Source organism: Rhagoletis pomonella, unplaced genomic scaffold (assembly GCF_013731165.1).
Source record: "Rhagoletis pomonella isolate Grant_MI unplaced genomic scaffold, Rhpom_1.0 Rhpom_scaffold_00006, whole genome shotgun sequence".
Classification (NCBI taxonomy): domain Eukaryota; kingdom Metazoa; phylum Arthropoda; class Insecta; order Diptera; family Tephritidae; genus Rhagoletis; species Rhagoletis pomonella.
The window spans coordinates 43,741,526-43,867,588 of NW_023458560.1; the positions used below are offsets into that span (position 1 = coordinate 43,741,526).

Consider the following 126,063-nt stretch of genomic DNA (forward strand, 5'->3'; position numbering starts at 1 on the left):
AAGAAAATCATTTTTCCCTTTAAAACACTAAACTCTAAAATAGACACAAATTTAACCAAAAAAAAAAAAAATAATAATTTAAAAAAAAAAAACAACAAAAAATTTTTTTAAAATTAAAAAATTAAAAAAAAAAAAAGTTTTGCTTTTTGAAACAATACAATCTAAGAATTAAAAGAAAATTATATAAAGAAAAGAAACCTCACGATTTTCGGGGTTTTCGGGGGTTTTTCAGGACGACCTCGGCATTTTTGGGTTTGGCGGAACTAAATGATGATTTTCGGGAATTTGGGCATTCTCAAAACTGTTTCAGTATTTTCGGAACAGTTTCGGGAATATTTCAGAAGTTTCGGGAGTACTTCGAAATTTCGCATCTTAGGGACTACTTCGAGATTTGCGGGACTTTTCTGTTATTTTTGGGGCTTATTCGGGAGTTTTGAGACTGCTTCAGGATTTTTGGAACTATTTAAGGTATTTTCGAATAGTTTTCGATTTTCGGGACCGTTTCGGGATTTTCGAGACTATTTTGGGGTCGCCAGAAATAAAAATCTGTTATTTTCTTCGCTTTACTGAGATGAGCAGAAGTTATTTGAGCTGAGTTGAAGTGAGGTGGGGCTTATTTCCAGGCGAAGGTATGTGGAAAGCGCATGTCGGCAAAGCCAGCTTGGATCTGCCATTTAGAGTTTTTGAAAATTGATTTCAGTTTTGTAATCGGCAACTCAAAGAACTTTTTAAATAGGAGATTTCATAAGAGAATAAGAATCTGAAAATTTTTTAAAAATACATTCGCCATATTGGATCCGCCATTTTGAATTTTCGAAAACTGATTTCAGTTTTATAATCGGCGACTTAAAATACCTTTAAATATGAAATTTCAGAAAAATCTAAAAATTTTTTGAAAATACAACCACCATATTGGATCCGCCATTTTGAATTTTCGAAAATTGATTTCAGTTTTATAATCAGCGGCTCAAAAATCCTTAGAATATCAAATTCAATTTGACAATTTATTTAAAAATTTATCCGTGAGATCCCGCATTTGAAACTGTTTAAGAATTGTTTTCATATGGGTTCTGAAGGTTTCTTTTTCCCCATAGAAACTGAAAATGATTTGATCTCCAAAAGTGGCAAAATACGGATACTTTTTTGTCTCTATTTTCCGAAAATGTTTGATTTTGTCAAGGATACAAAATCGTGTTTGACGTATAACAACGTCCTGGACCGGTTGGAATCGAATTTAAAAAATCTTTCACTGTCGTAAATTTTTTAGCAACAACTCTTTTATTCCTTCCCACTGTAGAAACTCCTCCGCCTTCGATAAACTGCAACGAATTATGCGCTCCGAAGCGCGTTCTTCTTCTTCCTTCGCAATTTAATACTCATCTTCTTGCAAAAACTCACGGACAACTAACAACTTCTGCTACTGGCTTTCATTGATGCAACTGCTTTTCATATTCGCAGTTCGTCTCTTTGTATATCTGTCTGTCGTCTGTCTACTTGGCTGTCTGCTTGTTGTTTATTTGGCGTTCATATAAGCACACCAATCCAAGCAGTTCATCCAATTTATCCCAACACTGTACGATAAACTCATACGCTACGTTCATCTTCATGTCCATCACAAAACATTGGATAAACATTTCACATTAATTCTCGGCGAGAACAGTAACCACAAAGCATGCAACGCTTCACCTACTCCACACACTTAAGTACACACAATATTTATGTATGTACATAGATACATATGTGAAAGACTGCTAGGGGCCAGCACTCCTGCTTCGAATTCTGCATGCACTTGCCTAGTTCATATGTTGTTTTTGTAGAAATAACATGATTCAACGGTGCTGAGCCTTCTCATAGATCTTCGTCACAGTTGCTTGAAGCAACCAACGTCCACTTTTCTCCAACAAAGCTGCTAGTAGTTTCTTGCAGCGTTTTCCCCCACCAACTGCTTTTTTTATTTCCTCATTTTAACTATTCCTTTTTTTTTCTTTTCCTTCCCTTTCTCTGTTTACTTTCTTCGTACACCCCCCGCTGCAGCAACAGCAACATTTCGTGGTTTCGTGCGCCCCAAGCATTTTTGCTTCCACACTCCAAGATGAGCAGCACGTCGAGACGTGCTCGCCAGCAAATCCAGTCAATAAATTGTGCCACAAATGCGGTTAGCCGATACTGAAATCGATGCCGCCACCGACGCTACTGTTGCTGCTGCTGCTGCTGTGGCACGTTACGGTGCTGACCACAATTTAAGTGGATGTAGGTTTACCGAGCATTGGATGGATGCAGGGTGATGCGAAGTGTGGGCAGTCGTGTACTGGCAGCCCAACATATTGGCATGCGACTAGCTGATTGTTCGCCAATGTCTGCCGCTCGCTCGAAAACAGTCGAAGATTAATTTGGTGGATTTTTCATTTTTCAATATCGATTACGAATGGTGAATGATGTTGTGAAAGTTACTCGCAATGCACTTTGATGGGAGGTGAGGTGAGGAAAGGATGGGTGCCAAAGTGGCACATACAATTTTAGGGGAAAAAAATAAAAATTTAGAAAATCCAGACAAATTGAAAAATTGAAACTGATAGCGAGGGACCAAAAATATGTACTCATGTATAAGAGCGCAGCTGTGTTTATAAATCAAATTAAAATGCTGCGTGGTTTTCATTACCAGCTGTGTGGGGTGCTTTTTAACTAAAGTTCCACAAAAATTCTGCCATAAATGGTCTCAACACTGCCTGAGGAAAGAGGTTAGTAACTGACAGCGTGCCGATGCCAGGCTTACTATCGCAAGGCAGCTATGAGGTGGTGGACAAATTCCTAAAAAAAATCTTTGTACTAAGATATTATCAGGAACAAAAGCATGGCGGAGCCGGAGAAAGATTCACTACTCTGTTCACACACCTAGTCCAAGGAAGTATCTTAACACCTCACTCAAGATCAACCTACTTGAATTACGCACTTTATTTATTCCCGTTGAGCAGAGGCCGTAGCGAATCTCGGAGGAACCAACCAGGAAGATGACAGACAGACATCGTTAGATCTAGCATCTGCCGAAAGGACAGCTGAAATCCAGAAGAGATTCGAATACATCACCGGTGCCCAAAAGCGCCATATGCGAGCTTTAATTGAGAACTATATTGAACCTAACAAAGTGAAGGAGCTGGAGAGAGAGCCTTACAGGAAGGTCAACAAGCTAAGGGCCAACAAAGCATTCACTGGTCGGGAGCCTATATAACTTGAGACCGACTCCTTGTGAATGCCGTTCAAGGCCTGTGGATATGTTGTTGGGTTTAGAGGTTGCTCTATGAACCTCTGGACTTCGTTGGTCAGTTCGCGTAGATGTCTCCTGACGTGCCTTGGCAAGGGCTCCTCTGGAAACAAGTGTCTGCTTGGGTGCCCACGTCGGTGACTCCCTACTAAGAATTGCTTGCCGAGCATGGTGTTATGCTCCCTAACGGGGAGCATTTGCGCCTCGTCATGTAGGAGACATCCCGTCGCTGTCCGGAGTGCCGGGTTTTGGCTTGTCTGCAGCTTCATCCACTGCGTCCTACTAGCGCTGGCGACCACACGGGCGCTGCGTAATTTAGAACCGGCCGGCCAATTATTTTGTATGTTGCCAGCAACGTTTCTTTGTCCTTGCCCTAGGTGCTGCCGGCTAGCTACTTGAGAACCTTGTTTTGGCTCTGTATTTTATTGACAATTTCGGTAGTGTGCGATGAGAAAGAGGGCAGACTGTCGAAATTAACTCCGAGGATTTTCGGGTTTTTCACCATCGAAATTGGCTCGCCATCAACGTGAATACCCAGCTGCAGTCTGACATCCTTCGTCCAGGTGGTGAGAAGGGTCGCCGAGAATTTTGTAGAGGAGAGGGTTAGGCTCCGGGCAGTGAATAAGCGAGAAATTTCTGAAAAGTAAACGTTTACTTTCGAACACAAGTCATCAATTCCATTCCGTGACGCCATTATCGAAGAGTCGTCACTTTGAGCTTTGATATGTAAAAATTAAACAGCAGCGGGGAAAGGACACCACCCTTCGGGACGCCCTGTTTAGTTTTCCTCGGTTTTCTGGTTTTGTCTCTGAATATGACTAACTACCATTTGAGTCCCTGTTGGAGAGGGAAATCCCCTATCACTTCTAATAGCGTGGAGTGACTGACGGTATCAAATGCCTTTCGAAATATACAACGCTACTAGAACTGTTCTCTCGTAGGGGCGCTTTCGGTTAAGGCCACGTGTTATCTGAGTATTTATGGCGTTAAATGCTTTTGTTGTGCTGTGCACTTTGCGGAACCCATGCTGATACTTCGCTGGGGTCAAGTGGTTTGTGTAGTGCGGGAGTTGGAGGGATTCTAGTGTCTTCGCTGAGAAAGGAGAGTTAACGGACGATACGATTATCCTTTGTTGGCAGGTTTTCCCAGTTTGAGCAGTGGGACCACTCTCCCCATTTTCGAGATATCTGGAATTATGAAAGTGGTCATTGACAGTTTAAGGACCTTGGTGAGGTAATCCTCTCCCGCAAGACCCAATTTTTTCAGCATCAGCACGCAAATTCCGAAAGGTCCCATAGCTTTGGAGGCTATCGCCTTCCCAATGGCTAGCTGAACCTCACCGCTGTTGAAAACCAGAGACACATTTGGTGTTGACGGTGTGTGCAGCCTTCTGGTTACTCGACGTTTGGCTTTGTCTGCCGAAGGATGAAGCGTGAATTGTTGGCTAAAGTATCGCGTGCATCGCTCCGAATCCCACAAGTAGATAGGGTTCTACGCTCTCAATTTCTTGCTCGTTCCGGCAGGTTCGGCGGAAATCATTGGCCGGCAGGCACATTCTGCCAGCATGCCTTCCCATCAAACAGTGACCTGTTACAATTCCTGTCACTTGCCTAAGAATGATAAGAAACGGATTCTTTGCAACAAAGTCGAACACAAACGGTTTTATTTGATATTTCATAGTATTAAACATTCATAAGAAAAATGGAAACGTCTTGAATAAAAGATATGCGATTTGAAATGTGGCAATGCAAACGTGTATACCTGATTCTAAAACAAAATAAATGACCTTTAGAGCTAGCATAAAACAAGTCAAATTTTTGCCCAATAAACAAACCGGTAGGCAGGCATTTTTTCTGTTAGCTTAAAAATTTACTTAGTTTATTACATAAATCATTTACAATCTTCAACTGACAATTCGTCGTCTAAGATGATTGATAAGATTTCTTGCGCGCCGAGTGAACATGAAAAATATAAAAATAAATTGTATAAAAACTCAGGATGAGCTTACTCCAAATTTTGCACATGAAACTGAATAATGTAGCGAAAAAATTCATTAAATTTCAAACAGCAGCTATAATAGATAGCATAATTCATATAACAAAAAAAAAAAAAACAAGCAGATACAAGCACAGTCGCATTACAGAGGGTTTAGACGCTCAACTCAGTGAGTGCACGCATTTGTATTCCTATTTAAAAGCTCATTAGGTATGTATGTATGTATGCATGTAAGTAGGTAAGACTGCATAAGTCGAAATTTCATGCAACTAACTAACACTGTCATTACTTACATTGCTACCAAACTTCATTTACACACCCGAATTTCTTCGAGTGCTCTCTTCAGGCATGTCTTTTTGCTGCTCCACTAGAATTCCAGCAGCGCATTTGCACTACCTTAGCTACTTGTCTATGTACATACATTGGTTTTCGGCACATCTTCAGGGTTCGCATGTCCAATTTCATAGAAGCTTATCTTGAGTACGTGGATGATTTCTACACTTCCTTAACATGTTTGTATGTACATTAGGGGGGGTCGAAAATTGCATGTGGAAAAAAGTAAAGTCCGAATTTTAATGCCCTCAACCCCTAGGAAAAAATAGCCGTGTTTTTTTTGCAATCAAAGTTTTCCGATCGAAAAATTGTTTTTTTTCATATAAAATACATGAAAAACTTTGAGCACTTTGAGCGACCATTAAAATTTTTTTTATTTCTAGATAAAAAAAACACAGGTATTTGTATCTCGGAATGGAACAATCCAAGGGAGAGAGAGCATTAAAATTCCGACTTTACTTTTTTTACTACCCTTATGGAGATACATACATACATACACATGTATTTTAGATGCTTAAATGTTGGCGTGGTATAAGTTGTTTATACATATAAATAACCATATACGGCAGTGGTGTCCATCCGAGTTCTCACCGAAGGCTACTTTAAAACCATTGCTATGCTTTGCGGGCACCGGCTAAATTAACTTCAATCTTAATTGATCCCTATAAAGAACCTTTATTTATTAATGAAATTTATACAGCTAGCTTAAATAAAGGAATGCACATAAATAAAGAACATTCGTTGTATTGTGACAACAACAATTTCCTCTTAATTGATAAATCAATGTTTCCATTATGATTGATAAATCGATTTCCTGGAAAAAATAGCACTGCTTCCATAGAGAACATTTCGTCACCTAAAATGCAAAAATCTGTAATTGTTGTAGTGCATTGTTACACTGTTACATTCATTCATTCATTTCATTGAATTAAAAGTCACCGCATCGTTTGACATAAAAAAGACTGAAGAAATTTGAACTTCGGAAAGGTAATATTATTTTCACTACGTTTGTACATATAAATCTACATAGACACATTTGTACATACGTATGAATGTACATATATTCATTGCGAAGGCGCATTAGGATGCTTTACCAAGCAAATTTAAGAGTCAAAATCGTGGAGGTGGAGAATTTTAGTTGGAAAGATTTTTTTGTTCAAAATTGCAGTCAATTTACAATTCTATCTCATTCTCCGATTAATATAATAGACACTCAACGACACATTTAATCGGTTCAGTTAAATGCATTTTTATTTAAATTGTATTTCATCGAAAAAAAGCTACATATTTGAAAGAGAGACCGCATATTTCCTTAGAATTTTTCGCGCTTGAATATCGCTTACTGTTAGTCAGAACTGAAATGGAAAAATGAAATAAAACTATTTAAATTAGGTATGGCTTTCATTAAACAAGAAGAAAAAATTCGTATGGCGAATCTGTAGATATTTTAAATAAACGGATAACTTATAAATTTAGTCTGTCCCATCTTCCGCGTACATACATATGTAACTACATTTCTGCTTAAGTGTATGAACGCGTAGGCTTTAAACGCGAAAAACATACGAATACCGAAAAAGAATCTTCGAAGGGAACTTGATTGTATGTATTTAAGAGCAATATTGATCGGGGATCCAGTGACATCACTGAAAATTGCAGAGCTGATGTATTGGCTAGGCTGGACACCTCGAGGCCATCACTTCGGACGGGGAAAGCATAGGAGTTACTTTGGCAACCTGCGGCCTAATCCTGGACAGGTGTTGCAAGGTTTTCCTGGCCGGCTGTTGAAGCGCCTGGCCTCTACAGGTGTACTGACCGGACATTGTCCTTTAGGAACACACGCTGTGCGACTTAATATCGTGATGGATCTCTACTGCCGCAGCTGTTTGGCAGACGAGGTGGAATTATCTCAGCACTTCCTTCTCAGCTGCCCTGCATTCGATTAACAGTGAATCTTAAGATGCACTTGTATAAATATTCTAGGTAAACACCCCGGCTTATTCAATATTCAAAAAAATACATTTTTGAAAAAACCGCCTAAAAGTTTTGGAAAAGCCCGGAAGAACCAATCCAATCACCCCATCCCTTACTCTCAAAAATGCTTGCGATTTTTTTTTTTAGTAAGCGCTCAATTTGCTCAGCAGAACTAAAAAGGTGATTGGTTTTGCAAATAAAATTTTATCACTGACTTGGAAGGCATTATTTCAAATTCAAATTTTTCAAAATTGTGAAAGTTGAAATATGAATTTGCAATTTTTTACGATTTGTGATACTCTCAGTAGCAAGAATGAAATAACAAAGAAGCAAATTAAGAAACTCAAATCTTTCAGGTTTTTAATTTAAATTAATATACATACATACATATGTACATAATTTGGCGGCATTGTTTTCAATAGGCACTGTATGAATGTATTTTACAACTTACTGACATTTTTTTAATAAAATCAAAAATCAAAATGTGTCCTCTTTGGACCGCTCGTTGCAAAGGGTTAAGATATTTATTATTATTATTTTTTTTTTTTGCAAAATATGGGAAACCATATGCCATTCAACAAAAAAATCATTTTTTTTTTTTTAATACCATATACTTGTTTGGAGATAACTAGTTTTTGCCAAAGAAAATGTCAAATATCCCACAGTGCAATGCATTTACATGGCGTATGAGCGACTTTTCAAAGACTTTAATTTTTGTTTGCAATGTGCTTGTTTGTTGTTGTCTCTAGCAGCCATACAATCAAGCAATAATACATTTTTGGCGTTCCTATTATTTTACCACGACTGTATTTAAACACAAGTATCTTACTGCGGCTGTTGCATACTTTTAGGCGTATTACTGAAACAACAAATTTCATTATACCCGCGCAACTCATTGGGCCGTATGCATAAAACCTAAATGCTTTTTCTTCAAAAGTTTCAAAAAAATTACTAAAATGTATGTACGTATATATCGCTCATTTATTTCAATAGTGTCATAACTCAAAAAAGTAAATCTCGAGAAAAGCGGCTTTAAAGTATCAACTTCACATATCAATTGCTGAGTGTATGATCGACCTATCTCGGCAACCAGTTAGAAAACGCCCTATCTCGGAAAACTTCAAAAACGCCCTATTTCAGAATTTGGTTGAAGAACTCAAAATTTGTATTTTATGGATTATGACAATATTAAAGTAAATAAGCGATATGTGTATTTCTTTACAATAAAAACTACAAATTAAAACAAAATAATTAAAAAGAAATAAAATAACAAAATTAAATCAGCAAAAATAGATAAAAAATTTCGAAAATTTAAAGAAATTACAAAAAAAAAAATATTTTTAAAACAGTCATCTAAAAAATAAAGAAAATTAAGTTAACAAAACTTTCCTTTTAAAACAATAATATCTGGAAATTAGAAGAAAATTAAATTTAAAAAAAGGAAGTTAAATAAAAATAAAAAATAAGTTCCTAAAAATTACACAAATTAAATTCTAAAAATATTTTTTTATTTTTTAATAAAAAATCTAAAAATGAAAGGAAAATTAAATTAAAACCATAATAAATTTAAGAAAGATAAAGTATGTTCCTAACAATTTAGTGAAATTTAGAAAAATTATTCTCTTTTGAAAACATAAAATCTAAAAATAGAAAGAAATTTAAGCTAAAAAGAAAGAAATGTCAAGTAAAATAAAAGAAAAAAATACGTTTCTAAAATTTTTATGAAAATAAAAAAAAATATTTTACTTTTTAAAACATTAAAATCTAAAAATTAAGAATAGGAACAAAAATTAAAAAAATGCTTTCCTAAAAGTTAAATGAAATTTCTTTCATTATGAAACAATAAAATCTAATTCATTTTCTACTTACTCGTTGACGCCACCTCAAGTTTACTCTATCTACCTAAATTACTCACGTTAACTTGATTAGAAAATCTTCAAACACAACTTAAAATTAGGTCCAGCATTCTTTCAAAAATGTTGTAACACATCGTAAACGAGCCCAAGGCTCATTCCAGACACGCACTGGTTTAAATAATCAGGCACAAAGTCAAAGGCTCAAAAAATATTAGAGTATCGAAATCCAGAGTCAGTTTTCTCTACGCCTGAACTATTTAAGCACGTACTGTAGCGATTTTACCTGCAATGTCAACAGTGCTGTAGTTTCTCTAGGTAATTTAATCAAACGAGGGCGTCATAAACATTAAAAGGCTTAAATATGTATGCCATAATAAAGTAAGGAAGTTGGCTGCCTAGCGATACGAATTGTGTTATGACAACTGATACCTATGCACCACTCTCCATGCAAAAAAATCATCCTTTTCCCATCAGAATTATAAAACATATCACATTAGAAAAGTTGAAGCTCAAAAAGTCTGCATAAAAAATTTAACAATTTTATCAACGGAATCAAAATAATCTGGAGTTATTTTAAGACCTGTCTAGCTCACGTAAATCTTAATATTTTTCCGAAATACATATACATTCTATCAGAAGTTTTAAAATACATATATATGTATAGTAAATAGAATAACCCCATTAGAAAAATCCTCACAGCCACGGGTTGTGGTCCGGGCTTGATACGCGCCACGGAAAATTCGGCACAAAAGAAACGGACCTTGTTGGAAGCTTCTCTAACTTCTTAGGCAACTAAGACAAACGAGTGCGAATAATCAGCAGCAGATCTGAGCTCCATACTGCAATATGAGCATGGGTCATTCCATGTTGAATTGACCAATGGTTGGAATGGATAATTTCTGATTTGGATGAATTTTGGTCAGAACTTTTGTTTTATCATGTAACGAAGTTCTGCCAAAGGGAAACAATAAAAAATTTTAAAAGTTCACAATTTCACGGAGTTGTTTTTTTAAATCTCACAAATTCTGGTTCTGATATTTGGGACTATATAAAAAAAAAAAAATATTTTTAAAATTTAAAATAAAAAAATTCAGAATTTTTAAATCTAAAAAATCGTAAAAGCAAAAACTTGTTTCAATTTTTAGTTAAGTTTTTTATTTAAAAGATACCTCTAATTTCACGAAAGCAATTTAAGTGAAAAATTATTTTAATTTTTTGAAATTTATATGGAAATTGACAGAAAATAAAAAATTATTTTTCATTCAAATTTCTGATGAAATCGGCTGTTACTGATCTTAAAAAATCCTGAAAATTTTCAAGGTTTTTATTTTTAAAGGTACTAACTTGTGAACTTTGAATTTATTGCAAGCTCTAAATAAAAAATGAATTTAAATAATTTAGCAGAATATTATTTACTTTGCAAAAAAAATTCAAAATTCAAAACTTCATATCTTTAATAAAAGTTTATTGAAAATTTCAGGATCTTTTAACATCAATGGAGAATTGTATAAAAAAATTTGCCAAAAATGTTTATGAAATTTTGCTTTTACGATTTTGTTTAATTTCAAAATTCAATAATTTTTTTTCGAATTCCTTTTTAAATATAATTTTTTTATAACCTTAAATATCACCCTTAAATCGATACCACAACCACTTTTGTAGCTATAATAGTTTTTGAGATATTCAAAAACGTAGCTGGCAAAATCCCGGAAATTTTGAATTTTGCATAACTTTTTAGAACAAAAAAAAAATAATGATAATTTGTTTCCTTCGGCAAAACTTCGTTGCTTGATAAAACAAAATTTCTGACCAGAATTCATACAAATAAAAATTGGTCGATGCCAACCACTGGTCGATTTGCCATGGATTGGCCCATATAAGCTGCCATTTCCGTAAAGAATTTCTGTTAAAATCCTTTATATTTGCTAACTTCCTAACTAATGATAACTGTACGCCCCAAACTCATCCATTTCCGTAAAGGTTGTTGAATAAAATATTCAATTCAATTTAGTGTTTTTCAAAATAATTTAATGTTATTTCAAAAAAATAAAAATTTAAATACAATAGAAGACTTAGAGACGCATCATTTAATGTAATTTTAGTTGCTTTACACAAAAGTATATATTTTTTTAATTTTAATTAAATAAAGTCTAGAAAATAAAAGTAATTTGTCACAAACAAACAAAAAAAAATATATAGAGAGTGAAGAAAGAGTGTTTTGATGGATTGATAAAACGAGAGCGCAGGGCAGATGAAGAGAGAGCGAGAGAGTTAGGCTAAAGAGCAATCGCGAGCTTAAACTGGGTTGAGCTCTGGATGGATAATTGGCATACTGCGTTGCGCAAATATTACGAAATAGCAGATTTTTAGAGCTTGAATGAAAATTTCTCTCGAAATTTTTTAAAGAACTTAAAAGTAATTCTCTCTTTTTTTCGGCCTATTTAGGTTTTTTTTTTGTTGTTTTAAGGCACTTCAAATTTCGTTTGCATTGTATTGTTGTATCTGTTGCAGTATTTTGTGTCGATGTATGCGGTTATTGTTGCTTTAATTGCTGGTTGTTCTTCTCTCTACACTCTCCACCTGCTACCGCATTAGCTGCCACTGCAACTACATACTATTGTTTTGTTGTTATTTTTTTACTTTTGCTTTTGCTTTTGCTTCTTTCTCTCATCATAACATATCCCTGAGCAATTCCTTTTGCGCGGCAGTCAACTTTTCCGGGAATTGTATATCGAATGCCACCAATAGATCGCCTTTTCGCGATGTATCCTTGGGGAAGGGCAAACCATAGCCTTGTATACGCTTCACCGTATTCGGTTTGATAATCTCTTGCATGGTGCTGATACGCAACTTATCGCCGGACATTGTAGGAACTTGGAAGACTACGCCGCAGAGCGCCTGTAAGGAGAGAAGAAAAAAGAGAAAAATTTAAAAATTAGAAAATGAAAATTAAATGTGCGCTAAAATAGACAAACAATTTATGTTAACGTATGAAGTATACAAGTAAAGTAAAGAAAAAAAAGCTAGCAAAAACAAAGGCGAAAAAACTCCAAAAATGTATACTGTCGCCTTTGTTGGGCATTTGAGACCAATATATGCATTCGCCATGGAAGAGATTTTAAATATCGCTCAATCACATCGCCAACTAATCTAGCCACACAAATAAACAATTCAATTTCCTTTCAATTTTTCCGCCCACATCAGTCATTCGAAACACACACTCGCGCCATTAGCCGAACCTTTTCCTTCTTTCTGCGTTCGCTGTCTGGCTTCGTCACAGCGCCAATTCAACAAATTATCAATCTTCTTTGCTTTTCTACTAAATACGCATACAAAACTGTTTATTCTGATGGTTACAATTGGAATCGTCTAAAGGATGACAGACAATATGTTTACAGCTAAGTAAAAGCTCCTTGCATGCATACTTGTGTGGGTGTGTGAGTATACTTTTCATTTATATCATAATGCGACATCTAAATCCTTTTTTTATATGTACTTAATCGTGCTTAAACATGTTGTTGACAACTTGTTTGCCTTACACATACAAAAACCACTACGATTTTTTCTAGCTTACTTAAAGCACTCCATCTCCCAACTACACACTTGGACGGACGGAGTAATTTGAACTCGTCTCACTTTCACTTTTGCTGTTAAAACATTTGTTGATTCTATTTTTATTGATAGTTTTTCGCATGTTTATTTTCCTACATACATACATACAAACATACATACAAACCTAGAAAATAATGCCCAAAACCCCAGCTGGAACTTTGAGCTGAAGGTTTGTGTATTTGGCTAGGCCGAGATCAAGGAAACCCTCTACGGAGGAGGTGTTTCAATTTTACATAATGAAGTGGCAGGAAGATGTATAGAGAACGAAAGTATAGTAAAACTGCTTGGTGGCCTCGGCAACTCTCAGCGCTTAGATTGTCTCAGAAATTAGTGCTCAAGCTCTCCAAAAATGCCAAATGCTCAGAATTCCGTGATGAGCACTCAGCTTGGATAACAAAGTACATTACCTTCTTTGCCCACCTATCCCTACAGCTGAAATGTTTCACCAAACCTTAGCTAAAGGAACTGCAGGACTCAGACAAGCAATTAGGACACCGAAAGGTATCTGCCCGTTAATCGTACAGTTTACGACGAGGAGAGGGCAGTCACCCTGCTATCTGCCCGCTTTCTGGAAAAGTCGACTGAGTTCCGAGAGTACAGAGCTTCTCCATGAGACTAGAAGCTGATAAAAAGTCTATTAACCTGGCGATGAGCCGATTGGGCGTTAGACTCGTTCGATAGCTACAAAAACCCAAGAGTAATTGGCAACAGCCCATTAGTGCGGTTCAACGGGCGGGTGAGGGCTGTTACTACTGAAAACCAATGGAGGGACCAATAAAAAATCTTTAGTATTAATAATTGGTTAACTAAACAATTGGATATAATAATATTGGAAGTCTCCTGAAAAGTAGTATCACAGTTTTCATATTAACTTTCAAGACCATTTCTATGAAAAGTTGTTTTTCCCCATATAAAATACATGGCACACTTTGAGCGCCTTGAGCACTCCCTAAATATTTTTTTTCTTTCAAAAAAAAATATAGGGGATGTTTTTTCGGTATAGAACGATCCTAGGGGATGGCGGCATTAAAATTCCGTCTTTACTGTTTTTGGACCACTCTAATGTACATACTATATCAAGAGGCTAGCACGAATTTTGTCCCTGTTGCTCCTACTGCAGACGAAGGGTTTTTATTGTTTCGAATTCGGTAGGTTTTTTGCAATTTTTTCCTCGAAAACGTAAACGAGCACAAACATGAACACGAAGACGATTTCGAATACTACCACAAATAAGAATACGAATACATAGACGAAGAGGAACACGAAAATGAATGCGAATATGAAGACCGACTAAAGGCGAACACGAATGCGAAGAGCGAAGAGAAGTACGGAGATGAATTCGAAGAAGAAGGCGAATAAGAGATAAACACGGGAACGTGATTACGAAGCGGAATGCGAATGCGAAGAGTTACGCGAATAGTAATGCAGACTAATACGTTTCCGAAAATGAAGACGAAGATTAATACGGATACAAGGTTGAATACGAAAAAGAATATAAAGACTAAGACTAAAGATTCTGTTAATATAAAGCTTAAAACATATTTCTGCAATATGAGGTGAACTGGAATTTAATCGAAGGATGTTTCACTTAAGTAATGTAGCCCAGGCGCACCATTTTTTTTTTTGTTACTGCTTTTGGTTTTTTAGGAAAATTTTTAATATTTTCACATTTTGTTTTGCGTCGTGCTTTTTTTGTTTTTGCACCAGAGCAGGAACTTTCGAAATTCTAATTCAAGAAGTCAGACGGAAATAATTTGTCTATATGATATTTGTATATGTAGCAGTGTGATGCTTGTTACCTAAGACTGGATTTCCACCAGGCATTAAATGATGAAAATTTTAATGACATAGCTGGTCATTGAAAAAAATTAAGCAAAAGCTTAAACTTTTCGGCCTTGGTCATTACGTATAAACAAATAGTCATTCAATTTTCTTTCACGCGGCATTTTCTGAATGGCTACCATTTTTTGTCATTTCAATGACGAGTGGAAATTCGGTAAAAGGATTATTAATCCTAAATGATTTAAATTTTTTGATTTTTTTCAATCAATAGTTATTTTTTTACCGGTAATTTACCAGTGAAAAACAACTATTAAAATTTTACTTTTAATTTTCCGATAAAAAAAAAACCAAAAATCTAAATTTTACTTTTATTTTTTCAATCAAAAATAAAAAACCACAAGTTAAAGTTTGACTTTTATTTTTGTAATCAAGCCCATACCGTTTATTTGAAGAGGCCTAAGTTTACTTGGGTTTGTACGTCTTAATATCAACCCTTCTATATGTATATCCAAAACGAAGAGATCTCCCAGATATGGGGAACATAACTATGAATGAGGTCGTAGTAAACTTTTCAACCTACGTAAAGTGTATTAGTCTAATCCGGGACATTAAACTTCTGGGAAAGTCTCACATAAATATAAAACCCAGCAACTAAATATTTATCCAAGAAATCAACATTTAGCATACAAGCAGCCGCATGTGAATTTTCTGCTGGGTGCATATATTTATGCTAGTTGTATGCAAGTAAATATATGTATGTTTATTCATTACTCTATGTTTTGTTAGCAAAAATGTCACAAATCCTTTCAACAAATCCTTTTCTCTCTATATCCCCTTATTTAGTATTGACGACTATTTATACACTGTTCACACGCACAAAATCACAAATCAACACAAAACACACACAGACACACTTGCCTCCGCTCAAAGTCTTCCATATGTAAGTTTGTATGTATATTAACAGGCCTTAAATTTGGTACATTTCAACAGCTCTATTGCGTTTGTTTTATTTCAGTTTCGTTTCCCTCTTTTGTTTAATGTGTACGAGTATTTACAGTTAAGTTTTCGGTGAGTAGATCTCATCCATCATAGATTATTTTCACTCAGCATTGGTAAATATTGTCTCCGCTTAAATTAGGGAAAGTGGTTGGCGAAAGTGAGGCCAACAATTTGACAAACAAAGGACCTCCTAGGACTAGGCATTTATGGTTAGCTGGGTTTCGAATCCTATAAAAATTTGTCTGTCAGGAAAGTAATTCAGTGATAGAGAAGAGCGGAATTTGTGGTCGTAATGTTAATGGTGGTGTACATGCATACAAACATGGATATTTCTCAAATGCCTACCGAATTCAGAGTAGCACCTTCTGAGCTAAAGAAAAAATGGCTTATAAGCAAGCTGATGGATCCATCTTTAGCAAAAGCAAACCCAAACAAACGGCGGAGAGGAGACACACCCCAGCGGTCGGCAGCCAGCGGTGCGATTGCCTAACAGGCTGTGGTTAAGCGGAAAAAGTCGCAGTACCAGGGGCCCCATAATCTTTCAGCGAACTCGGAGGACGGGCGTCATTTCCAGGCAGAAATGGAAGCGGTTGGCCCTAACCATCGCTGGTGTTGTTCTTGAAGGTGGTTAGGGGAAATTCTGTGCCAAAGTTCCTCGAATTCGTACAAATCTTCTAGAAAGTTTGAAATTTTGACTTACATGGTTTTGCTTAGATAGTGAGCTATACTTTTATAAAAAAATAATAACAAACAGAAGGAAAATACCAAAACTGGTTAAAATATTGCGTACCTAGTTTGCCCGCCACCGTATCTCAGCATTGACGCGCTGCAGTATTATGGGAATCTATAGGTCACTCTCAAAGAAAATTCCTAAGAGTTGACGCCCATACGATCGATGAATCTTATTAATTAAGCGCAGTCATAGCAACATCAGGGCTTACTTACTTATTTTATACATACACACATAAATATATATATGTAAATATATTTACACATTTTGCAATGGTAAGTACAGCAAGCTCCAACAAAAAACGCATAAAAAGCGAGTGTATGCTACAATTTCGAAGAAATAATAATAATGAGGAGATACTTATAAGGCAGGCGAAAATGCGAAAACAAGAGCATAAAAATGCCGCAAGTGCCATTAAGAATGCTGTGAAATTTTAGTCTCTGCGCCATTGACTGACGAGCGATGAACAAGGAAAATTATGTTGCCTGCTGCTGATGTTACGATTGCCAATAATGGCATCATCATCAACTGCAAGCCAGTGCGTCATTAACTTGCAAATATCACCATTTCACTATGTATTGAGTGCGTACTTAGTACGTGCCTATTTGAGTAGTACTTGACATTTGCTGACTTATGTATTTCGACGCATTCAAACCAGCAGCAGCATCACAGCAATTTGTTGGTCAATTTTTTTTTTATTTTTGCTGAATGTGCTTGCTTACTAACTATAAACTAAAAGACAAAAATTTACTATTTCCATAGAATTAGGAATCGTAGTGTTTCATTAACATAGATAATTCGAACATTAAATCCAGCAATCGCAGATAAATGCGTGTCATTTGTTTGTCAAAATTATCTATTTACATGCCAATCTGCAGTATACAGCTTTACGTGAGTACTATGTACCTGTGCAACACTGTATGCCCACTTGATTGGTACTCACGCTGGATCTTAAGTTTGCTTGCCCCTTCGCCGGCATTGCATCTCGCAAACGTTCCCATTTCGACCTTTTTATTGTAGCTCAATAAAAATATATGCGAATTTCTGATTGATTTCAGCGAAATGGCAAAAGCTTTTGGGAATTGCCAGTGCGTGGCATTTGCAAATGTACGCATTACTATTACTCCATGTATTTACTATAACCCGCCAACGTTCCGTATATGCGGTGATGACATTCATGATGACGGTGTCATCGTGTCATTTCTTGTCATTTTTGGTAGTAAATGAAATTCCATTTACCTGCGCAGCAATGGGTTTCCGCAAGCAAAGATAAAATTGTGGGTTTGTTTTATTAAAACTCTGTCAAAATGATAAATTTTTCAAGGATTTCCAATCCATTTTACAAATGGACGTTAAAGGTAATAGAGCACTCCGGTGAAACTGGCAAGAGACCCAAAAGCCACCAATATTGAGGTACCGTTTGTGAACTGCCATTATTAATTTGGAAAATACTTTCAAATATGAATGACACTCAAAATCTTAGTTACAACCGAACGATGAAATTAAGCACTGGAACCATCCATGAAGAAGTTCAAAAGTCCTCGATTCAAAAATCAGTGCTTTGAAAAATGGATGTCGTCTCTGAACCCCACTTCTATTGTACCGGTACTAAGAATTGTTTGAAGTCAAGGTCAAGGAAGAAAAAGATTTTTTTTTATTAGTCTGACTCTTCGAAGCACCTTTACCAAAGACTGTACATCAGTTCCGGTTTTTCCGCCGGAATTATAAAATTTATTATTATATTTCAGAAAAATATTTTAGCTGGACCGACTTTAAAATGCCTCAAGGGATTCCGCATTTGCGGAATTACGAGCATGTCAACCCCCTAATCAACCGGTCGGCAGTCCGGGTGTGCAGTGCAGGCCCAAGTGGCAGTAGTTTCGGCTACGAGGTCTGCCCAGAGGCTTAATTCTGGGACCACGGGGAACAGGAGCCCCCAGAGTATACTTACATATATTTAGTCTGGCCTGTTCTTAGCTACGGCCCTTCGGGGGGTATTCGTGGGGCTGAGGTTTAACACCCAAATGCGGGTAGAACCGGCCATGGTTGGATCGATGTGGAGTTGCCTTCTAACCGGGTTCCGGACCCAAAGCAAGGCAGAGGCTTTAGATAGGTTTCGTGCCCTACCAAGGTGGCTAGTTTGTCGGGCGCTGATCAACGCATTGTTTTTATCCGCTATGCTTTTAAGCGCCGTGGGGTTAGGCCGTTGTCGGCAGGTACCCACGTAAAACACCGACAGACTCTGTACATAAGTATATAAAACTTGATTTGAAATTAAACAGACATTGTGTAAAGACTGTCGAACCTTTTTCGATGAAACGATTAGAATCCTTTCCCTTGTTTTGCTTTCTATTTTTTAAGACAAACATAATGTTTGCCTTTTTCACACACCAGTATTCAGGATTTTTCGAGTTTCTTCGAGACCGTTCAATATTTTTTTTAGATTTTTCTTCTTTTTTTTGAGTAATTTCGGAACTACTGCTCCTTAAGTTTGTTCTGTATTGCCGAGTATTCTTCGTGTTTAACTTTTCGAGATTTTTCGGGATCTTTTGGATTTTTAGGGACCAGACTTCCAGATTATTTGTGATTTTATCTTTGACTGTTTTTCTTTTCGCTTTTAAGAGTTTTTGCGGAACACTTTGGTTTTTTATTTTCGGACTTTATGAGAATTTCTTCACACCTTTTTAGAAATTTTTGAGTTTTTTTTTATTTTTCGGGATTTTATTATCTTTTTAGAGAATTTTGAAATTTTTTAGAACCATTATGACCGTTTTCCTTGCTTTTTTGCTGGCTGCTTTTCGGAATGTTTCGCAAAGTTTTAAATTTTTTCGCAATTGTCGAATTTTTGTGTTTTTGGAATTTTCGAGATTAGTTCAAGACCTTACATAATTTGGTTTTGGTTTCTTCGTAATTTACTTTTCGGGACTTATAGCGAATTTTATAGCTTTTCAGAACCTTTCAGGGTTTTTTTCGGGACTATTCGCGAATTTTCGACGTTTTTCAAAACCGTCATAGTTTTTGTGAGACTTTTCTTGATCATCAGTATTTTTCGGTAACCTTTGAGATTTTTAGAGATCATTCTGGAGTGTTTCGAGGCTCTTCCATTTTTTTCTTTACTTTGCGGGTTTATTTCGGAACCATTTGGGATTGTTCGGAAATTTTCTTCTTTTATGTTTCGAAAGATTTCGGGAAATTTGAAGTTTTTTCGTAACGGTTGCCAATTTTTTGGGGATTATGCATGTTTTACTACTTCCAGGAACTTTTGGAACTTTTTCAAAACCGTTCAGGATATTTGCGCAACTATTCGGTATTTTTTGGGTTTCAATTTTCGGTATTTTTTCAAGACTTTTCGTGAACTTTTGGGATTTTAGGTCATTGTTATGAATTTTTTCTGAATTTTTTTTTTTGCATTTTCCCTAGACAGGTCACTGCAGTAATCCATTTACATAATAGTGTTAATAAGCGAGGGTACTCAACAAAAAATTCCTCAGTCAGCTAAAGCCCTTTCCAATGTTCCTCGAGCTTTCGGAAATGTTCGTGTTTTCGGAGGATTTCCATAACTTTCAAGTTTTTTCACAAAGCTTGCCGATTTTTCGATCAACAATTAGCCACATTTGCACCACTGTACCTTCGGTCGCCAGTCAGCCTAGCATCGGGAGCCATAGCCGCTGAATTGGTCATCGTAAAAATATGTCGCGCTGTTGCAGCTCATCTTCAATCACTGATGACAGTGTCACCAGAATACAACTGCAACAAGCAAAACAACAACAACACAAGCCAATGACAACAATAAAAGCAGTCATAATAAAAATAAAGCCATTTTTGTGTATGGCTGCAATGTCGCATTTTGCATTTTGATGGAGCTATGCTGGCATTTCGGCATAACCGAACGCGCGCGCTTTTGCATTGCTGCCTGAGAAACGATGACGACAACGACGACGTCGAATAATGCTTTATCGCTACCGATTGATTTTTAACGCTTTATGCCAATTTTTTTTCATTTATTTGGGTGGAGTTTTATTGAGTTTGGTTTTTTCTTCATTTGCTACGACTTTGTTTTATTTTTATTTTTTGTTGCTGCTACTCAAAACTGCTGTGCGTTCGGTATTGACGTTTGTTCGGTCACTTTGCTGTGTTTTGCTGTTGGCGGTTTCGTTTCATGGCTGCTGCACCACCGCACCTTTTTGTTGCGTATCTTTTTATTTGATATTTTTCACGAATGGCACTCATATTTATGTATATTTTAGCTACAATTTCGCGGTGCATGAAAGCATTTTACTTTTTTTATAAGTGATTTTTTTCATTTTCTTTACGCACGCAGTACCACAACCGCGCCGGCACAATCTGTCAGGCGCTCAGTCAGCGAGTGAGTGAGTTTTTATGCGATATGTTGCCTTATTTGGTGTGCAACAGCCATTAAGTCATCATAGAAAAGTGGTGCCACCATGGTAAAAAAAAAAATTTGAAAAAAATAATCAGACAAACGCAGAAAAACAGCAAAACCGCGTAACAGCAAAAAAGACGTTCGGAATAAATCGCATGCGATATAAATTCGCGCAATATTTTACGCATATTGCCAACTAAAAAGTGCTGCCAACATGGAACGGCTGCTGAATGGCTCACATGGGCAAAACGGCGGCGGCGCACAGTGGACGATAGCGATATAAAATTTGGCTCGAAATTAATCTTTTTGGAACACCTTTCGCTTGACAATCACAAGTTAATAACTACTTGATTTTAACTTTTCCAAAAAATTGTTCTCTATTTTTATCCTGTGCCCTTTAAATACTACTCGTGCCATTTTTTTTTCACAGAAAAAAACCTCAAAATCTGTTAGCAGATGTACATATGTCTAGAATCTGATCAACTGCTTCGTTGCATATTTTGAGACATTTCGAAAATTTGAACTTTCTGCCACTCTCAGTCCACTGTGCGGCGGCAGCAATAATACTGCTGAATGATTACACTTGCAGCCAAGCACACATACTATGTACATATCCTCATACATACGTATGTATGTACTTACAAAAAAGTTGCAAAATTTCATACATAAAGCCAAGCCGCGCGCCGCTGGTCATAAAGTCGAATTGCACTAAATATTTCTTTGTTGTCTGTTTTTGTGTGGATATTTTTCATATTTTTCTTTTTTGTCGCATCTGCTGGAATTGCGATTCGTTAGTGTGCTTGCCAAAAGCATACTACTGCAATGCGTTCTGCTCAAATAATACTTTTATCAATCGCACGGTCATTTGTTTCTTTTTTTTTGTCGATGCGCACATTTTTTAATGCCACAACATCGCTGAAGATCATAAAAATATTTTGCCTTTTTAAGGTATTTACGCAATTTTTAAGTGTAAATAAATCGGATGACGATAACGAAAAAATTTAAAGCAAATATTTCGCTTAAAAACTGAAATAAATTGCATGAAAAATTTAATATTTTATGGGGAAATTAATGTCATTTAAATATTTTGTGAATTTAAAGTTAGTTGCAGCTGCTTTATAGGCTGTGGCTTTAATGTTCCGAGTTAAAACCAAAATGAACTTCCTTCGAGTAGGTAGGGATGTGTACAGTAGAGCCCAGGTTCGATATCTGACGCTACTTCTAAGGCAAAACGATTGAGTACGCAAACTGCTCCGTTTCGATGCCATCCGGCCTGTTAACCTTCAGAAAATATTAGACTTAATTCATTCAAGATTAAACAGCAGGCATATCGTCAGTGACATTACAAAAAGTTCAGTGCCAATTATTACGTCTGGCACCAAAATGATCTGTCACTTGTTTCTGATAGCTGTCACTAGTAACGATTCGCAGATGCATTCCGATACAAGAAGCAGACCTTCTAAATGCCAAGGGTACCCCAAGAAAACGCTTAGCGCTTAGAGAGTACGAGGACCACTGTTTGAGTTCCTGATTCACCAGTGGGCCCTACCCTGGACTGGGGTAACGCAGTCGCTCTTGCAGTTCTTGCACTACTTTGTTTCCAGCTTAGAACAGCTAGAGAACAGCGACCAAAAACTGGAAAAGTAAAATGGACCAATTACTAGAACCATTCCTTCTAGAAGTTATCCTTGACGACAAGCTCTCTCGGAATCTGCACCGAGACAAAATTATTCAAAAGGGCAGGGCCTATAACTGGACCTGCCGGAAACTAATGAGGCGGAACTGGGTAATCAGACCTAAACTGGCAAGGTGGATGTATGATGCCATCTCCAAACCCATTCTTACTTATGCTGCACACGTCTGGTGGAAGAAGGCAGCAGTGAAGTCCACGCAGGACAATCTCAGAAAGCAACAACGACTGGCCTGCGTGGGCATCACTTGCGCGATGAGAACAACATCAACTGTGGCTCTCGAGCTGCTTCTTGACCCGAGTCCCCCAGACATTATAATCTAGAAAGAGACTCTACTTTTTACAGCAAGGCTCATCTCAGGGGAAAATATAGAGGACGAGAAGCTTATACACCCTTCCACCCTCAGGGTTATAGAACAAGAAGATGGGCTGCGCATTAGCCTGGACCTGTGCCTTCCACAAAAAACTTCAAGGTCTTTTTCACCGACATTTGGTATCCTGGCCACAGCTGCGGAGCTGGAGTTATGGCAAGGTAATTCTGTCTTTCACGCCGGTGTGCACGTCATTGTACTTTGTCTGAGGCACTATGTAGAAAGTGAGGCAACCAACAAGCACATCGACATACAATCGGACAGCAGAGCGGGCTCCTCGCTCTTAAAGCGCACGAGATCACCTCAAAGCTGGTAGTCGCACGCCTTCAGCTTTTAATACTACATAATTTATCATATGACTCTCTGCCGAAACCTTTTACAATTCCCGCTTCCCAATTTAAAGACTTTGTGAAAAGTGCTACAAAATGTTAAGTCCAAAACGCGGAGTAATAAATATGGGGTCCGAGAAATCTTTCAAGGCGGAACTATTTTCACGGTATATCTATCGTAGGCAGAACGGAATATCTTTGTAGATTTGCTTTCAGATTGCCAAAGTGGTGTCCACCCCTTCTGATTCGAAACGATACGCCAACTCGGCGTATCAGATGGCACCGAGAAGGCAAAATTTAAACAAAACCGGTCGTTTTGGAGCCAGTCTCAGCACCGTGAAATATTTTGTCCAATTTAACCTAGTTCGAGGAAATTCATCAGAACTGGAGGACGGCTCTATTACAAAGTATCTGATCAGGTGCACTCCCCAAAGGGTCGTTCTCTCCCCTGTATTCTAGAATCTTCCCGTTAACGCCTTACTTCTAAGCCTAAAAGGCACCGGTTGTTAGGTCATAGCGAAGGCTGATGACATACCAATCGGGGCAACGGGCAGGTCCTGAGTGAGTTATTGCAAAACACACTCAGTCTTGTAACCATCTAGTCCAAATAATGTGGACTTAGTATCAATCCCACCAAGCCCGAAATCGTACTTTTCACAAGGAAGTATAAAACTCATCTATTCAACGGGGTGGCACTTAATCTCTGAAACCAGTTCGAATACCTTTGAGTTATTATAGACAGAAAACTTGAGTGGAAGCGAAAAATTGAAGACCGCTCCAGAAAGTCCAACACCGCCCTGTATGCCTGTAAGAAGGCTATAGGCAAAAAATTGGTAACAACACCAAATTTAGTAAACTGGATGTGCGCAGCTGCGATAAGACTCGTCCTTTTCTACGGGGTCACCGTGTGGTGGCCTGCGCTAAGCAACACCTTGTCCAGAGCCAAGGTGGAGGGAGTTCAGAGGATGGCTGACATGCATGGATAGGGGAAATTACGGGCCGGCTGCAGTGCGGCCAGGTTAAATACGACCCAGTCGTGGAGAGATTTCAGATTCGGGTAGGCAAAAGTACTTGAAACTCTACCGGATAATCTACGAGAGTTAGATTATATCACTACTCTTCTCTGTTTAGACAACAAATTCTCCATAAAAATCCCAGAGAGTAACGAATGGGAATTGGACTTAAACCCAGGGTTGACGACTATATATACAGATGGTTCCAAGCTTAACGAAAGGGTGGGTAGCGGCATTTACTCCGGCGAACTCTCGCTAAACCTACGCTTTCGCTTACCGGACCATTGTAGCGGTTTTCAAGCAGAGCTAAACGCCATAATGAAGGTCGCTCGGAGGCTGATAACCTCCGCCCTTATAGGATGGCCTATCGCTATTAATTCTGACAGCCAGGCTGCTATCGAATCTCTTAAATCTAACGGAAAAACGTCCAAAGTAAGCATAGAATTGCAGGAAGACTCTCATCCTGCTGGCATCAAAATGTCCCTTGATTGTTGTATGGGTCCTGGACATAGGGACATTCCTGGCAACTGCTTAGCCGACGATCTGGTGAGGAGGGGACGGAAATATCTGAAGTCAATTTTGTTCAAAATGCGGGCATACCTCTAACCTCCTGCAAACACAGACTAAAGGCCGAACTCATGAAGGGAGTAAATACCAGGTGGGCTGTGGAAACCACCTGCCAAAGTTGGCCAAGGATTGATGTAAAACGAACGAACGAGCTCTCACTCGACTGGGCCGCTCTTCTCTCAGATTAGTAGTCGCGGTAATCACTGGGCACTGCCTGATGGGCACACACGGAAAAAAGTTAGGATACCCCACCAACGATTTTTGTCGCAGTTGCAGCCACTTTTTAGATTGTTTAGCCGACCTGAACGCGACGAACGTTCTCGACTTTTTATGCTATATAAAACGGACTTGGTGGTTCAGTTTCTAAGGGAAAGAAATAAATGGCTTCGGCCAGTGGTATCACAACGGACTTCTCCAGCCTACGTGCGATCTGCGCTACGCGCGGTGGCAGCCGCTCTAACTATTCCATTTGAGCTCCTAACCAAGGAAACGAACAATCAAATAAAATGAGTGTAATTGAACAGTTACAAATAATCTCTCAGCCAGGTGTCATGCTCAGCACCATGTGTTCCATTACGACAATGTGTTTCCACAGCTAGAAAACTCGTCTAACCTGGCGCCGTCAGACTTCCACTTGTTTCGCTGCCTTCAAAACACTTTACTTGGAGAAGTGTACCACTCAGATGTGAGATAAATCGAACGAGGAATTATGAAGCTCGCCGAAAGATGGCAAAAGGTCGATCGGCGAACAGGGCGGTATTAATAACACTGGTCTACAAGGGTTTTGCGAATAAGACGGGACCTGGTGTTTCCGAACGGATTTTTCGTGCTGAACACGAATCTGGGGTCCAAAACTTCCCATCACGTCACGTTTTCGAGAAAAAAGGGGTTGAAACCCCTAAAAACAGCGTTTTTGGCCATTTTTGAAAAATTGTAGAGCTGAACCCTGACGTGCTACAAACTTTGTATATGTCAGAAATTAAAGGCTAAATCGTGCCCTTTCGAATGAGCCCTATGCCGAATTAATCGCATGCACCCTTAGATCAGGGGGTGTATTTGTGTCTAGGAGTCCAATTTTTATATCCACCATATTCGACCCGTCATCTTAAATTTTTAAAATCTAACTGCAGATTCGTAATCAGCGACTTTTAATATAGTTAAAACCTTGGCATTATTAATTTTCTATGATCGTTTAAGATTAAATTCTTTCTGTGATCAATTTTTCCTGCACCCCTAAACACAAATACACCCCCTGCTTTAAGGGTGCACGCGATCAATTCGGCATAGGGCTCATTCGAAAGGGCACGGTTTAGCCTTTAATTTCTGATATATGCAAAATTTGTACCACGTCAGGGTTCAGCTCTATAATTTTTCGAAAATGGCCAAAAACGCTGTTTTTAGGGGTTTCAACCCCTTTTTTCTCGAAAACGTGACGTGATGGGACATTTTTGACCCCGGATTCGTGTTCAGCACGAAAAATCCGTTCAGAAACACCAGGTCCCGTCTTATTCGCAGAAAAAAAGTTGAAATTTGTAGACCAGTGTAATTGATTTTCGATCTTTGTATGAATTATGACTTTGAAATAGATAAAAAAATATGCAATGGCTCCACCCAATAACTCCCTTAATGCCACAATAAACTAAATTTTTGTTACCATCCTCTAAAAATTAGCTTCGAAACTAAACTTTTATTTTCCTATGAAATCCGACCCGGTCTAGTGTACATACATAAACGAATTTAATACGCGATTGAGAGCCATTATTAATGAATTTTTTGTGGTTATTTTTATGTGATTTTATGATTATTATTACGATTATTACTATGCTTTTTTTTTTTGTTTTTTGTATTTTGTTTATTTTTTGTTTCTACTCGTTTTACATCATTGCGTAATTGAATGCGTAACGATGTTGAATAAAACCAACACAAAATAACAACAACAAACTCATTCACAAAACGATATCTAACCCAAATAAAAATCTGATATCCAAACGATGATGCCAACCTAAAACTCAGCCGCGCAGAGCCACGCAGGCGCTCAGGCGCGAAGTGTACTCGTACCAAGTGAGAGCGCGACCTTTTTTGGACAAAACGAGTCGCAACGAAAACACAGTTGGTTCCCAAGCTACTTAACACAGTTCATTCTAAAACAGCAACAACAAAAACACTAAAGTTGACAAAAACAAAAGACGAGCGAGCATTGCAACCATAAATTCTAATGGATTTATGACAAAATGTCAACATTATTGGCAGGCAGTTTGTTTTGCCTTTTCCTTATTTTTATTCTACATTTATGATTTTTGTTTAAAAAAATATGATGACAATTTGACATTTTTGTGACAGCTTACAAATTCTGTAAAAATTTTTGAATTTTTTGTTTCGTGTAAAACGCAATTAAAATACGTATAAATTATGCGGTGTCCAAAAAAAAAACAGCAAAGCATACACAAACGCACATTTTGTGCGCAAACATATTTGGTGACATACCATTTTATTTTACACACTGTGCCTATAGATTATTACTGCGATTGTAATTTTAAATGAATTGGCCCCAATACGGTGTGTAAGCGTTTAACACCAACCAACAGCAGCAATGGAGTGTGGTAGTAGAGGTAGCGGGAGGAGCGAAGGTAGCAACAACATACATATGGGGTTAGTAGGCTGGTTTTTGGTATTTGGTTGTTGTTACGGTGTCAATTTTGGTGGTGACCATTGAAACTAGTACTCGTAATTCAATTTTAATAAATTCAAAAATCTTGTCAAATGCCAAAATTTGAAATTTAAAGATTAGAAAAATTGCGATATGGATAATTGCGTAACACATTACATTAAAACGGAATAAAAAAGAAAAAATAGAGTAAAAAAATTTATCGGAATTTTTACAAATTTTCTATTTCAAATATTACTTAAAATTACAAATTTTAATTACACAAGAAATTTTTAAGCAAAATACAAAACCGACTTCAAATCTCATATAAAAATTTAGGAGTCCCGTTAATTTTTTCATGATCCAATGATCGGATCTAAACCAAGTTAGTATGGGACCACCTCTGAAACACTACCTTTCCTATGAAAAAAGAATCGGTTGACGCGGTCCAAAGTTATGCGGTAACATACATAAAAAAAAAGTAAATAAAAATAAATAAAATAAAAAAAATTTCGACGAATTGATAACCTCCTCCCTTTTTAAATTAAAATTAACTTAAAGCTAAAATCAAATATAAAAATTTTAAACATCTTTTATGTTGTTTTTATTGCCCGTTAATTTTGAGTAATATATTGGACCTTGAGCTCGAAAAAATAACAAATTACCAAAAATTTTAAATACAAAATGTTACTTAAAACTAAAAAAATACTTAAAACTAAATTAAATCTAAAACTAAAACTAAAAAACTAAATTAAAGTTATAATTAAAATTAAAATTAAAACAAATAAATGAAACATTTAAATTTGATTAAAATAAATTTAAAAAATTAATAAAAATAAAATAAAACTAAAAATTTAAATTCAAAATTAAATTAAAATTTAAAAATTTTTTTTTTTTTAATTTGAATTTTTATTTTTAGTTTAAGTTACAATTAAAGTTTAAATTTAAAGTAAAATGTATTCGCAATAAAATTAGTTAATATATTTAAATTAAATTTAAAAACTGAAAACCACAAAATTTTCGCCAAACATCCAAATTATTTAAATAAAAATATATTTTGTTTATATTAAATATCTACATACATATCGTCCCCCTTAATCCAGAAGCATGAATGTGCAAATTTACCAATTTAGAGTTATTGGGTTGACTTCATTAATCTTTGGATGTTCTATGTTAAACCAAACCCCAGAATATCATGCGTACATGGAAACCAAATATTTTACAATGTCAATTACATGAATGTAGAGTTAAGTATCATAAAAATAAAATAAAATTTAAGTGAGGCAATTAAGTTAGAACTAAAAATAAGAACTAAAATCAAAAAATATAGCTTAAATTTAAAATTCAATTTTACCTACAGCTAAAATTAAAATTAATGATCAAATATTAAAAATTTAATTTTAATTTAAAAATAAAACCAAAAAAATCTACTTAAAATTTTGAAAATAGATAAAAATGAAAAGTTTAATTAAAATTAAGTTTAGAATTTAATATTTAATTAAAAAATTAAAGTGAAAGTTAAAATCAAAAAATTTTATGGAAATTGAAATTAAAATTAAAATTAAAAATGTAATTTTAAATTTTATATTAAAATTAAGAAAATGATTTATATGATTTTAATTACAAAACAAAAATTAAAAATTAAATTTAATTTAAAGTTAAAATTAAAAATTCAAATAAAATAATTAGAGAGTTGACAAGGTGGTGTATACTGTTATATACTTAGTTGTATGTCGTAAACTATAAACGGCTAAAAATGCCATAAAATTTTCACAGTTTCAAAAAATACTTGGTTGGATGTTCAAGTCTTCGAAACATTAATTTAAGCTTTTAAAGTTTACGACACACGACAGTATGCAACACCTTGTGAACTCCCTGAATATATTGAACCTTAAAAGTAAATTAAAAATTAAATTTTAATTTAGAAATATGTAAAGTTAAAAAATTGAACTTAAAAATAATAATTATAGTAAAATTTTTGCGCTTACAACTTTGCTAAGTATTTGGCAGATTCTCCTCCAATTTGTGGTGTGCGTCTCGATATTGTTACACAAATTAAGAGGGCCTACAGTTTTACGCCGCCTCCAAACGGCAAATGGATTTTATGAAAAACTTGACCATAATAGTAGTAATGGTAGTACTTACTCACTTCGAAGTTCGAACCACCCAGCCACAGCGGTTTAAAAATTACCATCAAGAAAATATGATGAATATTAAAAATTCAAATTAAAGAAATTTATGTTTTTTAAAAACAAAGTAAAATTACAAATCTAAATTTAAAAAAATCATTTAAATTAAAAAAATTGAATTTAAAAAACATAACTAAAATTAAAATTAAAACTGAATTTATTTTGTTTTTTTTGTTTTTTTGTTTTTTTTCCTAAACATTTTTCATAAAAGCTTTTTCAATAAAAGTTTTTGAATGTAATTAAAACTTAAGTGTAAAATTTAAATTAAATACACAATTCAAATGAGTTATAAAAATAACAACTAAAGCTTAAAAAAAAAAATAATTCGCATTAAAATTAGTAAAAAGAAGTAAAACAAATTAAATTTTATTAAAACATGAGAACCACAACATTTTCGCCAAAAACATCTAAATTATTCAAAATACTTTGAATGACAGCATAAAAATATACATATTTTTTTTATTGTTAATGCATAACTTTGTATGTGTATGTACATACACACAAGCACACGCTCATAAATATTTCTCAAGCGCTGTAACACTAACATTTTAACGCTTTTGGCTAAATTCATAACTTTTTCCACACTTTATTAAATAATAACAAAACAAAATAAAAAAAACAACCTGCAACCAAAAAAGAACAACCGCAACAACCAATCTCTGCCTAAAATTGGCCAAATCTAACAAGCAATAAAATCCTAAAAATTTTTACAATGCCGCAACAATCACTAGTCGTCATTTTTAGTTGTTGTTATTGTTGTTGCAATTGTTTACGGAGTGTGTAATTTTTTAAGTACATACATACTGTAGCGCTGTCGCATCACTCACCAGCGAAGCTTGTAGTTAGTACATACTCGTATGTTCGCATTGTTTAAAATTCTAGTTAACACTGCAACAAACAGCCGGCCTGTTAACAGCCCACTTCAACTAGCCAATCGTTCATTTGCCCCTACCACCACTTTGCTTTATTCGCTGCCTGCGTGCCGATGCACAGTGGTTCAAAACTGGAATTTAAGGTTCATAATTCAATGGAGCCTTAATTTTTCAACCAATTTGATTCTTTTTTTAATGCAAGCTTATAAAATTAGCAAGGGAACAGTTGAGTCGGAGTTTTGAATTCTCATTTACCTGTATTTGAATTTTTAGTGGAAAGTGCGGAAAAAGTAGCAATTTTGAAGAAAATCGATTCTCTTGTTGCAGTTAATAAATGCTACATAATTAAAACTAATTGATAACAATGGTAGGGACCCTAAAAATCTAAAAAAAAATAAAAATTCACAAGAAAAATTTCAAATGTTAAAAAAAAAATCACCAAAATTAATTTTTTTTTTTAGTATAGATAGTTAAATTTTAGCCACTTGAAACTTGCAGTAAAATTTTATGATCTGTAAAGCTGCATACACAAAATTTTTCTAAGCACTAAAAACTTTATTTTGCTGAAAACTTTTTTTATAACATTTCAAACTTTTTTGAAATCTTTTTTCGTTTTGGTGGAAGTCTGCAATTGTTTTCAACTAGTTTTTATTATGAAACATTTATTAACTGGCACAAAAGAATCGATTTTCTTCAAATTTACTACTTTTTCTGCATTTTGCACTAAAAAATCAAATATAAGTAAATGAAAATTCCAAAATCGGGCTCAATTGGTCTCTAATGGCTAATTTTATAAGCTTTCATTAAAAAAATAAATTTATCAAATTGGTTAGAAAATGAAGGCTACAGTGAATTATTAACATTAAATTCCAGTTTTGAACCACTGTGCGATGTCCTATCGGCTTGTCGCGGCAATAAACAACAACTTAACTCTTCAGCTTGTACTCGTGCATACTACATACATACATATTTTTTTATTGTAAATATGTGTGCAATTGCAGTCGTCTGTCTGTCCATTTAGTTAACAAACATTTTCGGCCGTCACTCGACCACTCAAACAACCACAAAATGCCAAACCAAAACTAATACGTTTGTTGTTGATTTTTTTGCTGCTTTTTATTGTTGTAGTTATTGTGTTATTTTTCTTTGCTGTTAGTGTAATTTAATGCACTTGTCAACTTTAGTTAATCGAATTAACAATTTTGACATGACAACAAACTAAACGTGACTCTAATGGTCAATGGTGGTAGTACAACGATCGGGCAGAAAATCAAATACATATACATATGTATATGTACCAACACACAGAGAGGCTTTGCACAAATCCATGTTTAAGTGGAGCTAAACTACATAAATTAATAATTAAGCCAATACGAGTACTTAACAAGAAAGATTTGTTTATGATATTTAGTTTGGAACAAGTGAGTTTATTATGAAATACCTCGACTTTAGAAATGGTCCAGATACTCTTTAGTATACATACATACACGGTTAAAAATTTCGGTTTTAATTTTAAACTTTTGGACCCATACCAGGTGAACAGCTTACTGCTCAGTCATCTCGTGCAGATATCTGCGGCAGCCGGCTACAGTTCTTGAACTACATGTGATCGAGTCAAGTGCTTTAAATGCAGCCCGATTGCCTTCTGTGTGACAGCGTCAGTGGCGGATCCAGCGGGGGGGTTTGGGGGTTAAACTACGTATCAGTCAGTGGCGGACCCACGGGGGGTGTTTTAATACATAGACGCCATATTATACATACATATGTACCATATTTAAACACCCCCCGTGGGTCCGCCACTGACTGACACGTAGTTTAACCCCAAAAATCCCCCTGCTGGATCCTACAATGGGCAGCGTTAGCCCCAGTCGGGTTGAGCATACCCCCCTCATATCTTTCCCTCTGGTTCAGAATCATCGGTGTAGAAACGGAGTGATTCTTTTTCGTCCGGAAATCCTACTGACCAAAATTCCAACAGGCAGATGCTAAATACATACATATTTATCGTCCTTCGTGTTTAAACATACTTTTGCCACTGGCAATAACTGAAATGGCAGGGGATAGTAATCTGTGAAGGAATAATAATCCACCATTAGCCCAGCTTTGTCTTTTATTTTGTTGTGAAAATCAATAGGCTCTTTTTTGGAAAAGTTAACCGACCGGAAAAAATTTTATTTGAAGATTTAATCCAGCCTTTTTTCGATTCTCTTTGATCTCCTATTTCCTGGTGACTTCTCCAGGTTTGCAAACAGCATACTGTCGTAGTAGGGTAAAGCTGCGGAATATTCCGAATCAGGTAACAATTGGTAATTTAATTCATGCAATTTTGCCAATTTTGTACATTGTCTTTGTAAGGTACTGTGGTCAAGACCTTGTTGGTGTACGGACCCTGGCCTTTTTTTGTTGCACGTTCAAGCAGACAATTCACAGATCCTTAGTCCAAATGTCAGCTGGGATGTCTCCGCAGTCTTCATCTCCAGGCAGGCATTGAGTTCCACCCCGGACTAGAACCCTATTTCTGCTGCGTTTTCCAGAGACGACATCATTCGAACTCGACTTTGGTTAGGTGCAACACCTGGAGTCATCTAAGAACCTGATCAGGGAGTGGGTCATAAGCTTTGTGACGCCATGGTGCTCAAACCTTGCAACACCATCCGCCTATGCGGTCTGAACAACTGAACTGTGGTGGACTCTAGAGTAGGATCGTAGGGACAACCGTCTTTATCAGTTGGCATGGCATACTGAAGATGCGATCCAAGAAACGAAGTTGCTACTCTGTTGAGTTCCATTGCCTAAAATGTGCTCCGTAAAGATCGCGAGCGAGACAATTATGAAGGTCTAGCGTTCATCTATATATAACACTGAAGAGTATCGTGTCATCGAAGAAGTTCTTGACCCAGGGCCACCACACTAGAATGTCAGGGCTTAACCATGCCAGAAGGTTAATGTGGTATGTGTATCTAACGCGCACCACGATCTTTTCCACTCAAGCCTGACAAATGATCGCAGGGAAAACCGAAGAGCTATTGGCTGAGAAGATAAACTACATTCTGCGCCACGAACAACGGCAACCCCATCAGATTTGTCGGTAGCTGCGGCTGCGCACCAGCCCTAATAATAACTAGCGTGGGTCTTATAAACAGCTTAACGTGGCGACCTATGCTAAAGCTAGCATCTGACCTGCCCCAAATGAAAGAGGAAGAAAACTTTAATTTGTCATCATTAAAATAGCTTTTCAAATCTTTATTCTGCCGAAAAAACCGATGAATTTTCAATATATTTAATGCAAAAAACCTGCCCTGGCGTTGCCATATGGCAACAGGATATATCCCAGGATTCACGAAACCTATCGATGTCCTTTTTATATTTTTTTCGTATCTAAGGTCCCAATGACAAATCCGGAAAAAAATTTACAAAATATATTTACAAACAAACAAACAAACTTCACTAATTAGGAATGAAATCGAAAATTTCGAGTATTTTAGGTTAGCTAGACGCTCAGCTTGCAATGCACTATATATTCTAGTTTTCTCTTATGCATTTTTAGGCCTTTGCTTGTATTTTTGTGCATTAAATGTATGTATGTAAGTATGTATGTGTAATTAATATATAAAATAATAATATCCCCCGCGGTTCCGATAGTTAACCAGAGTGTCACGTTATTCCTTAATTTCAGACCAACTGCTGTGAAAAACTAACCGAATTATTTTTTAGTTTATTTTTATTTTTTCTTTGTTTTGTGGTTTTGCTTGCATGGTGGTTTTTGTTGTTTTTTTTTTATGCATATGTACATATGTATGTATGTAATAATACAAAAAAGTCAAGTGTGACTATGTACTACATAGTATAACCAGAAAAAATTATATTGCACACAAAAACTGTCAATTGCCAGCGATTAGTTAGACAAAAATGGTAAATTGCCATATTTGTGTAGAGATTTTTTTCTTCAATTTTTTTTATAAATATAACTCTAAATTTTTTACTGCATTATTGCATTACAATCACAATCATTTCATTTAGGTGTATCTACGTAAGTTGCATTCATTCAACTTACTCACAATTTAAAGTGCGTTATTTCATGCTGTGAGAAAATGCCACGAAGCGGTTTGCCAATTTAATTTGTTAATTAATTTTTTTCTCTTTTTTTTTTGATATTAAATTGAGTAAAAAATGTCGCCTATTTTTGGTATATTCTTTGGAAACGTGATACAATCCTGATTTGTTTGATTTGTTAAAGGCACATGGCGGGAGTGCGTGAAAAAATCTGGCTACAAACTGGAATTTGATAAGTGCAGCGAATTTTTTTTTTTAAGAAAATAACAAAAAATTAACTAAGTTGTAAATAGATCGTGAAAATTCGCTTGTTGCACCTCGACTTGTTTCAATATATAAACCTCATATATACATACATAGTATATATATTTTTTTAATATCGTTTCTTTCACTCACCTGCTTGAGCGTTAAGCGCGCCGTGTACCGCAAATCGCTGCCTTCTCGCTTGAACATCGCATGTGGCTTATCCCTTATGATGAAAACAATATCCGCTGGTATCTTGCCGGGTGCTTGATCGCCTTCTTTTTGAAATGTCACCTTCGTACCGGATTTCCAGCCGGGCTTAATCGATATGCTAACATATTTATCTTCTTTCTTTGACGATCCATCCGACTGTACGACTCGCCTTGATATTTTCATCTTTTTCACACAACCATGATAGATTTCCTCCAATGTTACGTAGAGATCATGTTCAACGGGCGGATCTTGTTGTTTCTCCTTTTTGAAGGGCGTATGCACATTGAACGAATGCGACCTGAACGAAGGTCTGAGCTTTATTTTTTAAGCATTCATTGCAAGTAGACTAGGATTCAATTATAAGGTTGACTTTGGCAAATTAATTAAACTGGAAGCTTTTTGGGGACAAAAGAAAGGATGTACCTTTGTTCAAACCTGGACATGAGTTAACCAAACACAGTATGAAACGAGTATATTTCATTCGAAAAAATTATTTTGGGATTTTTTTTTTTGGAGAGATAATAATTATTTTGGAAAAGATAAATCTGTTTTTAGCAAAATACGAATTTAAATTTTACTTCGATTGAAAATATAAATACATATGTATGTATGTAGTTAACCAAAATGATGAATTCAAAAAAAAACATTTTTGCGTAACGAATACTGTTTGGGAGTAATAATTGTTTACGGAAAATTATTTTCTTCCCTAAAATAATAATTTTCATTGAATTTAATTTTAACAGTACTATTTGTTTTTGATGAGACGATAAAAAATATATATATTTTTTTTGAGAAAAAAAAAATATTTATTGACAAACAATAATTTTTTTTGGATTTTGGAAGAACATAATATTTTAGCAAAACATATATTTTTTACCAAAATTAAAAACAAAAATATTTTTTGGGATTTTTTTTTTTTTGAGGGAAAGATTCTAAAATTGTATAATTTTTATCTAGATATTATTGGGACAAAAAATATAAAATTTTTTTTAAGAAAAAATATGAATGACAACTTTGCATTAGCATTATCTTTTTTTTAACATCGCAATTTACAATTCAAATCATAACTATTTTTAAATAGGTTTATGGTCCTTAAAGGGTTAACATCGAGTGCACGGGATGCCGCTGAATGTTGAGTAAAGTCGATGGGCCTGTTGGCAAAAAGACTCTGAAAAAGTTTTATAATGAACTATAAATATATGAAATTGCCGAATACTTCGAAAATTCCATTTTTACGGATGGGTCAAAAATGGTTTGCTATATGAGAGCGCTAATCTTTTCCAAGTGCCCTTCTAATGGAAATATCAAGCGAGCTTTCGAAACGAACATACAAGGAGAAATACATAGTATTGACTACAGATCGACCGAGAACAAACTTCGCAGACAGGCAGCAGCTTGGGCCTTTGGCCCAATAACAATCATAGTAAGACAATATTAAGAGAACGTTACGGCTTCTGTCAGCAGCCTTGCGTTGATTTGTTGATCAATTGAAATTAAACTAAACAGAAAGGACTTATTTAGTTCTACTACGGTTTTCACAGGACACTGGACCTCCAGCACTCACGCGACTAAAATGTGACTGCACCACAACGGTGCCTGTCGTCGCCGTGACTCGCTGGAAGCGGTAAAAAGAGTTGAGCCTATTATCTGCGTCCGTACTGTCCTCTATAGAGCCAGAATAAAGTATCTGGGAAAGCTTTCCTTTGCCGCATGACTCGGATGCGATTCCCTATCAAGACACCTATCATTGATCTAGATGATCTTCGGTAAAAAGATATTAAAAACCTTTTAACTAAATACCAATTTATTTTTAGCAGAACGTGGAAACGTGCAGACAAGATGAGGTATTGCAAAGTGCTCAGTCTAATTAAGTTCCATCTGAGACTAACCTAATCATAGGAACCTCAACATTTTGCTAGCCAGCCTCATATCAGCCAAATTGGACAGTAGCAGCTGATCAGAAACTGTGTAGAGGAAATTAAAACGGAAGCCAGATATGAGCCGATTGACTGATCACTTAAGGTATGTTAGAAGCTTAAGAAAACCTTAGATTTTCACCGCCACTGCGCTGTGCTGTGCTTAGTGTTAGGCGGTGACTAGTAGAGTGCTCTTAAGCGTGCTTCGCCTTAGTTAGACTTACCCAGCGAATCCCAAACACTACCAATTGCGTTGCATAGTTTTATGCTGAGCAAGAAGTTCCTATTAGATTGCTAGCGTAGGGGATAGCCTGCAAGCACTTGCTTGAAGCCGAACGTCCTTTGCGACACGTGAGAAGCCATTTTATGGAACTTAGGGTCAGTTAACACCTTCACCAACTATCGCCTCGTGAATGCCATAATCAGATAGCTCGAGTTGCCTTGCATGTTTAGCTCCAATACGTGAAGATGCCCTGCGCGGTACTAACTACTTCTTTACATTCTCACTCAAACCAACTCATCCAAAAATCCTATCTCTGTTGTCCGACCTTGGCAAAACTGTTCATTACCTGGGCCTACCTTTAGATGAGATTGTCGATCAAACTTAGTCCAATCACTGATTTATGCAAAGTTTAGTCGTCGGTATTATATATCGACTGCTGAGTGGAAGATCGACTTATCTCGGCAGCATCGGCGTATAACGTTCAAAACATAGTGGAGCGGCGAGCAAAGCGAAGAGCTAACATCGAGCAAAGCTTCAATTACAAACGTGTATGTACGCTCTGCTCTTCACTATGCGCTTTCCGATTGAAACGTACGCGTTTGAAATCGACGCTTTGCTCGATGCTCTTTGCTCGCCGCTCCACTATGTTCTTACCCTAAGGCAGGCAGTTGTAAAAATAGGCTTATGCATGTAACCTAGTTTTTTTTTTAAATCGCCAGCAAATTCTAATTCCTTTTCATCCTTCTATTATTTAAGTCAAAGTCAACCTCAAATTGTGTGAGTTTTCAGATATGTACACACTCCAACTTACCTGAAGCCACCGAGTCCATGCCGTGAACCCAAACCGCCAAATGGGGACGAAAAGAAATCATGTTCGGTATCCAAATCGAACACATTCTTATCGAATAGATTATCGCCCATATCGAAGAAGGACGCGAACGGATTACTGGAGCCGAAGAATTGTGCAAAGGTCGCCCGCGGATCGCCATGGAACTGATATGTGAACGAATTACCGCCGCTAGTGCCATTGCGTTTACCTATACCAGGGGGGAAATTTTACACAAAAACCTTTAATATTTGATGACAAAGCCATAGTCTTAAATCTTAAATATCTAGTATTGAGTTTTAAAAGTATTTAAGTATATAAATTGATCACTCTACCTCCACTCTTGAGGCCCTCTTCGCCATATTTGTCGTAAACTTCACGTTTACTCTTATCGGAGAGCACTTCGTACGCTTCGGCGACCTCTTTGAATTTCTCCTCCGCATTTGCGGCTTTATTTTTATCCGGATGATAGCGTAATGCTAATTTTCTGTAGGCTTTTTTGATCTCCTCATCGGTGGCAGTCTTCGGCAGACCCAGTGTTTTATAATAATCTTTGCCCATCTTTTGTTACTCTATGTTTGTTGTAATATTTTGTTGTATTTAGGTAGGTGGTAGTAGTGGTAGTGTAGCGTGGCGATAATTGCAGTTAAATTGTATGTATGAGTGGTGAGTATCTTTTGGGCGGGTGGTGTGGTGTACTAGTATGTTGTGGTTGGATTGGTGCTGAACTGGATGGGCGAGCAGTACTAATGCCTACTGGGACTTTCAAACTTTAATTTATTGACTTAAATCTGTTTAATGGAGTAAAAACAAATGGTAATTAGTTGCTTAAAAATGCTGTTGATTTTCAGATTATCTACTCACAACACTTAAATAAAACTAAGCTGCTGTTCAATGTGTTCGCAAATAAGTCCAAATTTTTCGTTGGCTTTTCCTCAGTTTTCCTCAACGTACTTCACTCGGCAGCCGGCACATTGTTTTGTCTTCGACGATGAGTTTGGACTGCAAATTTTCAAACCAGAAATATATACAAAAATGTTAGTGGTAAGTTTTTAATGCACTCAAAGATTTTTTCTTCGGAAATATGGTTAGTTTTTACAACTCGATAGCAAGATATAGTTAAAATGTAAAAATAAGAAAACAAATAAGCGTATATTATCCGAAATGGGGAATAGTAAATAAACTCAGTTTTGCAAAACTTTACAAATTTTTTTACTTAACAAAAAAACTCAAATTCTGACACCACTTTGAAGTATGCGCAACAGCAAACGCCTGGGATGCTATGTGCTATATGCAGGGTTGCTCAAAGGGTATTTAAGTTCTAAATTTTCTTATTAACTAGCAGAGCAGCCGACGTCGTTCGGTGTAAACAAATAAAAATATAAAAACCACAACACAGAATGATTCAACGTGTAATTCTAAGCCAATTTTCCAAAGAAACCATGGGTCTAAAATCAATTTGGAGTTTGCCAAATAGCGAAAATAGGTGTCCTAGCATTTTGCTGTAGTGTCATAAATAAGTGCTTCAATTTTGTATAAAAACATGCTATAAGTGGTTTTTTGGTATGAATAATCAATTTTTGCACTTATTTTTTTCGTAAAATTTCCACCAGAGGGCGCAACAGTGAAAATTTTTACACTTTCTTCGAAACTCCAAATTGATTTTAGACCCATAGTTTCTTCGGCAAATTTGCTTAGAGTTACACGTAGTATCCTACTATGCCATACGTGCATAGTAAAGAAAATTGATCCGTCCTAATATACATATATCTAATATAATTACGCACGTGCAAAAAATTCATCACACTTACGCACAGACAAATGTAAACCCATATACATGTACTATATATTTTTTATTTAAATAAAGCAAAAAACAATAAAAAATCCACGAAAATCTGTTGCCATGAATATTATCATCATCTTCGGCTATATGACGGCCACATCATAATCATGCTCACGATCAATCCACTCCAACGCCCACGCATTCTACAAATTTAGATTCACTCAGGCAATCGGCCAACCTAACTACGTATGTATGTACATACATATGTATCTTAATGTTTCGATAGCGGTGAAGGTGGATGTTGGAAGTTGGCGGTGACGTTCATGTTGCCATTGGCTTGCTGGCGATCGTACATTGAAGAATGAAATCGTAAAAGAAATGTTTAAAAACAAAAAATCATGTATTTTAGTAATTAGTTTGTATGAATGTACATACATACATATGTATGTTATGTATGTATTGTTGGATGTATAAATTTTGCCTACGTTTGCCACTTATGTACATATGTAGGTGCTTTAAATCTTTTAATATTCACACGTTGTTAAATTAAAGAGTTTATGTCTGTTACCCAATTCATTCGATATTCGAATTGCGATTTCGAAAAAGTTTTCAAAAATCTAGACAGGCGATTATTTATGAGAACTACATTAGTATCATGAAAAAAATTAGTTAATTTTTTAATATATATGTAGATATGTGCAAATTTACTTTTAAAATTTGGTTTAATCGCAGAGTGTTTGCATTAATTACAGTTAAACTTTAACAGAAAAAAATGTTCAGCCCAGCGCCTTCGTCTTGACCTACGGGCTGTGTCGCAGCCACAAACCCTAAACTTAAACCTAGAGAAGAGTTAAAACAAGTTAAAAACTGTACAAGAAAAAATTCGTTTTCATTGTTTAATAAATCAATACGAATACGAAATATTAAAAATTAGCAATAGATAAGTAAAACCACATTAACCACTGATGGTACCGCTTAAAAATAAGATGAATTCGATTTTTTAAATACGTGGCAACCCTCCTAAATACAGTGTAGAAATAAAGCCCTTTCATTTGATTACCATCTTTTAATAATTCCTTTAACTTATAAAATGATTTGGCTTTAAATTTTTAAACAGTTGGCAACCCTCTTTAATATTCTAAGTGTTCGTACTAAGGATTTCTTACTACTCCCTCGTTTGACGCCCATACTTTAATATTTCATATAACTTATGCATACTTTAATTAAATTCGACTTTACTAAGAGTGGCAACCCGTTTAATAGAATTTTAAAACCGAAACCTATTTAAACCTTTTTCGTCTGACACCCATATTGTGATACATATTTAAATTATCTAATTCCCTTTAATTAAAGTTGCGTTTAATTTTTAAAACAGGTGGCAACCCTCCTACATGCAGTTTAGAAATAAAGTTTTTTTCAAAGCCACTTTGATTGATGTTCTTTTTTTCATCATTAATTTAACCTGTGGCATATTGAATTTAACCATGTAAACAGGTGGCAACACTGTTCAAAATAATTTCAAACCTTGTTAAACTTCTTTGTCCCCGTACACCCGTATTGTGATACATATTTAAATTAACTTGTACATCTAATTCAAGTTGGATTTAATTTTTGTAACGGCAACCCTCCGACATGTAGTTTAGAAATAAAGAAAGTGTTTTTTTCAAAGCCATTTTGATTGATATCCATATTGTAGTAATTTGACTTTATAAACAGGTGGCAACCCTCTTCAAGATATTCACAAGGTTGAGGGGATGGCTACAGCAGCTGTCAACGGCAGGGGTCTATTTGTGGCTGAATGAATATGTATGTATGTGTGTCAGTCATCTGGATTTCCATTTAGGTGAGCAGTTAATTTGACTTTTCAGGCTGTCACCTGGCCGAATGCATGGCAGGCTATTACACTTTTAGATTTTTTCTGACGGGGTTTCATAAAGTCCTCAGTCAACAATCAACAAATTACCCGATACATCGAATGAATGAACCAGCCAGCATTTAGCAGCAAATTTAAATTTATGTACACATTTACATATTTTATTTCGATAAAAATAATTCTAAATCAACCGTTTGTATATGAAAATTCCCTAATTAAACCACACAAACCACAAAAACCAAATTTCAAAAACCTCTGTGAAGCATTTTTCGCGACACAATAATCCAATTATAAATATGCTCACGCACACATTCTCACCGATATTTTCAAAAGAGGGGAAATAGTCAAAGTTTAACGAGATGAAAGGCTTAATTGGGTCAACATGTTGTGGCACCATGACCGCTTTCTGAACGCACCAAAAAAAAAAGAAGCCCGAAAAACTGAATGGCAAAAACCAAAATATTACCAAAATAAATAGAAATAAATACATAAGTTTATACATATGTATGTATTTATTATTCATATATGTATGTTCATTAGTATGCCTCGCCAAAAAAAAGTTGCGATTTTTCCACCGCCAAAATATTTCGAAAAATTATTAAGGCTGCGTTTCTCCAAACTCATTTAAGTGGAAATTAACTTTAATTAAATTTTTTTTTTTTAATTCTCATTTAAATTATTTTCAGTTTTAATAAGCTCTTTATTTAAGTTAATAAAAAGTGGTTGTAAAACAGACTTGGCCAGCGAAAGCTTTCATTTGTACTGAAAGCTTTCGAAAGCTTTGGCACGCTGTGTTTTAAAAGCAGGGCTGGTATACAAATAAGCAGCAGATACACAAAATTGTGGTGTATGTATATTGATCAGCTGATTAAACGTGTAACATCTCTGAGTGTGATTATTCTGATTTAATTTTTATTTAATTTGAAAGAGCATAGGTCACTTAAATCAAAATTAAAAACGAATTAAAATTGATTGGTGAAACCAAAAATTCGAAAACTAAAGTAATTTTCACTTAAATGAATTTCAAAAATGCTGAACCTTCGCTATTTCGCAACATTCCCTTGAAAACAAACAACATTATTATGGAATTTCGGAAATTGTGTGTGGTACCGCCAACTTTGAACTATATAAATTTATCTCATTAAGCCTAAGTGAACATACTATCGAAGATGTTTGTAATAGGAGTAAAACCACCCCCTGCTTACCATATAGCGGGAGTTTTCGGTAAGGTGATAAAACCATATTTACAATTCCGATGGAAAAACAGTAGCCTTTTTGTGCTTGGAGAGTTGTGCACACCCTAATGTACCTAAATGAAGGTACGCCGTACACCTTTGAGTCTAGAGTATTTTGCTTTTTTTGAGGTTCATTAATTTTCTATTAAAGTTCAGCTCCTTATCTATCAAAAGCCATATAAATAAAAATTTCAAACTTTGTGCAAAAATTTTAGAAATCGCACAAACTTTTCATCCCAATTCCAAGTATTTTAATTAGAATTTCTAAATTAACTTTTGGTATGCAGTTTGAAGTTGCTGAAAAATCGCATTAATTTTTTTTTCTGATGGTGTTATGCACTTTTTCCCATATAAAAAATTACTTTGTACGGAAGAAAATGCGCGATATCCTCAGAAAACAAAAATTATCAAAAATCAACGCGATTTTTTAGCAACTTCAAACTTGCACTTTATTGTACTAGAATTTAATAAGCTATAAAACTGCATACTAAAAATGATTCTAGACATTAAAATTTAAATGCTTGGAATTGGGATGAAAAGTTTTTTGAATTTTTATAATTTTTGTAAAAAGTATGAAATTTGGATCTATGTTGGTATTTGTTAGGTAAATTGCTGTACTTTTATACAAAAATAATTAACATTAAACAAACAAAATATAAATAGTCAAAACTGTTCAAAATGTTGAGGTGCTATCGTTTTGTCGCGGGCTGGAAATGCTACTGAGGCCTTTAATGGCCGAATATAGGGGTCGCCATTTTACATTTTTCATTATAAGTATCTTCGGCATTTACAGTCGCATCTTAAGGTATGTTATATCGTTGCCTTTGTTAATTTTTTGTGTCAAAGTGCATTGCCCTCAAGTACTTTTAGGCTCAGTGTACGTCGAACATTTTTTTTTTTGCTTGTAAGGTGGTACGGTCTAATGTGCATATGTACATATGTACGTTCATGTGTCTGCATTCATGCCGGCAATGGCGCTGACTTTCAGTTTGCAAATTGTGCTTTCGCGCACACATCCACACACTACAAATAAACAACTGCAAACATATGTATGAAGCAGCAGATGTCTGTACATATGTATGTATGTATGTGTTTAGGGATGGCTTAGTGGGCGGACGGCTGTTAAATGGCTATTGAGAAAAATGCATAAATATGTATGTATGTACATAAGTACACACATACATATATACATATGTATGTACATAATTTGGCGGATATATGGAACATTGAATTTGTCTCGCACTGCTTTTACTTCACTTCGCATTTGTTGGTGGCTAAAAATTTTATTTTCTATTTTTAAGTTCACTTCACATAATTTTCATTTCTATTTTCTGTTATTTTCTGTTTATACATATTTCTTTTAATTATTCCCATCTTGTGCGTGCTTTCTAAATTGTATATTTTGTCTACAAGTAATATATTTAATTGTAACGCTTTTCAGTTTTTCACACTGTCTGCTTAAGTGTTTTAATCAGCTATTTATGTTTTTTAAATCTTGTGCAATTGCATATTTTATGCATTTCTCATTTTTCACTTTATTTATGCAAATATTATTTATAGCATATAGTATTTTGTCATATCAGCCACGTACACACACTTGTCGTGTTGTCAATTTGTCATTATTAGCATTTCTGGGATGTGTTCCCAACTTGATTGATCGTTTTTACGTGCGGAATTTGCTTGCATGCGAATACAAGTATTTACATGTACCTACATGTACGTATCTTGTATGTATGTATGTATGTATGTATGTACATATATTGTTGTTATAGAAAGGCCTTAACTTATTTTCTTTCAAAAATCGTTTTCGTACAAAAGTCCTGTGTACTCATTAAGGACCGAATAGAGTTTGAAAACTAAGACCATGTACAAACATCAATGAGTTTCAGTGTTTATTAAAAATCACGGTTTAGAAGAAATTCGCAAATGAAGAACTATTAATGCTATACAGTAAATATAAATGTAAAAAATTTGTTAGCTGAAGCCTTTCTATATAAAGGTAACGATTGTATAAATTTATTATTTAGTATTCCTTTTGGTTTACCTCCAACTTATGAACATAAATAAAAACGTTTACTTGTTTTTTATTTTTCAGACATTGTCCCAGATGTTAATGTTACGTGGAGAACACAATTTAAAAAGAAAAAAAAACAAAGCTGCCAAGAAGCATTATGTAATAATTTTGTTCTAAATTACCTGTCACCATTACAATATTATTGACGAAACTTTGCAAAGCAGAAATCTATGAACTTTTAAGGAATCAAGAAAAAAATACCAGTTGCTCTAAATAATATGATGAACTTTCTTTTTTTATTTTGTATATGACAACTTCATTTGGACACCACTGTAGTTCCCTTAAATGTTTAATCGCTCCCTTCGTAGTGTATATCTTCCTCGTCTTTAAAAATTATACAGAAATCGCTATACGGACCTACATACCAGCGATGCGGTCAGTAAGCCTGTTTATTTTACCTACTCTTAATAGCTACTCTTCTTCACCTTTGAGGTAAGGAGCTGTACGCTTGGATTCGGATCCCCGAATCTTTTATCAAAACACCGCTATGTTCTGGGACCCTGTATATATTGGCATATGACTAAAATCGCCGAAAATGAAACCAACGGAAAATAACTTCCTAGGTGGTAGTAGGTAGGAAAATATTTTTTTCCCAGATTTCGCATATTTTTAAGGACATCAAAAATATCAATTAATTCTGAGGCAACTCGAGTTTATGGGCCATTTTGGAGTTTAACGTTTACCATACATACTATAGTTTTTGTTAAACTCACTTTAAACACTACTTTTTTTTCGTGTTAATGTCGTTCTCTTGGTTTTGTTCCCAAGAATTCTTAAAAACCCAAACCGCAATGAGCACAGGGAGTGTTTTCACCAGAACGAAAGTGAGAATGTTCCCAAAGAGTACACAATGCGAACAATACTATCGGAAACATTTCTAAGAGAACAAGTGTCTAAGGAAGTTTATCTCGAAGAACCATTTGGGAACTAAAGTCTCAGGAACTTTCTGACAGAGAACGAGTCGGGAAATTTGAAATTTTTGAATATTAAAACTTATCAAAAAGATTGCAAAATTTTATGCAAATTTAGTCAACGAAAGACTTAAGACACGAACTTTTCTTGCACAGAAAATAAAAACTTGTTCCTAAAATGGACAGCTCACCCTAATGATAAACGATTTGGAACTTGAAATGATCCAGCTTTCCTTGGCTTTGAATTATTAATCATGGTTCTCACTGAAACGACTTTTCATCCCAACATGCAGACATCCCTCTCATTCCTAACATTAAGTTCTCAAATCTTTTGTTCTCCATCAGAAGGTTCCCCAGACTTTTGTTCTTATTTGATGCTCCTTAAAAATGTGTCGATACTTTCGTTCTCTTTGAAAACGTCCGCGAAAATTTCGTGCTCATTCTGTTCTTCTTAAGAGCGTTACCTAGAGTTTTTCTCGGAATCGTTCCCGCATCTTTTGTTCCCATTTTGTTCCAGTTCAAACTGCTCTCAATACTTTTGTTTCCCTTTACATTCTGTTCTCATGCAGAACTAAACAAAAACCGGAACGCATTCTCAGTCCCTGGTAGAAAAGAGCAAAGTAACTCGTACAGGAAGAAAATATTGAATTTATATAACACATGATGGCGAATTTACATGAGGCAGCAGTTGCCTGGTGTAACTAATCGCTTCCAATGAAGTAGGTCAACTGCCAACTTTCGTTCAACTGTTTATTCAACTAATCGTCTGTGAAATTTGAATCCTTTAAGTTCCTCATAAGGCATATTAATTGAATGAGTTTAGTTCAGAACGTTCTATGCATTCTATAAAGGAGCTCTAGGGTTGCCCAGAACGTATTTGTAAGGGATCCACCCGATCCCTTCAAAGTGTCTATGAGGGTTGAATCACCTTTAGAAAGAGACCTTTGGATCGTAGCGGTAGCATATTTAAATTCTTTTAAGGACTTCTTCAGTTCTTTGTTATATGTTGTGAGGGACAAGTCGCCCCAATCGCCCCTCCCCAACCCAAATTCTGTATCCGGCACTTAAAACTTATTTTGTAATGAATACCATGGATTTTCTTTTTCGGTTTTGAGGTTAAGTTGGTTATTACAAAGCATTACTAAAAATTATTGATTAAAGTACCAAGTGACCTCTAAGAAAACATTTGTATACAAGAGGCAAGATTTTTCTTCTTATTCATGGCAAGTTCGATAGCTTTAAGTATTTATATTTTGATTAAATGTTCCTTTCATAATTAAGTAGCTCTGTGGCTTAAACATCAAACAAATGCAGCAGTAGAGACTGTTTGCGAATTGCTTAAAAATCTAAATACAAATATCAGCTAATTGCTTAGCATGTACATACATATATATGTACGTACATATGTATATGCATACATATTAATACAGTGCATTCACACGTAAAACGCTTTAGTTTCTGACAACAAATAAATTACTTGCTGGTGCCACTTAAACCCACGAACTTGTCAAATTGTGCAAACAAATCTGTAGATTTTTCAAAATTTATACGAAAAAGATAATCCCCAACATTGTGAACAAACATACATACGTACTTTTGTGTGGATTATTGCATTTAAATACAAGTGTATGTATGAGCATGTGAACGAAGTTCTATTTTAAAAGTTAAAAATCCGAAATAAAAAATAACACAAAAATATTTCGCAAAGAACTACATAAATTGGTTGTTAAAACAAATTAAAAAGTATTTAAAATGGTAAAACTAATAGCGAGATTTTTGAGATTGAAAAAGATTCAAATTTTCATGTTTTTCGCTTGGTATGGTAGATGAAAGAAATAATGAGAACTAAGCGAATAGCAGCAGACCAAAGTCGAACAATTGGCTGGCACTGACATGGATAGAATGAGGGGCGAGTATAAGGTCATACGCGGTGGCGACCAATGGAAAGTGTAACGAAATGAAATGTCAATGTCGATTTGAATGAGGGACGTTTTTGAAATTAAGATAGAAAAAAATAAAGGTCAGGATAAAGGTAAAGGAAAAGATAAAGATAAAGATAAATATGAATATAAAGATAAACACAAAGATACAAATAAAGGCAAAAAAAACATAGAGACATAGAAAGTGAGAGGGATAAAGATGGAGCAAAAGAAAAAGATAAAACTTTAGAATGAGATATGTTATGTTATGTTATCTTATCAGGGCGATTCTGGCAACTGTCTTTCAACTCACCACAAGACAATTGTAATTTCTGGCAACTTTCTTGAAAATTAATTACTTTCTTTCGATAGACTAATTGAAAGATCCACTAACGAGGAGGTCTAAGCGTCATGCTATTGACCTTTGAGCAATAAGTATTTTAAAAATTAAATCAAATTACAAAATATATTTACATTTTTATAATAAAAACTAATAAATAAACGAAAATTAAAAAAATTTAAATGAAAATAAAGCAACAATAAATAAAAAATATTTTTTCTTTTTAAAATAGTAGAATATATTAAAAATATTTTTTTTAACAATAAAATCAAAAATTAAATAAAAAAAAAATCAAAAAAACAAGAAATTAATTCTTAAATGCTAAAACAAAAAATATTTTTATTTTTAGAGCAAAATCCAAAAATTAAAAGAAAATTTAATTAAAAAAGGCAAAAAATAAAATCATTCTCCTATCAATTAAGTGAAATAAAAACATATATATTATTCTTTTAAAAAAATTAAATCTAAACATTAAAGGAAACTGAAATTAACAAACAGAAATATAAATTAATTAAAAAAAACATAAACAAGATAAACTTTTAAAAATTAAATAAAATAAAAAAACCTTTTTAAGACATAAAATCTAAAAATTTAAATAAAAAAAACTAAAAAAAAAAATATTTAATTAAAAAAAATATATTTCCTCAAAATTAAATGAAAATAGAAAAAATATTCTATTTAAAAGAATAACATCTGAAAGTTAAATTAATAAAGAAAAAATTTATTTAAAAAAAAACATAAAATAAGTTTTTAAAAATTAGATTAAATAAGAAATATATATTTCTTTTCATTTTAAAACATTAAAATGTATAAATTAAAAAAATTTATTAAATACTTCATTAAAAAAAGTTTAAATTAAATGACTTACGAAAGACTTTTTACTATCTTAGCCAGATTTGCCTTGTATGTTGTGTTATGTTAGCTTCTATTATGCTATGTTATCTTGTGGTATAGTATGCTATGCTGTGTTATGTTTTTCAATACATTTTACCTCAACTCACCACAGCTCAATTTAAATCACCTCAACTACTCTCATCCCACGCCAACTAACCTCACATCAACTCCTCTCAGTTCACCACAACCTCATTTCATCTCAGCAAAATGCACCTCAATTCACTTCAAGTCCTCTCAGCTCAACTCACCGCGGCTAATGTTATTTCATCTCTACTCACCTTATTTCACCTCACATCTCACCTCTGCTCAACGCACCCTAACTCACCTAACCTTCTCTAAACTCACCTCACCTGAACTCATTTCTCCTTAACTCAACTCAACTCAACTCAGCTCCCCTTAAGTTTCAATTTCATTTAATTAAGCAATTTTTCTGTTAGCAAAAATAAAAAAATTTGTTTTTTGTTTTTTTTTTTTTTTAAATTACTTTTATCGGTTTTATCGAAAAGAACTCGTGAAAATGTATCATGTTTTCTTTTCCAAATTTCAGCTACTTTTAATTGAACAAAATAACGAAGAATAAAAACAGCAGCTGTGAAATAGCGCGAAAAAAATAAATACAAAATAAAACCCAAGAAATAAAATTAAAAATCACTGAAAATCACATACAATTTTTAAATATTTATTTGCATAAATGAAATACGAAAGAGAAAGGAATTTTTCTGCCAATTTTCCAAGTTTTCTAAATGTTTTTTTTTTCAACAATAAACACGCACACAAACACACACCATTGAGCAAAATAATATTATGCAATAATATAAATAAATATTATAATACTCGTAATTTCTGTGCTGTTTTAATACACAAACAGTTCGGTACGAGGGAAATTTGGTAAGCCCATTATTTTTTGAATTCGTTAATTTCGATGGAAATTGAAAAAAGCTAAATGATGAAAATCCTTAAGAAATTGCTATCGGAAATCAGTCTCGAAAAAAGAGGTCAACGCCTATTGAGAAACTTCTGGACATGCATTTACAGTTGCTTGACTATACTCGACTCCTACTATTGCATCCGAGATGCGATAGCCAACCCGCGTGAGAGAAATATGTAGGTATGTATATGTAGTGTGGTCACTCCGACGTTTTCGACTCAAGCGTCCGCTGAAAGCTGCAGTGCGATGATGAAACAGAATGTCTTTGATTCAAAAAGTCTCAGACTTAGCAAGCTGTCCTCGTATTTTAAAAATAAACTCTACATTTAAAATTTTGTCCATATTTTTAAAAGTGAAAAACGATTTTCACTTGAATTCTTTGTGTTTGCAATATTTTCTGAGAGAAAACATTTTACCAACAACAACTACTACATACCACGTACAATAAATTATAATCTGTTCTGCTTACTGCCTGCCACGGTTGCTTGCATTTAGCTGTTGCTGCCTACGAATACGAAATATTTATTTATTTGCCGCCAATAAGTAATTTAATAATAATTTGCAATACGTGACGAACACAACAACAACACCCAGCGTCATGCATTGATACTATCAAATAATAACAAAAACAAATAAATTGCAATAGAATTAAAAAAGAGGTTGATATTTATTTATTGAAGAACCAAATGTGCAGCGAAAATTTAAAAAGGGTCAAATTGACTAACAGTTGGAATCGACCATTTTTAATTTGGATGAATTTTGGCCAGAACTTTTCTATTATCATATAATGAAGTTGCGCCAAAGGCAACAAATTAAAAATTGTTTTTTTCCAAAATTTATTTTTTGAATATTTCGAAAACTATTATAGTTGGAAAAATTGTTGTGGTTTCGTTTGAAAGGTAATACTTAAGGTTAAAAATATATATAAAGAAAAAAACTCGAAAAATAAAAGAATTACAATCTCGGAAATTGAAACAAAAAAATCGTAAAAGCAAAAATGTATCAATATTTTTGTGGGTAAATTTCTTTATACAATACGTCCAACTGACCTTAAAAGATGCAAGAAGGTGTTTCTTTGAAGACGTGAAGTTTTGAACTTGGAAAACAACTTTTTTAGACAATTCTAAAAAAATTATGTAAAAATAATTTTTTATAACCTAAATTTATTTTTAATTTAGAGTTTGTAATAAATATTTTTTCAAAGCTGAAAAGTTCTTATCTCTAAAAAAACCTCTTCAAAAATTTCAGTATGTTTCAAAATTATACATATAAAAAAGTTTAGCCAAATATTGAGCCCACTGAACTTAAAACAATTCTGGAACACCCCTATTTACATGTGCCAGTAGGTTCCTGGACATACTAATGCATTTCTATATGTGCAGCCACAAGTTCACTTGTAAAATGAGGAACAACGAAAATAATTAATTAACTCAATTACGCACATCTTTTTTATTATCCATCATCCTGCGTGCTTTCCGCCAGCTGTGTGACTCAATCTTCTCATGTGACTGGAGGAAGTGTTTCTCGGTCTGTTCGCATCTTTCATATGAACATAAATTCTTACATGGTTATGTACATACATACCTACATCTACATACATATTTATTTATTAAATAGCCTCCATTTTTCATATTGTTTATTATTATTTTGTCGATCTCATGCTGAGTGCCTCAGACAAAGCACGCAATCAAACTGACAGCCTCAACAATTCAAAATGCTTTTTTATTAATGCTGTTGACATTAATTAATGCAATATGTAATGCAAAAGTTGCTAACTTTTTCAATTTTTTTTTACTGATTTTATGTAGCTAGCGTGTATCTGTGTAGGGTTAAAACTTCGTAAAAATTTAAACACAACTCTTTTAGTAAATACAAGTTAAGGACCTCAGTGTACACCCACTGATATTTTTTCATCCCTCTTTGGTACTACTTGCATTTACACTGCCGCACAGTGGTTCAGAGCCCACATCTAGCACGACAAAATTCGTATCTCATGCGAACCATGGCGGGTTATTCTCAAATTTTAACATAGTAATCTACTTTAGAAGGGGCACATTTGAAGCTAAGTCTTGCTTAGATACCTCTACCGGTACCGGAGTTATAGCCTAAACTATGGTCACACGAAATGGATAAGATTCATTTTCCGTAAAATTATAAAAGATATGACAATATCAGTGTCAAATGAAAGGTAATCTGACGTGGTTTAATCCATACATATTTTCGGGTTGCCACCCAGTCAAAATTTTTAAGTTATGTTAAAATATCCGTTTTAATAATATTTCCGAGAAAATAATTTCTATAAGCGCCAAATTCACAGTGCGTATTTAACTCAGAATTGGTAGTTAACTACAGATTTTTGTACTGAATTTGGCCCTAAATAAATGAATTTTTATGTTTTGTTAACCATACATGAACTTCCAAGTGTTAAGCACATTTTTACGTTTTTCCAACACCCACATAAAAACAGTAAAGTTTGTTTTTCTTAATATTGTTTTTATTTCGTTGAAACTCTGTTCTCTTTTCAAAAAAGATATTTTTAATTTTTAAACATATAGCAACCTCTTTTCTACATTTAAGTTTATAGTTTAGTTTTTTCTTTATCTCGATACAATAATATTGGAACTACAAAATAGTCATATTTTCAAAACTTGCAATCTTGCTTGCACTTTTTTTAAATCTTCGATGATAATGTTTTTTTAACAAATAAAATCTTTCCTTTTAAACAAGATGTAACTTAAAGTAAATTATCTTCACTTCCCCTTTTCGCTTGTAAACGTAATAAAGAAAAACAAATAAAAGCAAATAAAGGTAGCTGAAAGTAAATGAGATTATAAACTCCAAGAAATGCACGTTTGATCAAAGGACTTTATTTTATTGAAAATTTTTTTTAAATAATTTTCTTACTTTGGTAACGTCATACCTTAAAATTACCCATCATTTCAGGATAATTTTCTTGTTTTGTCATGACTCACATATTTTACTGTAAATATGAGTGGTGGTTTATTGTTTTTGCTTATGTCAGAAATTTTAGATTGTCAAAACTATTTTAGACCGAAAACTTTTTAAAGATTTTCAATTATCAAAAACCGATACATTGCCAGTTTTTACGTTGCAAAAATAATATGACCAGTTTTTTAAGTGCAAAACAATTTATGGCCGTTTCTTAAATGCACAAAAATACGTATGTATATGCCTGGTTACGCATCATCCGTGACCACTTAACTCATGTAAAAAAGTATTGTTAAACTTGATATATTACTTGATGATTAAATGCATTTATTAAGATTTGAACTGTACTTCCGATCAAATTCTTTTATTAATATTTTAAAGGACACTCCCTAATTAATTTTAAAATACTCTGCTAAATTAAAATATCCAGTTTGATTTATGACTGCGCGCCTTGCATGTTTTACGAAATTTTTCTGATACCTATTGCGTACCTACATATGTACATATCTGCGCATACATATATACATACAAATATTTGTATTGCTTTATCATCAGCGATGATACATTTCTTAATATCCTAAATGCATCCGGCATTTCGGTCATAAATTTCAAAGCGCTTGAGTGGCAATTAAATATTTTGAGAATTATGTCCGCCTTAATTGGAAATAAATATGTATGAGAAATTGTTAAAGAATTGTGTATTAATGTACATATATAGTTACATTCATACATACATACACATATTAATATCAATTAACAAACGAATGAAGACTTAAAAATTATCCTTTGTAGGTAGCTGATCAGCCGATTAAGTCGATGATGTATTACTACTTTGTGGCAGCTTTTATAAAAATTAGCTTTTATGCGGCGCCGTCGCCGAAAGATTAAAGGTGTATAGTATGCTGCCACACCGTAGGATCCAGGCTCTATGATTCGTCGGCGAAATATATAAATTACTCCTCTACAAAAAAAAAAATCAGATTGCGATCGAGCCACGGCAGGCAATGGCAAATCTTCGAAAAAACGTATGTTTTAAAAAAAATCTTCTATTAAAAAACCACTTGCTGTTTAGAGGAACGAAATTTAACACTGAACTGAAATCTTCACACACTTCATTTGGACTGGGAAGAAACGTGACTTTTTTTACTATTATTACAGCAAATTAAATACATACATTAGGGCGGGTCAATTTGCATGGGAGATTTTTTCGACTATGCGCGTATAGCACAGAAGGATTCTACGTGTAATTCTCAGGGACAAAAAATAACTGTTATCTCGAATTTGGAAATTGAAAACGTTGCCCAAATTCTGAAATTTAACGAAAACGTTGTTTCATAACAGTTATTAAAGGAGAAATATTTTTTCCGTTGCCGATAAGAGTTATTTCGTATCGTTTACTTTTTAAGTTGCTTGATAACTGTTATTGCCCGACGTTTATTTTTTACGTTGCTTGATAACAGTTACTGCCCGATGTTTATTTTTACGTTGTCGGATAAGAATTATTTCACTCTCTCACTTTTATTTCATCATCTTTATCTTGTTCTCCATCTCCATCTTCATCGATATCCTAATCTTACAACGTTTAACAGACAACGTAAAAAATAAACGTTGTAAAATAACTCTTATCAAGCAACGTAAAAAATAAACGTTGGGAAATAACTCTTAACGACAACGGAAAAAATATTTCTCCGGCATAACAGTTATCAGGTATCGTAAAAAATAAACGTTGGGCTATAACTCTTATCAACGAAATAAAAAATATTTCTCATCTAATAACTGTTATGGAGCAACGTTTTTCCGCAAAAACTTATAACAGTTATGTCCCTGGTAGTTCTAAAGAAATTAACCGAATAAACCATTAATCTAAAATTACTTTGGAATTTGCCAAATTGCGAAAATAAGTTTCTTAGCATCATTTTGTTGTAGTGTCGTAAAGAAGTGCTTAAATTTTGTATAAAAACATCCAATAAGGGGTTTTTTGCTATGAGGAATCCATTGCTTCACTTGTCGTTTTCTTAAAACTTCTACCAGAAGGCGAAACAGTGATAATTTTCACATTTTCTTCGAAACCAATTTTCGCATTTTGACAACTCCAAATTGATTTTAGGCCCATGGTGTTACTTCAGCAAATTTGCTTGTAGAATTCTCCTATGCTGTACGCGCATAGTAAAAAAAAAATTTACCCGCCCTAATATACATATATATGTGTGTATGAAAACGTAATGGCGCTCTCCTTAGTATTTGTGCGGAGAGGGCACTGAGAAGGCAACATTTTTCGATAGAAAAGAAAACACCATAAGTTTTGTAGACATATTCGTCAACGAGACAATTTAAATATATAAAGAGCAACACGTGAAGTTTTTAGAATGATAATCAAATAAAGTAATTGCTACAATTGTTAAATTGCTCCGTTCACTTGTAGAATTAATGTAGAAATGCGATAAGGGAAATGTGTTCACAAAATAGGCGCGATGATGGCGGTTAAATGGCAAACAGAAGGCAAAATAAATTAGTTGATGAGTAAGCAGTGATGAGTAAAATTTTACATATGTGCTTGCATACATAAACATGTACATGAGAAGATAGATGTTAAGGCTTATCAGAGATCTAATATAAAATTAAGGTTGTACATATATCTAACTGAAATCAATTTTTTATAGACCGACTCACTTCAGCCAACATGCCTACCAGAAAGGAAAGTCCGCCGAACCTACTCTTACCGAGACAAACTGCCGGGAATAGAGCGGACGCCAAATGCCTTAGCGGTCTTCATCGATATTGAGGAGGTCTTTACAATGGATTTGGTGAGGCACTTTGACATCATAGTAGCTACCCTATTTTGCATAAAAGGATCCTTGCAATGCTTGGATACAGATGGATGTTCTGCCACACCCAATCCAACGTAACGCCCAGAAGGTTTGTTGGCGCGAACCCTATTTATCGACACCTTACTAAGTTCTTCTACAATTTTTTTTTGTGGGAATTGATATGTACATAGTTATTAGATGTGTATGTGCATAAATTTATCGAGCTACTGGCATTGGAAATATTGTTTATAGTTGCAAGCAAATGTATGTAACAAAGTAATAGCACGGTACAATGAAATATCTTTTAAGGTATATGGGCACCACAGTGGGTACGTACGTATGTAGTACTACGTACATTATGCCCCAATAAGGAGTGAAAACTCTAAATAGAACATTTACAATTCTGTAATACTCGTCGTAAAATGTACTCTACATCAAAACATATTTTTCTACCGCACCCATTACTCTTTCACAAATGAGATTTACAAGTAGATAGTTAACGGTTACGCAAGCAAGCGAAAAATTAACAGACAAATAATTCAAATAGAAAATCAGACGCAAAGTTCAATGAACATTCGGTTCTGCACTGTGCCACAACTTTTCTACAATTAAAAGCGCGAGTCTAATAGGTTCATATGAAGTTACAGTATACCCACATTCTAATTTACACATACATACATATGTAACTAATGCGATACATAATAGATAAATATATAGATACATTAGGCATACGACTTTTTTCTAAAGTCAAATATACCTGCGGGGAGAGGATGAGGAATGATGAAAACCCAGCAAAATTCACGTTTCTGTGAAAATTTAGTACAAAAAGTTCCGGCAGTTAACTCCAAGAAAAAAAGTTTGTACTGAAAAAAACATATGAATGTAGATATGTATGGAAAATTCCATGTCAACTGAATTATGACTGCTATCAAAAGTTGGTTACAACAATTTTTTTTTATTCGATACACGTGAAGTTTCCATAAATGCAAACGTATGTATGAGGATAATTAGAAAAGTCAGCAACTTTTTGAATAAAAGATATATGTATTTTACTTTTAGTTCGATACATTTAGTCCAGTTTCAAGGTCCTTAAAAGAAGCATTTGTCTCAGTGATGACATATCCTTCGACCCAAATCTCTTACCGCCCAGCTATTTCTTTGGGTTTGGAAGCAGAAAACAGTCCCAAGGGACTAAATCCAGTGAATATTGTGGATGGGGTAGGAATTCATAGCCCGATTGTTGATTATTTTTTACTGTCTTGATGGAACAGCACTTTTTTGTTGGCCAAATGTGATAGTTTCTTCAAATTAATATCGAAACTATGCAAAATCTCTGAGTAATATTCGCCAGTGATCGTTTTGTTCTTTTCAAGGTAATCGACTTCGCTCATGACCTTATTGGCCGACCGACCCTCTTTGGGCTTCTATGGTGCACTTCTGGATTATTCCTTGGTCTCTGCTGTGTTGTGGTGTAGCCATGTTTCGCCAACGCTAACGTAACGGTGCATAAACTCGTTCGGATTGGGACTTGAAGTCGTCTCACGGTTGCGTTTATGGTCGATTGTGTGCAATCGCTGCACCCATCCCACAGATAGCAGTTTCGTATCCAAATATTCACGCAAAATGCGACGTACCCACTCAGTTGAGATGCCTACTGCCGCAGCTACCTAACACACTTTTATTCCCCGATCGTTCAATATCATTCCATGGATTTCATTGACGCTTTCTGGCGTAACGATCTCTTTTCGGCGACCTGAACGTTCGGACCTAATCGTGCTGGTACGGTCACAACAGAGCCTTTTTTTGGTTGAGGTAATGGATTTTTTACGCAAAAAAAAATAATGCTTAATCAACACGCGAAATTCACTTTTTGAAGTGAAACTTCTTTAGCGGCGGTTGGTTGGGAGTAAATTGGCAAACTCAACGGAAATTGCACACCAAAATCAAGACTGTTTCAGGATTCTCGGGACTATTTCGAGATTTTCGAGACTATTTTGGAATTTTCGTTATATATATCGATCTTGATATCGATATTGTTTTCGATATACTTATCGACATAATAATCGATATTGTTTTCCACATAATAATCGATATTGTTATCGATAAATTTATTGATATTTTTATCGATATAATAATCGATATTTCTATCGGTTTTTTTGTCGATGTAAAATAATCGATATTGTTATTGATTTATTTATGAACACATTTATCGATATTGTTATTGATATATTTATGAACATATTTATCGATACTGTCATCGATATAATAACCGATTTTGTTATCGATATTTTTATCGATTTTGTTATCGATGATTTTATCAATATTTTCTCAATTTTGTTATCGACATTTTTATCGATATTGTTATCGATTTTGCTATCGATATTTTTATCGAATTTTTTATCAATTTCCGTATCAGTTTTGTTTATCGATATTTTGATGGATGGTTACTATCGATTTTGTTATCGATAGAGTATAAAGATAAAAATAAAGATAAAGGAAAACACAATAACAAATGTAATTACAATGAAAAGGTTAGAGTTTGGGATAAAGATAGAAAAAAGATGAAATATAACCTTAAGCTTATAACATTATATATTAACTAGCTTGTCGTTTTATTTACAATGTTGAACCAATAAAGTGCATATATACAAATGTGTATTGGTTATGGGACAAACTGGATATGTAAAATAAGGAAGGTATTGTAAAATATTTTGACAAAAACCTTATTTTTGTTGAGATTTTCATTACTATTTCTCGCCCTCTCTCCATAGGTGTACATATTTAATTTTAGATAAAAGTCATATGCCTAATGTACATAGAAGTATATGTACATATGTATGTATATCTATGTAGTATGTAATCGTAAAGTTAAATCTGTGTGCCATGTTAACATGGTATGTTACTAAGTATTTCTTGTATTTACTTAAGTACGCACATAAATTTGTAGCAACATACATATGATCAATGTATGATGTATATATCTTTGTACACACATATGTATGTATGTATGTAGTTCAAAGTGCACTCAACCAAAAAGTTCATTAAACCGCCCATTTGTCAGACAGCCTTTTGGCTTTTTTGACATAAATTTTTGTTATTGTTTCAGTTATTTCGCAACTTCACAAGTTAAATTTTCACAGACATGTGAAAATTAAATTAAAAGTAGTATTATTTTTATTTACATATGCATGCACATGTCAATTCTTCTATTCGGACATAAAATTGGATTCATGAAATTTTACATATTTTACTTATTTTAAGAAAAATAAAACAATGCAAATGACAACTTTGATTGCCAATAAATTTCAAGATGCATTATTAAGATATTCAGTACAATTTTTTTGCTAAACTTATGGTAAATTCAGCAATAAGTTTGTACGTATGTATGTATGTATTTTTTTGTAAAAGTTGTAAAAGCTACTATTTAAATATGACAAATATTCGTATATGGACTCCCAAACATTTAATACCCACATTTCAGCATTTCGATATCGTGTGTTTTATAAATTCGTAAATACATAATTTAAAAGAGAGCGGCTGAAAACACCCCATTCTTTATAGTCTAAAATCTTTGATGTTCGTAAGATTAGGTTGGAACGGAAACAAAAAATTTGGCGATTCAAAATTTTAATAGTAAAAGATCGTTGCTTTTGGACATCAATAGAATAACCGAATTTTTTTAAATCGTTTAATATTTTCTGCTTACTCTTTTTGATTGAAATTTTTAGATTTTTGTGCATAAATTCTCAACGTAATTTATCAAAATCATTTTTAGAAAAATTCTAGGTTTGCAGTTTCGTAGACCATTCAATTTAGTTTAATAAAGTGCAAAACAAAATACGGCTGATTTTTTTTCTTGGTTATTCTTAGTCTTAATCATAATCTTAATATTAATCTTAGTCTTAATGATTATCTTAGTTTTAATCTTAATGTTAACCTTAATCTTAATCCTAATCATAATCTTAATCCCAATCTCAACCTTAGCCTCAACCTCAATCTGAATCTCAATCGAAATCTTAATCTATACTAATTATATAAAGAGAAGTCCCTTTTTTTGTAACAGGTAATCTCGCGAACGCCTGGTCCGATTTTCATGAAATTTTGTATATAAATAGCTTTCAGCAGCCACCATGTTTTAGGTTAAAAAAAATTTACTTTTTTCCGGTAGGTGGACCAGGGACCGATCTATTCGAAAAAATCGTATTTATGGTACAATTTGCTTAAAATTCGGTACGTAGATAGCTTTTGCCTGGACTAGCATTTAGGATCCTTTTTTCCGAGAAGTGGACCAGGGGCCGATCTATTCGAAAAAATCTTATTTATGGTCCGATTTGGTTGAAATTGGGTGCGTAAGTAGGTTTTTGCCTAGATTAGCATATAGGATCCTTTTTTGCGGAAAGTGGACCAGGGACCAATCTATTTGAAAAAATCGTATTTATGGCCCGATTTGCTTGGAATATGTACGTCGCTTTTTGTCTCGATTAACATATAGGATACTTTTTTCCGGTAGGTGGACCAGGGACCGATCTATTCGAAAAAATCGTATTTATCGTCCGATTCGCTTGAAATTTGATAGGTAGGAAGTTTTTTGACCGGATTAACATATAGGATACTTTTTTCTGATAGGCGGACCAGGGACTGATCTATTCGAAAAAATTGTACATATGGTCCGTTTTTCTTGAAATTCGGTACACATATTATAGATATACATAGAATAGAATTGAATGATTGTTTTACAGTTGGAAAGTTGTTTTAAGGCGCCTCAAAACAATCGGGTATTGGCTATTTACGTATACTTATTATCTATACCAATTATATAAAGAGAAGTCCCCTATTTTTATAAGAGGTGATCTCGCAAACGGCTGTACCGATTTCTTCAAAATTGTGGACACCTTTTGGTTATAGGCTGATAGTAATTTTGTTATATCAAGGGGGCGTGGTATCTCCCATACAAATCGAGTTTTTCATACCGCATATCTTCGGAAGTGTTTGTGGTAGAGTCCTGGAACTTCATATGGTATCAATCCCATAATGGAGAAAAGTATAAATACATATATAATTTTTCGGTACGTGTGTTTATTAGTGATCTCCTCCTAAATGAGGTTCACAACTTAAAGCACCAGGTGGCGCTGGAGTCGAGTTTGTACTAAAAATTGTATTTACGATCCATTCTGGCTAATATTCAAAACATGTATTGGTAACGTTAAGGGAAATATTGCGGCGAAAAAAATTGCTCGACAGTGGCTCTGGAGTGGAATTATTACCAAAAATTATATTTTTGATCCGATTTGCCTCATAATAGAGATATGTAGTGGTAAGAGTAGTAGCAATAGTATAGGTTGCGCTGGAGTCGAGTAAATAATTGCTAAAAATTGTCAAGTGAAGTCATTCGGGCATCAAAGTAGTCAAGTTACCACCATTAAATCTACTACCATAACCATTGCGGTCCTTCATTTACTGGGACTAAACAGAATAAAGACAATTCTTGATGAATGCCTACAAAGAAAATTGTAAGACATTGATGATAATTCGTCTGAAGTAAGTCTATGTATATTGGATTTCTGTAGACCAATGATACTCCCCCATCCAGATTCAAGGACGATTCATCATCGTACCGGATCATTGTTGCCGCAAGAACTTCTTCACGGACATAACAACTTCGTTAGGTTATTTAAGACGGCAATAGCAAATATGCTTTCTGACGACCACAAAACCATACTTGAACAAGAATTGTGGTGAAAACGTTGGACCAAATGTGTCAATAAAAAAATACATTTTCGGCGGGACGAAGTTCGCCGGGGCAGCTAGTCTTAATATAAATCTTAAAGCTGTGACAGACGGCAAAGCTTATGCGTATAATCTGGCACACAAATGCGCATAATAATTTTGCCCTTACAGACGGCGGTAATGCGGATAAACGAGCCGCAAGGTCGTGGGTTCGAGTTCCACGGCCAGTAAAATTTTCATTTATTTCGTTTTCATTCTTTTTTATAAGTTCTATATTTTTTTTACATTGCTTTCAGTTAGTTGTTGTTGACGTTTTAATAAAATTCAACTCTAAAAAGTTAAGTTAACTAATAGTAAAATAAAAAATGTGATATAAAATAAAGGAAATGAAAATAAAATAAAGTAAAATAAATATATAAATCAAATAAAATAAAAAAATATATAAAATAAATAATAAAAACAAAAAAATGTTTCGCAATCGCTCCAACCGAGAATCGAACCTGGCAGCTACAGGTTTGTAGCACGCAACTCTCACCACCCGGTTACCGCGGACGCGAAACTCGCCTGCTTTTTTTTTCTTACTTGTACAAAAGACAACAGCTGGCCGTTTTTACCAGTGTTGTCATCGAAAATTCCTCGGATCCGAGTTAATTCCCAAAAATTTCGTGCATTTTTTCGGCTGCTTATGCGCATTTTAAAAAGGAAAATGCATGAGTCAAAGCAAATAAAGGCTGTTTATGCAAATAATCGAGCCCGTTTGTCAACCGTATAAGTCTTAATATTAAGCTGAATCTTAATCGTGGCTAACCAGCTCCGCCATTCCCTTCCTTCTTCTGTTGCTTTTTCATTTAATTACAATTTGAAATTAGAGCACAACGTTACATCGATGTTTACATTTACTTCCAACCGAACGAAAAGAAGTTTCACTTCAAAAATAATAGCCAGTTTTAAATTTTGCAAACATTTTACGCACGTAAAGGGTATAAAGAATGATATATCGATAAGCAAGTACATAAGGAACGTCACTTAATGACAACGGGCTCCTGGTTGTTGGCACCTAAAATTCTTTAATTCGATGAGTCAGATAATTGATGTTACTAATGTAAAAAAGTCTAAGCAAATGTAGACACCATTTCTTAATGAGAAATACTTTTTTGTTTGTAAATAGCGTGAAAGTAATTGGCAGCCATTTACAAGTTTGCGGGCAATCGCGTAGCCTTACAAAAAGAAATCTATAGGCGTTAACTTGCTGCGTCTTGCGGTTGGAAAATCACTTCACCTAATCTCGAAAAAACGCATCTTGTAAATTTATCACGCAGTAAGTAGCGTCATAACTAGCAGCGTTGAATTTCAGGTCAAGAAAATTTTTCATCAAGCGGCTTGCACTGAAAATTGGCGGCTTGTTGCAGCGACTTCCTCGCCGTTTTCGTAGAGGTATAATCCGATGACGCTGCCGGGCCACAAGGCACACCAAACTATCTCTTTTTGTGGATACAATGTCTCCCAGCAGACACTTGCGGCTGCTCAAAATCCAAAATATGATTTATGTTGTAGTTAATAATCAAATACTCAATATAATCAGTTCCACTTAATACTGTATACAAAAGTATCCCCGAAAAGTCCACAAAATAATCTCGAAATTGTCCCGAAACCCCGAAAAACTCCGGAAAATCCCGAAAGATCGCGGAATAGTACCGAAAATTAAACAACGCAGAAAACTCTTGTAAAATACCAAAAAAAAAAGCCCAAAGTTCATAAAAAATCCCGAAAAGTAAAACGTGATAAAAAAATGTCGCTTACATCTTTTTGTGGCCACCGTAATAAAACCAGAAAGGCAGTGACCATGATGAAAAAAATTCTAAATATATGTTCAAACAGACCGCTAATCGATCAATTAGCCAAGCTTTCTCGATTAAGGCGCTAATTGAGTTGGACTTGCCATACAAAAGGGATAGGTGGGACTGAAGAAATAAGAAGTAGGGATGTCAGTGGTAAAAATACTCCGATGATTTTCCTCGCATCGATGCATCGAAACTTACATCGATGCATCGATAGGCATAGAGTTGCCATCCGCTTTGAAAATAAAACAAAGCAAATTTCAAACAATTTGACAAACCTTTGTTTTGATGTACTTTTATATTATGGTGACTCAAACAAGTGTTCACGTGTTGATATTTTTTATTTAAATATTCATTACGTTTTTCAAGTTAACATTTTGTATTATTTTTTATAAAAATATCACTCATGCTTTAACCAAAATAATGTTCCGAATGCATAAAACCTAAGCAAATGCCTTTTCTTAAAATTTCAAACCTTTTCAATGTTTCAAACTTTATAAAAAAATTTAGAAGAATTCAAAAAAATTTTGATTAATATGTTGAACTTTTTAATATGAGTCTTTAGAACATTTTGGGTATGCAGTTTTATAGCTCACAAAATTTTACTATAACAAAGTGCAAGTCAGCAAAAGAAATTATATTAAAAATCAAAGCAATTGGAACTTGCTTTTTGTTATACAAAAACTTTATTAGCTATAAAGCTGTATCTTGCTTTCTTTGAATTTCAGACAAAGCGATATTTGGCGGTTCGATGTACTAAAGATGTCAGTTTACAGAAAAATTCGATGCAACGACTATTTATACATCGAGTGGAAAATTTTCGATGCATCGTAGCGAAATATCGAGATTTTTGATGCATCGATTGTTTTTAGAACATCCCTTATAAGAAGTTCACAAATTGCCGGATAGGATTGCTTAAAAGAACTGCGAAGCCAAAAATTCGCGCTCAGAAACTGGGTTAAGATTTTGTGAGCAAATTTTAATGTTGCATTATGGATGACGAAACTTACGTCCTCTCCGAGTTTTCTGAGCTTTCTGGCCAACTATTTCATATTGCTGGTACTAGAGGAAATATCCCATAAAATTTCTTGTTTTGCAGATGATTTTCAGTTGTGGTAAAATATGGCAAAGTCTGATTGAAAAATGTGTAAAAAACTGCATACGAAAAAATTTTCTAAAAATTCTGAAAATTTGGCAAATTGTTTTATACATTTTTTCTAAATTTTTGGACAAAGTTGGAAGCTTATGGGTTTTTTTTTCTATAAAAAATATTGCCTTATCATTGCCCTCTTCTTAGTATTTGTGCGCAGAAGGTTTTATACATACTATAGAATGAACTATATTTTTATAAAAATTTTACGATTTTTTCTTGTCACAACGAATATTGTAAAAGGAATCTATGTACGGAAGACTGTTTCTAGTGGGTGTATACTAGGGTGGTCCACAAAATACACGTGGAAAAGTAAAGTCGGAATTTTTATGTTCTCACCCCCTAGGATTGCTCTATACCGAAAAAAAATTTTTCCCTTTTTTTTTTTTTTTCAAAATTAAAAAATATTTAGAGGTCGCTCAAAGCGCCCAAAGTTTTCCATGTATTTTGTATGGGGAAAAAACAACTTTTCGTAGAAATGGTATAGAATTCTTAAAAATCAATATTTGTCTGCAGCAGATTCTCAATAATAATACTCAAATTTTTATTTAACCATTTTTTCATCGCAACTTTAATTTATAGGTCCGCCAAAAACCCCGAAAAATTTAATGGGGGGACCAATAAAAAATCGTTAGTATTAAAAAATGGTTAAATAAACAATTGGGTCTTATTACTGAAAGTCTCCTGAAGAGAACCAGAGTTTTCCGATCGAAAAATATTGGTTTTCAAGAATTCTATACCATTTCTACGAAAAGTTGTTTTTCCCCATATAAAAATACATGGAAAACTTTGAGCGCTTTGAGTGACCTCTAAATATTTTTTGATTTCAACCCCTTTTTTCGATATAGAACAATCCTAGGGGGTGAGAGCATTACAATTCCTAGTTTACTGTTTTTGGACCACCCTAGTGTATACATAGTATACTGAATGGAGCAGCTGACCTTGAATGCTTAAGAAAATCATTTTTTATTTATTTTTTTATTAATTTCCATCGTCTCAAAACTGGAATATGCCATACAATTATTCAGAACCCCTTTAATGATCATGTGTTTTTAACATTAACAAATAAATAAACTTTGTGAGAGATTATTATTATTGTTTTTCTATATTCCGAAGTGTAGCGTACGTACATAGTACATACATACATACATACAAATGTATTTTTGAAATTCTTCACATTTGAATAGACATTTATAGCAATATAGCCAGCCGGTCATTGAAAATATATTAAAAATAGAATATTTTTCTTTTTGTGTGAAAATTTTAATTTTTTGAAATTTCGCTTAATGAAGCATAATTGTTGGCCTTAAAGAAATTTCAAAGGTCATTGCTGGATATTCATACATTTAAATACACATACATATGTTGATATGTAGGTATTTACATTAGACCTTACAAACAGTGGCAAGGCAATTTGGAAGAAAAATTTCAGCCAAAAAAAAATTGTTGGCTGAATCTTAATTTTTTTTGTAATATTTCCACTGGAAGTTAACTTAGAAAAAGGTTAATGCTTTTTGTAGAGCTTTAATTTACTGACATTAGGATGATACATTACAAAAACATCGATATATTGTAATTTAAAATCCGACTGTAAATGCCGAAGAAATTACAAAATATGTATGTAACAAGTAATTTTTAAGCAAAAAACAAAACCGGCTTCAATGCTCATATAAAAAAATCAATGTATATGTATATATATTTCATTATCCAATGATCGGACCAGACTAGTTGGACGACCTCTGAGACACTACCTTTCCGATGCAAAAAGAATTATCGAAATCGGTTGACGTGGTCCAAAGTTATGCGGTAACATACATACATAAAAAAAATAAAATATTCCGACGAACTGATAACCTCCTCCTTTTTTGGAAGTCAGTTCAAACGATGAGCGAGCCTACGTTCGGTAAAAAATGTTTTTTTTTTTTTTATTGACTTGCAAAAATACTTTAGACTTAGGGGTGTACGGCGAACTTTTTTCTGGGTACGATCTAATGTACACTCTATATGTATATACTTATGAGAATTTAAAATTATCTTGGCAACTTTTGCCTCTGTGCGCATTCATGGCGTTGCCTTCCAATTCTTTCAATGGCTCGATAAATTCGTTCAATTTACGGCTTTGTGAGTTTAATTTTTGCAATGTTTTTATTTTTATCAGCAAAAAAAAAATATGCGCGAAAATTTGTTTGGATACAGATGTAGTGGTGCGTAAATTATTATTTGCGTTGTTATGAAATATTTGCAATTACAAACATTTTTTTTTTTGTAAGTGCGTGACCCATATGCATAAATATTCCCTTTATAGGCTATCAATATTATTATTGTTTAAATATTCGAGCACTATATTTTTTCTTAAATAATTATAATATATATAATAAATTGGCTACCGGTATTAAAATAAGCTACTAGTCACAAACATTTTTTTCCCAGCATCAAATAAGTGCACTTTCAATGAATGAATAGTTAAAATATTCTCTATGAAAACCGCTAATGCTTAAAAAAAAGAAAATTAATAAAATGCCTACAAAAATACACAATATTTATGTGCATATGTTGACTTTAATAGCGTAGAAATGCATTGCAATATAACCTGTTTTTCGTTTTTACATTTTTTTATGATCGCCAAAAATTTGCATTTCAAAGCGCTGCTGCTCATCCATGGTTCAGTGCTTGAGAATTACGTAGAAAACTCCTAAACAAAGTGTACAAGGTAGTGTTTTTGGAATGACGAATTCAAAATAAATAGAATTGAAATACAAGGTTGAAAAAACAAGACAACAAATTTCACTAAAAGCAACTTTTTTTTTTATATTTTTGCACATGTGCTTGACTATTTACATATTTTCCACGCAGTTCACAGAGGTGTTCGAACTATGATGAGTGTGTAAAAATACTAAAAATAAAACGAAGAAATAGATTTTTAACGTTAAATAATATTCTCAACTAACCGGTGGGATGTGTTGCGCTAAAAAAAAAAAAACGAACACATTTATGGCCCTGGGTATACAAGCATGTGCATATGTATGTATAAACATACTACCTTTATATAAAACACATATATGTATATGTATGTATATTAGTTTAGTGCGTACTATGCGTCATAGCTGATCTTTATGCACAGTTGCTATATAAGATTCTTATATGCATGTACATATGTATGTATGTAGTATATCTGTTTGAGGTCATCGAACCTTTTTATGACTACATACATAAATAATTTGCAAATACTCTAGAAAAAATATTCCCGAAATTCCAGCATTTTCTATCGATAACACTTACATATATTTAGAGGAAGCTTTTGGCCATTAAAAATATATTTGTTGACTTTCTAGAAAAGCGTCAGGCGTTTAGCGCCACATACATAAATATCTATGAAAGCAAAAAACGCCACGCATTTTTTTCCCTTAAGAAAGTTCAGCCGATTAACCGAAAAAGTCCTCAAGAAGAGAAATGATAAAATAATTTTTCGTAAACCCTTTTGAACTCGCTAAAGATGTGTACCGAATATCAGATCAATAGGTCAACCCTTAAGGACAAGACCGGTTGTACATGTAGAACACTAAATTTGCTAAGTCTTTCAAACCCGAAAGTTCGATTTCTCACAGTAGAGGGCACCATTGGCCAATTGGACGCCAGGTTCAGAACCCCGCATAACTATTTCCGCAGAAGGTGTAGTGATGAAGATGAGATCATATTCATCCAGCGCTTCCCCGCATTCCAGGCAGAACGCCTTAAATTTCTGACGGGAACGCTTCTTCGAGAGCTTAGACAGCTTAGCCGGTGTTCACATGAGGCGATTTTATCCCCAACTTCATTGGAAGCGATTAGTTGAAAGGCCGTTCATACCAGGCGATTTTTACTTTCAACTAAAACTTGCCTGTAAAATCGACTCATGTATTATGGAAACTCCTATTTAGAGTCTGCGGGGAATGCGCGCTAAAATCAGGATGTTTAAAGACTTGTAGGACTCACAAGGCGCCTGTACGGCTTCCCAGCGAACTCCGAGCGGTCTAAATGCCTTAGTCCACTTTTACCTCGCCGGGCAGTTGGCATACATACCATGAAACCGTAAAGATCACTAGCATCAATATGGATTTAATATTATGAGGAGATATTCTAATTAGTGATTACATATATCAAAAAATATCGGTTCCTGATAGTAGACGCTTTGAAAATGCCGAAATTCCCAACCATGGATTTTCTTTTGTTAGAGCCAATCCAAATTCTACGGTCTTAGGCCTGTAGGTCAATGGGTATCTAAGCCTACAGGTCATGTCAGATAAAACAATTGCAGTCAGAGTTGCGTTCATCCCAAATGCCGGAAAAGGCTCTTATGTTTCTCCTGGGGATTTTAGGCCTATCAGTCTGTCTTCACTTTTGGAAAACCCCGAGAGAGACTTAAAGACCTGTACAGCTCAACATGCTTATTGCTAGAAAAGGTCGGTGGATACCGCCCTGCATACATTGGCCAAGTGATTAGAGGACACTTTCACGCATAAAGATTATGCAGTAGAAGCCTTCCTCGATATCGATATGTAGATGATGTGGAACTTTTGGTTAAGGGACGATTCCTAGACACCCTTATTAATCGGGCTCAAGGTTATCTGAACCAGGTAACTAAGTGGGCAATCAATCGCGTCGGAGTACTTTTTAATAAGGCCAGCTAATAAGGTGCTGAGTCGCATTGACATCGCCGGAAACTGCGTGACTGATGACCTGTCGTTGGAAAGGCACCCTTAAAACGTTATCACCTGATGCCTCTGTCCTCCTGCGGTACACTCTTGGGTCTAGTGTTAGCCAATTTATTTTTTGAGGAAATAAAAAACAAACGTCTAACCAAAATTTTATCTCAAAAATTGCATTTTTTCCATATTTTTCGTTAAGAGCCTACGCATGACATTTCTCTGATTAAAATTCGTAGCATTAAATTTTTTGAATTTAGTGGCTTCCTGGTGCCATGAAATTTACTTTATAGGGGAATTTCGATTTAATTTTTCAGTAGATAAATTATTTTAACAAAAATATCAAACATGTTAAATAAGATTGCAGAAAACATGTCAAGTTTAGAAGATGATTTCCCGCCAGGCGCTAAATGATCGGAAAGTTCTTTAGTAGATTTCGAAAATTTTATCACCCTAATATGTAGTTAGTCTTGACTAAAATCTGCACACTTTTGATTTGAGCTACATGAATATTTCCGCATTTTAATAAATTGCCTTGAAGTAGAATAAATCTAATAATTTACATATTTAAATATTTATTCAAGGAAGCTCTCAGTTTGTTTGTTTATTGAGTCAAGTATGCAGACACACCTAGGTATGTATGTAAGTATATCGATGTGCATACAAAGTTGTAAGATTATTTATTTAAACATTTCACTTTTCTCTGTATTTTATACGTGGTCATATTGCACATGCTGCTCCTTACACGCTTTTACTTTTAGGTTATTTAAATCTTTATGGTTCTGCCCCACCCTCTCCCTCTCCAGCATCACATTTTTGCAAAAATCAATATCAAATATGTAGGTGTTTCATACGCACATTTTTAACACCAAAATAACTATGTACACCTACACAGCAAACATACAAACATTGACATGCATAAACATAAACTCTCCTCGAGCAATTGGTGTGATCGTAAGCCCCCTTCTCTCTCGTAGTTTGCTCTCTGCTATCCTATTGCCTAGAAATTTACATTTTCCCACAGTTCGCTTGTTGGCGGGAGGTGTTCAACGAGCAAATAGAGCAAGTTCACACTTTTAACCCGTTTCATATATGTATGTATATATAGCTCTTTCGCAACCAAAAAGCACCATTGAGCTCCACATGTGTAGGCCCACGCAAGCCCCAAAAGATCAGCAGCACACTAGCTCATCAGCGTAGTCTCACTCACTCATTCACACACACACACACACACATGTGCTCGAAAAATTTTACTCTTCCACTCGTACTACAGTGTAGATCACGATTCGCGAGCACACTTTTCTCTTCTGCTATTTTTTCGCGTTGGCCGCATATACAAGTTTTTTTCTATGCGAACACAAAACCGAAAAAATGCTCAGCGAGTAAACCAAGTGTATGTGTCATAATTTAAAAATAAGCAAATATGTATGTACATACCTACTAAATAATATACAAGTACATAGAGATTGTATGAAGATCGTTACACACAGCCTGGTACCGTGGTGTTTTTTTTTATAAACAAGAACCGAAATTCTGCGGTAACTATATTTATTTGTTGATGTTTCTTTTTAAAAAGGCGTGAATTTAGCCACAGAAGCACAACGTTTTAATTGTTGTTTGCCTTACTTTACTTTTTTCTTTACAAAATTTCTTGATCACTCAACACTCACTTAACTAGAAGTACACTCCCATGCACTTGAATAGGGACAAGGCTTTTTCGCTGTTTTTTTTCTAAGAAGATTCTAAGAAAAAAGTTTCAAATTTTGATGAATATTTTTTGAATTTTTTTTTTGATTTTCTACAAAGTTTGAAACTTGCATATTTATTGATAGATAACCCAGAAGAAACCGCGAAAAGTCATTGTTTCTATTCAAGTGCAGGTGAGTATATGTATGTAAATATATAAACACCTTTGAATTATTTCCTTACTACCATACGAATTTCAAAATAATCCAAAGAGTATGCACAGGCCAATATAACGCTCACCCTCCCCTCCCCGTTAATTTTAATACAAATTTGTTAAATGCATACGAGTATTGAATTTAGAGAGGCACTTATTTAGTTGTTGATCTTACAAATTGTACTCACTCGACTCATTGCCTCTTTTCATTTACGTACCTAATTTATACCTACTTGGCACACCGCAAAATGCCCGCGGCAATAGCCCTCACAACTGTTGGAGGCCAACAATCTTTCGGTTTGTGGTTTTATTATTTGCCTTTTGCATTTACTTTTGTCATTATTTTTTTATCTTCTTGGGTTTTTATTCAGTTTTTATTTATTTTTATTTGTCAACTAGACAGACATTGAATTAACTTTTGTTTACATACTCTTTTAGTATTCAATGTAATAAATAATACCTGGAGTCGTCGATCTCCTATAAATAGCTTTTTGATGTTGTTTTTTAATTGAATCCGCGTTAAATTTATTTTATGCTCGAAATTTTACGAATTCTGACATTACTTTTATACATACTTTTATTTTAACATTTTTAACATTTGGTTGGTTTCAAAGAAGGTTTGCTTGAATTCATGTTTCGGGGATTCATACACTGTGGCTGACTCAAATGAAGCGCTGAATTTGGGTATCGGGATTTACTTATTTCCTATATAGCGAAATACCACATACAAAAGTATTTAATATTTTTAGCTTCACTTAATACTCGTGCGGATGGGCGGGAATGCAGGGTAAAAACCGTTGGGATATTATTATTATATTAAAAGATTATCGCCGAAAAATAGTTCATAAAGCCTTAAAATAGTCCATAAAGCCCTAAATAATTTCGAAAAATCTCGGAAAAATCCCAAAAGATACAGACAAATTTAAAGCGAAGAATCCCGAAAAATTCCAAAAATATAAAGAAACGTGCCGAAGATCCCCCAATGTTCCTTAAAAAATCCAGAGAAAATCTTAGAATCACTTCATTATTTTGTAATTCTGTAGAATAAAATGCAAAAATTGTCGATATGTTTTTCGTGGCAGAACTGCACTCGGAGGTTTGCCATTGCCTGCCGAGGGGCGACCGCTATTAGAAAAAAACATTTATGTCATAATAGCGGGAGGAAAATTCGAGAACACCCTTTGCTATACATATAATCGAAAGCGCACTAAAGATAGCGAAGAAATGGTATGTGGACATACATAGGTCTTAAAGATATCCCAGCAAAAATAGCCATTATTCCATTCATATGTACAAGGACCCTACCTGGAATGACTCTCGTTGGTACAGTAGGTGGCATTGTCTCGAAAGTAAAATATTTGGGCATTACGCTCGACGCAAAACTCTCGTGGAACAGACACATCGATGTGGCGATATCCAGTGCCAAAAGAGCGCTAATGGCATGCAAATATCTTGCAGGAATATCTTGCGTTTGCAACCCTCAGATTTTCAGATACATACATACATGAATGCATACTGGCATAGGCGATCCTATAATGACTTATTGAGCGGTGGCCTGGTACTCAAGAGTCAATCTAGTGACTGTGAGGCGTTCACTCACAAAACTATAACGTCTTGCTTGCGGATGCATCGCAGGCGAAATGTGCACCTGTCCCACAGCAGCATTAGAGGTTTTTCTCGAGTTCACACCACTGCGCATTAGCTTAGAGCAGCCAGCCAAACGAGCCCTAATAAATTTTACTAGAGAGGGTTTCGGATGAAAGAAAGTGGTATCATCTCGGAATATGGAATATCACAGGGCTCAACCACTCCTGACCCAATTTCAACGAAATAATATCTGCAGAATGATTAGCTTCGATACGAACTTTTAAGTAGAAATAGGGAATAAGAACAACCGGATATCAAGAATTGCTTTCAGCTATGCCCTCTAATTTGGTACACAGACGGCAGAAAAACACCCGAGGGCATTGGTGCGGGAGTCTTTGTGCCACGAACAAAAATGTCAGTTCCCATTGGTAGACTGCCGAATATCTTCCTAGCGGAGGTCTTTAAATGTATCAATATAATTTTATTAATTCATATCAATGCCAAATTGTCATATTTTATTTAACATAAATGGAAAATGTTGATTTACATAATTTTGGCAATGTGGCAACACCCCTAAAAAATGTTTTCAATATAAATCGGTGTAAACATGTAAGATACCGCAATTAACAAAGTTAAATACTTCATTTGAAACAGGTAGCAACCCTTTGCAGACATATTTTGAAGAAACAGCCTTTTTAACCTCTTTCGTATTGTAATATTTTATTTAACTTCTCACTAATTTGAACTGGAACTTGTAATTCTAAAATAGCAGAGTTTCTCGGTATATGAAAGCGAAAAAAAATTTTAGAGTTCCAGTTTTGGAATATTGTGCTTTTGATTACCATAAGAGGCTTTCCGTATTGCATTCATTGCCGACTGTCAATAAGATAACTTAAACCATACTAAGCCTAATTTTTTAGCAAAATAGTAAATAGGATAAAAAATCAATAAACTATCCTTTCACTCAAAACTGTTTATGAAAAATGTGTTCATCTGGTTAATGGCTCCACCGAATTTAAAATAACTTATGTTCATAAATAAAGCAATATTTACTTAAGACGTACTCACGGTCATGGCACGGTTTAATGCTAGAGGACAATTTGTTTGTATTTTTTGCATATGTTTTATTTTGTTCAACTTTTTTTTTGTTTTACATTTCATTTTTAAGACTTTATATATTTTTGCTATTCCATTTTATTTTTATTACCTGCATTTCAGCTGTCAAATATCTGCCCATTTTATTGGCTTGCGCAAATACGCTTTTTGCCCCTGTTGCTTATACGCAGCGACATACATTAGGGTGGTCCAGAAACGTATGTATTTTTTCCCCAAAAATATTTAGAGCTCGCTCAATGCGCTCAATGTTTTCCATGTATTTTATATAAAATAAATAAAAAAAAACAATTTTTCGTCGACACTTTCAATCGAAAAACTGTTTCTCTTCAGCAGACGTGCATTAATAATACCCAATTGTTTATTTTATAATTTTTTAATAATTAATAATTAATAATTTTTGATGGGTCCACCCTATTTTAGGAGATTTGGTGGACCTATAAAAAATTTTTACTATTAAAGAATAATTAAGTAAATAATTGGACATTATTATTGAAGAGACACAGAGTTTTCCGATTGAAAAATATTAATTCTCAAGAATTCATACCATTTCCATGAAAAATTGTTTTTTTCCCCATATAAAACTTTGAGCGCTTTTAGCGACCTCTAAATATTTTTTGATTTGAAAATAAAAAATAGGGATATATTTTTTCGGTATAGAATAGTTCTAGGGGGTGAGAACGCTAAAATTCCGGCATTACTTATTTTTGGAACACCCTAATATACACGTAAAATGTGCATAAATCTTGATGCGTTTAATTTGGTTACAATTTTTTTCTTAGCAAACGCAGACGAAGCTGTTATTTTTATCTGTTATTGTTTTCCATATTTTAATTGTCGCCAACGCTTTATATGTGAAAAATAAATAAATGTTTAAACAATTTCACACAACACCTTTGCCGGTCACTCAAATTCGTGTTCGTTTTGCCGTAAATTTTTTTGGCGATGTCAAGGCCCTTTCGTACAGTAGAATATGAGGGTGTACACATGTGTGTATGTATGTATGTATATCCATACAAAAAAGGTGGCACAGACAAACAAAACAGCGGTTTTGTATGTATGTATTCATGAACATTAGACCGCACCACCTTACAAGCAAACAAAAAAAGTAGGGCCCAGAATCCAAAGAATTTTCGCAAGGAAATTTCAAAACTATTTTTTTAGCCATACCTATAGTTTGGCTTTTTACATATTTCGGTGACACTTATGTACATACATTCGGCAACAATTTTTTTTTTTATAATTTTACTAATAAACGAAATACTTCCATAGCAAAAGTTAAATGATTTTTGATGATCTTTAATTTATTAACATTAGGGCGGTACTTTAGTGTGGTAAGAACTAAGATCTGATGGGTAAGTACTAGAACGGGGTAATTAGAGTTGCTAACCGTACTATAATATATATAGTATTGTACTATTTTTCCGGTCGGCGTACTATATACTGTTGTAAAAAAATATAGTACGCAAAAATACTATATTTCTTCAATCATCAATATAAATATATTTTATTTGCACCAAAAAATTTGTAAATTTGTATTTTGTAAATGGATGGCCTTTATTCTGAAATAGCAATATTAAATGAAATATTCTCTAAAGTAACAGGTCATTGTGAGTTTATAATCAAAAGAGGTTGTAATCAAAAAAGGTAACTTAACTGAGAAAGAATTAACAAATTTACTTAAAATAATCTCATTTTCCATCAGTTAAAAATCGTTTTTACTTTTTCTTTTAAATAAAATAATATATATATATTTGAAGTGTACTAAATTTTTTTAAATTTTTTTTTAAAAAGTACTATAAATATCTTAGAATACATTGGCAACCCTATAGGTAATTGGAACAGACAAAATTTCTCCTCGAGACAATAACATCGATATATCATACTTTAAGATCCGACTGTTAATGTCGAAGGAATTACGAAAAATTTAAAAAGCTGAAGCTTACGCTCAGCAAAAAAAAAAACAATTCGGTGAACTTTTTTCTGCTACGGTCTAATGTTCGCACATACAATATGAACGTATGGAAATATATACATACCTATATATTTATGTACATAGCCAATTTTTTATGTTACTATTTTTGTCTCCAGAAAATAATTTACTATTTTTCAAATATAATTGGAATTTTAATATCATGAAAAACTTTTATTAAATCGATGTATGTTATCTTACAGCGTCCATTCTTTAAATTAAGCGTAGCCATTTTTTGAAAAAGAACATTGGTGGGAGGCTCTAGACTGGAAAAATAATTATGATTACACTGTGCAACAAAATTAGACTAATAAAAATTTAAATGGCACCACTTTGTGGCTGTCCTTTAAACCCAAGGCCTGAGAATCATTCAAATCAGTTTACAAACAACGAAATTATGTGCTAACAAACCCAAACCCTTTTTTTTTTGAAGTACGTTAAAAATAAGACGCGAATGCGGTATTTCTTTTATGCTGTAAAGTTTTAGAAATTTTCCTAATTTGGTCCCTTGGTAATTTGATTCAAATTATTAAAAAAAAAAATCTAGTATAAAACTACACTTACCATTAATCTTGTATTTACGGATCTATAGTAAAATTTAATGGCGCAAATTTTTGTGGAACATTTGAGTCCACTATTTCTGCCCATTGTGGGTTGTTTTCATCCTTGATTTTGGTCAAATCTAGTAGTAATGGAAATTTCCCCGCACCAATTATTGCCTTATCTTAACTCAAAGGGCATCTAGTTTTTTTAATTTGGCATTTTTGAAAATTTGTAATATTTGAATGAAATTTTGTGAAATTTTTCGCGAGTACTATTTATTTGGCAACTAAATTTTCTAGTTTGTACAGTTGATGGAGCTGAAAGAATATACTTATATATATTTCTTTAATTCAAAAAAAATGTGGTCCTTTATTTGGAACTTTTTTCTCTATCTGGCACCTCTTTATCTCCAATTGTCTCCAATATGGCACCTCACATAGCTAGGGATAGTCGGGCACCCTGCCTCCAGTTCGTTGACCTGCTGATTATGCATAGTCGAGCAATTCCCATTGACGCACATGAACCTCCTTAGAAAGTTAGTGTACACATAGTGAAGGTTGCCCATCCCCATAAGTATGTAAATATGTATGTATGAATATTTGTTATCAAAAAGCCTTTTATTTATCTAAATTTGGTATGCATATGTACCTATCTACGACAAATTAATCATTGATAAAATATTGTGGCTGTTAAACAAGCCTCAAAAGCAACATTCCCACATGGCACACTGGCCCCGAAGCTCGGAAAAACTGGCCAAAATTCAAAAAATTTAATTTCGCGATTTAAATGTAGTTCAGTATACTTTCGCAAAGGCGTCCTTAGTACATACCCCCGAGCAGTATATAGTGTTGAACTCTAAGTATTTGACCTTCTCCGCAGGCGCGACAGGGAGTGATCAAAATATCGAGATGCACCAACCGCATCGGGATGTATGGTATGGTCCACCCACTGTGGTCTAAGTGTCAACTCGAGTAAGGTGGAGCCCAATGATACCGTAGCGAGGCGACGAATGAACAGCGTAGACCCAATGAGGCCAGAGAGAGAGAGAGAGAGTACCTACACTCCGTACCTCCAAAGGCCCTCCTGGACTTCCTGGAATCCTTAAGATCAAAAGATATATTGTGATGAGTGGAGGGCACAATAGACCCAATAGATTGCGGTGCATAACTCCCTATATCTAGGGTGGACTTCACCGCAGCTAAACGGCGCACGGTTAAGTCTTACTACAAAAGCCACTGGAAGAATAATATTATTCACGTTATGTGAGGGCTTCCTTAGCCCTCTGTACTTGTAAAAGGGTCATAGGCAAAAAATGTGACATTAGTCCCCGGACTTGTCAATGGACATTTATAGCAGTCGTTAGACAAATTCCCCTATATGGAGCGGTCGTATGGTGACCTGGGAGGTAAATATCAGGCTACTCACGAAGGCGGAGCTCTCAGAACCACGCCGAACGATGCACTGAACGCTATTTTAGGTATCCTGCCATCGGATTTGGCAGCTGTTTTTGACTTAAGAGAGGCATCACAGTGGCAACCAGAAAACCCAGGGACACTCTTATACATATATTAAATAATTCAGCGAAAAATTTGTCTTCTAAAATCGAGCACGTTTCATTTTGCATTTCATATAATTTTGACGCACCCTGTTTACAAGATCATTTTTGTTTATTTGAAAAGATAAAAAATAACAACAAAAGCCGCAACCCAAGGCAAACCTATAACTAACCCACAACCTACATGCATTCATACATATGTATGTACACACTCTTACGTATATACATACATACATGTGTACATATGTATTAACATAATAGATATTCCAAATTCGAAAAACCAAAGAATAAACGAGTGCAAATCACATAACGCGCCCAAAAGCTACAACAACAACAACAACACTAAGCAGCCAAATCAGCGAAATAAATAAATAAAAATGAAATGAAATGAACACAAAAAATAAAGAAATCGAAAATAAGCAAAAGTGCTAAAAATAAAATTTATTTAAAGAAATGAAACCATGAAAATTTTCGAAAAACCGAAAAATGAGTGGAAAACTTTTGAGCAGCGGCGAAAGTCGGCTGCAGAAAAAAAATTAAAATTTCATAAAGGGGGATATTTTTGGGAACAAGCCGAAAATTTAGAGAATTTAGAAAGTTTTAAAAATCAGAAAATTATGAATTTTGTGAACAAGGAATTTGTTGGAGTTTAGAAATTTCGCAATATGATGATTTGTAAATCTTACTGCCGGTTTAACGAAAGCAATATAAGTGCAAAATGATTTTTTTCTGTCCGTTTTCATATTGACATCAAATAAAAAGTATTTTTTCATTTAAATTGCTTTCGTAAATTTGGCTTTTCGAAAATGTAAAACTTTAAAACTCAATCAGTTAACCATTAAAAAAATTATAAATTAGAAAATATTGGAAAAGGTTTTTTAAAATGGCTGGATGATGTAAGCAACAGCGAAACAGAAAACAATTAAAATTCGATAAATCGAAAATTTTCAGGGGATTTGGTGAAGAATGAAAATTACAAAAATTAAAATTTATAAATTTTTTTAAATGTCAAACTTTAAAAATCAATGACTTGATAATTTTAAAAATGTTTAAAATTGTTAATTTGAAATGCCAAAATAATTATTTAAATGAAATTACTACCAATTTCAATTAAAGTGAAAAATTATTTTTTTTGTAAGTTTTTATATTAAATCAAATAAAAATAATTTTTAAGCAAAACCCACAACCGACTTCAATTCTCATATAAAAATTAAGGAGTACCGTTAATTTTGTCATGATCGAATGTTCGGATGTAAACCAAATTAGTATTAGCTTTCCGATAGAAAAATAATTATCGAACGTGGTCCAAAGTTATGCGGTAACATACATTAAAAAAAAAAAATGTATGTATATATATTCCGATGAATTGATAACCTTCTCCTTTTTTTGAAGTCGGTTAAAAAACCTTTTTCACTTAAATTTCTTTCGTGAAACTGGCACTAATATCATGAAATTTTTCGAAAACCTGAAAAATGAGAGATTTGATATTTTGAAAATCAGAAGAATTATGAATTTGGTAGAGTTAAAATTTTCTAAATTTAGCGATATTTAAAATTTTTTAGACAGCTTTAAATATAACATTTTTGAAAGTTGAAGGCAGACAAAAATTAATACATTTATACCTACACTTGAATAAACACACATACATATTTCGTAAAGGGAAAACTTCACATGGAAAATTTTTTTTTTCTTAATTTTTGAAAGTTTGCAGCAGAAAAAAATTTACATTTCGTAAAGGGAGTAGTTTTGGCGGAAAATGAAAAAAAAATTTATTTTATTTAAAATTTTAAATTTATTATTATTTTTTTTAATTAGCTACATATGTACATATGTACACGTAATATTAAAAGTTTTTGAAATTTAAATCATACTTCGAAAGTTTTTTAATTAACTAACCGTTATAATATTTTAAGTTCTTTAAATTTTCTTAAATTTTAAGATCCTTGGTTTTAAAATTAACGATTTTTAAAATATTCAAAATATATAATTTTTAAAACCTTAAGGGGATATTCATAGTCAAAATAAAGTCGGCTTCAGCTTTTTAATATAGTTTTCAATGAAAAATCCTCAACAAACTTTAGAATCGGCTTATTTTCGACTATAAATATGCCCCGTTATATTTTCCTAAATTTAACATTTTCTAAAATTTAAAAACTTTCCAAGTTCTTTTAATTTTCAAATTTTGTAAATTTCTAAATCTTTTATATCTTTAAAAATCCTTAACTTCACCGAATTCTCTTTTTACGAAATTAATAATTTGTATGATTTTTAATATGTCTTTTAAAAATTTTAAAATTTTAGAAATCGAGGACTAAAACTATTGAAAAATTCTTTTAATTTTGAATTTATGTACCAATTTTGTAACTTTAATTTTGGTTTGAGCTATTTCAATTTATTTGGCTATACTTAAATTTACAAAGGCAAAAAAATGCTTTTCAAAACTTTAAATTTCAGATAATTATCAAAACTCGAAATTTTAAAAAATTGTGAATTTTAGAAAATTTTAAAAACTTACTAGTTTAGAAAATTAAAAACCTATACATTTGATAGAATTTTAAACATTTTAAATTAAACCCTTAATCTCGGAAAATTTATAAATATTTAATTTTTGGAAATTTAAAAAAAATTAAATTTAGATAACTCCAAAATTTTACTGAACTTTAAAAAACATTAATTTTTGAATTTGTATAAAAAACATTAATTTTAAAATAGTTTTAAAATTTTAAATTTTAGAAATTAAAAAGCATTATAATGGTTGATAAATTCTTTTAATTTTATATTTAACAACTTTTGTAGCTTTAATTTTGGTTTGAATTGAGTTTCTATTTATTTTGTTTTACTTAAATTTGGAAAAAGTGGAAACAGCAACAACAGTTTATAAGGCAAATTTAGCAGAGTGTGTAGACCACTGGCTTTGGAAGCTGGTGTCATTGGATCGAGTCCCAGTGTAGAAGTCTGATGAGGAGATGTGGTGATCTCCGAAATAGCAGCTATAACTTCTACCATTTATAAATTATTGTTGTTTTTCCAAAATAATTTTCGATTAGAAACGGCCTCAAGCTCAATAAAAAATTTTTTTATTTCTCTTATTTTTTTTTTTTTGTTGTGTCGTTATTGCAGAGGGCCATCGATATATTAAGTATGTACGCCATCGATTTGACAATGTTGTGCCATGCAAAGTGTCTAGACTTAATTTGTTTTTTCAGCAATGGGAATCAACTACGCTACGCTGACAACTTCTACAAATAACTTTTTTTTTCAATTCCTCACATTCGCTGTTGCGCTACTTTATTAATATTTTTTCTTTTATAAATTTTTCTTATTTTTTTTTAGTTTTACTTGTTTTTCTATTTTTATTTTTATACTAACTTGTTGCTTTATAGATACCTTATTTGTATATTTTTTCCGTAGCGCGTACAACACCGGTAGATAATTTTCTGCACAATCGGTTACGCTGCTGTTGCTGCTGTTGTTGTTGTTGTTGTTGCTGCTGCTGTTTTTTTGTTTTGTTTTTGTTGTTTATTATGTGAGCAAATTTCGTTGTTGCTGGCTGTTATTAATTGTATGTAACTGCTGAAAATTAAAATTTTTTTTATTTTATTATTTTTGTTTTCAACTACACTCGTTGTATGATTCAGTATGAATTTTAAGCGTAGCTATCCAGTTGCCAGATGTTGTTTTGCACGGTGTTACTTTTATCAAACTTATTTGCAACTAAAATTTTTGGATATTTTCAGTTAATATAAATACCCTGCACGCCTAATTTGTATACAAAAAAAAATTAATATTTAAAAAAAAATGTTTAATACAAAAAAATATTAATAAAAAAAATATTAAAAAAAAAAAATTTTTAAATAAAAATAAAATAATTTGATAGAAGCTTTTTTTGAGCACTCGGAAAAAAAATTTCTCGAATCATAAATATGTACACTGTACACTGCACTAGCACATTCACTATGCGATCTGCGGCGGTAAAAGCAGATGCTATGATTTCTTTGCCTTTTCAATTTTTGTACTATTTCTCTTCTTGTTCTTCCACTATTTCACTAGTACTTTTCACTTGGTTATGGATATATAGTATGGTCTTCAAACGATTCACTAACTCCGCATCGCAACGAACCATATCTCTAACAAATCCACTCACTCATTTACTCTCAAGCAGCACGATCAACACTCGATCACTCGCAATTAGTTAAAACAGCGTCAACGGACGTCTCTCAAACTGACCGGAACACTAGAAATTTTAGCTAACCAGCCAACCAACCAACCGACAGATACAAAGTTAAATCAGATACTAATTCGTAATTTGTTTCAGACTTTTCGCTTTTAGTTAGCCAGCAGCTTGTTTGTGTATCGACCGACCTACCGCACACCCTCCTCTCGCTGTGCGCGCTGTGGGCTTTTCAGCAGCGTGTGTTCTTTGCGATATTCGTCTTTTTTGCGTTCTGCACTTCTTTTTCGATTTTTTTTTTTTTTTTTTTTTTTGGTGACTACAACTTTTTGCTTCTCGCTATATTTTTGACCACATATGGCAGACGAAACGACCAGTTTGAGTGTCGTCGTTGAGTGAGAGCGAAATGTGATTTTTGCACTGATCTTGTTTTGATTAAGAAACGACGAAAAAATAAATAAAAAAAAAAACCAAGTCAGAAAAACTAAAAAAAGAAAAACATTTCAGACGCTCAGCAAAGTTAGCGTGCAAACTAGAAATCCGTTCGCTAAACTTGCTAAATGAAATTTTGCGCTAATTCAAATTTAAATAACTGTGTTTATATATTTAATTATAAAAACCAGTGCGTGCGTCCTTAACTTCCTCACAGATACACAAGTTTTTTTTTTCGTTAAAAAATCGCGATCATCGCAAACACCGTTGAATGATGATCATTGATCGATTGAATCGCTACGCAGCACGATCGTTACCCAAAGTCGATATCTATTGAGCGTTAATTTTATGGCGTTAATGGTCTAAGTTTTTATGTAAGCGCCTATGTATTGTAGAAACACTCAGCACAAGCTCATTAGCACGATCATCATCACGATGAGCACAATCACAATCACAGACGTCCGCTCTTCGCAAATACATACATAGTACATATATACGCGTCGCCGCGCTTCTGACGTAAAACTTTTAAAATCAAGAAGTGCGTATTTTAGGTTGGGTTTAGTTAGTAATTTAACAATTTAATTTACAAAGTGAGATGAGCGTCGTCAATCTGCTGGGAGCTCAGTGGCACGAGTACCAATTTGTGAATTCCATGCGCGGTTGTCGCGAATCACAACAAACCTGTTTCTCTGAGTTGCGCGTACGCGTCTTGTGCGATCAGCAGCTGATTTAGTACTGAAATGTTATAAAAAGCTTTTGCATTGAGTGCAAAGATTCCGCACTGATTCTTATTTTTTTATATTTTGTGCTTGTTTTATTTACATATTAACTCTTCTCTATACCAAAAGTTTTCATAAAAAAACTTTTCAACAACCGCATGGAAGTGATCTCTTTTTTTCTCGTTGGCTGAGGCGTTGACCTAGAGTGCATCATATCTGACGTTTCTTTTTGTAGTTGCTCACCGTTTTTGGTGCTTTTCCACGTCTAGTCGACATTCCGTGCACAAAAGCTTTGCTGAACATTTAAAACTCACAAAGCAAGCTTTCCGTGGTTGAGGCCTAAAGGTATACTCATGGTTATGCCATAGCGTATGAGTGATCTACAGCAGTTTGTACTTGTTTTCGGGTGATACATTAGGGCCATAACAAAATATTTTGTCAGCGCACACTCGAAAAGTCTTTAGCGCTTAAGTGCGAGCCAAAATGTTTTCATCTTAGCCTCGTGAAGGCTGGTTAGGCAGTCGAATAAAAAGTGCTGAGATGAGTCCACCTCATCATCCTTTTGACAGCTGATACAAAAGGGATCAGTTGAGATTCCTAACCTTACCGCATGAATGCCAATTGCACAATGGCCTGTCCGAGTCCCCTACAAATAGCGGTAGCTGAGGCTGTGCAAGCATAAGGAGCTCCTTTCACCGTCCTGCCGGTCTACCCAAGGCCAGAAAGATCTTGCAATTTCGTATACGCTTGTTTAAGCTCAGAGCCCGCTGAGTTTACATGGGGCCCAGCCGTCCAAGAGTGTACCGAAATAGTGCAGAGGCACACGCTTCTGCTCCATACCCGGTGATAACGTTCCAAGTGTGCCTTTATTTTTCAAGTTATCAGCCACGAAGTTTCCCGCAATGTCACTGTCGCGCGGCACTCGAATGAGCCTGGTTAAGAAGTTGATAGAGAGGTCGGCGACTCCTTTGCCGATTTCGAGCGCTTCACTTAATATCCGCCTGGCTATCCAAGTATATGTTAACTGACGTCACACTATTCAGCAGAGTTCTACCGCTTCCTTGATAACAGCTATTTCCGCCTCAAAAATACTGCAGAAGTGCGGAAGCCTGAACATAGTTTTTATGGAGAGCTCCCTGCCTCCAAATTTTGATCCTTCCATGAAGAACTTCAATGCACCCTTCTTCCAGTAAATCCGTCCTCTATCCAGTCCTTTCTTGAAGGAATGTAGAGGTACAGAAGATGCTAACTACTGGGAGCCATTTCGTAGGCGCTGAAATCTGCCGGTTCAGGGACCAAATCAAAGTCCTCCAGAACTCCAGAGTGTCCAGATTTCGAGCCAGTTAACAGCGCGGTTTCCCCTCAGCCTGATGGCAGCTCCTGCTGCCACAATTTTGCCTGTAATATGTATAGGCGTAATGTTCAGCATGACGTTAAACGCCAGTGTCGGAATGGTGCGCTATATGCGCTCTAGTTGCTTAACAAGTATAGCTTTCTCTTGTGAGTTCCACCAGACAAGGGCACCATAAAACAAGATAGGCTTAATTGTGGTTTCATAGAGCCAATAAATTACTTTGGGCGAAAGACCCCACCTCTTACCAGTAACTTCCCTTTCTTCAAGGCTTCCACGACAGTTTCCTATCCAAGATCAGTTCAAAGTACTTGGCCCTGTTGGAGAGCTACAGACGTACACCCCGCATCGAGGGAAGACCTATATCGGGGACCTTATATACTGCCTAGTAAACAAGACCACTTCCATCTTACTGGGATTGACTGCGCAACCGCAGTTGACCGTCCATCTAGCTATCAAGTTCAGGCAACCTTGAGTTAGATCTAAAAAGTGCAACAGAGGGAATGCCTCCTTGCGGATTGCCCCTGCTGACTCTACGCTGAGGGAAGGCGCTTCCTCCACCCCGACAGTTCTGTATCGAAGTAAACTGTAAATGAGCCTATTAACCAGCTTGCCTTCGAAATGGCATGGTTGAACCCCCCATCGATATCGAGAAAGGCCCCTTTGGCGTAGTAATTATGAGCGAAGGCTTCTCTATCCACTTTTGTAATGCGTGTAGTGGATTGAGTTAAAATCTTACGACTATGATGTACATATGTATTTTTTCCCTACAGACTATTCGTTGTCCCTCTAAAAGTAAAACATGTACAAGCGCATTGACTATTACTCCATCACAGCATGCTTAGACATCTGGTGGCAAGATAAATACGAAAGAAGCTAACTTTCGTAGCAGACACCACAACCGTTCGGTCACAGTAATATGCGGAGGCTCAGACCGCATTGCAGTGTCTCAGGCCCCTGGAAATAGGACGAGAAGGATGAAGGAAAGGACCTAGGTTCTTCCGCCACATTTATACTTTTACGCGGATGGGTCAAAGATGGCTCAAAGGGTGGGTACTGTTTTCGTCGTACAATTCGTACCATCTCCCAGATTACTGCAGCATTTTCCAAGCCAAAATATCCTCTGAAAAGGCTTTCAATACTGGCCAAGCAGTCATAAAGGCAGTAAGCGCTGTGATGCCCAAGATATGTATGTATGTAGGTGTGCTTTGTGTTAACAGAGGAAACTGGACGAATTGGAATAGAAGGAAATAAGCCAGCCGAAGTCTCATGCCCAAAGCGGATATCCTGCAAATCGGCCGCGATCAGCGTCGCCAAAGAAATTAATTATCTGGGAATATTACTCCTGAGAATATTAGAGCTGGCGTATATGGCCTCTGGGCAACTTCCCAAACATCTCACAAGTGGAAGTCTATGCTATTAGACTGGTGGAGATTGGGCTCCTACTACGACATTCATAGGGCACTTATAGCTCGTCTGTAAGTCGTCGAGTCCAGTGGTTATTCTGTATAGGCATGATCGGGTGCTCGCGTCTGTAACACCCTACCAGAAACTGCTTGCTGGACTTTTTTTGGTGCTCCCTTACGAGGAGCTTTTGGACCTTGCTATGTAGAGGGTGTTCAGGCCACATAACTTTTTTTGGTGCTCCCTTACGAGGAGCTTTTGGACCTTGCTATGTAGAGGGTGTTCAGGCCACATAAGGCATACAGTCGCTGTCCGGAGTGCGTCGTTTTGACAAGCCTGTAGCTTCTTTCACTGCGTCCAACTAATCCCCGGCGATCATACGTGCGCTGTATGTTGCCAGCAACGTATCTTTGTCTTTGCCCCGGGTGCTGCCGGCAAGCGACTTGGGGACCTTTTTGCGGATCTGCGCTTTATTGACAATTGCGGTTGCGTGTGCAGAGAAGGAAAGCAGGCTATCAAAGGTAACCCGTAAGTTCTTCGGGCTGTTCACCGTCGGATTGTTGTCATCGACGTGAATGTCTAGTTGAAGCCTGACCTCCTCCGTCCAGGTGGTGAAAAGGGTCGCCGTGAATTTGGTCGCGGAGAGGATTACATCCCTATTGCAAGTGTCGACTAGCAGTAGATAAACGACTATTATTCAATTATCGCTTTTCCATGGTATTGTGAATGCCATTTCTCGTTCAATAAGCGTCTGTGAATAGTTTTTACTCGCTCATCCTTCTTCAACTACCAGTCGACACTCGCAACAGGGTTGCTAGGCTCCGCGCAGTGAAGAAGCGAGAAAGTTCGGAGAGGTAGCCGTTTACTTTCGAGCAGAAGTCATCAATTTCCCGAATCTGTATTGTTGCCCTTATTTAGGGCCAACCTTCGTGGAAATGAATGCGATGAGAACTTCCGGTCTTGCCATGATAGATTAATTTGCAGCACCTCCCCGGTGCACCGGAGGGAAGTTTATTTGGGTAGAAGTTAAAACATGATTGGCGAAGAACTTTCTACTCATTCTACGTGGTTTGAAAGTCCTGTCTTTGCATTCGATCGATGACTGCCCGACAATTTAACGCTTCGAGTTTGTGAGAACGAAGATTATGTAATGGCCCTAATACAGCGTGGTCGTAACACTCGTTCACGGATCGAAACCCATACGAAAGAAATTTAGGCGCTACGTCAGTCGTATAAGCGGAATGGGATATAGTACGTTCTCGTATGTCATAAAATTGTGTTTTTACGTGACGAATAATACGATATCGTGTGTCCATTAGAGCCCAGGTTAAGCTCCAAGAACGCTTCTGATTACAGTTATATCCGCCGCGCAAATTCCTTGCGAACGATGAAGTCCGTCTGCAAGTCTCTGAAAAGGATTGGCCACTATAAGCAAGTTGAGTACCAACATTACAAAGAATAATTCTCCCATCCCCGCTCTGAATTGAATTACAAGATTGAATTTATCGGTTCAATCGTCACAATCTTGAGTATTTTTTGTAAATTTTTACTTTTACTATCTAAAATAATTTTTACTACCATTTCGTTGCACAAATAAAACCAGGGTTTTGTTTTTTTCAACACATATTGCTTTATTAACTGAATAGCGTACAAATATTCAACAATTATGTAGTGAAATTTGTCTGATATCATTGAAATTTATTTGTTAAAAATCACGTAAAACTATGCTACACTTATATTCAAAATAAATGCTTAAACTAACAAATGAATCAGGCTGATTCATAGCGAGATTTCATCATTTTCTTTATGTAAGTTTTGTAGTCTTCCCCGGGTGTGATGCCAGATTTGTTGCCCAAGCCAACTGTAGACGAACGTGCTTCAGCCTGAATATAAACAAAAATTAGAAACAAAAACGTGATTACCAAACTTTTCACACGCTTTATACAGCCAATTGGCATACCTCTATGATGCTTGTGCGTCCTTGATTTTTGCGACCTAGACCTTGTCCCTCAGACCAGCCCATTTTTTGCAGTAACCGATTGCCAACATTGTTAGAACCTATCGGCATAGGCGGCGCTTCGGGTTGGCGTGCTGCCACTGACTTCATTTCCATTTCGAACCGCTCACGGCTGCGATTCGTAACAGGTGGATCGCTTTCACCATACTTTTGACGGCGCTCTTTGGCGCGATCGCGGTAATTACTAAAAAGATTTTGATTAAGAAAATAGCACGCCTAATAAAATAAAAAGATAAAACTAATGTAAAACACTTACGACAAAGCTACACTCATAGAGTCCCCACCGCCACTTGCACCACGCGCCAATTGGAATTTTTGCAAATTCTCCTTATGCAAATTTGAAATTTTTAAATGCTTTTGCAAAATTTCCAACGACTGAAATGCGCGCTTGCATAGCAGACATGTCAGTTTCTGAAAGTCGACATAGTCCTTTTCACTCGCCTCATTAGAGCCACCTGCTGATGTTGATGGCCCTAGTGCGGCGTGTTCCTCATCTGAATCAGAGGCATAAGCTGTTAGTTTGTTGGCAATCGCCGGCGTTGGCATATAATCCACTAATTTTGTACGTTCCTTCTTCTCCAATATTGAAAAGCCCACATCAGCATAACCACTGGATAAGTGTCCGGAGCTACCAGCGCCTGCACCCGCAGCTCGAGTCGGCGCATCGTCCGATTTCGAAGGCAATATAGGCTGTGGCGTTGCAACTACTGTATAATCTTTCTTTTGATTCAATTGCTTAGCCCACTTTTCCATATCCTTAACTATTTTTTTGGCAACCTTCACCTTATCATGTTTATTCGTTGAGTCCTTCTTTTCTTTCTTTTCATCCTCATTGGCAGCCGTCGCCGTAGCAGCTGCGCTACCAGCAGCTGAATTACCCGCCTTACCATCTTCACCTGTTTCGCTCTTTACTACATCCTGCACGGTGGCTGCAGCGGCTGCGGGTGTGGCCAGCACATAAGTGCTTTTCCGCTGATCCCAATAAAGGTATGCGCCAGTTTCACTATTGTAATAATATTGTGAGTGTGCATCGTAGTATAGCCCCGTTGTAGGATCATAATAATAGCCTGAAGTTTCATCGTACTGATACAGTGTAACATCGGGGGTAGCTTAAGCGTAAAGAAACATGAATATAGTTAGTAGTTTAGTAGTAGAAGTAAAAAATTCTGCATAAATGCTTACGATAAGTTTTGCCATCATTTCCTTTCGGAGTAACAACGCTCTTTAGCGCTAAACTTGCTTTCACCGCCGCCGCTGCGGCAGCTGCAGCTGCTGCTGCTTGCGTTGCTGTCGTCTCAATGCTATTCATTTTCTTCTGCTTTCGTTGTATGGCAGAGAGCGCCACAGCAGCCGCCGAATTCGCTGACGTTTCTTCTACTTGGACAGAGGGCAAGTTGCCATAATGGCCTTTATTTATTTCACCTATGTAATACTCTGTATAGTATTGCAAATAGTGAGCATGCTCCGCCGGCGTCGACGCATACAATGCGGCACTATATTCGGCCAGACGTGGCACGTCGGCCAGCGTGTACTCCGCTCCAGCAGCTCCTAGGGAACCGGAAGCGGCCATCATTTCAGCAGCCGTCATTGGACCAATTGTAACGGTTGCAGAAGAACTCGTTACGGAATCATTTTTCTTCGGTACTATTTGGCGATTTTCGTGATCTATGCAATAGGTGATGAGTACTGCGTAGCATAAGGACAGACAAAATATTAGTTTAAAATAAAATTTGTTTTTGAGAACAGAGAATATGGGAACATTTTAAACCAAAAAATATAGCAATAAAATAATATAAAAATAGGTAACCAGAACTATAATTCACCCAAAACTTACATTGTCGACCATCAATGGTCAATGGCGGATCCAACGCTTTCAACGCACTATACAAATTCATCGAGTCAATCAGGCTATCGAAATTCAAGTAACAAATGCCACGTGACGTCTGCGTTAATGTATCACGACTAACGAGTATTTTCGTTATTTTACCAGCCAATTCCGGCACGTGCTGTTGCATGGCGGTGAGTACGGTCTCCTCCGTAGTTAGAGTATCCAAATTGCGTAACATGATCTCTGCATTGAGGATTGAAGGATCAGTAGAATTTAGTTCAATATATTAGTTTTTGAAAATGATTTGTATATGGCTTGTAATATTGCTTAGATTGATTTTGAGCAATTATTTTGTTAGATATACTTTTCGTTAGGATGTTGCTAACTTCTTCGCTACCCTCGCCGATTTTTTCACTATCACCACGCGATGCATAGCACTTAAAGCAGATATCGCGTCGTTTGAAATTCAGAACGCCACACTTAAAAAGGGTAGAAAAGAAAAATCATTTAATTAAAGGAATTCAAAAGAAATCCAACTCGTTTGTTATGTTTTATATAACTTACCTTGAAGCAATGCCAGTCAGTGACATTCACCTTTTGTTTGGGTGAAACGCTATATTGTAGATTGGCACACGAATGATCCGGCAATTGCAGTGAGCCCTAGAATGTATAAACATGGAAGAGAATGAAAGAAAAAAAGAAATACATTAGTAACTATTGACTTTTTAGGTTCCCACAGACTACACAGTCACCGGTTGGTTGATTGCATGATTTGCATGTTGCGGGATTGCACTCGATTTTGTTGCTTTACTCGCTAGAACTCGAACATGACTCTTGATGACACTAGTTATGTTTTTTCACAATTTGTACATACATATGTACATTTATGACATTTCCACATAAATTCGTTTAACGCCCAAATATGCAAATATTCTAATTGAATCTCGGCTGTATAATTGTATTTATATATGGTTTGTGCTCTGGCTGAGCTATTGCATGCTTTATCCGATGTACTTTTATTTTTGCTTGAATTTATTTTGCGCTTAAGTTTTGGCATCAGCTGATTTATTGCGTTGATGTAATAGCGATTGTGTGTTTCCCTATAACTACATAAACTTGACTGGCTTAGTTCTCTTAATAATGAACTTATTTTGGCTATCCCAAAACAGCTTTGTATTGAATTTAATTAAATTATTTTTTGAATGTAATTATAAAATTAAACTGAGCTGAGTATGTTAAAAATCAGTCATTGGGATGATCTTCGGCGAGCAGTTCGCAATTTGGCAAAATAAGTCAAATACGCAACAAATTACCTGAAGCAATTTTAATTCCTTAATTTTACTTTTAACATTAACATTAACATTAAAAATTAAGTATAAGCTTCAACTTCAAAATTTGCTACCAATAAATTTTTCGATTTGCCTAATTGTTAGAGGGGGGGCAACTACTTTCCAACAATTTAGAATATTATTACCTACTCTGTAGTATTCCCTAAACCCCCTCACAATTCCTAACCATTTTTTACACTATAATGCAATTAAAAGAATGCATGCGCTTGAACGTGATCTGAGATCTTTTGATGGGAGTGTGTAGAGGTGGTTGAGCAACAAGTGATACCTGGGTTAGCTCCATCCAACGTGCAGCTTCATCAATGGTACTAAACTCGACGAATGCGAAACCTCGTGATGCACCTAAATTTTAGATAGAAGCAAATACAAAATATTTACGTCAAAAAATAATGTATTTTTGTTGTTGTTGAATAAAGTTGGATTTTTTTTAATGTGGAATTGCAACAAATATCGTTTCATGTTGTTAATTCAATTACTACAAGCAATAAAAGGTATAATTGTTTGTAGATTTTTCTATTGTAGATGCTGCTGTATACTTGGAACCGTTGCATTTGTATGAAGTCCCATTTTTTTGTTTCTATTGCATTTGAAATATTTTACAAGTTTCAACCGAGTACTTACGTGTTATGAATATTACATACTTTCTTCTCTTAGAAATGTATTTTCTTAAAACTAATATGCTAAGAATATGTTTTTAAAAGTAAAATATTGCCTTTGAAACCCACCTGTTTGACGTTTGCGTATAAGACGAATCGAGGCGGTCATCCCTTGTTGTATTAGAATGCTCATTAGCTGCCAATATATAAATGAGTGTATTTAAAAAATTCGTGTATTTTTCAATCATTTAACTAATCCTTACATCAGCTTCTGTTATATGCGACTGTAAACCAAGCACGATTATAGTATTGGAAGGTGTTTTGTTGTAGAAGTGAGTATGCAAACTCTCATCGCTGTCATCACTCTCGTGATCATTCTCGTAACGTCGAGCATAACGATTGTGGCGATTATCCCTGAAGCGATAAAGTATGTAAAGAATATAAAATATTATCTATCGAGTAATTAGCATAGTGGTGCGCTCACCTTCTATCACGATCCCGATCATAATCACGCTCACGGTCTCTTTCACGTTCATAATCGCGTCCTTTATCCCTGGCCCGTTCGTTCCAAAACCGATCACGTTCGTCAGCATAGTCATCATCAATGCCGCCACCACCACCACCACCACCACCACGACCACGATGCCCACGATTATTATAACTTTTATCCTCTTGATAATCATCATATATTAAATCGCGATATAAATCTTTTTCAACGCTACCCCCACGTCTATGTGGGCCCATACGATCACGCGATCTAGAGCGGGTATTGCGGCGACGAAAATTTTGGTCACGGCTACGCTCACTAATAGTAAAGCAAGCAAAATATTTGTAAGAGAAACGTTTGTGTTAGTAAAAGTATGTACGTGGAAAAGGAAATACTTGTCGCTCTTTTGCTGGAAGAACGTAGTAATTTAAACACAAAAATCGAGTTAAGTTTGAAAAAAGGCGGTCAAAACCATGGTATATATCAACGGTGGGCAATCGCGACTCTTTGAGCCAAATGCGGATCTTTTCTTAGCAAAGTGCGGCTCTTTTTACTTTCTCTTTGCTTAGAACATTTTGGCTCTTTTTACTTTTTAAAATACATATTTCTTTGCTGAACATTCTTTTCCATTGTGTTGTTTTTTTTTTTTTTATTTTATTCTCTTTATATACACATACGCAAATTGAGATCGGAATATTACCCGCACTCGGAGAATGAAAATTGGCTTTCTGACTTAATGTTCCTCACCATGAACCAACTACAGACTACAGATCACCTAATTAGCCATCGTTGTATTTGTAATCGATTTTCAGAAAAAAGTTTTCATAGCGTTTTTGTTTGTGCGTATGTTTGGTTTGCCAAGAGGCGTAAATTTGCGTGAAAACTGGGTGCACTTTGCGGTCAGAACGCTGGTATTGAAAAATCGAGCTGTGTTGATGCTAAGCGGTTGTAAAACACTTACTATCACGAAACCTATATTTTATAAACACCTTCGGCTCATTTTTATTCGGTTTCACTTATTATATTTTATAATAAATGCCAATATAATCGCACTCAAGCACCGCGCCTTTTTCGTTTTCTTTGTTTGTTTTCATTCTAAGGCAGATGTCAAAAACGCTCAGGAAAAATTTTTTTTCTTGCTTCTTTGATTAGGTGATCTTGTATTTTTGGTTCATGGTTCTTTACCGATATGATGGAACATTTGGCAAAACTTGAATTTGTCTCTACAAGGAGAGAATACAATTTTTTTTGATTTGTCGCAATTTATTTTAAGTTTTGAAGCTAAACTACGTTTTTTTATTTATGATCTCAAAAAAAATAATATTTCACCATTTTCCATGGCTAGAAAAAATATTTCACATGATTTGAAAGCAGATTTTGAAAAAAGATTTGCCGATTCGAAATTATTTAAATGTACGTTTGCATACTTCATAAACCCTTTTTTATGTAACATAATTGAGGATGAATTTACAATACTTCGTTTTCATTTATGTGCGTAAGTACATATTCAGTAATAACAAAATAAAAATAAATATTACATTTTAGTCCATAAACTACATAAAATCATAGATTCATTACATAAAAAACTGGGAAATTGTCGATTGACGTAAGTTTTATTTTTTAATTTTTTTCAGTGTCAGTACCTTTTTCATCAACAGTTTTCATGTTTATATCAGTCTCCAAGGGTTTCTGACAATTCAAATAACGAACCTAAACCACTGCGCAAACCAAACTAAATGTGTGCATAACAATCACATTTTGTGCGGGAAGTCCCCTTTTTCCATTTACTAGTCCGCCTATGAGGAGTTCGCGTCCGCTCAACGGAGGTTTTTGTTTGATTTGTTATGAAAAGAAATCTTAATGTCCGTTGATAAGAGGTTCGCGTCCGCCCAATAGAGTTTTTGTGTCAATTTTATGCAAAATAACTGTCCGCGTCCGGCCAAGAGAGTGTCCGCTTAAGAGAGAGTAATTTGTTCCGAAATTTATACTTAAAACTTGGTATAGGGAAAAATGTCCGCCCAAGGGAGGTGTCCGTCTAATAGAGGTGTCCGTTAGGAGAGGTTTCACTGTATATATATATTTTCGTATATTTTCAATTTTTGGTACAACGTATATCTGTGAGTCTTTGTACTCTACAATAAAATTCGCAAAGTCAAAAGGCCGTTCACAATTAGTTGCATTCGCGTACCTGATAATTATTGAAAGTTATAAAAACTATCGGCTTTTTGTGTTCGCGTACGCGAAAATCTTGCAAAGTAGGGGAAATTGAGAGAGCAAAATGGCATTTCATTTTGAGGGAAAGCTGCTAGTTTCTGCTGGAAAAAATATTTGCCAACTGCGATTTGCCAACAAGAAAACAGCTGATCAAAAACAGCTGGTTGGAATTTACGCAAATCCCTAAATTGAATTTGATGATTTGGAAGTTAAAATAGTAAAATGGGACTAATTAAACTTGTAGGAAGTAAGTAATTATTCGTTTAGTCAGTGAACTGTGTCAGGATAAGACTTCGGGATATGTTTTAATTTTATACTTTTGAATGTAAACAAAATTTGTATTCGTCTAACTTGTAAGTTTCTGCAAATTTTCTGTTCGCCTACTATTTTGGATATTTTTCTCTTGTGAGAGAACAGATGACATTTCGCCGAAATTTTGTTGTTGGACATTTTTTACTGGAGATTTAAACGAACGTACCTATTGGCCAACCAACATTTAACAGAACTGTTACGAACGGCTTTAACTGACGTAAAACCAGATTTTGAAAATTTGGCCAAAGGGATATTTTGAATTTTCTTTAATATCTATAAATAATATTAATAAAATAAATGTTTTTCATTTCTAATAATAATTTTATTTAAAAATAAAGAAGAATTTACGTCTGGCTCTTTTCGGCCTTGGCCTTGCCCACCCCTGGTATATATGTATGTTGCGTAAAAAATTCTAAACTATTTTTGTCAATTCTGAATCTTTAGTGAAACTTTACTCATTTCCACCTTGTAGCGCAATTATAACAAGAAAATAGCCATTCTTTGATGAAAGGTTTGATGACCGCTTCATCCTCTGGTTTAAACTTTGGTACTTTTTCAAAAAGCTTTTTCAGAACAAGTTTGTTGGAATGGAAGATAATTTTTAAAATTGACTTGGCCAAACGGACATACGTTCTTGTTATTTTCAATTATTATCATTTTTTTTTGTCCAGCACAGAAAGCAATTTTCGGAGAAACTTTCCATTATGGCCGTTCGTTAAAGGTGCGGTGGGCGAAGGGGGAGTGGGCGTGGCACCTCCAACCGATCTTTTTGGAGAGGGCATGAACCGCCATTGATAAAAATGCAACCCCCGACCACCTAGGCCCCCTATGGTTCCCTACGGACCCCTTAGAAAAATGGCCAAAAATCGCAATTTTTACTTGCATCCACAGTATTTTTGCGTAGAATTCCTACCTGCGAAGGCGGCCTTCGGCCGCGCTTAGGGATTATAACCCTTACTACGTAGAATTCTCCTTTCTGTTTGACCTAACTGGGGCTACCGCCCCAGTGATGTAACCTTGGGAAAGGATGAGGTAACTAGAATTCCCTTTCTGTGTGCTAAACCTGGGCCGCCGCCCCAGTGATGTCTATTTTGGTTACTAGGTGTTTTATAAAAATGTCTTTTATATAAAAATGTGTATATAAAAATGTATTGCGCAAATGAATATTTAACATTTTTCAAGCGAATAAACGTAAATGGAAATTGTGATTTTTGGCAATTTTTCTAAGGATTCCCTAGGGCACCATAGGGGACCTAGGTGGTCGGGGGTTGCATATTTGTCAATGGCGGTTCATTCCCTCTCCAAAAAGGTGGGTTAGAGGTGCCACGCCCACTTACCTTTCGCCCACCGCCCCTTTAACGAACGGTCATAAAGGAAAGCCAACCCATATTTTCGATTTTTTTAATTTATGAGTATGTCGTTTTTCCAGCAAATATGTAATATATACATACAAACATACATATTTATCTAAATTTGCATCTAAAGTTTCTACTAGTCCAATACTAAAACATAAAGCATGGAAAAATCTTACCGCGATCTTGAGCGCGATCGGGAACGACTGTAGCGACGGTAGTCTCGTCGCGGGCCTCCACCAGCCATGTTGCCGCCATTGCGATGCCGGCGATTACCTGGGGATATGCTACGTGAACCTATTTCATAAACATAACCAGTATAGTTTAATTAGATAGCAAAATCAATTAATGCATTTCAATACAAGTAATATTCAATTAAATTAGCGCATGATTCTTACGTCTATCCATATTCATTATGGCTGCTGCTAAAAATTTCCTCAATTAATTAGCGAGTTACAAAGCAAACGTGTGTGTATGTAGTGTAATATCAGTGGACTTTGGGAAAACTATCTAACACTTCTATTAAACCACACTCTTTGTATTTCTTTTTTACTTTTAATGTTACTTTTCTTTTTTAAGATATTATTAACTATATTTCTATAATTAATAAAATAGAATTTATATAGAAACTCCCACGATGAAAAATGCAAATTGAGGACCACATCGATTTTTTACGTTTGACAGTACCTGTTCTAGCGAGTAGAGATGCGACAAACACATCGATTTTTGTAAATAATCGATATTAGGACGACGTGGATGTTTAGGTCGATAGGTCTGTTCGTTGAGTGCACTAAACGTTAAAACAGTGCATTTCAGAACAATATCCGACATTTAGCGTAAGAAAATACTTATGATTAGTGCAAGAAAAACCCTAATTGAACGCTTTTTCCTGCACTAGAGTACTTTAGTGCGTCCATCGAACAGACCTTTAGTGCGTTTCTGTAAGAAACCGAAAAATTCTCGTTCGAGATAGCGGCTAAATTACACATGAAATCCATGAACCAAAAATTCAAAAACACGAAAAAACGCGACGTTGTTTTTGTAACTAGTTTTAAGAAAGAAGTATGTTAAAGCGGGTGCGTCAGCTGAGTATTTGTTTACATCACATGCACCATTATTTTACACTTTGCTTTCACTAAGGAAGAGTTAAGCTATCTGCACACTTGTCGTCCAATCATAGTTGCGTTATCGTCTCGCCCTGAAATTTTGAGCCGAGCCAAGAATGATAGAATACAAGATTGCGCCGTCCTGGGCGTTGACATTTGTGTACCACAAGTAAACAAAGAATAGAGCGAAAAGAAGAACGAGTTGAAACTGCCAAAACAGTTCACTTTACAGCGAAAAACGTGTTATAATTTTGCTAAATGCGAGAATATTGCATTTTTACCTAATCTATTAGAAAATAGGTAACATTTTAGTGCACTCCATTGCCTTGCAATTGAGGCTGCTTCAGCAAACGTTTTAGTGCACTCCATTGCTTTGCAATTAAGGCTGCTGCAGAAAACTGCGGCAGTATCTCAGCGGGATTGATTAGTTAACTTGCTAATGGAGGCTGCTTGGAGCAAAAGCAACATCATTGTGAGGAAATGCTGTTAATGTAATAATGAAGAACATTTCGAGAACGGCTTTGCCGTGCCCTACGTACACAAAATGCAGCGATTCGTCCCAGCGCTGCACTTGCATCTACGCATCTTTTATCTTGATGGCTGTCGCAATTTAACACACATCACTTCATTTTATTAGTTTTTACGCAGTCTTCAACTCAAAAATCACTCACAAATTGCAAATTCATACAATTTAAACTGATTTTTCACTTATAATTCAAATTTCTCTTTCGCTGATTTGTAAACAAAGGTTTATTTACAAGTTACCACAACTGTCAAAATCGGCAAAACCAAAGTAGCGGTACCACTGACGGTGCCACCTTTGTTCGCTGCACCGTGGAGCCGAGCACATGCATTTCAAATGAGATCTGCACACTTTTCGTTATCGGCAAACCGTAGAAGATGCAGAAACGGATAAGTACAATTTTAATGCAAATATTAACTTTTCCACTAATTTTTCCCCATAAAATGTAAACAAACAATGCGTGCACAACGATTAGCAAACGACAGTGCCGTACTTATCCGTTTCTGCATCTTCTACGATTTGCCAATACCTAGCCGATAACGACAAGTGTGCCAATCTCCTTTGAAATGCATGTGCTCGGCTCAAAATTTCAGGGCGAGACGATAACGCAACTATGATTGGACGACAAGTGTGCAAATAGCCTTACTCTTAAGTACTCTTAGGTCGGTGTTATGCAGACAAACTTTTGTTTGCCAAATTAAATGGCGGGTGCTTAGATTGCTCAGAGGTGGTTATGTCGAGTTTGGCACAGGGTTGCACGTTCGTTATGGTTTTCATGGCTATTGCCAACACGAAATGAGAAATTCAGATGTACGTAACGCGCACAATTAATATATTTTTTATGATATCGTATAGGCAATTAACTGTGCCCTAATCTTTGAAGCTCCTACAGCATAAATTCAGTTCTCTGGCTTTCGGTACCACGGCAATTTTTGTGTATAGCAACAATTGTCTAAAATTTGTGTATATGACAACACCGAGTTTGCTGCAATTTGACCAAACAAAATTAGTTTGCTATGAGAGTCGCCAAACTCGCTGTCTCCGAGTTTGCTGCAACAAAAATTGCACGCAGTTTGCCAAACAACCTTTTTCAATTCAATTTTGGTAAGAACTATAATAATAATAATACATTGGCGCTTACACATCTGTTAGTGTTTGGCCGAGCCTCTCCTCCGACTTGTGGCGCGCGCCTTGATGTTGTCACACAAATCGGAGGGACCTACAGTTTTACGCCGACTCCGAACTGCGATTGTATTTTTATGAGAAGCTGTTTTTCATGGCAGAAATACACTCGGAGGTTTGCCATTGCCTGCCGAGGGACGACCGCTGTTAAGAAAAAATCTTTTTCTATATTTTTTGCGATGTTGCTTTGACCAAGGGTTGAACCCAGGTGTTGATGAGTGAAAGCGCGCACTGCTTACCACTACACCACAGCGGCCATAAGAACTATACAACATATATATACGTACGTTTACCAAATTAAAGGGAATCGAATTTCCTACTAGATATATCAAATTTTTCAAAATACATCCATTGGTTTTTAAGAAATCTTGATTTCAAATAGCTTATTTTGAACTTTAACCTTTGATAATTGTTGTTGTTGTTTCCCCAAAAAAAGAAGTATACCGTACCGTATACCGTATACTCAGCTCAATCATCTCTATCGATCCCAATATTTTGTTTTCTAATTTGAGATTTGGAGCCAAATTCCCATATTCTCAATTGTCTTGTCGCATTTGTCTTATTTAAACGAAGCGTACTTCATAAAAATAAAGAATAAAGATATAGCTTTACAAAAGGTTTATAAATTGAAAAAATTCATCAAAACGTCAATTTATAAAGCTTTTTAAACCTACTTAATTTTTTATGAATAAGGCCATTAGCTTATAATATTACATTTACATTGGACCAACCCTGCAAAAATCGCGACTACTCCATGCATGCGTGTAAAGAGTACTCCCTAAGGACCAAAGTGTACTCCAAAATTAACCACAATTCATATAAAAAATATGGTCCAATTAACATTGCGATGTCCTAGGGCAGGACCATATACTCCATCCCTGCATTACATCAGAGTAGCACAAAACTACTCCAACATATTAACAATGGCATTGTTGTTATATTTTTTCGTTTGTACACGCTTTTGTTCTTCACTTCTCAAATGCTTTTTCGAAATTAATAAAAACCAAGACAAAAATTAAAAATTACATGTTGCCTCTGACGGTATTCGAACCCGAACATGCTGGGAGCTAAGAACTAACAGCGAGCATCTCTACACGTTCAGCTACAGCCAGACATGCAAATGTGCTTTCAAATACTCAACTTCAATCACGTTTCGTTAAAACACGAGCAGTGATCGGATAACAAACAATAAGCTGGCGCAGAGACACGAGTTGGTCCGCTACAGCATGACAGAGGAACACTTTTGTAAGTACTCCAATTTACCACAAATAGACTACATGGTCCAACGATTTTTGCAGGGAAAATGCGTGATTTGAAATCAGTCATTTGAAGGTGTTTACACTGTTTGATTCGCATTTCCTTTGACTTCTCATCAAATGAAAAGGGAAGACAAAAACAAAATGTATGTAAACAAACACTACATTTATTATATTGTTAACGCTTTTTGGACACAAAAAGGCAATTATTCTTTGATTAAACTAAAAATGTGTAAAGCTCTTGTATAAATTAACAATTTTTACACACAAATTTCTTTTTTTTTTTTGGGGTTTTGCTGTGTATGGCTGGGCTTAAGCCTTAAATCGCCAATTATCCCTCCTGTTGTTGTACTGCCAAAAACGATCTGCGTGTCCACGCAGTGCTGACGTCTCCAGGATGTGTTTTATAGAGCACAGTTCCAGTTGATTTATAGCTTTGATACGCGAAAGTCATTTGTGACGTTTAGCATAAGAGTACGTTTATACATAACGTACATATGTATTTGATGACTTAAAAAAAAAACAAGAGAGTGGTGGACGGTTATAGTTGCCACACATAAACCGTATAAGAGATAATATGATTTTAAAATTTTGCTTCGACTTTTTGTAGAAAATCTGCTAGTTGAGTAATTTTGCAAAAATTCATGTCTCGGAACAAATCGTGAAAATCTGTGTTGTTTTGAAAAATTTCGAAATTTACTCTGGTATCATTTAACAGCCGACAGTGAAAAGTCTGATGAATGTAGCTGTCGATTTCACCACATCTGCATGTGTTGTAAGCGATGGCTTTAATTTTATATAGGTAAGCAGTATCATAAGTGAAACCTGAGAGAATTCTGTTAAGGGTTTTTATTGTTTTAGGCGCAAGTGGGCACTTATAAAACCAGGTTCTCCTTTTCCTACATGTAAACACTTTGGAAAAAAGATTAGGTTTTTCCATCGAAAAGGCTTTAAAGCCCTCAAGCCAACCTTCTCTAATTTGGTTTTTGATAGTATTTAGGGCTTCAGCCACCGACAGTTTAACATCTAGGGTATGTTCGCTGATTATAGCGTCTTTTGCAATACGGTCCGCCTTTTCATTGCCTAAAATCCCTTTATGGCTGGGTGTCCAAATAATTGTCACTCTATTAAAGTCCCCTTGTTGTATGAGTTTGTGGATTTCTAAAACACAGTAATTATCAGTTCTGACCTTCAGAAGCAGTTGGCACGCCGTTAAACTGTCCGTGAAAATAGCTATTTTGCTGTACTGCCCTTGGGCAGCTAGTTCTAAGGCTTTTTTAATTGCATTTAACTCACCAAAACTCGAGGATGATTTAAAAGGGAGCCTAAATCCATGCTCACTCTTTGTCGTGTGATTATATATACCGCACCCAGTTGAGTTTGCACCCACGGAGGCATCCGTATAAAATATTTTAAAGTTGCTTTGTTCATACTCTTGAAGAAGTTGAGAATATATCGCTTGCGCCTGCTCAGGTGCAATATTCTGTTTTTTTTCATTAAAGGATTTGGTCACTATTGTGAGGTTGGGAGAAAAAATAGGGGCATCAATCACCTCAAGTCTGTCAAAAATATGTTTGAACTCCCTAAAAATATAGCCATAACTGGATTTGACATTAGGGTATCTGTCTAGAGAAATCCTAAAGTCTTCATCAATCTTGAAGGTGTTGATCAGTTCTTTTGCAGTGAGCCATTTTGCTCTATCAGCCGGTGGAAGCTCATTTGCAATGGCATACAAAAGTGGAATCGGTGTGGCAGGAGTTGCCCCTAAGCACCTCCTAAGGAAACTGTTTTGGAAAGTACGTATTTTGTTGTTGACTGTGGCTGAGCAGTGTGCCGTAGAGGACCGGCAATACTCAATTTTGCTTCTAACCAGGGATTTGTAGTAGTTTAGACTTACTTGGGGATGCAGACCTGCCTTAATGGAGGTCAGACACTTGAAAAGATTGGAATTTCTGTGTGACCTTTTGATCACCTCGTTGTAATGTTCGCTGACCGCCAGAGATGCGCTTATATGTCTCCCCAAAAATTTAAAAGATGTCACTTGCTCAATTCTTCTGCTGTGGAGAAAGATGTCAATTTTATTTCTGCTGCCCTGACATAGGTACATAATTCTGGTTTTAGCTGGGTTGCAGGAAAGGTTGATGTCTTTACAAAGATCTACAAAGGTGAGTATTTTTTGTTGCAGGTTTATAATTGCATCCGCAAGGTTGGGTTTGAAAGACAAAATGAGAAAGTCGTCAGCAAACTGATAAAGTTCAGTGCTTCCGTCTTCTATGCTATGTAGGTTCCTCGTATACAAGTTGAAAAGGCAGGGTGAAAGGCAGCTGCCCTGAGGAAGCCCATTCCTCACGTCAACAGTTTCTTTACCTAGTTGAAGCTTCCTTAATGCCAAAAAGTTTATGATCCACTCCCTGTATGTTTCATTCAGTCCCACGTCTTCCATGATTCGTTGTAGTTTAGAGAGCTCCACGCAGTTATAGGCGTTACTAACATCTGTCGAGCATAAAATTACCTTAAAGCCCTGGCTTTTTAGGAGAGCTGCCCTATGTAAAAAATAATTGATGCAAATTGTGGCTGATCTACCTTTTCTATATGCAAAAGAGTGGTCAGGGAATGTCTTATTAATTTCAAGGAAATCAGATATACGATTTTTGATACATAAGTTAATACATTTAAGAAAAACAGAGATTAATGCTATAGGCCTAAAGCTAGTTACCAAGTTAATATCACAGTCTTTCTTGGGGATGGGTACAATTTTAATTGTACGCCACTCCTCAGGTATTTTATTGGTTAAGAAGAGGTTATTAAGCACTGTACGTATATTATTGAGTGCCATGTCAGGTAGAACCTTTAACATTTTGTACGTAATTTTGTCTGCTCCACCTGCAGAGTTGCTGCTTTTGCTGTGGATTGTCTTGTATAATTCTTCAAAAGTAATCAGTAATTCATTGTCTGGTTCAAGCCGCGTATTTACAAGAATTGCTTCACCTGAGTGAGGGACTTGGTTTGCAACAAATTGAAGGAAATCCTTATCATTTTCGCTTGCCCAGGAAGTATGATTTGCTTGTTTAAAGTCGCCTCTAAGGGCTTTGACAAATCTCCATGCCTCTTTGCTTGACGGGTTTTCATTAAGGCTTTCTATTTTGTTGTTGAAATTTATTTTTTTGGCATCTTTTATTTTGGCTTTCCATTCTTTTTTAATGTCAAGAAGATTTTGGAAGTTTTCAGGGGAGGGGTGCTTATTGCATTTTTGCTGTGCTATTCTAAGAAACCTATATGTTTTGCTCAAGTTCTCATTCCACCAACTCTTAGGTTGTCTTTTATTGCTAGTTACATATGTTGCTGTACTAAGTTCATTTTTGAATTTGTGTTGAATATCTTCCAGATCCGGTTCTATTTCAATATTTTGCAGATTTGAAAGGAGTTTTTTTCGAGAAAGAAATTTGTTGTGAACAAGGGATATTGCACCATTTTCTATTATAATAGGAAAATGATGGCTTCCTCCGATCCTGATTGGATCAGTCCTCCACTTGAAGGTAGAGTTTGAATTGGTGAAGGATAAATCCAACACCGAACCATTTGACGACATAGCGTCTCTTTTAAAAGTTATTGAACCATCATTGAGATGCCAGAAGTTATGCTGAAGAATGATATTATTCAGGTTGGTGCCCCTGCATGACTGGAAGTCATCGCCCCATACCCTGGCTCTGGCGTTGAAATCTCCAAGAAGAAGGACATTTTCAAAACCCTCCAGAAAGGACAAGACTCTCTCAATCTCCGCATTGAATGGGTTAGTTGGGATGTTGGGTGGGAAATATGTAGCACAAATAATCAAGTTAGGTTTAAGGTTGCATGTTCGAACAATAAGTACGTCATAATCAGTCAAAAAGGAAATTTTTTGGAATTTGATGGCTTTGGCGAGTGCAATAGCAACCCCTCCGTAGCCATCTTCCCTGTTTTTTTCAAGAATGTTAAAGTTAATAAGGTTTCTATGTTTCGGTTCATTAGAAGTGAATATTTCACTAAAGCAAGCAATGTCAAAAAGGTTGTGGTTCAGATAGTATTCGATTGAGTTAATGTTTGATTTTAGCGATTGGCAATTGTATTGCAAAATCTTCATAGTGTGGTTAAGGTGGTGTCATTTATTGCCTGATTTATCAGGACCGTATCTTCAGAAATGGCACTTTGATCAAATTTTTTTTTAATAAGTAGGATTTTTTCCAGGGTTTCCCCCATTTGCGCACTGATACATTTCTCCTGTACTACCTTGAAGAGTTCAGTTATCATCCTCTCCAGCTCAGTTACCTTCCCCTTTAGGTACTCCGGTTTGTCTAACACTGACTGTGATTCCCTATTTGCTTTTCTGCTGAAATGCGGGCTGCGGGTAGTTCGCGCTTGATTTGTCTCTGCGGGCACTTTTCTAGCCATTGTACTATACCTAGTTCTGGTTAATCTTCTGTTTACTTCCTGGTTCCTGTCCCTGATCGGTTCCTCAACAGAGTTTAAAGGTGGAAACTCTACGTCTTCCACAGCTAATAGATCAAACCTGTTGCTACTTTCAGGAAAGTATGCTTTTAAAGTTTCGCGTCGCGATAATTTTTTGACTACCCTAATGTGATTTACTTCCTGTTCCCTTTCCCAAACTTTGCACTTGGATTTATCCGAGGAAATGTGATCAGTGCTATGGCACAGAACGCATTTCTGTTGGCACTGAGTGCTATCACAGTCATTATTCCCGCATTTGATGCATCGTTTCCTGCTTTTACAGGAGAATTGTGTGTGTCCTAGACGGCCACAGTTAAGACACTGTCTTAGCGGCGGAATATAGAAATCCACTTTCAGCTTAGTGTGCTCAAAAATTATAAACTTTGGAATTTCTTTGCCTTGAAAACCTATCTTAATGGTAGTAGTAGGAGTTAAATTGTTAGATTCTTTTTCCCTTCTGGAGAAACGCATGACTGAACTAATGGGAATTTCCGAGCTTGCATTTGCTTTAATTTCTTCAACACTGTAGTTTGTGGGTATACCCCTTATAACTCCTTGGGTTTCAATTGCTGTTCTTGGAATGAACGCTCTCAGTCCTTTCTGACTCAGTTTCTCATTCAGCAAGACATTGTTTGCGGAGTACAGGTTTTTAAAAGTGACTTTATATAGTGTACGGCCTATCTTGGTTATAAGGTCCATATCCTTTAATCTATAGCCTTTCAGTTGGTCAAACAATGGGAGACCATTGTTGATTCTACTTTCTTTTAGGTCTTCGCAATTACTTGCATCGATCAATACAAAAATGTCGCCGTAAAAGCCTTGGGGGTATACTAATGTGTCCCCTACTGTATGCAAAGCAGGTGTCGTTATGTTAGTGCCCGTCACTGTTTGCTGCACTGCTGTGCTTTTGTCTGTGTCTTTGACTGTATTTAATACACTTGTGTTTGTAGAGCAACTGCCGTTAAGCGACGCGTTGTCTGTTTTCTCACCTATTCTTTCTTCCGCTATTTCAGGAACTGTACCTTCGTCAGCGTCCATATTTTCTAGCTGGGACTGTCCCGTTATTTTCCTAACCTCACAAACTTCACTTATGATACCGCTTTTGCCAAGATTTTTGGCATTTTGTTTTAAGAAGCCAATAATTCTAGCTTCATTTTCCCTCTTCAAACGTTTCCCCCTCGACAGATTTAGATCCGTAAGCGATTCAAAATCCTCCGCCGATGACGCCCTCGACAAGGATGTCGAAGACGCCATTGGGGATTTTGGCTTTTTTGCTGCCGTTCGCGGCAGCCTCGCGTATTTTTACACACAGATGAACACACAAAAAAATTTTCCTCAACACTAAAAATTTGCAAAATACTCACTTTTGGGTCCGGTTTATTTTAAAGATGGCCTTTATGTTGCCGCTTGCCGAAAAAATCCTTAGAAGTTGGCTAAAAGTCAAAGCCACGAACCGCCGTCAAAATTATCACACTATCGTGTGAGCACACTGTTTAATAAATTAGGCAAAAAGACTAAGAAAATGTTTTCAAACAGTTAGAAGCACTTGTATGTGCTGGCGCCAAAATGTAAAAACCAAAGGGCAGGATAATGCGCAAAACACGTCCACTCACTCTAGAAGATATCGGTCGAATGTGACACACAAATTTCAAAGATTTATTTATTTCGTTGTGTTTGTTTTGTGTTTGAAAAATTCCAAATGTCAAAGACAAACCAAAGCTTTTGTGGAACTTTTGTTTCTGAGTGCGTTCAATAAAACAGTACGGCAATTGGAACGCATTTGTTTCGTGATTTTGTGTAAATGCCTCGAAATGCGTCATTCTGGAAATGTGAATTTGTATGGAGAAATGCGTGATTTGGCCTCGCATTTGAGGTTTCTCGCCCAAATGACGTATTTGGGCTCAATGTAAATGTAATATAAGCTTTTAAGCTGGGATTCCAGCATCGTTTTTATTTAAATTTGAAAATAAAGCATTTTATATACTCTTAAATGTTCTATGTGGCAACTCTACTATTTTTTTGTTGATTTGATGTCACTTTTGGGGGTTTTCTTTCTTTTCAAGCAATCTACATTTTACAATAGAAGCGTGTGTTTATTATTAAATGTATATTTATTATTATAATTACGAAGAAATCAGTTGTGCTCATATAATTATTTAGAAAAAACGCTCAAGTAATCAAATACCTATTTAGGAATATTATGCCTGCTTGACATTGCTTGGTGTTGGTTATTGATAAAAGGTACTTCCCCAAATAAGAAAAAGTGACCATTGAACCACAAGTACTTGTATGTTCCAGAGTTTTTTAGGTTTTCATTCGCAGTTCAAACCTCAATTGGATCACAAATTTAATAATTATGAAAAAGGTCATATTGACAAAAAGCAATACCAAACAATCTCCGTGTACACTGAAGGTAGCCAGCCCTGATAACACTAAATCTAAATTAGCATATGCAGAGCTATTTCGTGCTGTATTACAAATACCCGAAAAGGATGTACAACACCGTATTTTGGATGCAGTCAATGGATGGTCCTCCACCGAACAGATAGTACACGCCTTGTGCCCAAACTGTAAACAGACGTTTGGTAATTCAATTAATAACCGCAAGGAAGTAGCCATACAAACAGATTTAAATGCATCAAATCCAGCTATCAATTTAATAACGCTTGAATATACGCAAAGTGAACTGAATTCAAATGCAAATAGTGATGATAGTCGTGATCGCAGCTCGCCAGCGTTGCAAAAATCTATAATCTCATCAACAATGACACCGAATACAGCATCAGCACAAGTGAATTCAAATCAACTACATAAAACATCAGAATATCAGTCACAACAACTGAATATGCCAAATGGCCCTACAGATGCGCTTACTGTGCCATTGAAAAGAAAGCGGAAGCGAAAAGTGTGTCTGCCACAAGTGGTAAAACGATCCCACGCACAAATGGCACAGGCGCAACTGCAACCTAAGCTAAAATCGAGAAAAGTGGAAAAGGTATATTTGAGTTAATGAAATTAATACATATCCACATGTTAGCGTAACTTTTAAATGTATTGCAGCCAAATAATCCAGACATAGACAGTATCGAGTCTGATGATTTAGATGTATTAAGTATATTTAATCGACGGGACTCGATCGGAACCATTGCATCAGATTTTTTGTTGGAATTGCTGGATATGCCAATTGAGCATACATCGAGGGAAGATCATATTATGCGTCTAATGGCAGAGGAATATCTTAATGCAGATAAGCGAACAGATGGATTGCTGTAAGAATAAATCTTTTAGTAAATTCGTTCTAAGTAAAATTTAACATTTGTTTTTAAAGCGCTATACACCGCACCATTGTTGCAAATGACTTGTATGCATTACGTAGACAAATCTTCGTTTGGAAAAAACTTAGACAAGAAGAGGACTTAAATGGCCTGCTGACCGATGAGGATGAGGTAAATTTGAATGCGTGCATATGTACATATCGTCGTTTAAAAGTACAAAATCGCGTATCGTCATTCTGCAAAACCGCGTAACTGACATTTGCTGACAAAAATTGGATTCGTCCTGAAATATACTAATCAGAAATGCGACTGCTTTATAAAAAAGATAACCATTTCAAAATATGAGTGTTTTTACTCTCATTTTACGTGCTTTTGTATTTTGTTGATACGCGGTTTTGTACTTTAAACGATGGTATGTATATATAAATAATCAAAATTAAAACATTTTCCAACAGAACTGCTTGAAATTGGCAATTTCCCAGGATTGTTTCCCAAAGATAATCGATGTTCTACTTAAGGAAGGCTTAAATGTCAACGAAATCGATAACTTCTCCAATACCTGTGTTCATCTTGCAATACTCAATGAAATTGAATCGAACTCTTTGCGCTTACTTATGCAAAAAATAGACCTAAAACTATTATTGCATCTAAATGATGATGGTTATACACCACTTCATGTGGCTGTGCGAACCAATAGTTACTTGAGTGCAGAAATAATTTTAAATACACTAGACGAACGTCTTAGAACGAAACCTTTATTCGTTCGAGATATACGAAAGGCATCTACTGAAGCTGATTTTAATAAATATTATGAAGAGATATGTAGAAATCTAGCGCAAAAATATGGTAATTTAACAAAAAATATACAGCCAAAATTAAAGAAGGCATTTTTGGAGACAGGTGATCGAAAAAGTGGAAATACAGCTCTATTTTTCGCAATTGAAAATAAGTTAGGTAAGTGAAAAAATTTTAGGTACGCTTGCACAATTTATCTAATGTAATAAATTTTTTTTAAAGAGCATTTCATATTCTTTCTGCTGGCGCATCTTACTGATCCGCGTGTTTCAAATTTTTGTGGACAGGATGCAAAGTCTTATTATTCCGAATTCGGCAAGACACTTCAATTGAGTTTAAAAGTCGATAGTGCAATGGAAAATGTATTGACCTTACTTTGCTAATATGCACTAAAAAATATTAATACATATAAGATTAATCGGAAAATATTTATATGTTTAGGATATAAAAAACTATGATTATTGTCTTACATACTTACACATGCACATACAATATAAAAGAATAAATCTAGATTTATTTATATTGAATCTCCGAATTTTTTTTTTACCCCCATTCAATGTCCAGATAAGCTTTATTCATTCGATTGAAGTTAATGGGTTGTAATGACTCTGGCAGACGTTTGATCCTGCGTCTTCTCTTTTTATTATTAGCCCGGACATTGGGCCAAGGAAATTGTAATATATTTTCCGATCCCTTTGTGGATTTACTAGAGAATTTTCGTTTTCTAGTTTTTTCTGCACGCTCAGCTAGAAAAAAAAAAACTAAATTACAAATTTCCTTCACTGCGTTATGCTACGATAGGTACCTATTTTCTGTAAGTGCTGTAGCTGATCTTCGTTGAAATGGGATGAATTGCACATTAGATCGAATTTGCAATACATGCCATTTAAAAAGCGAAAGCAGGGCTGCTTGTTCCGCTCCTCCTCAAGCACTTTCCTTGGCTCTATGAGAAAGCAGAAGATAAATTTAATATTTCCAGGGAATCACTCGCACTTTTGTATATACCTTCGAATCGACGCATATAGCGGACTTTGGCCATTTTATGAGATAAACCAGAATTGTGCGTTTTACGCACATTAATATCATTTTTGAGAAAACAGCAACAGTAATCGCAATAGTAACTTTTCCCACCCATTTAGTTGCATGTAATTGACGATTTTTCTTGGTCAAAATGGTGTGTTTGATGTAAGGCGAATTTATACAAGGTGGTGTCGTAAAATCAGCTGTAGCTCGTTTCTGTAACAATTCTCTACCGAGGCGAATTGAGATATGAATTCGCCGCCCTGTTCTCTACTGCTAATTAGTAGGTGAGAGTGACGTATTTTCTCTACCAGTAGAGAAATAATTGGTAGAGAAAAGTTACAGAAACGGGCTACTGATTTCTTCGCTTTCCATGAATTTTGTTTTTGCTTTTGCTGACTTGACAGCACACCCGTTAAAAGCAAAAACAAAATAGATGTAAAATTTGGGGCGAATTGAGATTTGACATAACACCCGCAATACAAAATTCATGTTGTTGTTGTAGCGGCTACAACAACCCCGCCCGGATCGGCTGATATCTCAGTCGTTGTCGTCCAGTTCCACTAACGGCAGCCCCAAGAAGCGTGCAGCCTCTATGGGGTCGGTCCACAGGGACGCCGCCGTTAGGGTTGTGGGGTTTTCCAGGCATGCGAAGAGATGTTTCGATTCGTGAGGGGTCTCTCCGCATGCCGGACATTCAACACCACCTTGTATAAATTCGCCTTGAACACCACTTTGTATAAATTCGCCTTGGTTTGTTGTAAAATGAATTAGCCTTATTTACAACAAACACATCAAGGCGTATTTAACAAGGTGGTGTTGGCCGCATATAAGTAAAAAATTACACTAACAAATTATACGCTGATGTCCATACTGTCATTGGTATGAATTACAACAAACACAGCATTTTGACGTAATGGCCTCCACGGCGAAAAACTCAGCTGTCGCCCCAACACCACCTTGTTTAATACACCTTGAAACACATCATTTTCACATAAAGAAGTATCCACCACTTTTTGTCCGTGTATGGATCTTAGACTCTAAGAGCCATACCTAAATAAGCGCGTCAAGCCAAGGTGTATTAAACAAGGTGGTGTTGGGGCGACAGCTGAGTTTTTCGCCGTGGGGCCATTACGTCAAAATGATGTGTTTGTTGTAACTCATACCAATGACAGTATGGACATCAGCGTATAATTTGTTAGTGTAATTTTTTACTTATATACGGCCAACACCACCTTGTTAAATACGCCTTGCGTCAAGCGTTAAGCCTGTCGGCCTCTCTTCTTCTAGCGTATATAAATTTAATGCGTCAGAGAGAGATAAAGATACAAGCGAAACGCTCAACGCGCTAATTTAGGTACGGCTGTAAACGTCTGGCAGCCCTGATGTTTGTTTTTTCCGTCATCTTATTGAAAAAAAAAACGCAAATTGATTAACAGTCCAAGAACATCATTCAATGCGTGTAATTTAAAAGAAATTTTGTATCTAGTGTTTAAATGACGAGCAAAAGTCCTGAAAACAGTGGACAATCCTTGCCTTCTGGTGCAACAAATGCAAATGCAAACGTTGCAATGGACGAGCATTCAGATGGTATTGCTGTGTTACCTCCAGTAAATTTCGAAAGTGATCGCTTCCCTTACTGCATTGTTTGGACACCCATACCAGTGCTTACCTGGTTCTTTCCAATGATTGGTCATATGGGAATCTGCACATCTATTGGCGTTATACGTGATTTTGCTGGACCTTACTATGTTTCGGAAGATAGCATGGGTTTTGGAAGACCAACTAGATATCTACGCCTGCATCCGAAAAACGTTGTTGGCGGCAGTGTTGAATGGGATGAAGCAGTAGCTAAAGCTTCTGTACTTTACGGAACACGTATGCATAATCTCTTTTGCGATAATTGTCACTCGCATGTTGCTACAGCACTAATAGCAATGCGTTATAAAAGACGCACAAGTTGGAATATGGTTATCTTGGCATTTTGGATGTTCTTTTGTGGCAGATATGTAGGATTCTTTGGATTTGTAAAAACATGGCTGCCGTTTGTTATTGTGGTGTCATTGTGTGTGTTCCTGGGTATTTATCTATAAGTGGGCTACTTGACGACCCTTTATAATTATATAACTATGATAGATAATTTAAGTAAAAATAATTTTGAATGAATCTTTAATTGTGTAGCTAATAATTAATTAATGCAATAAATAGTAGAAAATTAATTTAAGAAATTGTACATTTATTTGGTCATATTCCACGCCGTTTGATTTTTGTAGCTTTTAATCTATAAATTTGATAAGAGGAAAACACTTCAACCAGGTGTTAATTTGATGCTTATCTACAAGCACGCTGGTGTGGTAATACCAAGACACTTGTAGACTTGCAACACCATGATTGTTTTATTGAACTCCAAGAACATTAAAATACCATTAACTGCGATATATGGCCACAGGTTCATTGGCATGCCGCGCTAACCCCTTTTAATTTTGGCAAATATATGTATGCATACAACTTCTTATCTACTGAATTCAATTTATTTCATATTCGTATAAAAGAAAAAATAAATACAACAAAACTGGTATTCGATGATACGAGTAATTTATTCGCCCAAAGCTTTATTCACTTCGGGTGCAAGTTCAAGTAATTTTTTCCACTGATGTATGTGCAGCGATATGCCCTTTTTACCCGGCAGAATTTCGCCATTCTTCTCATAAAATTCTCTTATGTCCACCATTTTGCGACCCTTGAACTCGTTTATGCGCACCTGGCGTAATTTCTCAATAGTCCATGGACCCTTGGGATTATCTGTAGCAGTACCGCCCCTACTACTAGTGGATTCATTGGCGCCTTTCTCCTTGCCGGCTTTTGATTTCTTTGCTGGCGGTGCGTTTCTCTGCGATAAAGAGTTGGTGAATGAGTGAAAATTTATAAAAACTTTTTAATTGCTTACATCCTCCGGACCGGAATCACTGTCACTATCAGAAGAACTCGAAGTTTTCTTGTTTTTGGGCATTCTAACAAACTTTTATTAGATTACGCGATCCCAGATAAATTTATAAACTCGATCAAGCTAACTGGCGGGAGCAATTTGGCACTAGGGATACAACGAAGCATCGATTTTTTGAACTATCGATAATTTCGGGTAAAAATTCGATGTTTGCCATCGATATATGCAATTTTCGGAACAAGCAATGAATAAAAACACCTTTTTAGCAATAGAAAACCTATACAAAAAATTCGGCTTTATACAATTGCAGACAAATTTTTGGTAGGTGGTTATAGTACGGTATATATAAATGAGTTTTTGAAAGGGGGCGTGGCACATCCAGAGGCGCGAAATTTTGTATCAGCTACAACTTCGCAACCATGAAGCGAAGCGCACAGAGCCAAATATTACAACAATAGTTGTGTTTGTTTACAAATTAGCCAGTAACTTGCCGGCAACTCTCCAGTAACTTAATTTCTAAGAATTAGCTCTCCAGTAATAACGTGCAAGTTTCGTGAACAGCTGATAAATTGGTTGTTTATTCGCAGCAAATTCCTAATAAAACAATGGCCCATAGTCATAGTCGCAAGTTAAAACTCATTCTTTTTAAAATACAGCTTTAAGTTTAGAATAAATTTTTAAGTTGTGACAATCATAGACATCTTAAGGCCCGTCCACATACAACTTTGGCGTTGCGTTGGCGCTGGCGTCGCTTTGACAGCAGCGCGAGTAACGCCCGTGCTTGCTACAATGAACGCTTAGCAGAGAATACTTTGGTCACTAAATTAAGGGTCTGATTATGCATACTTCGCATAACTTCGCACAACCATTTGTACCAGTGCACTAAAAGTGTAACTTAAGAAAATGTGAAGCAAAATCTAGACTCAACAGATCGCTAAGTTTTTAAAAGTTCTGCTAATTTCTGGGTAATGGAATACATACAAAATACATACAAAGTACATACGGAATTACAGTTTGAAGTTTATGCGAAGTTGTGCGAAGTTATGCGAAGTATGCATAATCAGACCATAACATACTAGCGGCAGATAAATCAAAATTTTACATCAATAATTGCATTAAAAACTATGGCGCGTATTCATAGTCCAGCAACTAAGTCGAAACTAACAAAGTTGCAACTTAAATTTAAGTACCAACTTAAAATTTACGTCTATTCATAGTCGCATTTCAGACTTCTACTAAGTAGTTTAGACTTAGTTTACGATATAGCAACACAAGTGTGTGTGTTAGTCCTAGGTACTTGACTTCGGTGGCGACGTTGAGGGCGACCCCATTCAAAAAGATGTTCCTCATACCTGGGAGTGTTCTTCTTCTAGAAAAGGGGACGATAACGGATTTGGAGGGGTTGATGCTCAGGCCCATACTCAAGCACCAGCCTCTTGCAAGGTTTAGTCCCCTTTGAACTATATCGCATAGAGTGCTCACGAACTTCCCCCTGGCAATAATCACAATGTCATCCGCATAGCCTTGACAGCGGATGCCATTGTCAGTGAAAATCTGTAGAAGTTCGTCCACAACTAAGCTCCACAGAAGAGGGGATAAAACCCCTCCCTGTGGGCAACCTCTTGTAGTTTGTAGCTGTACTACGCCGTCCCCGATGTCGGTTTCAGCTATCCTTGTGTTGAGTAACCTGACTATCCACCTACGGATGGTTGCCTGCACGTTACGTTTTTCAAGCGCCCGGTCGATACTACCGTGAGAGGTGTTGTCAAACGCCCCCTCAATGTCGATGAAGGCACAGAGTACTGTTTCCCCACACTCAAGAGCACCTTGTATTTCCGTGGACAGGGCGTATAGTGCAGTGTCCGTGGACCTGCCCACTCTGTAGGCATGTTGGTCTGGGTGCAAAGGTGCTGCATTAAGGGTGTTGTTCCTAATTTCATAGTCGATGACCTGCTTTTAGCAGAAAGGAGGTAAGACTTATCGGCCTGAAGGACTAAGCGAGAGAGTAGTCTCTCTTACCTATCTTCGGGATAAATATAACCCGAGTCCTCTGCCACGCCTCGGGGATATGGGCAAGCGCTAAGCTCGCCCGCATGATGTTGACGAGGTGTGGCAGTAGGAGCTCCTTACCTTGCTTCAGCAACACTGGACAGATGCCATCCACCCCAGGGGATTTGTACCGATCAAAGGAGTCCAAAGCCCAGCAGACTGATCGGTGGGTGATTAGTCTTCTAGCCAGCTTCCCGCATCCGGGAAGTGGGCCGAGAGCAGGGCAAGCGCCCTCTCTTTTTCGTTCCCTGAGTAGGTACTATTAGCTAGCCGGATTGCTAGTTTGGTGTCAGTATGATCCCTCGCCAGGGCCTTATGTAGTCTAGCGGCTGCAGGAGTCAATGTGATGTCCTCACAGAACTTCCTGAAGCTGCCCCGTTTGGCCTTCCTGATCTCTTTACTGTAATTAGTTAAACTGGCTGAATACTTCTCCCAAAGCCCTGTACGCTTTTCCCTGTTAAAAAGTTTCCGTACCTGCTTTCTGAGCACCGATAGCTCCCGAGACCACCAGCTGGGCTGAGCCTTCCCTTTTGGTTTCGCCCCAGGGCAGCTGGAGTGAAAGGCATCCATTATGGCGCCATTCAGTTCGTTAACGGTGTTCTCTAACCTCATATGATCGACGTGCCTGTTCTTGGACTGTATTTCAGTCAAGTTTGATTTTAAATTTTCGCTGTATCGCTCCCAGTAAGTTTTCCTGGGGTTTCTAGTTGCTTGGTTTGTTCTCGCCTCCGCTCCCAACACAAATTGGATAATCCTGTGGTCCGATAATGAAGGTTCCGACGAGACCCTCCATTGGGTGACCAGAGGACTAGCCAATCTGTTGCTGAGCGTAACGTCCAGTACTTCTTTCCTAGCCCTCGTGACAAATGTCGGTGTTTGGCCAACATTGTGGATGCTAAGTTCCTCGCTTAAAATGTACTCTAAGAGACACTCACCTCTGCGATTTGTGTCCGTGCTGCCCCATTCACATTATGGGCGTTCGCATCGCACCCCACTATAAGATGGAGCCGTCTCCTCCTGCAGTACTCCACTAACCTCTGTACCTCTTGTGGTGGGGCATAGCTGCTGTCCCCCAGAAAGTAGGCCGCAGCGAACACCACCTCTACGTTGCTATCGCAAATGGTCAGCGACGTCTGCACTGCGACTAGGTCCTGTGTTAAAAATTCTGTAATGCAAAAGTAATCAATATTTTCTTTGAGCACTACACGCGCTCTGGGCCTCTCACAGGAGAGGTCACAAATTACCTTGTTCCTTTTATGGTTCAGGCCCCTCACCTGGCCTCTGTAGGTCCACGGCTCTTGGATCAGTAGGATGCCCAGGCCATCCGTGGCGAACCTGCTGGTGATGCCACCGCGTGATGCAGGTTGACCTGGGCTACTGCCAAGTGTCGGGGATTCATAGGTGGAGCTCGTCAAGGTCGGAGAGCTGTAGTTCCCTCTCGTTCCGCTTGTCAAGCTCTAGTCGCCCCAAGTCCATACCTGATAGCAGCTCCTGCGTTGAGGGCACGTGTTCCGCTGAGGTAGTGGTAGCGGTAGGCCCGAGCGTGTTTGCAGGAGCTGGTGTTACTGCAAGGAGTGGATGCTCCGCCGGAACAGAGGAACCGGCGACCGCGTCGATTTGAGTCTCCTGCGACTCCGACTCCTTGCTGCCTGTCGCCTTTTGTCTCACCGTGACGAGGCTGAACCTATAGTTCAGGTTGAAGCCAGCCCTCTTTATACTGACGTAGGACTCCTCATCAATGCCTAGGAATAGCCTGAGCCCGTTATCCTCAGTGGTGCTGGACACTACTTTCCACGCAGAAGTGTGGATACCCTCGTTCTGCGCTTTTATAAGCCCCAGCGCAAACTCGGCAGATTTGTCGGCGCTCCTTGGGAGGAACACCGTGATGTTGTGCACAGGAGGGATATCGTCCCCTCTCTTCGTGCACATCCCGGGTCCCTTCCAGCCCTCAAGTGCTGGTGCCTTCTCCGCCAGCCAGGTTGCTGTTTTCTCGTCCCTGCTATCTACGAGAAGCATACCCGACCTGAAGTACACCCCGCAGAATGCCAGCGGGTGCGACCAACCTTTGAATACCTCTTCCATGATGGCGTCTTGGAGCCTGGTTAGGTCCTCTGGGCTCAAGGCAGCAGCAGGGTACTCACACGGTAGCACCGCTACCCGGATGCCTTTGAGGGTCTCCGAGTAGCTGGTCTGCTGAGTGGCGCTCTCCTGCACCTGTCCCTGCCCGGCCGGCTCAGCCAGGCTCTTAGGCCATGAATTCGGAGTAGGTGACTGATCCCGCTGCCGTTTGGTGCTAGGTGTCTCAGGCGGAGTGATTTGGTTGCTCCCTCTTTTTTGCTGCGTCCCCTTTGTTATAACCAGGGGGTTCCCCGCTTCTCCGCCATCCGGTGGGCGCGGGTCTGTGCTGCTGTTGTTGCTGTGGCCCGCTTCTTTGCAGCAGGCGCGGGTAAGTGTGCCTGTTTATTGGGCCCGCTCTTCCACCTATCGGCAGGTGCGGGTTTGTTGCCTTTACTGCTACGCTCTTTCTCGACCTCCATTCTGACGCAGGCCATGGCTATGGCCTCAACTGGGGGCTTGCCCTGTTCCAGGTACCGGAGGTACCACTTGACCCCGGAGCCGCTCAAACCTTCGCGGTGTCGGTCGTCCAGAGCCCCTGGCTGACCTGGCAGAGGCATCGGAGGAGGTTTGGCCCTGCGGTTTTTCTTCCTCCTCTGCTTCTGCCATCCAGACTCGTCAGAAGTGGCGGAGGCGTTGCTGCTGTGGTACCTGTGTCTACCTTTCCCCTTCCGGTGACCGCTGTCAGAGCGGCGCCGACTCTTTGAGCGCTCCCGGCTTTTTGAGCGGTGACGACTCTTTGAGCGCTCCCGGCTCTTTGAGCGGTGACGACTCTTAGAGCGGCGCCGACTGCTTGAGCGATGCCGACTATTGGAGCGGTGACTGCCCTCGGTACGGTGGCTGCTTTCTGATCTCGCTGTTGCCTGTAAAGAGAACTGCCGGACCGGTGTTGCGGCCGATCTAATTCGGCAGATGAATCATACAAATCTAACACATCTTGATTTGCGCAAGTACCTTTTTTGCCCCGTGCCTTACTACAGGAAGCCTCTGCACTGGTGCCTGGACGTTCGTCATCCCTCGCATGCTCAATGAACAGTGATTCTTCCTATGCTGTCAGTTTGTCCAAGAAGCTGCTCTTGCGCTTGGCGCTCTTAGAGCCTTCTAGCGTGCTGCTGCTTGTCGTTACTGGTGTACCTGTAGCTTTTGCTATTGTTACAGCTGATGCCGTTATGCCCACCGCCGCTGGTGGCGCGGGTGCTGTGGTAGATGTTGTTGTTGTTGCTGTTGTTGTAGCTGTAGTTGCTGTTGTTGTTTTGTTTTTCTGGTTTTTTAGTTGTTTTTTGTTTGTTGTTGTGATCATCTTTTTCGTACGACCGCCTTGTCGCGGTAAGGCCACCGTTACTCCCCGATGCGGCCCGGTGTCGGAAAGGCGCCGTTCTAATACAGCCGGTTTATACCCTCCTGGCTGCAAACCGTCCAATAGGCACGGTGTCGCTTAACACCCTGGATTAGGAAGTGGCAGTTCTTGGTCACTGTTCTCCAGCGGCCTAAATCTGAAGGGAAGGTAGCGCGGAGGCTGCCGCATCCGCGTTACCTCAGACCAGAAGAGGACCGGTTGGTGATTCAGCTAAGCCCCCGCACCAACGGCAAGGTGCCTGCCCTCGCGAGGGTTGGCTAGCCCATACGAATATATATTTTGAAAGGCGTTTTTTCTGTTCGAAATGCTCGAGAAAGGCCGTACCGATTTTTTTTTTTAATTTCGGAATCTACTGCAGACTCTCCAAGGATGGTTATAGGCTAAAAAAAGTTTCCATATAGAAAAGGGGCGTGGCAACTCCCATACAAACCGAATTTTTCAAAATGCATATATTTGTGGTAGAGGACTTGAACTGGGTATGTGGATATATATATATATATATAAGATCGTTCCATACTCATGGAGGAAAATATGCATGGATGGAGAATGGGGCGTGGCACCCCCCATATAAACCGAACTTTTCATATTGCATATCTCTGGAAGTGTTTATGGTAGACTGTAAGCCTTTTAAAACTCTTTAGTTTGACACCCACATGTCAACATTTCATTTACTTTATCAATTTAACTGAGTTACAATTTCCAAATAGGTGGCAGCCCCCCTCAAAAATATTTCCAACAGTTATCTTTCTTAAACCTCTTTAATTGTATACCCATATTGTAATATTTTATTTATTTTATCAATGTAATTTAGTTAAATTTTCAAACAGATGGCAACCCTCCTCAAACATATTTTCGGCAGTAATGCCTGGATTATAATGGAAGTAACGGAACGGAGTGAACTGTCACTTAATTATCTATTGTATGGGCAATGAATTCGAACGATTATAATGCACTTGAACGCAACGTAAAACGTAAGCATCTAAAATTAATAGATCCTTACGAATTCGCCGCGATTTGTTACGATTCGCCCCGTTCATTATAACCAAGGTATAAGCCTTCTTAAAACTCTTTAGTTTGACACCCACATGACAATATTTCATTTATTTTATCAATTTGACTGAGTTAAAATTTTCAAATAGGTGGCAACCCTCGTAAAAAATAATTCCAACAGTTATCCTTCTTAAACCTCTTTAACTTGATACCCATATTGTAATAATTCATTAATTTTATCAATATAATTGGATTTAAAAATTTTAAAATAGGTGGCAACCCTCCAAATAAAAAATATTCAAATCGGCTCAGCCGTTCTCGAGTTTTGATGACCGTGACATACGAACACAAAATTTTTATATATATAGATATACATAGAAGATGTCCAATGTGTGCTTTCGATTTTAATCTTTGACCACAACAAAAATTCCGCATTGTACATTCGTGAATGAACTTTCAGTTTCTCGATTACTTTTACAATTCTTTTGAGTAATTGAAAAAACTAAAGTACTCTTGCAATTCCAGGTAATGAAATTGAAAAAAAATCAATTACATTTTCAATTCCTTTCCAAGGAATTGGAAAAATAAATTACATTACTAGCACGTTATTTATTCCAATTACAATATGAAACTCCTTGTAATGGAATTAAAAAAAAAACAATTACATTTGAAATTACTTCAAGGAATTGAAAAAGTAATGGATTCCTTTGCTGTGGACTGAAGGAATTGATTCCTAATTACAATTCCTTGTAATCTGTAATTGGGAGTAATTTAATTCCTAAAGGAATCATTACGACCCAGGTCTGTTTCCTTATTAGTTCAAACTGCATCCAGCAACATGTGATCAGCAGTTTTTGGTACTGGCAAATTGTTACAAGTAAAAATTTATCTAGTAAAAACTTGCAACTTCAGCTGTAATTTTCGCTCTCTCAATTTCCCCTACCATGCAAGTTTTTGCGTACGAAAAAGCCAAAACGTGAAAATTCGTAAAAACTTTTACTGGATTTTACTCGAAATGAGTAAACAAACACAACTAATGCTACCCATATATCAGAGCTGTAAAATTATTGAATCAGTAGGATCTGCATTCACTTGGCATTCGTTTTAAAATTTTGATTGTTTGGTTTTATAAAAAAAACTCATTCCTGAGTGGCTTAAATTATTTTGAAACAAAAACAAACGTAATAGTTGCGTTCCAGCAGCAGTACGAATAGCAGGTTTTGCAGGATTTTACAGGATTTACAGGAACAGCTGTTTTCGACATTAATAAACCTTATGTAAGGTGTCGTGCGGGAACAGCTTCCTGTAAAATCCTGTTAATTCCTGCTATTCGTACTGCTGCTGGAACGCAGCTTATGTGTTACTGAATGGCAGAGTTCCATTCAGTATAGAATGTGAATGTAACAAAAGTATTCGCAAATCATCGTGATTGTAAATTTTGGTTGAATGCAAACACTTTTGATCATTCAGTACTATACTGAAAAAATATGCCTTGATTCTAGAAAAAAATGTTTATAGGAGAAAACAGTCGTTTTGCTTCTGCTTTTCTACCACTGCTACAATTTGGTAAAGCATTACCTATGACCAAAAGTACGTACCAGCTTTAGATATTCAGTCAATACTTTTTAAAACCAACTGCATGTTTTTGAAAGAAACTTGCGGTCAATTTTATGTAACGAACTAAATTTTTATTTGTATAAAAAGATATTTTTATTTCTCAATACCAGGCGCTCATACATATGAAGTAGCATGCTTTCTATACGTATAAATTTGTTTGTAGAACCTTTAAATATTTTTTTTTTTGTAGAAGCATTTGAACCTTACAAAGTAGAATTTTGGAAATTTAAAAATTTATACAAACAATTTGTACGTTGAAATAGAAAACTTGTTACTTCACATGTATGAGCGCCTGGTATTGGGAAATGAAAATATCGTTTTTTACAAATAAAAACTGATCATAAAGGGTGGCCGCGCAAAAATGGGAACATATGTATTTTAAAAAAGGACATTATATGTATGTGGATAAACCATGACTGAATGATAAAAGCTGCTATGATTCGATGGTTGTTATGCTTTATTATTTCATGTTGTGGATACTTTCCAATCTTAAAAAAAAAAAAATTATAGATACTAATTGTCTTCGAACATTTCGCACTCAGTTTTTAAACAACCAAAACTATAAATTTGTACAATATGTTATGCGAATCAAGCTGCGTTTCATGAGTGGAGGAGTCCAAGCCTAAGCATCCATTCGTAGGACATGGCTTAGCCCGCGTGGAAGGAACGCAACTTTTAATGAGCTAGCGCACATTTGCACGATTCCGTCGCTGCGAATTTTTCGAACATTCAATGCTCCTCTCTTTTTGGCATCAAAGAAGAGGAAGAAAAGTGTCATAGCAACAAATGCAAGAACAAAAAATGTGCGATGTACAAAAACTAATAGAAAACGTTTGTAAAAATCCTATTTTATATACATACATATGTACGCGCCGAGTACAAAAATATACGAAAAAAGGAACAGTTAAGTGAATTATACATCGGAATTCGATGCGAAAAAATCGCGCAAATGTGCGCACGATTGCGGATTCGAATTTAATAGCCGAATTCCCACTGTATTCGCAACGACAGTATAGCGCCAATGTGCGCTTCGCTTAATTCTCAAGAATATGAGCTTTGGTGTGAATACATATCCATGGTAGGGGCTTGTACTGTTTTTTTGAAATCTTACAATCTTTAGACCATTTCGAAATGAAAATATTAAATAATTTGTTTGATCCCGCGATGCTGTTAAACGATAAAGGTGCATTCACGATGAATAAAACTCCTTCCAAAATAAGCATTCTACCGGAAAAGTGCAGCTATACTAAAACAGTTAAGCGAATAGGCAGCTATACGGAATGTACCGTTTTAAAAGAATGTAGTTTTAATTTAAAAATAACGGTAAAGCTGAAAGTATGGCTCATAATTTAAACAGAATGAAAATAGTTTGTCTTCTTTAATTTGTATTAACTTATATATATTTATTTGTTTGCCCCGAATGACTTCGGGTGCTCTGCTGGTTACATATATGAGAAAACCAAATTTTTGTTAGATTGTGGAACGGAGGAAAATTAAAATTCTTTGCTTGAACGAGTTACGTTTGCATGGTGTATGGCGAAATGGGAGAAGTAGGTTCGAAATATGTTTGACAAACCGCTTGTGTAGTGTATTTCGCTCTTTACGTTCTTTGATATTGATCAAGGCACATCAAACAGACAGTAGCATTAAAGCACAAACAACATTTGCATGTATTTCCTTGATTCAATAGCTTCGTTCCCCACGCTTTCCGGGCTGCTCCGGTAATTAGAGAGTAAAAATAAGTTACTCTCTCACAAGTGTCAAAAATGTGCCAACACGTGCCAAAAGTGCCCATAGCGTGAGGAACGCAAAAAACCACATTTCGTGCCCGGAATCAACAGATCAGCACTAAACAATGATTTTACCTGTATTTATCTTATATGGCTAATAAAATTACCAAATAACTACATTTTCTGAAAATTCTGTGATATTTTGCACTTTTGTTTTTATAAAATTTGCTTTCGGATTTAAACAACAACAGCAGTTATTTCAAATTGCCCTTTTGCACATTTGTGCCCGGAAAAAAAGTCCGGGCTGTTTCGTGCACAAAGAAGAAGATATTTACGATCCAAAAGTGGAACGTATTCGCTCTCTATTACCCATTTTTCTAGCGTGAGGAACGCTTTCTGGGCTGCTTTGGGCACCCGTGGGTACCCGCGGGCTCGTGTGGAACAAACCTAATAATAGAAAGGTTTTGTAATAAAACAGTCTTCTCGCTCCCACACATAAAATCGCCTCCTTTACTTGTGCAGAATGTTGCTTACTCTATAGTTTCTAGTGATATTAGTAGTAAAACCAAAAATTCTTCATACTAAATATTCGTTGGCGTCACCTTCGTTTGCGTAATTTTCTAGAACAAGTGTAGAATAGCGACCGTTTAGATGATTTCAACGATACCAAATTTATTTGGCGCAGGTAAAAAAAAGAAGATATAAGAGGTTTATTTGTATTTTTTATTATCACTAAATTGTTGAAACCCAAAAGTAGATCATGATAAAATATGTAATATCGAATTAAAGATAATAACTTGTACTTTCTAAATAATATAAAATTCTTTGCCATTAGTTATGCAGTTTTTTCAAAAAAGGTTATTTCATGAAAAAATTATATTTGTTCGTTTTTTAGTGGTTTTGGTTTAAAAATACAAAAAGCTATAAATTATGTACATCAGCTGAAGAATAAATTAATTACCTTTATGGTGACGTCATTAGTTTTTTAATCGGTTATAAAGTTCATAAGATATTAATATTTAAAATATCTAAAAACTGAACTTTATCCTTCTAGAACCTCTTCATTTTTTACTTGCGCCAAATCATTTTGGCATGGTTGAAATGAGCAAAAAAAAGTTCTATTGATCTGCATTTTTCGTTTTTGCATAGCCGAACGGTCAGTATTCTAGATTTGTCGAATGAGAAATGACGAATAACTTAAATCAAAAATGCATATTTTTATGTATTGTTTAGTATTTCCATTAAAACACCAAATATATTGCAAATTCGCATAGAATTAATAATACACATTTTACTTCTAATTGTATACTTTGCGTACTTTTTGTAATACCATTCTACTACCGTTTTCGCTACATGCGATCACATTCTTCCCCTTTCTCCTACTTCCAAAATACAAATCTAGATAAAGGAGTGTCAAATTTTAGCTTTCACAAATTACACAACCTTGTATTATTGAATCATGATGTATTTCGTTGTTGCTTCTGGTATCGAAAGTGTCAAAAACTGTTCTGATTTCTTTCTTTTAAATCAAAGGGTGCCATGTAAAATACAAAAAAAAAATAAATAAAAAATTTAAATTGGAAAAAATAAAAATTGGGTGAACGTTCCAAAAGCTGCTATTCAATCATTTATTTTGTATGGAGAAAGGTTTCGCATGCAAGCAGATTTATACAATTTAGAATTTTTGTGAGAAAAAAATTAAAAATATTTGACATTTTCGAGACCAAATAATTTGAAACAAATCAAATCAGCTGCTCTACTGACACTACCTTGCCTTGGTATTGATATACATATATCGGAAGGATCCGATGCATCGGTTTTAATCGATAAATCGAAAAAAATTTCCGATGCGTCGATGTTTTTCTTAAAAAATATAAGACATGTAGCAAATTTGATCTGAGCAAAAATATTGGCAAACGAGTTTCATATATAAAAACGCTATCGTTTGCAACGCAAATTTTATTAAAAAATTATTTTTTTCGTTAATCAACACTTATCTCAGGTAATGAACTATACGGAAAATGTTGATTTCGCAGCAAAAAACCACATATGATAAATTTCACCAGTCATTCACTCGTAGAGTTGCCAAACATTTTTCCAACTATATTTAAATGGGCTTAACTATTCTTTGTTTCGTTGTAGTCATTACAGAGATAAACTAAAAATGTATTTAAATTAATTTAACAAGCTTGTTGTTGATTAAAATGTGCAATATCTATCATAATACTAAAGAAAATAATGGCAGCGTGTACCTCAAGTTTTGGCAGCCCTGAAAATCCACGTCCAAAAGTTCATTTTGCTGCTTCGACATTTTGCGTTCAGTCAGTGAAGTGGTGAAGTGCAAGATTATTACGCGAGAAAAAGTAAGAAAATTGAATAAGTTATTTATTCTACGAAACCAAACAAAATTTCCTTTTTTGTACGAAGAGGAAATCGCTAAAATTACGTTACACCCGAGAAAATTGTGAAGTTTGCTAAAGCAAGCAAAATTGTTAATACTGAGTTAAGAAAAATACGTGTACATCGAGATTGCCGAATTATAAGTTGAAGCTCGAGTTCAGTTCGGTTCGATGCGCACTTAAATTCGATTAAATTAACAGTTAAAGCAAGAAAAGGTACTTAAACTAGAAAATCTAATGATTTTCTCTTCCTGTTTTGGTTTAAGCTTGTTTTTTTCTTGCCTGGGCGAAGAATAACTTCGGAAATAAAATACGTGAAAAGTGCAAAGAGACGCAGCAAAAAGAAACTTGCGACGATTTGAGAAAAATCACACATGACAAATGGTTTTCAATTTAAATGTGAATCTTCATTAAAATAGTAAATTTGGGTAAAAGTCTGTGGCATATAAAACGCTGAGAAAGGGTGAGTAAGCGGAAAAGTTAACTAAAGCTGCTAATTAACGGAAAACTGCCTATCTCTATATGTATACATATCTAAAATACGTCATACAAACAAACATATGTATTCACAAAGGCCACTTAAAGAAAGCTAACAGAGGGGTAGTTAAAAAATTTGAGGCTCTGATATCAAATTATTACAAAGGTTGATACCTATATGTGCCAAGTTTTGGTATAAATTCGTATATGTATTATTGCTTATTTAGACGAAAATCTGCGAATGCAAATAATTATCTGTTGCGTAGTTTAATATGCATATAACATAATTTATGTGGTATATTTTTTCTATTTGAAGATTTTTTAATCACTCTCGTGAAGAAAAATCTTGTATAGAAATTTAGAGGTATTTAGTATTAATTATTAAATGACAGATTTTATTTTTAATTTTCCTTATCAGAATTTGGTGTTCTTATTGCCCCATACCGTTTCTCCATTCCTTTCTATGCTTTACTGGCAATATGTGTTATATACATTCATGTCTGCATACAATATATATGCATTGTATTTATGTACATATGTATGTATATATGTACCTACATACAAATGTGTAAAAATGTGTACACACCAAAATCTACAAAACCCACTGGGAAAATAGGTAAGCACATTACGGGGTAAGCCATGTTTCTTTCAGTTTTAGTAC

The 126,063-nt window shown here is 35.9% G+C and overlaps 7 protein-coding genes across 19 annotated transcripts in view; 3 read left to right on the forward strand and 4 right to left on the reverse strand.

Annotated features, from left to right (window-relative positions):
• Positions 1-12,059: 12,059 nt before the first annotated feature.
• LOC118740771 (dnaJ protein homolog 1) lies at positions 12,060-83,182 on the reverse strand. Of its 6 annotated transcripts, none has more exons than XM_036472439.1 (7): positions 83,135-83,182; positions 81,238-81,423; positions 38,935-39,072; positions 38,406-38,861; positions 38,056-38,281; positions 35,046-35,415; positions 12,060-12,312 (listed from the first exon to the last, which is right to left on the reverse strand). In XM_036472439.1, the coding sequence occupies exons 4-7, from the start codon at positions 38,629-38,631 to the stop codon at positions 12,085-12,087; spliced, it is 1,050 nt and encodes a 349-aa protein (XP_036328332.1). In that variant the 5' UTR covers positions 38,632-38,861; positions 38,935-39,072; positions 81,238-81,423; positions 83,135-83,182; the 3' UTR covers positions 12,060-12,084. The 6 variants fall into 6 exon arrangements, with proteins under 6 accessions (XP_036328332.1, XP_036328334.1, XP_036328333.1 ...); XM_036472441.1 differs by lacking the exon at positions 83,135-83,182 and adding an exon at positions 83,041-83,094; XM_036472440.1 differs by lacking the exon at positions 83,135-83,182 and adding an exon at positions 81,995-82,151 and having other exon boundaries at positions 81,238-81,420.
• Positions 83,183-87,604: 4,422 nt separating this feature from the next.
• LOC118740769 (RNA-binding protein 5-B-like) lies at positions 87,605-96,800 on the reverse strand. Of its 2 annotated transcripts, none has more exons than XM_036472434.1 (13): positions 96,481-96,800; positions 96,262-96,379; positions 92,202-92,513; positions 91,981-92,131; positions 91,847-91,913; positions 91,390-91,463; positions 90,337-90,432; positions 90,137-90,251; positions 89,779-90,015; positions 89,127-89,630; positions 88,201-89,053; positions 87,888-88,128; positions 87,605-87,810 (listed from the first exon to the last, which is right to left on the reverse strand). In XM_036472434.1, the coding sequence occupies exons 1-13, from the start codon at positions 96,494-96,496 to the stop codon at positions 87,697-87,699; spliced, it is 2,898 nt and encodes a 965-aa protein (XP_036328327.1). In that variant the 5' UTR covers positions 96,497-96,800; the 3' UTR covers positions 87,605-87,696. The 2 variants fall into 2 exon arrangements, with proteins under 2 accessions (XP_036328327.1, XP_036328326.1); XM_036472433.1 differs by having other exon boundaries at positions 92,202-92,522.
• Positions 96,801-106,760: 9,960 nt separating this feature from the next.
• On the forward strand, positions 106,761-109,189 carry LOC118740770. 2 transcript variants are annotated; one of them, XM_036472435.1, is made up of 6 exons: positions 106,761-106,875; positions 106,933-107,629; positions 107,695-107,903; positions 107,963-108,080; positions 108,365-108,863; positions 108,927-109,189. In XM_036472435.1, exons 2-6 carry the CDS (start codon positions 106,991-106,993, stop codon positions 109,085-109,087), a joined length of 1,626 nt encoding a protein of 541 aa, XP_036328328.1. In that variant the 5' UTR covers positions 106,761-106,875; positions 106,933-106,990; the 3' UTR covers positions 109,088-109,189. The 2 variants fall into 2 exon arrangements, with proteins under 2 accessions (XP_036328328.1, XP_036328329.1); XM_036472436.1 differs by having other exon boundaries at positions 106,943-107,629.
• Positions 109,190-109,216: 27 nt separating this feature from the next.
• On the reverse strand, positions 109,217-110,098 carry LOC118740773. The gene is made up of 3 exons (XM_036472445.1): positions 109,710-110,098; positions 109,510-109,647; positions 109,217-109,450 (listed from the first exon to the last, which is right to left on the reverse strand). Exons 1-3 carry the CDS (start codon positions 109,837-109,839, stop codon positions 109,248-109,250), a joined length of 471 nt encoding a protein of 156 aa, XP_036328338.1. The 5' UTR covers positions 109,840-110,098; the 3' UTR covers positions 109,217-109,247.
• Positions 110,099-110,992: 894 nt separating this feature from the next.
• Positions 110,993-111,948, forward strand: LOC118740772 (transmembrane protein 222). The gene has a single exon (XM_036472444.1). The coding sequence runs from the start codon at positions 111,221-111,223 to the stop codon at positions 111,815-111,817; it is 597 nt and encodes a 198-aa protein (XP_036328337.1). The 5' UTR covers positions 110,993-111,220; the 3' UTR covers positions 111,818-111,948.
• A 288-nt stretch (positions 111,949-112,236) lies between these two features.
• Positions 112,237-112,826, reverse strand: LOC118740774 (RNA polymerase II transcriptional coactivator). Its single transcript, XM_036472446.1, has 2 exons — positions 112,672-112,826; positions 112,237-112,614 (listed from the first exon to the last, which is right to left on the reverse strand). The coding sequence occupies exons 1-2, from the start codon at positions 112,732-112,734 to the stop codon at positions 112,321-112,323; spliced, it is 357 nt and encodes a 118-aa protein (XP_036328339.1). The 5' UTR covers positions 112,735-112,826; the 3' UTR covers positions 112,237-112,320.
• Positions 112,827-124,816: 11,990 nt separating this feature from the next.
• Positions 124,817-126,063, forward strand: part of LOC118740776 (ubiquitin conjugation factor E4 B) — a 14,675-nt gene continuing 13,428 nt past the window's right edge. For 4 of the 6 annotated variants that reach the window (XM_036472453.1, XM_036472452.1, XM_036472449.1 and 1 more), the window contains exon 1: positions 124,870-125,141. The gene's annotated coding sequence lies outside the window, so the exon portion shown is untranslated. The other 2 variants (XM_036472447.1, XM_036472448.1) reach the window with 2 other exon arrangements.

Bases quoted from the DNA above. Each gene is read 5' to 3' on its own strand.
- LOC118740771 (XM_036472439.1), bottom strand. From the start codon at position 38,631: ATGGGCAAAGATTATTATAAAACACTGGGTCTGCCGAAGACTGCCACC. The intron at 38,282-38,405 runs GTAGAGTGATCA...CCCCTGGTATAG, and splicing joins AGAGGGCCTCAAGAGTGGAG to GTAAACGCAATGGCACTAGC. The intron at 35,416-38,055 runs GTAAGTTGGAGT...AATAAAGCTCAG, and splicing joins CATGGACTCGGTGGCTTCAG to ACCTTCGTTCAGGTCGCATT.
- LOC118740769 (XM_036472433.1), bottom strand. The intron at 90,252-90,336 runs GTAAGTTATATA...ACCCTTTTTAAG, and splicing joins CTGACTGGCATTGCTTCAAG to TGTGGCGTTCTGAATTTCAA. The intron at 89,054-89,126 runs GTAAGCATTTAT...TTTACGCTTAAG, and splicing joins AAATGATGGCAAAACTTATC to CTACCCCCGATGTTACACTG.
- LOC118740770 (XM_036472435.1), top strand. From the start codon at position 106,991: ATGAAAAAGGTCATATTGACAAAAAGCAATACCAAACAATCTCCGTGT. The intron at 108,081-108,364 runs GTAAATTTGAAT...ATTTTCCAACAG, and splicing joins TGCTGACCGATGAGGATGAG to AACTGCTTGAAATTGGCAAT. The intron at 108,864-108,926 runs GTAAGTGAAAAA...TTTTTTTTAAAG, and splicing joins CGCAATTGAAAATAAGTTAG to AGCATTTCATATTCTTTCTG.
- LOC118740773 (XM_036472445.1), bottom strand. From the start codon at position 109,839: ATGGGTGGGAAAAGTTACTATTGCGATTACTGTTGCTGTTTTCTCAAA. The intron at 109,648-109,709 runs GTATATACAAAA...GCTTTCTCATAG, and splicing joins CTATATGCGTCGATTCGAAG to AGCCAAGGAAAGTGCTTGAG. The intron at 109,451-109,509 runs GTACCTATCGTA...TTTTTTTTCTAG, and splicing joins ACAGCACTTACAGAAAATAG to CTGAGCGTGCAGAAAAAACT.
- LOC118740772 (XM_036472444.1), top strand. From the start codon at position 111,221: ATGACGAGCAAAAGTCCTGAAAACAGTGGACAATCCTTGCCTTCTGGT.
- LOC118740774 (XM_036472446.1), bottom strand. From the start codon at position 112,734: ATGCCCAAAAACAAGAAAACTTCGAGTTCTTCTGATAGTGACAGTGAT. The intron at 112,615-112,671 runs GTAAGCAATTAA...TCTTTATCGCAG, and splicing joins GTGATTCCGGTCCGGAGGAT to AGAAACGCACCGCCAGCAAA.